This window comes from Delphinus delphis, chromosome 9 (genome assembly GCF_949987515.2).
Source record: "Delphinus delphis chromosome 9, mDelDel1.2, whole genome shotgun sequence".
Classification (NCBI taxonomy): domain Eukaryota; kingdom Metazoa; phylum Chordata; class Mammalia; order Artiodactyla; family Delphinidae; genus Delphinus; species Delphinus delphis.
The window spans coordinates 91,083,421-91,227,599 of NC_082691.1; the positions used below are offsets into that span (position 1 = coordinate 91,083,421).

General features: G+C 39.7%; 1 protein-coding gene across 2 annotated transcripts; it reads right to left on the minus strand.

The window, feature by feature from the left end:
• Positions 1 to 17,765: 17,765 nt before the first annotated feature.
• PTN (pleiotrophin) lies at positions 17,766 to 114,941 on the minus strand. 2 transcript variants are annotated; one of them, XM_060020015.1, is made up of 5 exons: positions 114,680 to 114,941; positions 40,497 to 40,612; positions 39,440 to 39,613; positions 37,107 to 37,268; positions 17,766 to 18,510 (listed from the first exon to the last, which is right to left on the minus strand). In XM_060020015.1, exons 2-5 carry the CDS (start codon positions 40,609 to 40,611, stop codon positions 18,458 to 18,460), a joined length of 504 nt encoding a protein of 167 aa, XP_059875998.1. In that variant the 5' UTR covers position 40,612; positions 114,680 to 114,941; the 3' UTR covers positions 17,766 to 18,457. The 2 variants fall into 2 exon arrangements, with proteins under 2 accessions (XP_059875998.1, XP_059875997.1); XM_060020014.1 differs by having other exon boundaries at positions 17,766 to 18,513.
• Between the last annotated feature and the right edge of the window lie 29,238 nt (positions 114,942 to 144,179).

The window sequence follows — 144,179 nt, forward strand, 5'->3', positions numbered from 1 at the left end:
TACCAAAACAGACTAATTTGTTCTGACATACACTTAGTGAATCCATATTGGCTCCTGGTAATCACATAATCTTTTCTACCGGCTCAGAAAGCATAAGGTTAATAGTATGTCCTGGAATTTTCCAGGGAGCAAATATCTATACGCTTGGGAGTTCTTTCTGCAGAAAGAAAACATGTATCTTTCAGTGGAAGGTAATGGTGCAAACACAAGATGATATTATTTGCAGTAACCAAGTTTTTGTATATAACACAGTTGCCTCCCCTTTCCTTCAACACACATCCTGGTCATTTCATTAACTTCACAATTACATGAGCCTCCATCTTATGTATTTGAATATTTTGAAACTCTCTTATATATATATATATATATATATATATATATATATATATATACAACATTACAGTGTTTTGAAACCAGAAGATAGACTATGTATAGAATCATATTATAAATAGGCTAAGTTCCTTAATATTGTCAAAGCAATTTGCCAGTTGGAAGAAAACGTCTTGTCATTTCAGTCTTCCTGGTGAGTGACTATACTGGCTTGAATACTCTTCAAAAAGAATTACTCATCATCTCACAGCCCTTATTTTATTTAAAATCTATATCTCCTCTTATAGAAGACATAAGAACTTGACCCAGTATTATACTTCAAACTTTGCCATGTGCACCCTGGTTTCAGCCGGTATAGGTTTGTCTAAGGCTCCATTTTATGTTTCATGATTTCATTGATTCTTATCACATACCTAGTTACCTAGTCTGTCTTTTATTTCTTTTGAAATACCTAGTCTGTCTTTTATTTCTTTTGAAATAGTAACTGGTCTTCACCGAACCTTCTCTGGATCTTCTCCAGGTTTCTCGGACATTTCTTAGGTACGTTGAGCAGGTGGGATGTACTGATGTCTTGGTCATTTGAGTCTCCCCACTGCAATGGGGACATGAATATCACTGCAGTTCCGTCAGGTTCCACATGATGGTGGCCTTGTCTCCGCAAATCGGACTTCAGGTCTCTCTATGTGCTAGAAGTTTATTGGCCTCAGTTTCGAGCTCCCTAGATAAAGCAGCTGTCAACTTGCCACGCCCCTGTCAAAAGGCCGAGGTTTTCAGCTTGGGCTCCACACCTGTGGGCAGGGATTGCAAGCTGTATGACACTTGCAGGAGAGCAGCTGGAATAGCTGAACACTTTCAAATGCTTCTTATGGACACTACTGTGCTTTGGTTTTGATTTTCATTTTTCGTTGGAATATTTTTCTAGCATAAAATTAAAATTTGAGGATGGAGGTTGAAGATGCATAATAAAAACTTAAATAATGCTACAGTCAGAATTGAGATCTGCAGAAAATATCACACACACAAGATTTCAAAGATTTAATATGAAAAAAGATAACAAAATTATTTATACTTATTTTATATGAAAATGATCATAATTGGGGGTATAGAGTTAAATAGAGTATATTAATAAAATTAATTTCACTTGTTACTTGTTACTTTTTTAAATGTGGCTACTAGAAAATTTAAAATTACCCATTATTTGCATTTGTGGCCGCATTGTATTTATATTGGACTGAGCTTGTCTAGAAGGAGGTGGGTGATGTTTACTAAGCACAGAGCGTTCTTATACTCCTCAGGAAATCTCTGACTTCAGCACAGTTGTCAGATTGACCCCAGAATCTGAATTTTCAGGAAGTGTTGGAGGCCTCCATATGGCTATGGCATGGAGCAGTTCCAGAGCAGAGCTTCTGGGTCAGAATTGATTATCAGAATTATGTGGTAACAATTTTCTAATTGATTTTTGATCCCTTCTACAGATATATTGATTCAATACATATGGATTGATTGTTTTACTCTCCTCTATTCGTTTTCTTTCTTTTTCCCTTCTCTCCAATTCCTTTACCTATAAGGAAGGCGTGACCTCCATATAGGAGAATACTGTACTGTCTGAAAAAACAGATGTGAAAGAGACGTGACGATTGGAGAGCTGCAGAGAGAGCGTGGGTTGAACAGGAGTGGACTGAGGGTTCCCACTGTCAGTGACACTCCAGAGTAGTTCTGGTATTTCAAATTAGGGCATATTCAATTGTATAATCAGAACATGGGCATAACTGGAAAACCAGCCAGTTGACCCTAAAGTCTGAGGTTGATTTACAACTATCAAAATTATACAGAATTTCTGCTCACTATTCTGTTATCCTGAAAGTGATTATAAAATTGCATACATTAGACCTACTTTAGATTGGAGAGCCGTCAGCCCTTCCCTCCATTACTTAAATACAACTTTCCTACATTTTGAAGCAAACAGAGCTTTGCTTGAGCTACATATGCTTTCTTAGGAGGAAGCTAAAGTCTCTAAGAAAGTAAAATGCATTAATTTGCAACAGCCTGAAGAATTGAGTTGGGTAGTTGGTGTACATTTGACGATTTACTAGTTTCACAGCAACTTTTTGACTGGATTCTGTTATAGTCTCCCAGTGAGGTGATTTGTTTTTTCTTGCTTTGTTTTGTTTTTAACTTTAGCAGCCTACTAACTTTAACTGACAACCCTTGGGCGGCATCTGACAGTGCAATGTAATTCTTTGATTTTTTTTGGTGGGCTGCTTTGAGTCTGCCTGATATATATATATGACCTAAGTGTGAGCCAGAGATTTGGGCAGAGATATCCACAAAGCTTGGGATTCCCTCTCTCTGGTTTTCTCCTCTCTAAAACTCCTCCCTCATTATCCATTGTCTGTGGTTTCTCTGCTCACTAGATGAAAATGAATGTAGGTTTCCTAGCAGAGATTTTGCCATTCTGCAAGGTGAAAACTGTGACCTGCCCTAAGGCTGAAAACCATAATAGATGGGAAGCTTACCCTCTGCCTTTGCCTTCTTTCAAGAGTTGGCTCCCCTCCCAAATCTCTGTGCTTACACTCCCTGTCAAGTGCTTTCAAATAATTATATTTTATGCTTTGACAAGGCCTTATAGTTGTTGCCTGATGAAGGACTGGTACCATACAAGCTTATTCAGCCGTCACGGAAGTGGATTTTTTCCCCTTTGTCATTTCTTATTTTGTAAATTTGTGCTTTCTCCATTTTTAACTTTGATTACTTGCTAGTGATTTGTCTATGTTCTTTTCCGCCTTCCAGGATTTTGATTTATTAATTTGATTTAAAGTTTTTCTGTTCTCTACTCACCTTTTATCTTCAATTTTTCCTTCTTTGTTCTTTCTTTTGGTTTATTTTATTGTTATTTTCTATTTTCTTATATCAGTGATTTAAATCATATATATTTTTCCATGCTTTTTATTTATGTATTTATTTATTATAATTATACAAACAATAACATTAATGTAGTCTAACTGTGAAATCTCAGTCAATTCATTTTCATAACAAAAGAGAGTTTTTGCTCTCCTTTTCCCTCATGGGTACGTGTCCTTGATTTTTTAAATTAATTTATAAACTTTATTAGAAACAAATAAACAAACAACGACTGATACACTGTTCCTTTTATGGGACCAATCAATTTAATCAAGTAACATCATTTGTTAGTCCTGGAAGAGTTTGAAAATGGCAGTAAATAATTTATTTTTAATTTTTTACTTTTATTGCTATAATTTTCAATGCTATGCATTTTGCTTTGAGTATTGCTTTAAAAGTACTCCGTATATTCTAATATGTTCATTATCTGATTTTCATTACCATTATTTTTCAAAAAAATTTAATTAGTAACATCTTTATCCCTTTATTCAAGAATTGTTTAATAAAAAATTCTTGAATTTCTAGATTGTACTTGGTCACAGGAGAAATGGGTGCAAATTTAGAAGGTGGAAAAGAAGCAGCAGCCATTCTTCTGCTCTGATGGTGGATCTAGAGCTTGAGGTGATGTGGCACCCATGTGTGTAGTCACTCGTCTGCTAACTCAGTTGTTGGCATGGGGCAGCATCTAACCCAGCCCCTCCAACTCCCATCAGATCTTCTCGTTTGGTTTCTCAAGTCCTGGCCTAGGTACACACGCAACTTCATTATAAAAGATACCAGCTTCCCTGCAGGCCTTCAGCACCATCCAGGTAGGTCAGAAACAGACTCTGGTTCCAGTTTGTCTTTCTGGATTCTGTTTTATTTCCACAAGTTACAGCTTTCTCTGCTCTCTGGCTTCATACACAATCCAGCTTCAATGGCAAGAGTTTGCATAGATTTGTCCACAGACCCCACAATTGGGAAGGGCCTAATATTTATAATAAATCTCTTGTTCTGTGTCACTTATGAGTGGCTTCTCTGATAAAAACCTGACTTCAGAAATTGGTGATGGAAGTGCTTCTAGAGGAACAGAATCTTAAGGAGGGGTTCTCTGAATTGATTCTGTGTTATGTGTACTTGTTACTATGTTGTTGTTGATATTCTGCTCAGAGAGACGTTGATAGTCCACGATAGCACAATAGTTCCTTAAATTATCACCTGTAGACATCTGTACCAAAGTGCTTGCCTAAAAAGAGGCACAAATTTGGTAGGTCAAGCCGTTGCTACCATAAAACATGTTAGAAAAAAATAACTATGATGAGGTGCGTGGGTGGTTGGTTGTTTTCTAGTTGGAGAATCTGGGGAAAGAAGATGTCCGGTCCAAGATTCTAGTTAGAACCAGAGTAATTTTATTATTTACCCTTTAAAAAATTGGAATGGGGACATATGGGCAGATTCTGATAAAGCTGGGGACTTTTTCTATTTTCTGCCAAGTATCCTTGACTCATGAAAGCAGCTCTTTATGTCCTGTCAGGGGAGTTAGTCTCCTCTTGCCTGAAGACTATGTAATGGGCTTCTCTGATATAATTTCGGAATAATTTCATAATTTTATAAGTTTAGGGAACTACTGATTCTCCTTAGGAACTGCCCTCACCGCTTCTCATTGTTTCTAGTCTTATAAACATACTCAAGTAATAACAGTCCCCAGAGTGTAAAGTACAAAGTATAACATTTGAGGAGGTGTAATACGCACACAAAGAATTGCAAAAATTGGCCAACTTATATCAATAGAAATCTTGGAAACATGCATAGGAATGCGTCCTAAGGTATCTGATGAGGAGTGTAAGGAATGGTCCTAGACATTGCTACTGGTGAATTCAGATACAAGTCTGTACTTAAAATATTGGCAAAGGTGGCTGGAGGGGCCCTAACAGTTTGCTTGCTTGGTTGACTAAAACCTGGACCCAAAAATGATCTGCATAAAATGAAGATGAGATACTTGCCAGACCTTCCAACAAAGGTATCCAAAGGTTTAGGAAGACTGGAATGCTAGAGTGGTGTAAGACTTGCTCACTCACTCCCTAAATACATCCCCTAGAAAGCCCAGAGGATACTTACTTCACAAGGGGTGTGCAAAATACATTAGTGAAAGGAGCTCTGACGTCTTTTGGTGGCTATTCTCCTAGGCCAGTTTTGGTGGTGGGAACTGCTGCTATCAGATTGGCTTGCCTGATTTTAATGATGATGATGGAATTCCCGGGTGTCATGGGCCACGTGGTGGCACAAAATTACCAAAGACAAGAAATGTATGAATACTGAAATGACAGGCAGAGCCCAAATCTGTAATAGGAATGGTCTCACTGGCAGAAATCTTTGGTATTAGCTAGATTGTGGATTGTGGTTTCCCTAGAACTGATATAAACAGACAGCCTTCTCAAATTTTACTTAGTTTGTTTAATTAGAAAGCTCTAGGTTTGTGAAACAGAGGACTGACTGAAATCACTGTGATTACCAAATGGAACAGAGGGTTTAACTGAACGAGGACCATGGAACAGAGGGTTTTGTAGCTGGCTACCTCAGGTTAGAAGTACCTCTCCTAGTAATGATTTCAGAGTCCAGAACAACCTGCCATTGATATTAAAAAGCAGTTGCAGCAGAGAGATATCAGTGATCTGGCAAAACCCCACCCTGGTGGAATAGCTCTTTAATCAGTGATAAATCATGTCCCCAGGTTATGATCTGGGGCTGCATGCTGACCCTGTGAGCTCAGTAATCTCTTGGGTACTATAGACCTTTTGGAGGTCCTGCTGATGTGATCGTGAGCAACGTAAACAGAATAGTGAGCAACATGGAAGATATTAGGTTAAATAGAAGAGACTGTATATAGTCAGACTATATATGACTTCACATTCATTGTGGAGTGGCAGAGTTCCATGACCTGCTGCTTCTGAGGTTTTCAAAACTGCTAGTAAAGGAACATTTTCCAGCTGTAGTCTTGGTGAGGTCCAAGTCTACTGAGATTTCCCTATGTCCTGATAAATCTTTGGGTTTCTTTTTCATACCTAATTAAAGCTATTAGTAGAATAATTCATTATTTCTATAACTTCTTTCATATAACTACATGAGTATTGATTTCAAACTCATCAGAGATGTCCTTGAGATTTTTCTCAGTATTGAGTATGTACGAAGGACCTGATGTCTGATCAGGATTGCTCTGCGATGCTTTGAGGTAATACAAAAGCTATCAAATATGTACTTACCACTAGGCAGAGATTAATCTACAGCAGCGGTTACAGACTGCATGTTTGTGTCCCCCTAAAATGTATGTTGGAAGCCTAACCTCCAATGGAATTAGGGAGTAATTAGGCCTTTGGGAGGTAATTAGGTTCAGATGAGCTCATGAGAGCCCATGTTGATGGGATTAGTGTCCTGATAAGAAGAGACTCTAGTCTCTCTCTCTCTCTCTTTCTCCCTCCCTGCCATGTGAGGATATAGCAAGAAGATAGCCATCTGCAAACCAGGAAAGTACCCTCTCCAGACGCTAAATCCCCTGGCACCTTGATCTTTGATCCCAGCCTGCAGAACTGTAAGAAATAAGTGTTGTCTAAGCCACTCAGTCTTCGTCATAGCAGCCCAAGCTGACTAGTACAGCCACACGGGTCCTGCTTTGTTCTTTGAGGCAGCCAAGCGCAGGGTGTGTGGGGGAAGGGCGCAGTGTATGCACATGCACATTCATTTGGCCACATGTTTGAGTATTTATTTTAAAAAAACCAATAACTTAAATAAATACATTTAAGACAGGACAGTTGAGTTCCTGGATAGGAAAACTATGTGAAAGATTTTGCTGGAAAACCCAGAGGGCAAACTCACTTTGTTGTGGATTCTATCCAATTAATCAAGGTAGTGATAGACCACACCTCTCATATATTTTCCACATTGCCAGAATATTTTATACCTTAATAATACTGTGCTTAGTGTATATTGGAGTATCATTAAAAATGAGCTCATCATGTAACAGGATGACAGAAAGAAAATAAATCTCCCTTTGCTGCATGTTATTCATCTCTGTCCCATTAAATTTCTCTTCTCAAATTGGCTTTTTAGCTAGCCAGAACATGGCCAGACACTTTCATAATGACAGTCTACACACACATTTTCTATGGGCCTTTATGCAGCTTATATAAATTCTGTAAGAAGTGTTCCAGTCTCGAAGATTTTTCTTGATATATAAGAACTCTCCTCTCTCTGTATCATCTTGAAGTCTCTCTTTTCTCCACTCTCATAAAATGTGAGAAGAGACTTCTTTCAGAAGGTTATTAAGTTTGTTTTGCAGTCCACTGGTTGGGAACGTGATTTCCTGGTAATTTAATTTTGATGTGTTTCCTAACTTGGGTTTAATTCTATTCATCCCAACAGATACCAGAGTAAAGAAGTACATATTACTATTGTAATATTGTATTTTATTACTAAGAAGTATAATTATTTTAAATAATTTAATATAGAACACTTTCTACTCTGGCAATTTTAATGACTTATATCAGCAGTAGAAATTTCAAAAACAGTTACATGAAACGGAAGTATCACTTGGAAAAGGCAGGCTGCACACTAGAAATTATCCCACAGGGCAGCATTACATTGAGTCGTCTTTCGTGGCTCAAGGACTGACCCCAACTGACTCAAAGGTTGAATTATCAGAATACTAACATTGGACACACATGGCAGAGGAGACTCCCATTAACCATGTTATAGAGCTGAAATATAAAATCATAATCTCCATGTATTAATTTATAGTGATGAAAATACCTCTATCTTAGGCTGCAGTACTCATTCTGACATGGCGTTGATTTTCTTCCTACGTGTAGACATAAAGGGGCACAGATATTTGCTCAGCGAGATCAGTTCTGTCAAGGCAGTAGTTTTGGATATGATAGGGTGTCTTGGCTTAAGTTTCTCCCTCTTCTGAGCATGCTCATAATGGCACTGCAACATGGGCTACTGCAACGCCCCTATCCCTATGCTGACCATCCTTTCTTACCTCTCCCCGCCACCTCCAGACTCCTAATTCTGATTGACACATCCTTTTGTGATAACTCTGTGACGTCAATCTTGCGCCACTCAATTCCTTGATCTAATAGCCATAGTTTTTAAGTTTTCTTTGCATGTGACCTAGTAAACATTGATTTCTTAGATTCACTTTCAGAAGGTAATCCATTTGTTTTTAAAATATATTTTCAAGTTCTTGGAGACTTCCTCTAAGTAGACTCCAACTACTGATAATCAGCAAAAATAATTTTACATAATTGATTAGAACTTGAAATATGGTAAATGAAAAACAATTCTGAAAAGAGAAACATAATTAGGAATTATAAAGCAGAGTTCAAGGCAGAACTCTGAAGAGTCCATTGAAGAAGCTGAGTTTAAGGCACATGTTAGGAAAAAAACATCTTTATGACTCTTGGAAATAATGTGACTTCCTTTTAAGACCTACACGTTTATTACCAACACTAAACAAAAGACAGAGTATAAAAAGTGAGAGACCCATATAATAAACAATTTTCCCATCCTAGTGTTAATTTATAATGAGAAAAATAATGGCATCTCAGGCTGGAATAATCACTTTGACATGGAATGAACTTACTGTCTGTTTTTTCAGCCTAAACTAACCTTATCACATAGAAATCTAATCTGGACAGAGATGTAACATACCTTTTTCGTCGCACTTAAAAACTGTTGGTTGAATTAAAGAATTGAGTTCAGGAATAATGAGTAAACAGGAAGCTAGGTAAGAATTGGGGGAGGAGACTGTGGTGACGCTGTGCAAGGAGAGCTAGCATTGCAAGCGGGGGAAATAACGGGAACAAAGAGAAGAGAAAAGAGGTGTGCTTGGGGCTTGACAGGAAGGGCAGCCTAGTGTTTAGGAGGACAGGCAGTTCCCAGTCGGATAAAAGAGCGAATGGGGCCACTAAGGATCACAATACAACACTCTTTACTTGCCTGTGACCATGATTTCCATTGGAATAATGTTCTTTTTTTTTTAAATGAGTTTTTTTTTTCTTAATTTATTTATTTTTTGGTTGTGTTGGGTCTTCATTGCTGTGCGCGGGCTTTCTCTAGTTGCGGCGAGCAGGGGCTACTCTTCGTTGCGGTACGTGGGCTTCTCGTTGTGGTGGCTTCTCTTGTTGCGGAGCATGGGCTCTAGGTGCTCGGGCTTCAGTAGTTGTGGCACACGGGCTCACCAGTGCCTGAAGTAAATGTGGGGGTTCAGGACTTAAATAAGAAAACAAATCATGTTTATTTTCACTCGTCTCTAACCAAACTAAAATTTAACATTTTCTTCCGTTGCAAATATGGGCAACAAACCACAGGAGTATAAGCAGGATTTCTGACTTTGTCATGAATAGGAATCACAGTCTCATATTACAGTTGTCACAGATAGCTACAAATATCATGTATATTACCACTGTCTTCAGTAGTTATTAGACTAAACTCTAGATCTTATTTAATGACTAGGGAAACACAAATATTTCTGCATCAAAAATTTTTGTTAGTATAGTGACAACTGCATTTCAATATAATTGGAATGATTTATAGTCCAATATAATTTATATTATGCATTTAAAAACACTATTCTGTGAAGGGATCCATAGGCTTCTTCAGGCTGCCAAAGGAGCTCATGGAACAAAAAACATTAAGAACCCCCACATTAGAATTAGTATTTTGGTTTTAGCGTTCCTCACCCCTTTCTCTATCAAATCAGTTCTCCAGCAGTCTCCAGGTAAACAATTCCATCTATTAGCTCTCTCTAGAATTCTCATGTAATTGATATCTAGGACAGTCCCTATTAGTGTACATGTGGGTAAGATAAAGAATTTTTACGTCACCCTTTCATATTGTTTTCTTTACTCTCTCTTTTGTCCATTTCTCTTCCATTTAAATGAATTCCCTATTTCAGCATATACCTGGAGATGAAGGGGATAATTTCAAGCAGGTAGGGGGATTCAGAAGGGCTTAAATATAAAAGCAGAGCTCCCCACACATGAATGGGAGCTGCTGAAAGGAAGGAAAGGAAAAGAAGGTGATGGGGTAGGAGACAAAGTTGCAGCTGGTAGGAGGAAAGTCCAACCCAGCAGACAGAATCCAGCACTCGGCGTCCAGAAGACAGAGATGTAGGCCACAGGTTGGCAAGAGGCTAGCATCAGAGAAGTCCAGGAAAAAGTGAAATGTTTGCTGAAATGTTGCCCGGGGAACATGGCAACAAACACTCTAAGATCAATCAAAATATGAATATATACCCTGGCCTGGAAATTTGACTTGCATCAGATGAGTCTGTCAGGATGTGGAAGAGGTTCAGAAAAGGACTATACCTGGATGGTGGTGGTGTGGTTAGGGCAGGGGATTGAGAGAGGAAAACAGAGCCCAGTCTTATAAGGGTAAGAATACTGGGTTGACTACAAGGAATTTAATTAAGGACAGGGTAGAAAAGGGTAATAAAGTGGAAGTTTCTTACACCTGGACACAAGTTGAGCACAGGAAAGCAAGATTGGCTTGACGACGGATTTCTTATTATTGAATCAGATCAACTTAAATAACTAAGGAGAGGAGGGTTCACCAAGCCTATATTGGGACTAAGTCTGCCAGTCAAGGTGACCCGATTTATGCTAATAGAAATGGAGGGCTTTGAAGGCAGAGAACCAGGAAGTTTATGACAACTGGTCAGCTCTCTAAATCGGCTTTACTCTCTGAGATATCTACTCTGTGTGGCATTAGGCTCCCAAAGCATGAAGCGGAATGTGTTACTAAGTCAGATCTCCTTGGATCACAAAGAAAATAATAAGGCAACAGTGATAGAAGAGAAAAAGAAACAGAGAAAAAATGACTGGGTCGCCAGAGGCAAAATGCATGACAGATGCAAATGGCGTTCATCATTGCTCAGCTGGAAAATTCCAACAGCTTCCTCAATTGTCTCCCCATCTTAAGTGCTTCACTACTCAAATGTATCTTATAAACCACTTCCAGGCGACACACTAAAATTCGTCAAGTGTAGACACCGTTTCTCACTTCAGTCTTCTACTAAAAAATACCAACAACACTTTGTCACCTAACAAGACCCTTTCCTTTGCATTCAAATTTCTGTGCAATATGGTTCCAACCCATGTCAATGCTTATTTCCTAGTATTTTTAATATTCAACATCATTAAAATAAATGATTAAAATATTTATTATTTGAATGCTTCATTTTTAATATTTCCTTTTTATTTCTGACAAGTGTGCCCTTCTTTGAAGACTTTCTCTACTTCATTTCCATGTGATTCTGGTGGGCTACCAATCAGAAGACAATGGACTTCTGACAAGAGGAGTGCCACATGGCCCAAGTTAGGCCACCCAGAGTTTCCTTCCCAGGAGGCGTGTCCCGAGAATGCAAGGGCAGAGAGGGACCAAAAATGATTGGAACTGAGGCCTGTGAGTAACTGTTGGGTATTTGTGTCTTTATCTTAATGTTCCTCTGATCCTCTATCCTTCCCTGAATTCTTCCACTCAGTTCTTTGAGCTACTCAATATCCTCTCAGGAAATTCCCTTGCACACACACACACACAAACACACACACACACACACACACACACGCTTCAGTTTAAGAATAGTAGTTTCTATTGCTTGTAACCAAAGACCACTAAATGATGCAGAAATGAGCACAAAAGCGTAGGGGAGATTGTTAGGTGTGGAATAGGGCACAGTGCACCCCCCGCCCCCGCCACTGCCCGGCCCAGAGATGATTGGTGTATGTGGAATTAATTGTCAAGCTAAAATGTCATAAAAAGCAATGGGGCTGACATTAAAATTCTAAGATGGGAAATTAAAAGTTCATGGCATATATTGGAGAGCTAGGAAATAAGGTCATTCACTGGGCTGCCTGGAACACTGTGGGTGAAACTTCTAGGAACTGTTGGCTTTTGCAATAGACCTGGATAAATGAAACTGAGAGAATTGTGAGCTCACATGTTAAAATTTTCACTTTGAGGCATGGACTAAAATCCAGAGTCTTCTTGTCACCATGACCCAAGCATCTCTTTTTACTAGTTGTCATGGGACTGAGCTTGATGAAAACCAAACTCAGAGTTGGATCATCCAGCTTGTTATGTTGGATCAGGGCAATTGAGAACGTTGCCACGTATCTTGCATAAATCTTGAGGGAAAAAATGGGATCTGAGCTGTTCACCGGTTATATTAGTAAACCTTTGATCCTGAAGAAGCCTGAGCCACCAAAGGGCTTGCCAACATTCCCGGTCTGCCCACCCCCCGCCCCGCCCCACCCAGCGATTGAGGAAGCGGTGTCTCCCACCAGAGAAATAAAATGATTCCTCTGGCGCCAAAGCTCCTTGGTGCTGACCTCGTGTCCCCTTACCCTCCTGATCGCTTACTCCTTTATCCTTTGCTTACTTCATTCACAGCCTCCCTGCTCTGCCTCGGATGTGCAGGGAGCTCTGATCTCAGGGCTTTGCACTCACTGCCTTTGCTGCTGTCTCTGCCTGTAGCTCCCTCCTCCCGATGACAATAGCCGCCTGACTTCTCCCTCACCTCCTTCAGACTTTTGCTGGCTTGAATGTCACCTTCTCCTGGAGGCTTCCTCTGACCACTGTATTCGAAATTGCAGCACTTGGCCAATATTCTATTGCCCTTTGGTATTTTATTTTTCTCTCTTGCACTTACCCCACATCTACTATATATTTTGCTTCTTTGTGTGCTTTGTCCCCAGACACGGCCCCCAGTGAACCCTGCCTCTTGGGATTCACTCCCTCGGGTAGTTCCCCTCCGCTAGAATCTGGGGCGGCTCTGTGACTCATCTGAACCACGAGAATGTGGCAGAAACGGTGCTAAGCCAGTTCCAGGCTTAAGCCTTAACAGGGAGTGGCAGCTTCCAACTTTGTACTTTGGAGAGCTCTGTGCTGCCCTGTGAAAAGGCTGGTTATTCTGCTGGGCAGACTCTGTAGAAAGAGACAATGCTGTGTGGAAAGAGTGAGTCCTTGGACTACACGGAGAAACTGAGAGGCTCAGCCCTCCAGTGTCCCACTTGAGTCCAGTTCTCCAGCTATTTCCACTAAGAAGTCAGACATGTGAGAGAGCCATGGTGGATGTCCCAGCCCTTGAAGCTAACATCCCACGGAACAAAAGCACCGTCCAGATGAGTCCAGTCAGCCCACCAGGAGAGTCAGGAGATGATAAAATCATTGTTGTTTTAAGGCACTGGGTGGTTTGTTATGCGATATGTAACCAAAACATTATTCATTGTGTTCATTGTCTGTGTCCCCAGCAAGAGTGTAAATTCCTTGAAAACGGGTTGGGGGGCGGGGCCCATCTTGTTCTTTGCTGCATCCCTGGCACCTATAACTGTGCTGAGCTCTTTATAAACATTTCGAATGCAAGGAAGCATAAATTAGTTAATGAATTTAAACTAGACAGAGCCTATGGGATGAAATAGATAATCACAATTTGGAAGGGAAAATGTATTCAAAGAGATTTTTAGGAATTAACCTCTATTAATCAATATAATTGTCATAGAATTAACATTTGTTCAGACAGACTTTAGAGATGCACTTCCTAGGAGAATGGAATCCCACTTTGGATATGGTCAAATTTCTTGATAAGGATGCATTCGCTGGAAAGTCTGAATTCAATTTTCCAGCACTGGTTAAGTTGCCTAACTTAATTAATACAAACCTAAACCAGACGAAGCCAACAGAAAACTACATTAGATGGCCAAATATTGTTTAGCTTAACACAGAGGGAGGGAGTTCAGAGATTCCAGAAATTCTTGATCAGAGCAGTTATACACAACTTGCCCACTTTCCTCCTGACCACATCCCAGAATAGATCACTAATAACTCTCCCTTCCTCCTTGCCAAGAGATAGCAGGTTGGCATATCTCTAAATAAATTGGTAAAAAGTTTAATTATTAGCTATGACTACCTTAAAAGCATACAAGTTTGGACTTAGGAGTCTAAAACATATCATTTATTGCAAACATGTCAATCTGTTGGTCATTTATAATAACTGAGGTATTCATGTAATTCTCCAAGAATCTCAGAAACTGAGATACTTGAAGATTTCTTTCTCCTATATTTGATGGATCTGACAATCAAAAGACAGAGGGAAAAATGATTCTCTGTGATTAGTGTATTTTATGGAACATTTGTATCTCCACTAAGAGCAAGTTGAGTATATGGACTCAATCACTATATCTGTATACACTGTAAGGCATCCCTCCATTCCCAGGAGTTTAGGGATATGATGTCAGGATTTTCCATGCTGTCATTCTCTAATGGAAATTATATGGCTTCCATGCACATTTCCAAAGAACGAAAGAAAATATGTGGCAATAACCTAGATATATAAACTCCTTAGCCAACCCCATGAATAACTTAATATAGTAGTTGTAATGGATATATACATAAATATATCAAAAAATGTTCTGCTGGTTAAGGTTTTGTCCTTTAAAAAATTACATTACAGAAATTAGACATTGAAAGCTAATTGTTCTTTATTTCTCTTTTTAAATCCAAAAAAGAAACACATGTCAGTTTGCATTCCTTTGTGTTGAAATATTCTTGAATTACATGATTTTACTTGTGACCCAAACAGGGCTGAACATTTACTTTACTTTTGGTGCCTTATTTGGAAAATTGAAAGATTGGGAAGACGAGAAACAGTGCGGGAGGGAGTAGATTTCTAAGATCATGGTATGTTTTTCTCTGATTAAAATGTTCCATATCTTTTATTTCTAGGGGAATTAGAGTCCACATAAGTTTGAGGTAGGTATTACTTGTTGAATGCTCAGAATAACATTATGCACCTTACCCCTTGTGTAAATATATTCCAAGACTCTATATCTTCTTTGAAAAGTAGTTTGAAAATGCATCTATTTGACAAACCTGGAGCAGTTACTGTCTGCTGCTTAAATTTCCAGATACAAGGGAAAAAGTGTCCTCTGGCAGCCCAGATTGAATAGGGGAATACAGGAGAAAAACATGGTAAAATAGGGAAAAACATGAAGAGAATTTTTGTAACTCAGAAATAAACTTGTAGACAGTGAAGAGCCTGTTTTACTCCAAAGGAGAATCTAAAATTTGAATTGACATGAGAGGGGTTGGGACATTATTCTCTGAGCTCTCCCTTTCTGATTGATTCCACTTTTAAAAGCTTAAGGGTTTCAACTAATTAAATTAAAAGCAAGCCAGAAAAAAAAAAAAGAGAGAGAGATTGAATGCTTTGATATTCCACATCCAAGGATGCTGATCTGCCTTATTATTTTGGGGAGAAGATTAATGTGAAGAAAGCCCTTTGCTTCACTCTATTAGAAAATCCCATGACTAAATGTTGATAAAATTTGAATTTTTATGTTTGAGAACTATTTTAAAATAATTCAGTTTGTGAAAGACAGTATTTTATATTGCCTCATCCAGTGAATCCTAAGGCATATTTACCTTTGTCTTTCATTTAAAGAAGTTGTGAAACAAGACTTTCAGAAATATGGAACTAAGTATTATATATTATGGAAGGAAGTATGTATCTCTTATTCCTAAAGAAATATCTGTTTTCTCAATGCGGAAAGGACTGTAACTTTTCTTTCCTCAGAAAAGGCTTCTTATGGTCAAGGACCCACAAATGAAATTATTTAGTTGTTTGCTTTTTTTTTTTATACTCACACAGTTTAGTAGAATTTGATAACTATTCAGAGCATTCATTAAATTCTATTTGGAGTTCTGCTCCTAAAAGTTAACAAGACATTATGATGTCACACTAGGAATATAGTGTGATAGGATTCATACAATCAGGATAAATTAGAAAGTCTACCCGAGTCCAGGTGTGGAGGCTGCAGTCACTGAATTGAATAAGGACATGTCTGGTAACTGAAGGATTGTTCTGGATGATTGGAAGGAAACCTTGTCTTCAGTCTAAGGTTGTTTAAGGAAACACGGCTGATTTGTTTCCATTTCCTTTTCCTTCCTCCAGGCTTAAAGAACACTAGGGTGAATAAGTTCATAAAACTCAGATCGACTGGGCGGAGAGAGTTGGTGGAACACTCTATGAAATACTGAAAATGGTCTTTTTTTTCCTATTTGTGAGAGTCAGTGATTTTTGGAGTCTATCCTTTGTATTTATGTTTTCAAGACTTCAGTGAGATTTAGCAAGATGTTTAAAGCTGGGGCTGGGGTAGAATAATTCTTGAGAATTTAAGTTTAATTTCATACCCTATGCGGTGGAGATTAGCATTCCAAGCCTTGCTTTCACAGAGAATCAGGGAGTTATTATGTGACGTGTTAGGGATCATCCTCCACACAGCACAGAACCCCTGGCTTCCTGCCATGTCCTGAAAAAAGGGGGAATGCCACGGTTATTTACAGCACCATTTTTTCCTTTGGGAGGTTTTGTTCTAGTTCACCTCAGCTCATTACTGATTCATGGGCTGCTGTTTTGGCTGAATGATGATGGAGGAGCAATATTAGGTGAGAGGCTGACAAAATGTGCTGTAGGCTTTCCCACCATCCCTGTCCTTATAGGGTCTTTGCTGTCAAAAAAAATCCCAGTCAAGATAATGCCTTCCTTTCACCTCCTCCATCCATCCCCACGAGTACTTTTCTCCTATTAAGGTTCACTTGTAAAAGAACTGCATTTGCACTTTACAAGGTACTCTGCTTTTATTAAGCACCGGTCTATAAACTGTTCCATGTATGTGCCCAGAAGCCCATCCCTTTTTCTGCTCCCCACTGGCAGTTGGCTTTGACTTAGTGGGGAGATATGGACCCTTCCAACATGCCTAGCTCAAGCATGGAGTCTTTGACCAGATGGCAAAAATACTACAGCTTTGAAGACACTTCGGCTGCATCATTAGACCAGTTTGTAATTGTTTTATGGTTAGCCCAAGGTATTGAAACCATCATTTCTGAAAGTGGACTTACAGTTATCTTGGTAGATAAGTGTTTGTTCATTGAGTCTTATCGCTTTAAAATTAGAGGCGACTTTTTCAAGAGAAATACTTTGAGGCTAATCCCAGCTGACTTCTGAGAGGTTATTTCTCTGAATAATGGAAACACAGACTTATAATATTTACTTAAAAACTGTGTTCAGAGCTCAGCAGATAAGGGAGTTAGTTGTACAGACAGTCCGTGGCACTTACATAGTAGATAATACAGTAAGAATTATTGGCTTATAGAAACCAAGTACAGGCTACCATTTTGCCTGGTGTTACTGATTTGGACTCTGCAAGCCCAAACTTATTCAATAGAAGAAGAGCATTTTTCTGTTCTTCCAAACACTAGACTACTTTGGAACTTTTGTTTCATTCAGTAGCACCAGTCTAACCTACTATATACTGATAGAAAGTTAGAATGTATATATAGTTACAGAGCTACATCTACAGCTACATCTATATAACATTTGTGCCCAAGAGTGATTTAATTAGCTTGTATGATCAATTCTCACTGCTAACAGGTCGGATGGGTGAGTGTAGGTGACAAAGGGAGAAGGGTTACAATATCAAATTATTGCACACAAAAGCATCTTTTTTTCAACATCACCTTGATTTATTTTCCTAGTCTTTTTTTTTTCCTCAGATGGAAAAATAATTTCATCAAGAAAACAAATATTTCTGCCAAAGCAAAATAATTTCATGTTTTAATGCTTTTCTTTTTAAACAAGTCAACATTGAACTAGGACATGCTCTGACCCCGCTCCCCTCATTTTGCTGACTAAATTTTTTTTAAATCCATTGGCAGAAAAAAAGATATTTTCCTCAAATAGGATGATCATATTTTATTGCTGCTTTGTTTAGTAGACATTTTTCTCAATTGGGAAAAAAAAGTCTAGGTGAAAAAATTACCTAACAAGAGAAGTAGTTTACATGGTCATAACATTGAAATTGCTGCCAAAAGAAAAAAAAATGTAAAAAAAGATTTAAAATGTAAAATATCACATAACTTCAAAAAACTTACCTCAGTTTTCTATCACTTATCATGTACTATAAGTCAACCTTCTAGATAGGATTATAGTCCTTTATTATAAGCCCTAGTTGTACTATGGTATACATTTTAAAAAAAGCTACTACAAAATTTTTCTTTTCTTTTTGTTTCTGCCTATTGTGTACTTAAGCTATAGATAATTTTTGAATAAAAAGCCTACGGTAGATATAAATGCAATAGTTAACTGATCCTGTTTGCTGATGTCCTTTTCATGGTCCACGGAAGGTGGCGTCTTTTAGTCCAGCATCTTCTCCTGTTTCTTGCCTTCCTTTTTCTTCTTCTTAGATTCTGCTGTGATTAAAAATAAAAGAAAGAGAAGAAAAAGCATTGCATTAGTAAGCTATGAGGGAGGGAGCCACTTGTCTTGTAAATGGCCAGGAATGAAATGATTAGATACATAGAAAAAGTACGCGTGTGTGTGTGTGTGTGTGTGTGTGTGTGTGTGTGTGTGTGTGTGTGTCTGCTTTTGTGCTTTTGCCAGGAGAATGCCTATGAGCATAGGCAGGAGTAATACAGCTTACCTCCCTGTGTGAACACATATAAATGCCTGTTATCTTACTGGTTGCCCCCATTTGATAAAGAACATACTGTCTGGGGTTCCTACTTAGAAAATACAAACACAGCCAGCATCTCTGAGAGAATAAGCCAGGTCACTGCTCAATGGAGAGCTACAAATGATTTCTTAGCCCCTCACTTCCCACATTCCCTTTCCATGGAGAGTTGATAAGCATTCTTTACTGACAAACATTTTCAAAGTGCTTCCACTCCTGATTTGCCCTCTGTTTATACATTTAGCCAGCTATTCATATACGAAGGACCACCTTTGAACCCACCAAACATGGAGCTTTGACACTACAGAGACTCCTAGCCTTGGATGAAGCAAGTGGAATGTACCAACCTGGACTAAACCAGGTGAGTAAAACTATGAGGATTTAAATCAAAAGACTTTATCATTTGCCATTCAGTCATCTGCCATCTCCCTTTTCCTAAGCACAGGAGAATACAGTATAGAATAGGACATGTCAGCTTTGGCTCCAAAGATAAGAATGGTCAGCATCACCAGGCTAGCGAGCGAAAGGATATTGCTAAATGTTGCTAAAATACTTCCTCCGTTTGGTCCACAATAGTGGCAGAAATGTATGGATTTGGGGCTGGAGCCAGACTGCTGGAGTTTAAATTCTGGCTCCATCACTAGTTACTATAAGACTCTGAGAAAGTTAATTTGTGTATCTGTGGCTCAGGTTCCTCACTTGTGAACGGGCATATGAATAGTACCACTTCGTAGGGTTCATATCCAAATTCAATGAGTTGTATAAAATCCACTGAGAACAGAACATGGCACAATGACATGTGCAAATAAAGGTAAGCAGTCATCATTAGTGTGTAATAGACTAAGAACAGGAGCTAATTTCTCTGTAAGATTAATACTCTTTGTCATCACCGAGACATGTGCACTGAGCAGGTTATTGAATGTGCTAAGCAACAGAGGAATATCAGGACGCAAACAGTGGCCAGTAGGGATTAGGGCTTTGTTCATCAGATCATAGGGCATGTGTCCAAGAGGGTCATAAGGCTTATGATGAGAGGGGACATGACACCAACCACAAATGGTGTACAAAACCCAGCTTATACTTAAATAGAGCTTGAGCTTTTTCCATTCTTACCAGCTCTTCAGATAAGTTCCAAAGTCCATCATATATTAGATGAAGTAGTATTTCTGTACAAAGTAACTGTCCTAAACTTCATTTACTCAAGCTTCAAGGGTGCAACATACACAACTAGGTCAGGAGTTGCTAAACTTTTGCTAAATTGCTGCTCACAAGCATTCATTTTGTTCATGTGTATCCTCACATTTTCCCCTCTCCATACTGAAGTAACAATTTTTTATTCTTTCTATTTTTACTTGTCATCATAAAAGTCTCCCTTTTTTTAACCTATTAAAGGTGAGATGACCAGAACCTCCAAGTTTAAAGATAGCTCTAAGGTCAAAGAAGGTTTTCTCTTCAATTTCTGGACAAATAATGTCTGAACATTTAATAATTCCCACTCTTTGGTTGACATTTGAAGTAACAGCTGTATATTAAAATGGCATCCTCAGGGAATAATCTAAGATGACAACTGAAATATAACTTTGATTTCCCTTGTCTGATTTTCTCCAGATCCCTTACTGGGGAAGCCTCAGTAATTTATAATCCTCTAGCTCTCCAGTAGAGTGGATGTTTGGGACAATAATTTGCATATTTTGGCTAGCATGTCCCTATTTCATATGTAAGTAAATGGATCCCATACCAATCAGGTGTTTGTAAAATTTTATTTCATAACACTTAAAGTTATTCTGAATATTGAACACTATTTGATCTGACTAATGTAGGTTGTTCATTTCAGGGAACACTTTGGGAATGGGAATCTCTCCTCAGTTCTCCTTGGTAAAGGCAAGAGCATATCCTCTCTCTGTTACCTGAGCCTGACATTTATTTTATATTCATCAATTAACAACTTGCTAAATACCAAGAAATCAACCAATTGCCATATAATCTGCATAATATCAATCAATTTATTTTTTTGATGCAACTGACAAGTCATCATGGCATTCCTTTGACACACTACACACCTTAAGTCCACTCTGGGTTCAATATAAATAGAAAAATGAGGAGTCCCAGTAAAAGGTAGTGGAAAGAGGAAGTTTGTATTTGCATAAGGTCAATTTGATTTCTCACATTGTGACTTTTACGTACATTTTACTGACAAACAAAATGAGCTTTGTCACTACTTGTCTCTGTGGTCTAAAAACTTGTGAACATCCTCTCAAGCTTTATCCTGTCTACATGAGGGTTTTTAAATGGTATCATGGAATCTATGATCAACAAAGAACTTAGGGCTTCCCTGGCGGCGCAGTGATTGAGAGTCCGCCTGCCGATGCAGGGGACACGGGTTCGTGCCCCGGTCCGGGAAGATCCCACATGCCGCGGAGCGGCTGGGCCCGTGAGCCATGGCCGCTGGGCCTGCGCGTCCGGAACCTGTGCTCCGCAATGGGAGAGGCCACAACAGTGAGAGGCCCGCGTACCGCAATTAAAAAAAAAAAAAAAAAAAAAGTAATACCAGCTTATATAGAAAATAAAGAAACATATGGTAAAGAAATTACCCATGGTTTCACAATATAGAGATAACACTTTTAGCAACAGGTTCTATTTATGTTTCCTTTCTATAAATATATGTAATATATAGTTTAAACTAGGAACATACTGACAGTTGATAAAGTATATTATACTAAAAGTTCTACTGTATTCGTTTTCATGCCACTGCATGTACTTTGAAACATGACCAAGTAGTATTCCTTTATGACATGCCCACCCTTATTTTTTGTAACCTTTCTTCTTTTGCTGCTCAGTTGGCGTGTCCCCACTTTCTGTTATTATGAATAATGGTGCAATGTGTGCTTTTACAGACGAATCATTGTATGTTAAAATTCTGCCTTAGTATAAATTATTAGAAGAGGATCTACTTGATCAAAGGGCAGAATGTTTTTAAAGCTCTAGGTATATACTGGCATATTTCTTTCTTGAAAGGAAGTACCAGTTTAAATTTTTATCAGCAACCTATATGAGTCGATCACAGCAAACTCGTTCTCAAAAGGCAAATAATCAAACAGGATGCATCATCTCTTTTCCATCTATTCACAGGCCCTTTTAGAAATAGGATTGCCATGTGGATGGTACAAGTAAACACCCACTCCCATATCCAATATTAGGGAAATATGGAAGAAATAAGGTTGTGAGTGAGCATTGAAAGACATCAGTTTAAAGATTTTTTTGAACACCTTGAGAGGAAATGTTATTCTATGAAGCAGAAGAGTTGAAAATTCTGGGATAAGCTAATCTCATTTTCTGAGGAGAATGTCTTGGTTTGATTTCTTTCTTTCACATGACCTATGGGGTAGACAGAAAACATAAAAAGAAAATTAAGAGATGAAAAGATTTGAGGGGCGCTTGAATTTTAACTGAGTCAACCTCTCTTTGCCACTGATTCAAATAAAATGGCTTTGGGTCATTAAATCGATGGGAGGAACTATTGATTAGACTAGGAAAAAGAGATCTGTACCTTCTAAGAGGTAGAATTCCTATATGAGGAAGCTATGAACACGCAGAAACGGACACTGAAGATTCAGAGGTCAAGAATTAGCAGCAGACAGGGACAGCGGGAGGCGCGCCGTGGAAAGCCCTAGAGCTGACCTGCGGCGACTCATCCAATAAATCACGAAAACTGAGTGAAGGAAAGGGATCCGATTACTGACAAACAGTAACATCGCAGTGTAAGTCAGTCCAAAATCTGGAGACCACCAACACCCTTTTAATGCTTCATGAACCTATTTAAAGGAACTCACCTGTATTTAAGAATTAGCTGCCTAGTCACCTGGAAATATCTGATTCCTTGCGCCATGCCAGCTGTGTCTCAGAACTGACAACGAGGCTTGCTGACTTGCAAATGCACAGCTCAGTGGCCCACCAGGGACCCAGGCACTAGACGGCTTGGCTTCCCGGCACGGCACCATTCATTAAACTTCCCGATACTAAGTGGCACGATACAGGAAGAACTTTCTAGATATTTAAAAATCAAAAGCATAATCTCTTAGATTTTTGTTCTTAAGATATTATTCTCGGATATGGTTCGGTCCAACATCTGTGTCATGATTTGTTGTTTCCTCTTCGATTTCTTATTCTGTAATGTCACTCGCTTCATTTCCTCTTTTAGGGACTCGATGCATTTACTTCTGGGATTAGGTATGGAATACATACCTACCTCTATACATACATATCCACCTGCATGCGGCTGCTACTCAGTGCTGCCCACGTGCTGACAGCTGTTCCTTCCCTCACTGCCCACCTTCCTTTCTGCTCATCAATTCTACTTCATAACAATACCTACAACTCCCTCCCAATTATCTGCCCTTCTACACATGTTTGCTTTCTGACATCAAGTAGATGTGCATAAAAAATAGTATACCTCTGTGCCTAGACACAAACAAAATATGTCTGGACTCTCTGAGGAACCTCTGTTCTGCCCCCATTTACTTAGAGAGGTGACTCGGCACTTAACTGCACAGCCTCCAAACAGCAAGTTCAGCCATGAGAGCAGCAGTGGGTTAATGTGGACCTAACGGAAGATTTCGTGGCGGTGAGGAAATTATTCCGTCAACCACCCAAAGCAAGCTTAGTAAAAGTCCCTAAGCATGTCAGTTATTTTCCAAAGCAACTCTCGCTGGATCAGTAGATGAAGCCCTTCTCCCTTCACCCAGAGACTCCTCTTTTCAGCCTCTTTCCCTCTTGTCTCTCCGTTTCCTTTTCTTTGAAGGAAAACGTTGGGATAACTATTGGCTTCTCCAACCCATCTAGGAAGGAATCATCTCTAGGACGTGCTTCCTTTATGCAGGAGACATGAGTGTGATGGGGTTACTCCCTGATCTGACCTATGTGCATGTGTGTACCAGGTAGAGAGTCACCAAGTCAAACCCCTCTTTTGAGCTCAGCACATTCACATTGTCCTTATGTATCAGCTACACCTATTCATGTGTTTGAAAACGTAAAAACAACGGAACATTTTTGTGGATTTTTCCTCTGAATTCACAAGAGAGAAGATCAGTGAAGAAAGGAATCAGAGTTGCTTCATCTGTACATCCTTTAATCCAGGGCTTTCTCACTTGTAGATAGTTACAGAAGGAAAACAAAAGGCTCTGTGCGTGTGTGTGTGTGTATGCGCACACGCATGTGTGTGTGTGTGTTTGCATTCGCTTTCGGCTGCTAAATTTTGTCTTTTTCAGCTTTGGCCAAAAAAAGTTTTTAAGTGCTAAATAACATTGAAGAGAGGCAAATATAGCTAAAGCGAGTGAAACTCTTCAAACAATGTGTGATTTTACATAGGTAGCTTTGGGAATGTAGGTTATGATTATGCCCGTATATTTGCGGGTACAATAGCACGCAAATCTGATACCCGTGTTAGAGACTCGGGGTATGTATGTGCTGTCACGCTTGGTGATACTGCTGGCCCTAACTCCGTCCCACGCCTCCCAGCTACTTTGCAGAACTCTAGAAGCTAGAATAGAGTGATATAATTAAATCCACGTCTCTCTCTCCCTCCCCCCCCCCTCTCTCTCCCTCCCTCTCTCTCTCTCTCTCTCTCTCTCCCTCCCTCTCTCTCTCTCTCTCTCTCTCTCCCTCCCTCTCTCTCTCTCTCTCTCTCTCTCTCTCTCTCTCACACACACACACACACACACACACACACACACAGCCTTAGATGGGGGAATGAATGTGTAGGTTTCTTCTGTTCAGCAAAGCATCTGCCCCTTCCTTAGTCCTAGGCCACTCTCAACACCTTACACTTCTTGACAGTGACTTCCCCACACACAGATTAACTGCCTTCTTCTACATCAAAAGCAGAAAAGAAGACCGCTTATTTCTAATATGATATTTAAATGTTTAAAAGCTTGTTTCTGCAATAATGAAGGCATAGGTAGAAAATTTACCTTATTATACAAATATTAAAATTTATATTGTAGCCCAAGTCAGAAATGAAATGTATCATTATAAACAATAAGTAATTCCCACTTAGCACATCGTTATTTTTCTATTACCATATCTGATGTTTAATATTATATAACTGGTGTTACTGGAAACTCAAATTATGATTTATGAAAAAGGGGAAAAGCTTGAACTCTAGAATATTTAAAAGCTTGGTAAGTACAGCTCAATAAATCATTTTTTATTCACTCTCAAATGACATTTTTTGGTATGTGTATATATATATATATATATAAGAATCAGTTGTTTTATATATATTATATATATTTTATATATATATTATATATTTATATATATAATATATATATATTTATATATATTATATATATATGAATCAGTCATTATGGGCTGAATTATGTCCCCCTCAAAAATTCATGTTAAATTCCTAACCCCAATACCTCAGAGTGTGAACATATTTGGAGACAAGGGTCTTTACAGAGGTAATTCAGTTAAAATGAGGTCATTGGAGTGGGCCCTAAGGAAATTTGGACACAGATATGCACACAGGGAAAACGATGTGAAGGCACAGGGAGAGGACAGCCATCTATGAACCAAGAAAAGAGGCCTGGAATAGACCCTTCCCTCATGGCGTTCAGATGGAACCAACCCTCCTGAAACCTTGATCTCAGACTTCTAGCCTCCAGAACTGTGAAAAAATTAATTTCTGTTGTTTACGGTACTTTGTTAATACAGCAGTGAACTAGACTTCACACTAGTTTTCATTTTTGTATATCCTTCGGATCACCCTCATTAGCTGTAGAGATGCAAAATATACGTGTTTATTCTTATGTTTTAAAAAAATCGGTTCCCCACATTTTAAATAACATCATTTGAATATGTGACTTTGCACTGCACAATCTAGGACTTGATGCCCATTAATGGTTTCACAATGCTCTCTGCATTAATCCACTCACCCGTCTCCACCCTTGGCCTCCAGATTTCCAGCAGGTGAGCTACGTTTCCCCATTACTTGATTCCTTCCACCCCCATCCACCCAACGCCCTGTCTACAGCAGCAGCAGCGGTTAGATCTGAGGAGATTCCTGTCGACTTCTCTACATTTTTTTAGACAGCAGCCTTCACAGCAGCTTAATTTATTACTCTTGTGCATCTGGGCAAAGACCTGAAAATAAAGTTGTCCTGTTTTCTGTGGAATGAAAATAATTCCTGCAATTATTTTTGCCTTGCGAAAGCGAGTGCTGTGAACGCGTGAGCCTGCGGCAAAGAGCTCTGGGCCTTGCCCCCTGTGTGACCCAGGAGGAGGACACCAGAAAAATGTTTACCTGCTCCCTGCTCTCTGGATTTCTGATGAGCTCTCTACAGATACTGTTCTTTCCTCCTGAAAAAGTCTTCTTTTCTCTTCCCTGTCTGTGCGCTGAGCAACAGCCAGCCCGCTTTGATTTCCCTGTAGGTTCCTGAAGGCTTTGCATCAGGACCGAGCTGGCTGGAGTCACGGAGAGCGTGCAGACTTATCTCTGCTAGCAGCACTTGTCACCAGGACACCGGCGCCATGGATCCTGGGGAAGCACCAGCATCTCTACGAATCTCACAGTGGAGAGAAGGTAGCCCTGAATCCAGCCCTGGGTCAAGCCTTGGAGGCCACTGAGTGTAACAGGGTGCATTGCACTGCTGTGTCTTACTCTGGAGGAACTCAACCCCTTTAGAGGACCCCAGCTTGAGAATTGCAGCACTAAAAGTTATCATTTGCTCCCATCCAATCATTACACAAAGACAAGCTTGAGTCAAAAATTATCTGACATGACTCAATCGTAAATGACCCCAAACACGCTTATACCGATGTTTTAGAATTATCGTTAAAACAAACAGAAACCAAAACTATTCATTTATTTTACAATACCCAAAGAGATCCCATAGGAGGCACTCAGTTTAGGAAGAACTGGTATAATAGAAAAGAACTCTGGACACAGTCCTGACTTTAAGTTCAAGCCTGACCCCTCACTGGCTAGTGACCTTGTGCAAGTTGCAACCTTAGTGTCCTCCTTTGTAAAATGCGAACCAAACTCCTTGGGGCTTTGGTGGGGACCAAGTGAGACAATGCATGCTAAGGGCTTAGCATAGTGCCTGTCACGTTGTAAATACTCAATAAATAGCAACTACTTTTGTGATGCTCAAGAAATGCTGATGATAATAGCTAAAACCTAAAACACAAAGCAAAAGTTAGAAAGGAGGAATGCAGAAGCTTCAGGGGGAAATAAAAAGAAGGTCTCTCAACCCAGTATCTAATTAGTGCAAACATTGTTCTGTTACGCAGCCTTCCTTGATGCTAATTATTACATAGCTGTTTTGTGTGTGCACAGCTAATGAGCCTCTGAGCATGGAATTTGCCAAGGGAGATGGAAGCAGACACACAGCATGAAGTAAACTCTACAAACATTTATAGTTCCTGGTCCTCACGTCTGTCCCAGCCATTAGAAACAAAAATTTTTTAATAAGGATGGGAGTAAAACACCCAGGCGACTCTTCTTCCGGGTGAGTGTCCTGTGCTTTAACTGTGATTTCTCTATGCATTTTTGGGCAGCCAATGAATGAATGATGTGCTCTAGCGAGCCAGACCAGGACAGTTTAGTTGGACACATCATTCATTCATCAAGTCGGTACTATACGTTGAGCTCCTCTCAGGGACTAGGGACATGAGATGTGGTAACTTGCAAAGGGGCATGGGTTGTGGCTCCTGACCTCAGGAGGTTCAGGGTAGGGCAAGGCAGACATGCACTCACGGCAGAGGCAGGGATGAAAGTCTTATCAGAGGAGCCAGCCCTCGGAGAAAAGGCAGCGACTCAAGGCTCGGGAAGGGCAGTCTGGCAAGTCTCATATTGATCTCTTTTCTAATCCTTGAACAAAACAAGCTCTTTTTGGCCTCAGGACTTTGAACTTCCCCTTGTTTCATTTAGAACATTAGTATGGCTAGCTGCTCTATGTCTTCAAGTCCAAGTTCAAAAGTTACCTCTCAAAGGAGCTTTCCCCAGTTACTCTGTCTAACTTAGCCCCCTTCCCTTTTGGTCACTCTGACAGTTGGCTCTTTAGATTTTAAGACCACTTACTCTAATATGTAGTTCTAATTTTAATTACTAGTTATTTATTTTGGTCACTATTATCTACCCACCACCACCACTAGAACATAGCAGTAAGAGGGAAGGAAACTTGTTTAATATCAGTAGCACCTAACATACAACCTTTACCACTGTAGGCTCTTAATAGATTTTATAAATAAATGAATAAATTGGAAACAATGCCAAAGGACAGCATGCTGCTCTCTTTCATAGCCTTTGTACTCTGAGCAGTACATTGGAATTTATCCTCCTGATTTTCCTATTGCACTATAGGTCCATATAGGTCACTGATTTATCCCTGGTGCTAACTCTAGCCTATAGAACCCACTCCATAAATACTTGCTCAATGAACGAGCTGGGTTTTACAGAATGAAATGTATGAAGTATAGAAGAAGGAGAACAAGTTCCAGGTTTCTGTAACCATAGGTGCAGAGAAATGGACATCTAAGAGTTCATGGCCCGTTCGGCCGTCGCTGGGAGTTTGATGTGGCTGAGGCAGAGTATACGGGCAATGCCGGGAACAAGGATCCAGCAGGGGCCAAACTGGATGATCACGTCCTGCTAACGAGCCAGGATCTGATTCTGTTGCTGGTGGAAGTGAGGATAAAAGAGGGATTTTAGGAAGAATAAGTGGGTCTGAAATTCATTACCTTTCTTAGTTAAGAAACTGAGATGCCCATGTTGAATAGACACAGGGGTAGGAGCTGTACATAATGCAGGAGATCTAGAGTCAGGCTGCCTTGTATTTAAGTCCTGGCCCCTCTGCCTATTAGCTGTATCACCTTACGCTAGGCATCTCACTTCTCTAAGCCATAGTTTCCTTATACATAAAATTGGGGATGATCATAATAACTGTTTCACAGAGTTTTTGTGAATATTCAATGACACAGTGTATGAGCAATGTACCCAGCTATAATCAAAACCTACTAGGCTCTCATGAAATATTAACTATAATTACTATCATTGTAATCACCATAATTCTTTTGCCTGAAAAGCTGCTGAGGGAAACGCCCACCTCAAGAAATCCATTTGGAAGGAAGGAAACAGTCTGAAAAATATTGCACATTTATCAGGCATTTTTACATAAATGACTTCATCTTTACAATAGTGCTATGAGATATTCATTGAAGACTTTAGTTTACAGAAGACAAAACAGATATTCTAATAAGAAAGTTGCAGAATTAGATTTTCTCACTTCAAGAACAGTATCATGGATGGGAAATAAAATAGACATTCAAAGATTTCCACAAGCAGAATAAAAAAGAAATGAAAACCTTGAGGCCAAACTGAATAAGAGTGTTTCCCTCTGATCAAAAAGAACAAAATCCCCATAAGATGCCCCAGGCTGCCTCTTTCTGGTCAAACGCAAGGGCAGCAGCCATCAACCCCATCAGGGGTCTTAGAGGGGAGGGAGCACGTTCCAGGCTGGCCTACAGTGGGATTCTGTGCCTTCACCTCTCTCAACACAGTTAAAAGTCTCTCAGCCTAGCAAAGCTCATCCACAGAGGGCTGCATGCTCATTCCCAAGGGATGTCAGAGCCCAGAAAATAGAAAGAAATGTTGGGGAGCATCTTTTATCTTTAAAAGAACTAACAAAGAATCTACTTAGCGGGAGAGAATTGAGAATGCTGGGAATATCACTTTACTGACCCCCTTTCCCATTTAATGATCAGTTGCTAAACGCTGTGTCCTGCACACAGCTGAATCTCACACTTAAATGGTTGCTGTCCTTTTGATCTTCAAAGATGAATTGCCAAACCTGAGAGGGCTAGGAAATCATCCAAAAAGAGAGAGCAGCGACATGGCAAAACTTCTAGAAATAGCAGGGAAGAACTAAAAGGAATTAGGGTTATCGAGAGCAGGCAAGTTTAACAAGGACTTGGTACCAGCAGAGCATGAATTGGTGGACAGGACAGCAAGAGGGATTAACACTGTTGCCTGGACCACCGGTGCACAGACGTCCATCCATGTGCTTCTCCCTCTGCCCACCCCAGAAACCATTTGTGAATACCCTTCTGTCAGGCAAACTTGGAAGCAGATATATGCCAAGCTGGCCTGTCAGTATCAAAAGGAGTTTCACAATACTTCACAGTATTTATGTATCTTGTTTATAAAGCAACTAATAATTTCCAGGTCAATGATAGCTCAAGATTCTAGAACGGTCCAAGATGATCATTAGCCTGTATCATTTGTGGCACCTATAGGAAAAATCTCAGTTCACCTAGGTGCCTTCCACACAAGCCCCCACCTGGGCCTCATCTTTGACTCTGCACTCTGGTGATCGCTACCAGCAGCCCGCTCCCCTGGGCTGTACCTGCTCCCACAGACAGCACTGCCTGCAGGACCACAGCTTCCCCACAGAAGGGCCCATCCTGAGTCCCATTCAGCTCGGCCATCTTCTAATTCTACAGTGAGTCCATCCTCCAGGGGGACCACTGAGAAACACTTGTGGCTTGGAGAACAGTTATTTGCCCTCCAAAGGGTTCTCTGCTCTGATCTTTGATATAGCACTGTCAGCCCAGACTGGCCACAGCTCAGTTATTCCTGTGCATTATTTTCAAACTGAAAAGACTGAAATGACTCAACAAAGAATGACTGGTGGTTCCAAGAAGGAAAGACCTAACTCTCTCTACAGCTGGGTACTCAACTGGTCCAATATGATTACTCCGGGCAGCTTTCTCTCCAAGAAATGTCATCAGTGCCTCTTCTAGCCCCACAGGAGAGAGGGGTAGGTCTGATGATATACTCCAACACATACTCCCTGAAGGATCACTTACTAAAGAGCAATTCAAATCCCTTTCAGCTTCTTACAGGCACAGTTTGGAAAGTTATAGACATTTCCCAGATGCTCTTACAACAGAATTTTATATGTGACCTACTTTCTACCATGCAGGCACTCTTAAATGAGTCTTAGAGGGAGAAGTGAACAAGTAGAAAATAAGGCCAAATTTGGGGATATTGGACATTTTGGCAAGAAAAGAGGTGGACGTGTCTGGTTTTAGGGGTACAGGGAAGGTGAAGTTTCCAGTGTCCAATTCTTAGTATTATATGTGCTGAGCAGTGGGTAATTTCAGCAAGAGGGTCTCTGCTATATCAGTCACGTATGGTGTGATTAGACATTTCTCTTGAATCTTTTGCCTTCTCTGCTGTATTGATGGATCCAAGTCAAATCCTCTGGCCCTTGTAGAGATTCTGTGAGCGATATAATACTCTTCAATCAACCCCTTTCTGCTTCATTAGTTAGAAAAGATCTTGCTGCGGCTAAAAACTCTGACAGGTACGGGATTTTCTTAATGAAAAATTTAAATTAATGCTCTCAATCTCTTTTCCTAAGAAATTAAAATCTCAAGAGCCCACACAATTGCTCACCAATTTCTCCCTGCCGGATTCTGGCAGCAATTAAGCAAATTCCAGTTGTAACCTTTCAGTCAATCAATGACCTTCCCCAGAGCAATCTGTCCCCATCCCCAGGAAATCTACATTCCAATTTTGCATCTTTCAATTCTTATGTCTACATTAGAATATCAGTAGTCTCCCTTCTTCTGTGTATATAATATAGAAGTGAAAGACTAAAACCTCTCTTCAGATTAAGTGGGATTCCAACACAAGAGAACCTTTAGATAAGGATTTCCAAACTGATATCTGGTATCACTGAAAGTGTGGACCAAGGCTAGAGAATAGAGTTTGTACAATATTGACACAGCCATAGGAAGGACCACTTCTTTACCTCAAAAGGTAATGCTGTTAGAATGGAGTGTAATGAATTTTAAGACAATTTTTAACCAAAGCAAGTGAGATATTTAGTAATTTCCCAAAGTTTAGATGGCAATTCTAGATATTAAGCGCCTCCTCTCCCCAAGCATGTCTTTTTGTTTCCCAGTACTTTATTTTATTTTAATTGGAGTATAATTGTTTTACAATGTTGTGTTAGTTTCTGCTATACGATGAAATGAATCAGCTCTATGTATACATATCTCCCCTCCCTCTTGGACCTCCCTCCCATTCCCCCCCCACCATCCCGTCCATATAGGTCATCACAGAGTACTGAGCTGAGCTCCCTGTGCTATACTGCAGGTTCCCACTAGCTATCTGTTTTACACATGGTAGTGTATTTATGTCAAAACTAATCTCCCAATTCATCCCACCCTCCCCCTCTCCCCCTGTGTCCATGCGTCAGTTCTCTCCTCTCCCCAAGCAAGTCTTTTAATCTTTTAGCCTTGTTAATAATCAAGTCACAACGATTATCCCCCAAGGGGGATGTTGTCCCATCTTTCCTCAATTTCATGCTGGGTTGTCACAGCCTTACCAACATCTTTCTATTCCATTCTAAAATTTAAAAAGCATGTTTTTCACACTGAAAATCATGCAGTTTGCATATTGATCCACTACCATTTCCCAAAACAAGAGGCCAGTAACTGAGCAAAAGAGTTTTATAAAACAAAAAAAAAAAACAGACAAAAAAATCCCAGAACCTGATGATGTGTTTCATGAGAAGGATAATGATGTGTGGCGAAAAAAAGGTACATGCTAGCTATAAGGTCGGTGACTGGGTTTAAAAAGGCAGAATAATGATGTCAAAAGAGCACAAAGCCTGGAACTGATTCTGCTACTCAACAATAGGGGGACTTGGATGAATCACTGATTTTTTTTGTCCTCACTTGTTACATGAGGGTCCCATCAATCACAGGCAAGGTCCCCAGATGCTCTACCATGTAATGAGTCTAGGAATTGAGATTTATCTAATACTACCAGAGTTTCATGAGTTTGTAAAACCTAGTGGCAGCACAGTGCGATTGAAAAGGCAGTGGGTCTTCTGAGTCAGTCTGACTTTGAATTTGAATCCTGGTTTCAACACTTACAAGCTGTGAAACCTCGGGCAAGTTGCTTAACCTCTCTGAGCCTGTGTTTTCTTATATATAAAGTAGGATAAATAAAATACACTACATAGTGTTGCTTTGAAGCTTAAATTAAGCTTCAAGTTAAATTAACTGATGAGGTAAAAAGGAAAGAAATTGGGTGATTTGTAGAGACGTGGATGGACCTTGAGACTGGCCTTCAGAGTGAAGTAAGTCAGAAAGAGAAAAACAAATATCGTATATTAACGCATATATGTGGAATCTAGAAGAATGGTACAGATGAACTGGTTTGCAAGGAGGAAATAGAGACACAGAAGTAAAGAATAAACGTATGGACACAAAGGGGTGAAGGAGGGGTGGGATGAATTGGGAGATTGGGATTGACATATATGCACTAAGACGTATAAAATAGATCCCTAATGAGAACCCACTGTATAGCACAGAGAACTCCACTTCGCTGTACAGTAGAAACTAACACAACATTGTAAAACAACTATATCCCAATAAAAGAAATAATAAAATAAAATAAATTAAATGATGAGGAGTGCCTATGACAGTGCCCGAGTCAAAATTAGCGGGTTCCCTACCTCCCTCTGTCTTTTTCATGTCCTGAGCTAAAATAGGAGAAAGCATTGATGACTTATTCTTTCCTGAATAAAGGAAGAAACTAATTTATTATTGTATAACTTTGAGAAAAATTTGCTTAAATGACTTCTTTACTACAGCTTCCACCAGTCTTTGGTGGATCTAGTGTACAAAACCTTTTTCTCCTCTCTTAGCATTTATTTATTTTACAAATATTTATTCAGCACTTAACTATGTGCTGCTCCGTGTTCTAAGCAAAAGGGATACAGTGGAGAACAAAATAGACCAGGTCCCCATCCTCCTGAAACTTATGCTCTGGGAGATGTCTTTCATAACAGTTTTAGAAATAATGTCCTAGAAATTGTCGTCTTCCATTTGGGCATCATCCTGCACGTCAGTACTGGGCTTTACAAACCTCACCTTCTCCTCTTTCAAAGGAAAATAAACTCATGGAGGTTACCTTATACTCATATGAGATTAAGTGAGAAATCTGCAGGGTATAAAAGAGAACATGAATTTAGAGTCAACCAAATGTGGACTCTGTCATTTATTAGAGACGTAACCCTGGGCAAATATTGAATAAATTAACCAGGGTTCCTCAGTTTCCTTCATACCACTATTTACTTGCAAGGAAATATGGAATTTTTATGAGATAATATATGTAAAACACTTAAAGCAAAGCGTGAGATTAGAAACAGAACAATACTAATCATAATAGAGATTCCATCTTATTACTTGTTTTTCCATTGATCAGAAATAAAGGAGCTATCTTAAGTGCAGAAGTTCACACAGGGAAAGCTGTAATATCCATTCATGATTATTTGAGAAAAATGGTATAAATATATATGAAACCCACACATGCCACCTGTTACATTTTACTTAAACCAGGAAACATATGTCATGGAAAGTGTGAGTGAATCCCATTAAGAAAATCTTCTATCTGACATGTCTCCCTAGCTCAACTCGTAGGATAAGATATTCTTTGTGCAGAGTTCCTGGTGCCAAAACAGGATTCATAGAACCCTCCACTGTTGAGAGGGAAAAGGTTAGTTTTAACAAAGGTATGTTATGCACAAAAAGAAGAGTACATTTTAATGACCTACGAAATGCATAACTGGTAATGTTGTGAAATACAGACCTCAGGGTAATTCCATTTTCAATTAATTATCTACCTTAATTTTTGACATAAAAAATTACAGACTGTCTACACGCTTGAAATATTTTTACCACTATTTTTCAAGCCTGAATCAGACTTTTAACCTTCATTACATATCACTAAATGGGAAATGTAAAACGGTGAACTATTTACCAGTCCAATTAAAAAGGAGCCACACTTAATGTGTTTATCAAATATCCTGAGGAGTCTTTTTTAATCACGTTCCCATTTTGTCCGATATATTCCAAGCTTTTCAACATTCTCCATGTTCACCCAGCCCCACCATCAGCCACCACCTGCTTAATCACGATCCCATTTTTTTCCTCCCCATCCATTAAGCTGCAGTTTCTCTCACCGCAGGAGAGAACAAGGATGGCATGTGTGCTTGTGTGTGTGTGTGTGTGTGTGTGTGTGTCTATGAATTTCACACTAGAGCAGTAAGTCTGAATTTTAGTTGACACTGAAATCTCCTAAAGAACATTTTAATTTTCAAAATGACTGATGCTGATTTAGTTGGTCTGGGTTACACTTGGGTACTGGGACTTTTATAAGTTCCCATAGAAAATTGTGTGTGCAGCCCAGGTTGAGAACCACTGGACTGGAACATAGAGACGTCTTCAATCCCTTTTCTTTTCCCACTCTATATTTATGCTGAAGATGTTGGTTCTCTGACTAGGTTAAAAATCAATTACTTTGAAAACTGTATCTGTTAGTTCTTCCACTTTGGGGACTATCTCACTGAGTAGATAAGGCCACTGATTTCCATTAGATCTGTATAGTTGCCTCCAGATGAGTGACATTTGTACAGCTGGCACACGAACTCAGTGCACTGACCCTAGCCCCACGTCATGCCTTCCAAATATGCACTACAATCAGCAGAGGCTTCCATGCTCTGGAAAGAGCAGCCTGAATCCTAGACATTCACCTGCAGGTCCACCCTGCTTCTAGCCATCCTGAAGTTGGAGGTAACCATTTCTATGGACCACCTCATCAGAGGCTAAAAGAGTGAGGCCTGTGAAAGGGGTCCTTCCTGACCATCAGTGGCAAGTCAGCCAATCCTCCCCAGTTTCTGGGGATATTCTTATATTCATTTATTATGGATTTCATCTTCATTTTTCTGAGTTTCTCCTTATAATTAATCTAGCTCGTATGAATTTTCAGGTCCATTTTAGAATCAAAAATGAGCAAAGGCCAAGGAGATATTTTAATGCAGAGTTCACTGAGGCCCACTGTATTCATTTGCTAGGGCTGCCATACACCGAACCAAAGAGTACGTGGCTTAAATAATAGAAATTGATTTTCTCACAGTTCTGGAGGCTAGAAGTCCAAAATCGAGATGTCAGCAGGGCTGATTTCTTCTGAGGCCTTGCTCACTGGCTTGTAGATGGCTGTCTTCTCCCTGTGTCTTCACATGGTCTTCCTTGTGTGTCCGTATGTGTCCTAATCTCCTCTTCTTATATGCCAGTCATATTGGAATAGGCCCACCCGTATGACTTCATTTAACTTGAATCTCCTCTTTAAAGGCTCTATCTCCACATACAGTCACATTCTGAGGTGCTGTGGGTTAGGACTTCAACATTTGAATTTGGGGGGAAATAACTCAGCCCATACAACAATGAAATAAAAGAGTTTAACACCTCTTTGTCTTCCCTCAGCTGGGATTCTATTCGTATGAAACCATGGCCGTGATAATTGGTTTGGTTTACTTTCTCCAGCATGAGAGCAGAGTCTGACTGTCTGGGAATGGATAGAAAGATAGCTCTGTGTAATTCTGAAATTCCATGATAAATGTAGATGGTAAGCTAATCTAACTAAACAAATATGAAGGCTCTGAAAAAAATATTAGAAATACAGCGCCTATCAAGTTATGTGGTAGAAAAAGGAAAAAATATAAAATAATTTAACTGATTTCATGAAAACTATATATGTTGATAATCTAGGAGAGCCTTGATTTTTCATTTTCAGCCTCTTGATCTTTCTAAGTTTGTCCATACTTGTCAGGATGTAGTCCTGATTTAGGGCTTGAAATATATAGTCACCATGCAGCTGTCTTAATTGGCCTGTTTTGCTAAGTTGTTTATTTGTGCAAGGAGACTGTTCCTATCCCCCCATCTGTGCAGAGGACTTCAATTTGAATTCATCAATTGCCTACTGAAAAGTACTTGCACGATGCTCAATATATGAGCCTTTCTCAGTCTCCTTCTAAAGGTAATTCACCCAAGATTTCCTTCTGGAGTTTGCACATCTGAAGATCCTGCCTGAGTCCGTCAATCCACTCAGATTAAAATTATGGTTCAGGGGCTTCCCTGGTGGCACAGTGGTTGAGAATCTGCCTGCTAATGCAGGGGACACGGGTTCGAGCCCTGGTCTGGGAGGATCCCACATGCCGCGGAGCAACTAGGCCTGTGAGCCACAAGTACTGAGCCTGCGCGTCTGGAGCCTGTGCTCCGCAACAAGAGAGGCCGCGATAGTGAGGCCCGCGCACCGCGATGAAGAGTGGCCCCTGCTTGCCACAACTAGAGAAAGCCCTCGCACAGAAACGAAGACCCAACACAGCAAAAATAAATTAATTAATTAATAAAGTCCTACCCCCAACATCTTCTTTAAAAAAAAAAAAAAATTATGGTTCAAAGGCAGGAACCTACCTTGAGGTTTGGGCTTAGTCAGTTTGCCACAGGGCTTGGAGATGGTGACTGTCTTCTGACAGTCAGCGTTGTGGAGGGCTCGCTTCAGGCTTCCAGTTCTGGTCTTCAAGGCCGTATTCAGATCACATTCTCCCCAGGCCTGGAACTGGTATTTGCACTCCGCTAGAGGCAGGGTAGGACCAAACAGAAATCTGTGAGTTCCTCTTGGAGTGCCATGAAGATAGACACTTTTGTTAACTTTTTGTAGTGAGGTAATTGTAGGTTCATATGCAAGAAATAATACAGAGAGATCCCATATACCCTGCACCCAGTTTCCCTCAGTGGTGATATCCTGCATAGCTATAGTCCAATAGCGCCACCAGGAAATTGACATGGACACAGTCCATAGATGTTATTTAGGTTTCCCCAGTTTCACCTGCACTCATTTGTGTATATGTACGTGTGCACATTTAATCCTCTGTGACTTTATCACATGTGTAGGTAAGAGTGAGTACCCCCACCGTTAGTATTCAAACAACTTCTAACACAAGGGTCCCTCGGGTTATCCTTTTACAGTCAGAACTTAACTTTCTTCTTCCTTTCCTACCTCCTTAACCCTTGGCAATTACTAATCTGTTCTCCACCTCTGTAATTGTGTCATTTTACGCATGTTATATAAACGGAATCATACAGTATGTAATCTTTTGAGACTGGCTTGTTTTGCTCAGCAAAATTTCCTGAAGGTCCATCCAAGTTGTATTAATCAATAGTCTGTTCCTTTCATTGTTGAGGAATCCTCCATGGTATGGATGTACCCCAGTTTGTTTAACCATTCACCAGTTGAAAGATTATCTGGGTCATTCCCAACTTTTGGTAACCGCTAAAGCTGCTATATACGTTCATGTATAGGTTTTTATAAGAACATAAATTTCCATTTCTCTAGGATAAATGCCTAAGAGTGAAACCACTGCATGGTATGGTAAACACAAGTTCAGTTTTGTGAAAAACTGCCATACTCTTTGCCAGTGTGGCTCTACTATTCTGTCTTCCCATCACCAATGTATGAGTGATCTAGTTTCTCTGCATCCTCGCTAGCAATTGATGTTATTTCTAATTGTAGCCGTTCTGATAGGTGTGTAGTATATAGTGATGTCTCTTGGTTTTCATTTGTATTTTCCTAATGGAGAAAAGATGGTGAACATCTTTTCAGGTGTTTATTTGCCACCTATATATCCTCTTCAGTAAAATGTTTGTTCATGTCTTTTGCCCACTTTCTAATTGGATTGTTAGTTTTGAGAGCTCTTTATATATTCTAGGTATAAGACCTTTAAGACACACTTTTTAGGACATTTTGCGTGTAGTTCTTTAGGGTACCCATATAGAATTTAAGATCAAATGTATCTGAATTTCACCATGCCTTTATAGAATTTACCTCCATTCATAAAAAGTTATAACCCCAAAGGTTGTAGAGAATGAAAAAGATATAGTACGTATATTCATTATCCTTCTCCATTGATCAATAGGCTAAAGCACATTTCTGTAAACCAGTGAGAATATTTGGGGCATTGTGTCCCACTATGGCTGAGAAAGACAAAGAATCTAGAATGTGAAAAAACAGGCAATTTGGGTGTTCAGTGGTGGGTTTAAAGTTGGAAGTGTGAAAGATTCCTTCTCAAATAAGGAGATGAGGTCAGCATGAAACTGGCAATAGTCAGTGAGAGAAAATCTGTGAAAAGTGGCTCATAGTAGCCCTGCTGGATCTGGTAAGTAAATCTATGAACCAGTGTGGAGAGTGGGGAGGGAAAAAATAGAGAGAGAGGGCCTGGAAGTAACAGAAAGAGATCTGGAGGAGGAGGAGAATAAGTAAGAAAAGAGGAAGGGAAGATCAAAGGAATCTAAAAATAGAAGAAGGAAAGAGAACACTGCTAGGAGGGATCAAGGGCATATTTTCTGTCCCTTTTGGTAAGATAGTGGCCTCAGTCAGGGACTATTCTGACACGCCCACCGAAAGGAAACATGCAGCAATATCCGGAGATATTTTCAGTTGGTGCAGTTGGTGAGGTGGGGAGTGCCACAAGAAACTAGTGGGTAGAAGTCAGAGATGCAGTTAATTATCCTACAATGCACAGGACAGCCCTCCCTCCAGGACAAAAAACTGTCTGGCCCCAAATTCTGGTAGAATTGAAAATGAGGGACCTGGGGTTAGGCGAGATGCTTGGTTATTTTGCATCTGATAAAATAAACTTGTTAAAATAATAAATAGAGTCAACCTCAAAAAGATGCTTGATGGAAGAATGACAGAATTATCTCAGGGTGGACAACTAAATGACTAGGACAGAAGGGGTGGGGTTTACCTCCAAATTGCTTTTTCCAGTTGCAGGGGATCTTACATCTCTGGGTCTTCATGGTTTGTTTACACTCAACTCCGGTCCGGGTGCCCTCCCGGGTGCCCAGCCCACAGTCCCCACTGGTGGGCACACACACACTCCACTGCCATTCTCCACAGTCAGACTTCTTCACTTTCTTTTCTGAAAGGGCGGAAGGAAAAACAATCAACGTCCAGAAAACTCTTTAACTGCTAGATATAACCAAGTTAATTCCTGAGCTCCATACTTGCATGGTTGTGCTTTTAACCTCTATCTTCAGTGTCCAGTAAAGAGTAGGAACTCGATAGGTGTTAGCTGAATGGTTGAATCAACCAATGACCAAGAGAATGGAGAAAGAAACCTAAGGAGCTAGAACTAATATTCATTTAACTCTTACTATGTGCCAGGGACTGTGCTAAGTGATTTGCTGACATCTCCTTTTAGAAGCAAACATTTCTGAAAAAGAGAAGATGATCCAAGTCAGTTAAACCTAAAAAATGATAAAATATTCTTTGAGAAGTAACAGTTGTCAGATTAGCCATTTCAATGCATGTCAGCGTTCCTTTCTCTGTCTTATAGGTGGAATAGCATAAATTAAATGTGGTGGACCACAGATGTAATAGACTCTCAGCTCCACAGCCTCCTTATGACATTGCGAGTGACACAGAAAAGGTGCTTTATCCTCCCTAAGCTTCAGTTTCCTCCTTTGTAAATATGAGATAAAACAAAACTTGCTTGCCGGACTCTTTTTGAGGAAGAGTGTCAACATAAGTAAAACACTTGATTCCTGGTCAATTTTCTGTATGTTGTAGCTGTTAATATGATCATTATTATTTCAGTCAATAGTTAATGATCACCACCTATACTTCAGGACTTAGAGTGGGGGGCGGAATCAGAGGGGATGTCACTTAGGTTCCTCTAAATACTTGGAAGGAAGGAAGTGGGGAAGAAAGGAAGAAAGAAAAGGAGGGAGGGAGGGAAGGAGGGAAGGATTAGATGGATGTTAATCAGTGAAGAGCTTTGTGTTCATAACCGTATTGCTTACCTGGTTTCTCTTTCTTTCCTGCTTCAGCAGTATCCACAGCTGCTAAAATGAAGATAAATGCCAGGAAGGCAGCTGCAAATTTCCGACGCTGCTGCAGGTACTGTTGAGTCTGCATTCTAGGAACAAACAGAGAGACAGAAGAAGGTGGCATCAACCTAAGTAACTATATATAGTCATCCTTATAACTCCCGACAGTTCGCAAAAACAGCCATGGTGTTGTAGCGCACGTGGATAATCTGAATGGACACGGTGAATGGATTACCTGTGCAGGTATATGTTTGCTGTTATCTTCAGAGGCATCAGTAATGACCAACATCTCAGATTTTTTTTATCGTTTCCATCATCATGATTATCTTATCATCATAGTTCTATTATTCATTGGTCCACTGAAGAGTAAAGCCCAGAACAGAAGAAGAGCTAGCACACCTTCGATCTATAGCAAAAACACTTCTAAACTCACATGTGCTGAAAATCCACTAAATTCTAGGATGGAATGAAGAGTTTACACTTACTCATAATTTGAAATTCTCCACATTTGATATGAATAAAAATCCCAGGATAACAATATGAAGACTCCCTTAGAACTTAAAGTCATTTGCGACAGCCTAGTGTCAGTATGATTGCCTTGCTGAGCAAACTTGGGAAGTCTCAGTTCAAGCCCCAGGACAGCCCACTTCTCGAAGCTACACCAAGTCACTGGCTGCAGCAACTCACCTGGAAGCCCTTTATCTCTATCTGGTATGTTCATGGTGTTTTATACTTCATATAAAAATGACAGGAATAACATATGGTCATTAACTCTGAGAATTTTTCTTCCAGAAGTATAGATTATATAAACTGTTTAGATAATTTTACATTCTCATGAATGTAAACAATGAAACATCACACATATAAGGGATTGAGATCACTCTATTCTGCAATTTGCTTTTCCTCATTCAAACACATCTATGAAATGATGTCCTTGTCCGTGAATTTTTCCCCCTTTCTGTGACATTGGAAATGCTATCCCTTATTAGTGTTTTTTTAATTGATGACTCTAGATTCCATTGTATGGATGAAGCATATTTCATCTATCAGTTAAAGTTAGTATTTTGGTCATTTGGTCCTTTCAATGAATCTTACATCCTAAATAGCTACTCAGCATCTCCATTACTTTCTAAAATCTAAAATGAGGTGTTTTGTTCTTCCTCTTAATGCTAAATTTTTATAACTATACTTCACTGATGGTCAGACAGAAGAGTTCCTACTGATGCGGAGACTTTTCCTATGACTCTCATTGGACATGAACTATATGAGAAGCCGATCTGGATGTACTGGTTGGCAAGCCTTCTCAGAGCTGAGTACCCTGGTGCACCTACACTGCTATACATATATGACTTAGCCATGCGTCATTTACAATTATTAGGTGTAATGTGAACCAAGGTGAAGGTCTTCTGTTGTTTTCTCCAAAGGCTGTCCAAGAACATACTCGCAGTGACTAACCACTTTGGTGGCAGAAACTTTTCATCTGAACTTTCTTAAAGGGTAAGTTAACTTTTAAATTCAGAACTTTAAAAATTTAACGTATTTCTTTCCAAGTTGGAATACACCTTTATGTTTCACAATTACCTTTGAATACCTGAAATATTTAGATTGTGAATTAGATGAGAATTCAGAAATTTCCATCATGAAAGCACAGCTCTTGAGAGAACTTTCTGGCCAAGCAATGGAGAGATGCTTGCAGAGCCTTGTAAAGAAATGTCACTGAGGAAGCATGGCCACTTGGCAGAAACAGAAAGAACTCTTCCATAAATAACACACACACACAGAGTTATTAATAGAAAGGTGCTATTGCTGGCTATTTTAACCTCAGCATTTCTAGCCTGACATTGCTAAGTTCTTACTTTTATAATTATTTCCAAAAAGCTTTCTCTCAATCAAGTTAAATTCACTCAATTTCAAGAAAAAAAAATCCCACATGGGCCAGAATTTCCTGACCAAAAATTTCTTTTGAGTCATAGAATGGTCTATTAAACAAGTGATCTTAACTATAGTGGGAGCAGAGAGGAAGGAAGGAGACAGGAATTGGGATGAGAGCTGGTAGAACGGAAGTGCACTCTAGTCTATGTTATTTCTCCTATTGATTCAGAAAAATTCGGAATCTTAATTAGTGGGCAAGCGGTTAATTTCAGCTTTTAGATGTTCTAAAGAAAAATGCATGCAATTCCATGCGTACAGGGAAAATGTGTAAAGTATGTGATCAGCAATAGGTGTGAGTTGGAGAATCTTCTCAACCTCTTTTCCCTTCCCTCCTGTTTTGCCTACCATTCTGTTTAAGCCTCTATTTTGATAGCTTAAGATTTTTTGGGGTAGAGCAAATGAAAAAATGGTTATTTAAAAGAGGAGAATAAGGGAGTTTAGAAAAGAGATGACTCAAATTATCCAAAAGCCCAAGTAGCATGCTGGTGCCTTGGTACCGTGGCAAAACCTTGGGTAATTAAACATGTGTAGATAACAGTTTCCCTTGCTTGTGGTATTTGCATAGTTGATTATTTGTCCTTAGCATCAAGCAAAGGCAAAAGCATCTGTATATGGTTTAACCCTGCCTGCTATCCAACAGTTGCTAGATGAGCATGGAGGCAAGAACATTGACCTTAAGGAAGTGGTCAGGATCATGACTTATTTTTCACACGGAGGGAAATAAAACAGTGGCAGAATAAGCCTTGCTAAGTCAGCTCAGTTCTTTTGAATAATTTACTTATTTTCACCCCCTCCTACTGCCATCTTGTGTTGAGCTTGCTCTGACAGATTTAATTTCATAGGGTTTAACGGTTAAGTTGAAGACTACCCTAGATGTCTGTTGTCTGGAAATTATTGTTGAGTTATCTCAATCACTAATAAGTATGAAGTTCAGGGTTTCCCCTGAGTTGGTTTCTGAAACCAACTCAGGGGAAAAGTGTTAATTTATTAAGTCCTGGTCACTTCTATGGAGAAATCGCTGATGAAAAGGAAAAGAGAGCTCTCCTTTCCTTTAGCATTTTAATAGGATCTAGAATTTTTAAAGATGATTAACATCTCGTGTAAACACAAAACAAGAATGCTGGAATCTGTCTCTTAGTGACCTGTTTGGAATGACTAATATAGGATTTGAGGCAGAAGCTTTGGCTTAAACTTCAGTTCCACCATATAATTTTTGGAATGTTCTTGGGCAAATCACAACCATTTGAACCGCTGTTTTGACATCTACAAAGTGGGTTTGATTATAACAACAACTTGAGAGGTTTATTGTGAAAATGCAAGATGTAGACACAGAGCTAACCCAGAATATCAAGAAATATATTATTAGTTGTTGAATAAAGTTAATTCACCCCTACACTCGTATTACTTACTAAAAGAAAGTACTTCTTTTTATTAAGACATAACAAGCATGACACTTTAAGCCGTCTAATATCTAAAATCAAAAGATAAAAATTTTAAAAAACAAAAAAGGAGACAGAGATATGATTTAATGCCAACTAAAGATTTGTTCAGCTTTCTAAGGATACAAATTTGTTCAGCCTTTTGACTTCTTAAAAAGTTAAAATAAACTCAAGGACCTTCATGCCCAGTATTTCTTTGGAGTTCGCTGAAGTAAAGAGATTCCATGTTGAGAATTAGGGAAACTGTTGATGTAATTTAACGTGTATGAAATGAAAAAAAAAATCTAACTTTGCAACTGCATTTTATGCCTCTTGTGTGGTGAAACTATTCTACTGCCCTCTTTATTTCAAGTACCTAGGATAGGAACCCAGCACTTAGTTGCCACTCAGTAAAATTTTTGCCAGCAAAAATTATCGCCAAAACATGGTATCAAACAGAGGAATTAATATTCATGCTAAAATGATGTCTCAGCCCTTTGTCTATACCATGGGATATAAAATTCACTGAAGAAATTGGGCTGCAAACAACCAGAATCTAAAGCAGTTTCATACATACAGGAATGGTCAGTGAATGATTTGCAATGCTTCTGCACCATATATTACACATCATCAGACTTTTCTAGATATTTTGTGATCTACGTGCCTAAATTTCTGTGAAAAAGTATATTTTTCCTTTTTATAGGTCACTTTTTTTCATTTTCACCAACTCTTCTTCAAGTCGGAATCCTCATATTGATTTATTTTCAAATGGTTTGGTCGTTGCCTTAGATTCCTAAAGTCTCATATAAATAGCCATTATGTTTACAATGGAATCTTTTGCTAAATCAGACCTTCACTTTGACCTTGTTAAGCTTATTTAAAAAACAAGCCTTGAAAAGAATGTGTCCCAAGCACGTGTGTGCATGATGACCTCAGGTACACTCTACTCACACCCCAGGAATGAGTTCAACAGTGTTCCATCTTTGATTTTAACTACGTGCATTATCAATTAGGTGGATAAAGAAGGACATTCACTTAATTTTGTACAACTCAATAGAAACAGGCAACTTTAAGGCTGAAATATTTTCATGGCATGGTGGCACCTGCTGGAAAAATGTGATATTTTAAGACATCTTCTTTAGACATCTATTCACTGATTTTTAGAGCACCTACTAAGGGCCAGGTGTATGCTGGGCATGGGAACATGATAAAAGAATATGATTCAGCCCTCCCCCTAAAGGAGTTCTGTCTAACTGGGAGAAAAGGGAGAGAAATGATTCACTATGGTAAACATCATTAAAAGTTTATACACGTAGTGCTAGCTCAGTACATAGGCTCAAGTGATAATTTTGCTTAGCAAGGTTGAGTGAGGTAGAGGGCTGGGTATACTTTACCTTTTTTTTTTTTAATAGTTGAAGTCTTCTAAATAAAGAAAAGAGGGAAGGAAGAGAAATTCAGGCAGAAAGGACCAAATAAGTGAATATGTGGAGATGATGTTTATAATACATTCAGTGACAGAATGTGATTAGAATAGAGTGTACAGTAGTAAGTAACAGTGGGTGGACCTCAAAAGGAGAAAGATATAATGAGTTAATCCTGGGAGCTGTGAGGGAGGAAGATAGACAGAGTTATTAACTGGTCTGGAGAAGTGAAACAAGGGAAGGTCAGGGAGGGAGGAAAAGGCTGCATGTTGTATAAACGTGACTAAAACCCTAAATTACCACCAGAGGGGCAGCCACCATACTCAACAGTCCATCCAGATATCTTTAATATAGTACATTTGTTACCCTTTTGGCTTTGTTTTTATTTTTGTTTATCAGTTTTGTGGCTGTTCTATGTACTTTGGTTCATTTTGGGGTGTTTATTACCAAAGTATTATGATTGGAGTCAAGAATGAGCTCCAAGACTCAAAAACTTCATGCTCAAAAAAAAAAAGTTCACACACACACATTTAAAAATCCCTTCTGATATTCATTAGAAAAATAAAGTTGGGCTAAAGCAGTGATTTTTAGAGCACCGGTGTTTCCAGGAAGAGGTCAAAGGCTGCTGCCAGGCGTTAAAGGATCCTGAAAATGTGTGTTGAAAGCCACCCTTCTGTGCCCATAGCTCCCACCCTTATCTCAGCTTCAGCTGGAGCAGCTCTTCTTTAACTACTTTCCTTAGTGGCTTCCTTGTAAGTTGTCATTTGTCAAGAAAGAAAAATGTATTTAAAAGTCACTGGTCTGGCCAATATCAAGATCTACCCAGTAGGGGATATGATGGTACAAAACAGTATTTTTTCAAAAGGTAGAAATGGGAAAATGTCCCAAGTAGGTGATGTAAATATGGAATATATTTGAGTATGCAAAATGCCTTGTGGTAGCAAAAATAGGAATTTTACAAGTGTGTATTCTAACTATTCCATACCTCACATTAAAGTTGGACATGATTATGTCCTCTTATCAAAGATCAAACACACAGTATAACAAGTATGATTACAAATATGAGGAAAATATCTCAGAAAATCATAAGGCATTAAAAACAAAATTTTTAATACTGTGGGAAGAGAAGAGCCTTTGGAGTCAGCCAGATTTCTTCCATATAAGCTTCGTCACTTATTATATCTGTGATGTGGACAAAGCAGTCACTCCCTTTTACTCTCAGTATCCTCCTGTAAGAAAATTTAGTTTTATCACGCAGGCTCGTTGTTTGTTTAAAGATCACAATGAGAGGAGACCTTCAAGATGGCGGAGGAGTAAGACGCGGAGATCACCTTCCTCCCCACAAATACATCAGAAATACATCTACATGTGGAACAGCTCCTACAGAACACCTCGTGAATGCTGGCAGAAGACCTCAGACTTCCCAAAAGGCAAGAAACTCCCCCATGTACCTGGGTTGGGCAAGAGAAAGAACAGAGACAAAAGAATAGGGACGGGGCCTGCACCTCTAGGAGGGAACGTGAAGGAGGAAAAGCTTCCACACACTGGGTACCCCTTCACTGGCAGAGACGGTGGGGGGTGGAGCTTTGGAGCCACGGAGGGGAGCGCAGCAACAGGGGTGCAGAGGGCAAAGCGGAGAGATTCCCGCACAGAGGATCGGTGCCGACCTGCACTCACCAGCCCGAGAGGCTTGTCTGCTCACCCGCCGGAGCGGGCGGGTCTGGGAGCTGAGGCTCCGGCTTTGGAGGTCGGATCCCAGGGAGAGGAATGGGGTTGGCGGCGTGAACACAGCCTGAAGGGGTTAGTGCTCCACGGCTAGCTGGGAGGGAGTCCGGGAAAAAAACCTGGAGCTGCCGAAGAGGCGAAAGGGTTTTTTTTCCCTCTTTGTTTCCTGGTGCGCGAGGAGAGGGGATTCAGAGCGCCTCTTAAAGGAGCTCTAGAGACGGGCGCGAGCCGCGGCTATCAGCGCGGACCCCAGAGACGGGCATGAGACGCTAAGGCTGCTGCTGCCGCCACCAAGAAGCCTGTGTGCGAGCACAGGTCACTATCTACACCCCCGTTCCGGGAGCCTGTGCAGCCCGCCACTGCCAGGGTCCCGGGATCCAGGGACAACTTCCCTGAGAGAACATACGGCGTGCCTCAGGCTGGTGCAACGTCACGCCGGCCTCTACCGCCGCAGGCCCGCCCCGTACTCCGTACCCCTCCCTGCCTCCCCGGCCTGAGTGAGCCAGAGCCCCCGAATCAGCGGCTCCTTTAACCCCGCCCTGTCTGAGCGAAGAACAGAGCCCTCCGGCGACCTACACGCAGAGGCAGGGCCAAATCCAAAGCTGAAACCTAGGAGCTGTGCGAACACAGAAAAGAAAGGGAAATCTCTCCCAGCAGCCTCAGGAGCAACGGATTAAAGCTCCACACTCAACTTGATGTACCTGCATCTGTGGAATACCTGAATAGACAACGAATCATCCCGAATTAAGGAGGTGGACTTTGGGAGCAACGATATATATATATTTTTCCTTTTTCTCTTTTTGTGAGTGTGTATCTGTATGCTTCTGTGTGTGATTTTGTCTGTATAGCTTTGCTTTCACCATTTGGCCTAGGGTTCTTTCTTTCCCTTTTTTTAGTATAGTTTTTAGCACTTGCTATCATTGGTGGATTTACTTTTTGATTTGCTTGCTCTCTTCTTTCTTTTTTCTTTATTACTTTTTAATTTTTTATTTTAATAGTTACTTTTTATTCTAATAACTTTATTTTACTTATTTTCTTTTTTCTTTCTTTCTTTCTTTCCTTTTTTCTCCCTTTTCTTCTGAACCGTGTGTCTGACAGAGTCTTGCTGCTCTGGCTGGGTGTAAGGCCTGTGCCTCTGAGGTGGGAGAGGCGAGTTCAGCACATTGGTCCACCAGAGACCTCCCACTTCCACATAATATCAAACAGCAAAACCTCTTCCACAGATCTCCATCTCAATGCTAAGACCCAGCTCCACTCAACGGCCAGCAAGCTCCAGTGCTGGACACCCCATGCCAAACAACTAGCAAGACAGGAGCACAACCCCACCCATTAGCAGAGAGGCTGCCTAAAATCATACTAAGTTCACAGACACCCCAAAACACACACCCGAACACGGTCCTCCCCACCAGAAAGACAAGATCCAACCTCATCCACCAGAACACAGGCACTACTCCCCTGCACCAGGAAGCCTACAAAACCCACTGAACCAACCTTACACGCTGGGGGCAGACACCAAAAATAAATGGGAACTACGAACGTGCACACTGCAAAAAAGAGACCACAAACACAGTAAGTTAAGCAAAATGAGAAGACAGAGAAATACACAGCAGATGAAGGAACAAGGTAAAAACCCACCAGAACAAACAAATGAAGAGGAAATAGGCAGCCTACCTGAAAAAGAATTCAGAGTAATGATAGTAAAGATGATCCAAAATCTTGGAAACAGAATGCAGAAAATTCAAGAAACATTTAACAAGGACGTAGAAGAACTACAGAGCAAACAAACAATGATGAACAACACAATAAATGAAATTTAAAATTCTCTAGAAAGAATCAATAGTAGAATAACTGAGGCAGAATAATGGATAACTGACCTGGAAGATAAAATAGTGGAAATAACTACTGCAGAGCAGAATAAAGAAAAAAGAATGAAAAGAATTGAAGACAGTCTCAGAGACCTCTGGAGCAACATTAAAAGCACCAACATTCGAATTATAGGGGTCCCAGAAGAAGAAGAGAAAAAGAAAGGGACTGAGAAAATATTTCAAGAGATTATAGTTGAAATTTTCCCTAATATGGGAAAGGAAATAGTGAATCAAGTCCAGGAAGCACAGAGAGTCCCATACAGGATAAATCCAAGGAGAAACATGCCAAGACACATATTAATCAAATGATCAAAAAATAAATACAAAGAAAAGATATTAAAAGCAGCAAGGGAAAAACAACCAATAATATACAAGGGAATACCCATAAGGTTAACAGCTGATCTTTCAGCAGAAACTCTGTAAGCCAGAAGGGAGTGGCAGGACATACTTAAAGTGTTGAAAGGGAAAAAGCTACAACGAAGATTGCTCTACCCAGCAAGGATCTCATTCAGATTCCAAAGAAGAATTAAAACCTTTACAGACAAGCAAAAGCTAAGAGAATTCAGCACCACCAAACAAGCTTTACAACAAATACTAAAAGCACTTCTCTGGCAGGAAACACAAGAGAAGGAAAAGACCTACAATAACAAACCCAAACAATTAAGAAAATGGTAATATGAACATACATATCGATAATTACCTTAAATGTAAATGGATTAAATGCTCCAACCAAAAGACATAGACTGGCTGAATGGATACAAAAAGAAGACTCATATATATGCCATCTACAAGAGACCCACTTCAGACCTAGGGACACATACAGACTGAAAGTGAGGGGATGGAAAAAGATATTCCATGCAAATGGAATTCAAAAGAAACCTGAAGTAACAATTCTCATATTAGACAAAATAGACTTTAAAATAAAGACTATTACAAGAGACAAAGAAGGACACTATGTAATGATCAAGGGATCAATCCAAGAAGATGATAGAACAATTATAAATATTTATGCACCCAGTATAGGAGCACATCAATACATAAGGCAAATGCTAACAGCCGTAAAAGGGGAAATCAACAGTAACACAATCATAGTAGGGGACGTTAACACCCCACTTTCACCAATGGACAGATCATTCAAAATGAAAATAAATAAGGAAACACAAGATTTCAATGATACATTAAACAAGATGGACTTCAGTGATATCTATAGGACATTCCATTCAAAAACAACAGAATACACTTTCTTCTCAAGTGCTCATAGAACATTCTCCAGGATAGATCATATCTTGGGTCACAAACCAAGCCTTGGTAAATATAAGAAAATTGTAATGATATCAAGTATCATTTATGACCCCAATGCTATGAGACTAGATATCAATTACAGGAAAAAATCTGTAAAAAATACAAACACAGGCTTCCCTGGTGGCGCAGTGGTTGAGAGTCCGCCTGCTGATGCAGGGGACATGGGTTCGTGCCCCAGTCTGGGAAGATCCCACATGCCGCGGAGCGGCTGGGCCCGTGAGCCATGGCCGCTGAGCCTGCGCGTCCGGAGCCTGTGCTCCGCAATGGGAGAGGCCACAACAGTGAGAGGTACGCGTACCATAAAAAAAAGTAAAAATAAAAAATAAACAATACACTACTTAATAACCAAGAGATCACTGTAGATATCAAAGAGGAAATAAAAAAATACCTAGAAACAAATGACAAGGAAAACACGATGACCCAAAACCTATGGGATGCATCAAAAGCAGTTCTAAGAGGGAAGTTTTTAGCAATACAATCCTACCTCAAGAAACAAGAAACATCTAAAATAAACAACCTAACCTTACACCTAAAGCAATTACAGAAGGAAGAATAAAAAGACCCCAAAGTTAGCAGAAGGAAAGAAATCATAAAGATCAGATCAGAATTAATTAGAAAAAAGTGAAGAAAACAATAGCAAAGATCAATAAAACTAAAAGCTGGTTCTTTGAGAAGATAAACAAATTGACAAACCATTAGCTAGATTCATCAAGAAAAAAAGGGAGAAGACTCAAATCAATAGAATTAGAAATGAAAAAGGAGAAGTAACAACTGACACTGCAGAAATACAAAGGATCATGAGAGATTACTACAAGCAACTATATGCCACTAAAATGGACAACCTGGAAAAAATGCACAAATTCTTAGAAAAGCACAAGCTTCCAAGACTAAACCAGGAAGAAATAGGAAATATAAAGAGACCAACCACAAGCATTAACATTGAAACTGTGACTAAAAATCTTTCAAAAAACAAAAGCCCAGGACCAGATGGATTCACAGGTGAATTCTATCAAACGTTTAGAGAAGAGAAAACACCCCTCCTTCTCAAACTCTTCCAAAATATATCAGAGGGAGGAACACTCCCAAACTCATTCTACGAAGCCAACATCACCCAGATACCAAAACCAGACAAAGATGCTACAAAAAATGAAAACTGCAGGCCAATATCACTGATGAACATAGATGCAAAAATCCTCAACAAAATACTAGCAAACAGAATCCAGCAGCACATTAAAAGGATCATACACAATGATCAAGTGGGGTTTATCCCAGGAATGCAAGGATTCTACAATATATGTAAATCAATCAATGTGATACACCATATGAACAAATTGAAGGATCAAAACCATATGATCATCTCAATAGATGCAGAAAAAGCTTTTGACAAAATTCAACACCCATTTATGATAAAAACGCTCCAGAAAGTAGGCATAGAGGGAACTTACCTCAACATAATAAAGGCTATATATGATAAACCCACAGCCAGCATTGTTCTCAATGGTGAAAAACTGAAAACATTTTCACTAACATCAGGAACAAGACAAGGTTGCCCACTCTCACCACTCTTATTCAACATAGTTTTGGAAGTTTTAGCCACAGCAATCAGAGAAGAAAAAGAAATAAAAGGAATCCAAATCAGAAAAGAAGAAGTAATGCTGTTACTGTTTGCAGATCACATGATACTATATGTAGAGAATCCTAAAGACGCTACCAGAAAACTACTAGAGCTAATCAATGAATTTTGTAAAGTAGCAGGATACAAAATTAATGCACAGAAATCTCTGGCATTCCTATACACTAATGATGAAAATCTGAAAGTGAAATCAAGAAAACACTCCCATTTACCATTGCAACAAAAAGAATAAAATATCTAGGAATAAACCTACCTAAGGAGACTAAAGACCTGTATGCAGAAAAATATGACACTGATGAAAGAAATTAAAGATGACACAAACAGATGGAGAGATATACCATGTTCTTGGATTGGAAGAATCAACATTGTGAAAATGACTCTACTACCCCAAGCAATCTACAGATTCAGTGCAATCCCTGTCAAACTACCAATGGCATTTTTCACAGAGCTAGAACAAAAAATTTCACAATTTGTATGGAAACACAGAAGACCCCGAATAGTCAAAGCAATCTTTAGAAAGAAAAACAGAGCTGGAGTAATCAGACTCCCTGACTTCAGACTATACTCCAAAGCTACAATAATCAAGACAGTATGGTACTGGCACAAAAACAGAAATGTAGATCAATGGAACAGGATAGAAAGCCCACAGATAAACCCATGCACATATGGTCACCTTATTTTTGATAAAGGAGGCAAGAATTTTACTGTTTTAAGGATTTTTTACATAAAGTGGTGTAATGTTCATTTTGAATAGGAAGTTATATGTCAAAGATACATATGTCAATTCCTAGAGCAACCATTAAAAGAAATAATTCAGAGTTACAACTGAAAAGAGAAAAATTAAAGTAGGAAACTTAAAATAAGGTTTGATTAACCTAAAATAATCAGAAAGGAGGGACAAAGGAACAAGGAACAAATTGGATAAAAAGAGATAGCAAGAAAGCATGTGTAAACGTACACATATGAATGATTGCATTAAATACAAATAGACAAAATGTATTAATCAAAAAACACAGATTGTCAAACTAAAGAAACAAGCAATACTGAACTGCATGCTATCTACAAAAGACACACTTTATTTATATATATATATATATATATATGTGTGTGTGTGTGTGTATATATATATTTAAGTTAAAAGTTAAAGGATGGGAAAAGTTATTCCACAAAACCAGTCATCATAAAAAAGCTAGTGTGGCTATAGTAGTAACAGTCAATGTAGACTTCAAGTCAGGAAGAATTAACAAAATAGAGACATTTCATAATTAGAAAAAGTATCCATTGATCTAGAAGGCATAATACCAAATGGGTTTATATATAATAAAATTTCAAAAGACATGAATTACTCACTGACAGAACTGAAAAAAGAAACAGGCTAATCCAGAATCATAATCTAAGATTTTAACCACTCTAATTGGTATAAGTAGAAAAAAATTCAGTATGAATGAATTTGACTTGATACCAAAACCTAACAAGGACATTACAAGAAACTATAGACCAACACTCCTCGTGAACATAAACATAAAAATCTTTTAAAAATATTAGTAAATCAAATCCAGTAAATATTATAAAAAGCTAATAAATCATAACTAGTGATGTTTATTCCAGGATGCAAAGCTGTTTTAACAGCTGAATGCCAATGTATTTCATTGTATTAGCAGAATTACCAGAATAATGGAGAAAAATCATGGGATTATTTCAACAGATGCCATAAAAAACCTGAATCAAATCCAACACTATTTCCTGATAAAATAATGATGCACTAAAATTAGGAAATTGCTGTAATAGTTTTGTTCTTCTTCTTCTTTTTAACGGGCATAAAAATGTTACCTAAGTATGTTCAGAGTCTTTAAGGAAAGCTTCCAGAGGAGACTAATTTTGAGTTTAATCTCAAATAACAGATTAGAAAAAAAAAAAAAAATAACAGATTAGTTTAGAGAAAGAGGAACATGCAGGCAAAGGCCTGCAGGTTTGAGTAACTGTGATATATTCCAGGAATCAATGATTAGTTAAAAATTGCTCAAGCATCAGTGAGAAAAGTTGAGAAATAGAAAAGAAACTAAGAGATGGAAGAGACTAATCTTGATGTTTCTTGCTTGTCATATATAAGGGTCACGTGAGAAATGCAATGATGTTTTACTTTAGGAAATACGGAGCTATGAAGAATTTTGAGAGAAGGAGGACCATGACCAGCTGTGAATCTGAGAGAGCACTCAGCAATCGGTAAGCAGAGTGAATGGAGGATGTGCGCCTAGACTCAGGGAGGCTTAGACAAGGGCAGTTGACATAATCCAGGTGAAACACTGAGAAGACTTACACTGTGACACTGGAAAGGGGATAGAGCGAAGACCAAAAAAAGTTATTTAAGGGATAAAATTTATTGGACTTATCACATTAATTGAATGTACTATGGAAGGAGAAATCTAGGACATCTCCCAGATTCTAATCTTCAATCCGGAGGTAAGTGCGAACATAGACAATATGGTTTTAAACAGATTCATAAGTAATACACACTCAGATCTATCCTAAGGACAGTATTCTCAGCAACTGACATATCTTAAATCTCACAATATGCATAATAGATATTTATATATAATATAGTTAATATAGTATCTATTAATATATTAATTCTCAGACGTCTGATTATTTAGGTTCTTTCACTAGCCTGACTTTTCAGATCAGTAAAAAAAAAAAAAAGCTTAAAGATGTTAAATGACTAAGGTTAAGTAAGGAAAGGTAGCAAAGATCTGTTTGGACACACTGAGTTTGAGGTACCAATAGGATATCTGAGTTGAAAGAGATAGTAGTTATCGACCTAAGAGACCACAGAGTAAGAAGACACAGAGTAAGAACTGAAGATGTACACAAGACGTGAGAATTCTAATTCTTACGTAAGTGAATCGAGGGTAGCAACAGAGCAGTAAGAGGCAAGCAAAGGAAGTTGAATCATGGAAACCAAGCAAACAGGAAGTTTCAAGAAGTAAGAAATAATGAACAGGGTCAAATTCTAGAGATAGGTGCCTGTGGGAATTAGCAACAAGGAATCACTGGTAACATTGAGGTATATTTTAGCAAAATTGTGAAGTTAAAAAAAAGCACATAGCTGCTTCTGAAACAATCATTAAGTTAACGTTAGTTTAGAGACTGTTTCTTGGCCAGTGGGTATCTGTGTGACTCGGCCGAGTTATTATGTTAGAAGAGCCTAATAAATATGCAATGTGACATAATGAAAGGCCCCGAGAACTGCCGCAGTGTAATGGAAAAGACTCTGTCCAAGAGTCAAGGGACCAAGTGTCTGCTCAGGGAACTGCTATGACTCAAAAGGACGGCAAAGGCAATGACTGTGTCAGAAATAGAATCCCATGGGACTCTCAGGTAATTTGGATTAAAGAAAGGAATCTTTTACTCATAAAAGCATAAAACAGGGCTTCCCTGGTGGCGCAGTGGTTGAGAGTCCGCCTGCTGATGCAGGGGACACGGGTTCGTGCCCCCGTCCGGGAAGATCCCACATGCCGCGGAGTAGCTGGGCCCGTGAGCCATGGCCGCTGAGCCTGCGCATCCGGAGCCTGGGCTCCACAACGGGAGAGGCCACAGCAGTGAGAGGCCCGCGTACCGCAAAAAAAAAAAGCATAAGAGAAATAAGACACCATCTCACTGCTCTTGGTTGCAAGTCAAAGTGTGCTAGGCACTGGATACTTTGTGTTTTTATAAAGTTCTACGCCGCTCTTCTGAACCCCTTGCTCCACAAAGCCCTCCTGTAAGGACAGCAGCATCAGCATCACCTGGGAGCTTGTTAGAAATGCAGACTGTCAAGTCCCACCCTAGACCTTCTGAACTAGAATACTCATTCTAACAAGGTCAAGATCCCCAGGTGATACTGAAAATTTGAAAACACTTGTTCTAAACCATAATTTCTTTAGGAATAAAAAATTTAAATATTTGCTTACTATTTGATTACTTATTTAAATTATTTATGGTCCAATTTCTTCCAATAATTTAAGGTACCTTTTAAAATATATACATTCTAGAAAGATGAAATAATAAAAGTAAAGAGAAACGCAAAGGGAAAATTAGAGTAGGGAAAGATAATAGCCATCATGGATTAAAGGCTTTGCTCTGTGCTAACAGCTTCATCTTTTATCCTCTCAACGACATTAGAAAAGAGTCAATATTATTTCAGTTTTACAGGTGAGTAAAACATAAGTTAAAGAATCTAGGTAACTTGCCCAAGATCACAAAGTGGTAGAAGCAGAGTTTGTAAGTCAACTATATTTCAATTAAAAAAAAAATAGAATTTGAACCTAGACTAGTTAAAATCAAATTATGTCTGTGCTCTTAACCACAAAGTTGAATAGAGAGGTTAAAATACAAAATGCCCATGATGTACTCTTTTATACTTACTAATAATTTACCAACATTTGGTTTTATACTTTCTAGAAGCTGATGTGGGGAGAGAATACAAGAACCACATCCGTATTTAATTCTCTGCCCATCACAGTGCTATTTGTGCAGTAGAGGAGAGAGCCATCAGTACTTTTTTTTTTTTTTTTGCGGTACGCGGGCCTCTCACTGTTGTGGTCTCTCCCGTTGCGGAGCACAGGCTCCGGAAGCGCAGGCTCAGCGGCCATGGCTCACGGGCCCAGCCGCTCCGCGACATGTGGGATCTTCCCAGACCGGGGCACGAACCCGTGTCCCCTGCATCGGCAGGCGGACTCTCAACTACTGCGCCACCAGGGAAGCCCATCAGTACTTTTTTGAGGAGCTATACATCCTTGTAAAAATGTGAATTATGTAAAATCTCTAGATTACATTTTCTCACTTTGCAGGAATTCTTTTTTTTTTTTTTTTTTTCGGTACGTGGGCCTCTCACTGTTGTGACCTCTCCCGTTGCGGACCACAAGCTCCGGACGCGCAGGCTCAGCGGCCATGGCTCACGGGCCCAGCCGCTCCGCGGCATGTGGGATCTTCCTGGACGGGGGCACGAACCCCTGTCCCCTGCATTGGCAGGCGGACTCTGAACCACTGTGCCACCAGGGAAGTCCTGCACGAATTCTTGAATATACTTAGTGACAGTCTAAAAATGAATGACTTGAGGGCAAATAATTTCTAAAAGCAAAATTACAAATAATTTTACCCCCCAAAATATGTGTGTATGGAAATATATAGATGTAGATATAGGTACATAGCTCCTGCAAAGATACTAAAAATCCTTGTCCTTAGTATAGGTACCAAAGTGGGTAGAGCTGCCTGACTTCAGAGCTCCTAGTTTTCTCCTCTGTCTGTAGTTTAGGGCCTATGCTAGGTTAGGATGGAACAGGAAAGATCAAAGAGCCTAAAGGTTGCCCTCTCTCCACACCCACCTCGAACCCATGAGTGATTTAAAATCCCTTCCTACACAGTTCCCACACTGCTAGGAAGATGGGTACTAAGACACCTGAAGGTAAAGATGTGATGTATGTTTTCTTGGTTTAGCTTGCAAAGTCTGGGTTATTAATGCCTGGTTCCATACTAGGAACAAAGCGCTAGAATAATGAAACAATTGCCCAGGAAGCCATTTGGATTGAAGTTAGCCTCTGCTTCAGGAACGGAAGAGCTGAAACTTGCCAGCTTTGATTTGCACGCCTTTCAGCTACTATTTCCAGCCAATTCAGTTCATACAACTCCAGCTTTCATTTAGAGCAGAGCTCATTGACTAAAAAAATAAAGAAGAATGGAAAAAAAAAAAAAAAAAAGAAAAGAAATCAAGGAAAGGCTTAATTGATTATGCAGAGTGTTGTTTTGGGAAAGAGGAAAATCTTGTTAGAAGCCTAGCAAACTCACTTCATTAGGGACCTAGTGACATCTTCCAAAACCAGAACATTACATCAGGTTAGTTTAAAACATCAAGTGACCTTGTAGTTTGGTAGAGATACCTCACCCCCATTCATTCTGTCTGCCTCATTCTTCGCATTCTTTATCATATTTTATCAACGGTGAAAAGTCTGCTACTAAAAAACATGCTGAAAGTGATGTAACATTGGAAACTAGAAACATTAAAATCAGGCGTTGTGATTCTGCTCACTCGCCTTGTCCTCTAAAAGCCCACTTTCTGTTTCTGCTTACATGGTTATTTTCACCTCGTTTCCACATCCTCTTCTCTCATACACATAGTTCCTTCCACTCATTCTTCTTTCATCTAATGATTCACTGAATGCACTGTTGGTAAAGGAATGTGGACTTGAGTATCACATCTCACGATGGTTCGTGAGAGTCAATTGCTTCTTGTTCCTTCAGAGATCCTGCGAAGTCCTTCTGCATGGTTTCCATGTCAAAAAAGGAGGTTGTTGATTTTTTTTCCCTTTTTTTGGAAGCATCAAATGCCCCACTTACTGAACTCCATCCTTTCTAGAAATAATTAGCCTGAGGGCTAAAACTACCATTGAAATTTATAAAAGAGTGACAAAGAGATCAAAATGGTTCCTTCATGCCAAATAAAACTTATTTAGTTGTGTGAGAAGGTGGCTAATAATAGTGATCTTAGGGCCATAGAGTATCCGGGTTTCAGGAAATTTTGACACAGTCTGAAAACATACCTCTTGAGTAAGACAGTGAAGTTCCAGTCAGGCAATAACTCTGTGAGGTGGGTACACTGTGATATAACTACCCATTCCACCACAGAGTGCTTATATTGAAAGGGAGAAAAAAATCTAAAATCAGTAATTTAATCTTCCATCTCAAAAATCTAGGAAAAAATTCAAATCCAAATTAAATACAGGTAGGGACTTCCCTGGTGGCACAGTGGTTAAGAATCCGCCTGCCAATGCAGGGAACATGGGTTTGATCCCTGGTCCAGGATGATCCCACATGCCGCGGAGCAACTAGGCCCGTGCACGGCACTGCTGAGCCTGCGCTCTAGAAACCGTGAGCCACAACTACTGAAGCCCACGTGCCACAACTATTGAAGCCCGCGCACCTAGAGCCCGTGCTCCGCAACAGGAGAAGCCACCGCAATGAGAAGCCCGCGCACCGCAATGAAGAGTAGCCACCGCTTGCCGCAACTAGAGAAAGCCCGCGCACAGCAACGAAGACCCAACTCAGCCAAAAATAAAATAAGTAAATAAATAAATTTAAAAATTAAATACAGGTAGGAAATAATCAGGATCAGAATAGAAACTGACAAATAGAAAAGAGAAAAATAATAGAGGAAGTCAACGAGATGTCCATAAGAAATTCACAGAAGATTCTCTCTTTAACTCTGTTCTGTAAAAATCTGTGCAAATACTTGGAATGAAAACATGAACAGGATTGTAGTTAATGTGCAGACCACTTGAAACTGGGGGAACTATCAAATTACACTGATGATAAATTGAAGATTAATTCTATTCTTAATGGACTACAATGTTGACTTGAAATAAATGAATTAAAAATTAATAATGATAACTGGAAAGTCCTGCATTTGAATGTATTTAAATCAATAACTTAAGCAAATGGCAATAACTTGCTTCACAGTGCTTCACAGGATACAGTGAAGTGTTTACTGGACCACAAGCTTAATATATACAAATGGTAAATATGGGTGGAAAAACGAAGCTAATGAGCAATCAGTACATTCTATTTTTAAGAAGCTCAAACAGAAAATTCTTCTTTATGTGAGCTGGAATCTCTCCACCGTAAGTTTCATTTAATTTTTCTCAGAAGTAAATGAGGTGAATTCCTGGCAACTCTTACATAGACAATAGGATACAAAATTAACTCTGATTATATGTCTAACATGACGATGACAGCAGGGAACAACACTCAAATAGGTTAGAGATTATTACCTTGCAGCTGCAAATTTTAACTAGATTTAAAGTAGTTGCTAACCTAGATCATATTATTTCTTTTAAACCATAAAATAATATCTTGTTCTACTAGCAAATAAATCCAGAAATTTTATATATCTATAAAACTGTGTTCTATACGTCTTTCAATCTCCATACTTAGTAACTACCTAGGTACTCAGCAAATATTTACTGAATGAATAAATGAATAATGTTTAAAAGACTGACCAGCCCAACCCAATGAAACAGTATCACATGGTTGATACCCTTAGGATATTGATCATTATCTTTTGAATTTCATATATAATTCTACAGGTCTGGCTATTTGGTTTTCAGGTCCATAGTAAATTAGAAGGAAGAAAATAAATGCTATCACCAAGTACATCAGTATCAGCATAAAGATAAAGGAAAATATGGGAAAATTATTTTTAAAAATTCATATGTACATATGAGTCATTTAGGATAGAGTCAAATAGCCCCCAACAACTCAGTTTTCCCTGATTGGAGCACCCAGATGTCACAGTATTGATATCTGCAAGACAGCTGATATCATCAATGTACACCGATGTTTCTTATATGTGATCAACAACATAGAAAAGTATGCACAGTAGTTTTACAAGGCTACATCTACAAAGCTAATGAGCTGAAAGAATTAGTACATAAAGGCATAAACTCTCAGCTCTCTAAAAAACACTCCAGACTCCACTATTCATAGTTAGTTGCTTCCTATGGGAGGCTGACAGCCTCAGTCTCATCACAGTTTTAGAAAACCCCCATAGCAACTTAAGTTACTAGCTTCCAGCGATTCTTATTCTCACCTCAATTGTCATAACACATCAGAGCTGTAGAATGAGGACATTAGCTCCAATTTATAGACATGTAAACCAAATGAACACAAAAGAAAGTGAATCAGGAGAAACTGAGACCAGTCTACTCCTTAAAGGTAAAGATGTTGTTTTCCACTCAATCATTCACTTAGACTGAATAAATTGATGGTGTGAATGTGTACAACACACCAGGCACCAGGTCAAGTGATGCAAATGTAGAGATAAGGCAACTCTCTTCAGAAAACAGACACAAACAAATTTGGAGGAGTATTTTCAGAATGAGTTAAAAATTGAAAGGTCTGATATGTTTAAAATACTATATATATGGTATTAAATTTTTTCCTTTAAAGCACTTTTCATTTTAAATCACTAATTAGACTAAATAACTATTAACTACTTTTCAACCCCAAAATGGTATGATTCTATCTTGTTCAATTCCGCAAAACCACTGTGGGATAAACAATGGCAGCCACTGTTAATCTGCAGTTAATAGACTATGAAATTGAAGATTGAATAGATTGCATAACTTACCTCAAACCACACAGCTAGGTAGTAGTGAAGCCAGATAAGAAGTTAACTTGATTTTAATCCTAATTAATTATTCGATTTACTATATAATATGTCTCTTCCATGTTTTATGACAGGAAATCATCAGCTATCCCATCTCATAGCTTGAAATCTCATTCTAGTCGTATGTTTACAAAGGAGCATACTGAATAAACAAGATTTGTTCCCCATATGGTATAATAGCTGCTGTTCTGCCAGTAAAGTTTTTCTCTCTCCTCTCTTGACATTCCACAGTCACAATTTGTGAATGAATTCACTGTTAATCTCTACTTGCAGTGCTTCTTTTAAATAACTGCTGTTTCCAGAGCACTTATAAAAAGGGATTTATGAATTACCACATGTAAAGCTCGTCAGCTATTAGGTCGACATGGAGTTTCCTTCTGCTTAGGATGTGATCTAAGTACAAACAAATTGTACCTTTTTTCAGAGAATTTTTTTTTTTTTTTTTTTTTTTGCGGTACGCGGGCCTCTCACTGTTGTGGCCTCTCCCGTTGCGGAGCACAGGCTCCGGATGCGCAGGCTCAGCGGCCATGGCTCAGGAGCCCAGCCGCTCCATGGCATGTGGGATCTTCCCAGACCGGGGCACGAACCCGCGTCCCCTGCATCGGCAGGCGGACTCTCAACCACTGCGCCACCAGGGAAGCCCTCAGAGAATTTTAGAAAGAGGAGTGACCTTAAATTGATCCTTCAGCTCCTAATCCATCGACTAGAATTTATTTAGTGTTGTTATGTACAAGACTCTGTGGACTTAAATAAATAAATAAGTAACATGTGAGCCTTATCCATAAAGAAAGTGAACTAAAACTTGAAGGTTTTCATGAAAATGTAAATGTAGCTCCTTTGCTCAATGTGACCAAGTGTCCCACGGAATTAAAAGCCTTATGCCGTATGTGCTTCTCAAAATGCTTACAATGTGGTCCATTCTGAAGCCAGGGAGACCTATTTACTAGATGATTTCTTTTCTTTAATACAGTTTTCCAAATTATAAAAGGTGCATATGGTAATTATTATCAACTGTGGCCTCTCCCCACAGAAAACCAACCAGAAAAATCTATTAACTAAGCAAAGCTAATTTTAAACCTACTACAGTAAGGAAGATATAACCTTGACCACATCTCACTATCTCGGAAGGAGTAGATTCGGGAGGATATTTATAGATTTGGGGGATCTGGTCTCAAGTAGTTGAAGTGGAATCTTTCAAGGCAAGGGATTGACTAGGACTGAGTAAAATTCATAATATAAAGGTTTAGTGAAGCAAAGGTCATAAAGTGAATCTTGATAAGTGAACTGTTGTTTAATATGCAAACTCTTTAACCAGGTAAGAAATCTATTGCTCTAATGGGAGAAAAATTTGCCCAGAAAAGTAAGCTATGTATTTGGATATACTGGCTTTCAGGAATTTTATGAAGCATCAGAGTTATGACTTGGTTTTATAGCCCTATCTTCCTGGCGAAATATTTCCCAGAAATACGGGGGTAAATCAGAAGCTCTGCCTGGCTTCATTCTCAGTGTTGCTCCTCACTTCCCAGTTCGCTTATATGTGAAGTCTGATTTGTGATTATTTTTTATACTTTAGAGGATATTTGACCACATTCTAGGGGCCTCCAATGAAAATCAGTATATTTAATTTGGTGTGGTGACCTAAAAATCAGGAATAAATATTTGCATATATGGAAAGAAACATTTATTTGAGGAAAACAAAATTTTCATTTGCAGTTTGGAAAATTTAGACCTATCATCTCTCAAGAAAACTAAAAATGCATATAAATTTAATTATTTTTGGCTGCGTTTGGGTCTTCATTGCTGCACGTGGGCTCTCTCTAGTTTCAATGAGCAGGGGCTACTCTTCGTTGCGGTGCGTGGGTTTCTCATCGCAGTGGCTTCTCTTGTTGCGGAGCCCGGGCTCTAGGCACATGGGCTTCAGTAGTTGTGGCACATGGGCTCAGTAGTTGTGGCTCACAAGCTCTAGAGCGCAGGTTCAGTTGTTGTGGCGCACGGGCTTAGTTGCTCCACGGCACGTGGGATCTTCCCAGACCAGGGCTTGAACCTGTGTCCCCTGCATTGGCAGGCGGATTCTTAACCACTGTGCCACCAAGGAAGCCCCAAAATGCATACAATATATTCATTAATACTGATATTATTACAGGATATCATTTTCAGTAACAGCACAAAAACAGCAGAATCAGCCCTTCTGCTGAATGGTGGATTTAATTTAAAAGAAAAGAAAATAATATAAATCTGCACTTTCTTTTGCTTTCCTCCTCACTGAAACAAGTTGAGATGACTATTTATTTTGCACTTAAATGCAGGTGCTATACTAAAGCTTTGTATACACATATTCTTATTTAATAGTCACAACGATCTTGCAAAACAGGTAGTATCATCACCATTTTACAGGTAGAAAAAACAGAATCAAAGAGGTTAAGCATCTTGCCCAATTCATATAGGTCCTGGTAGAAACATGAACTTTGTATATCAGATTTCTAAGCCTGTTCTCGTAGGACTAGTAAGAGTAGGTTAACATGACTGTCATTGTGAAATTAGAACCTCAGTAATGAAATGGGATCTCCTAGGTTTCTATCAATAGAACTCGGATCCAGACTTCCACACTGGAGGGTCTGTTCTTACAGAAAGAACAGTCCTCTGAATCATTGGAAAAGAAGAACCTCAGCTTTCGGGGGTATGGCAAGCAGAATTCTAAGATGTCCCCAAGATTCCCGGTCCCTGCTGTAACATACCTTCTCCTAATTACTCAAGCAAACACTAAGTGTTGCTGTAAAGGGATTTCATAGATGCAGTTAGATCCCAAATCGATGACCTCAACATAGGGAGATTATCTGAGTGGGCCTGACCTAATCACCTGAGGCCACTAAATTAGGGTCATGCAATCAGAGACAGGGGTTATGTGAGAGGGATTTGGCACAAGGAACATTCTCCTGCCGGCTTTGAGATGGACGGGTCATGTGGCAAGGAGAGTGGATGGCCTCTAGGAAGCCAGTGGCCTCCAGCTGAGAGCCGGCAAGGAAACAGGACCTTCAGTCCCACAACTACAAGGAACTGAAAATGACTAATAACCTGATTGAGCATGGAAGCAAATTCTTCCTCAAATCCTCCAGAAAGAAACACAGCCCAGCCAACCCTTGATTTCAGTCTCAAGACCCTGAGCAGAGAACCCAACCACCATGCCCAAACTTCTAACCTACAGAACCGTGAGCCAGTAAATAGGTGTTGTTTTAGTTTACAGTACTTTGTTACATGGCAACAGAAAACAAAAACAAGGGGCTAAACACTTTCATAAAACAAGTGCTAACCTTTGATTAGGACTTCAATGGATATTTCAGTTAGCTTGAAAATGAGCTTATCTATTAATAGTCTAATCAATTTTCTACAAACTCATAAGTAAATTGCAGGACCTTCAAATTCCTCTGGTCCACTAATCATGTGCACTTATAAATAATAATAATAATAGTAATAACAAGTAAATACTGCTTTAGAGTTCAATGTACTTCCACATTCATTATATCATTTGAGCTTAACCCAGTGGAGTATACAAGTGGTAATTATTAGTATCCTTTCTTACAGTACAAGAACTGAATATGTAGAAAAGGTAAGTTACCAACTGAAGATTAATCACAAAAATTTGGGGGTGCGAAGGGGTGGCCAAAAGGTGACAAAGTCTTCTGATTTCTCTCAAAACCACTTTTTTTCTCTGGGCTGACTTAAAATATTTTGGCAAAACAACGGAGTTACGTCCCCCTCTCCAACTCTCTTCCTATTTCAAGAAATAAAAGAATAATAATTTTATATTTGAAATAATTGCTTTGCTTCCCACATCAAATTTTCCTACTCTTCTCACAATGTGAGCCTTTAAAACATTTATTGTTATGTTTTTAAAAACACTTTAAACACATGCAAACTGATTTTGTAAAAGCTTGAACTAAGCTGCAAAATAACATGCATGATAACGGAAAGTTGTGGATACTCAATATGGATTCACAACTGCATCTATAAAATGGAATTCTATGTCGCCATTCAAATGTGACCTATCGCTATGCACATGAAAAGTTGTAATATATATTTATTTACCTGAGAAGTGGCTGATTCCATTTATACAATCCCATTTAATTAAAAAAATATACATACACACACACACATATCATATACCAAATTTTTCACTGAGGTCCTGTGGAATGTAAGACATTTTAATTTGCTTTTAATGCTTTCTAAATTTTCTGCAGTCCTTATAAATACTGTATATTGTAGTGTATTTTTGCCATCCGAAAAATACACTAAAGTCATTTTCATTTTACAAAATAATTTGATCCACACTCTCAGCCTGGTCATATCAAAGCAACATAGTTACTATTAAATATCCAGAGTCTATATGAAGGTTGGGAATTAAATATGGAGCGAGGCTCTCGTCTTTGAGAGATTACGCCTCGTTCCCATTAGTGTAGCTGGGCACGCGCCTCTACTTCACAGGCTCAGCACCTACAGCTTCATGACCAATGCCTACAAATCCCTGACTGTGTCTGACCGCTTCCAATAGCATCCTAAACCTGGCCAGGTACTCTGAGCAAAGAAACAGGCCCTGACTCTTCCTCAAGGCTCCAACTAAAGTAAGTTGAAGGGAATTTTCTTCCTTCACTTTCTCTTTCATGGGCTGTGAAAATGTCAGACTCTTTAAATGGAGTTTCCAATCAGAGTTGCTGAAACCTATAAATTTCCAGACAAAGGCAGTGGATAAAAATGACTGTGAGTTCTTTTGACAAACTTGAAAAGTAGGTGTAACTCGGCCAGGTTTCAACCGCCCACTCTTATCGGGATTACATCCTTTCCTTCCTCCTCTAGAGACCTAATGTCATTCACTCCCTGTGTCCCTTTGTGTCTAAGGAATAAAGCTAGGATTCTGATAAAGCATGAGGACCCTTGGATCTTGGGCTGGCTCTGAACCAAAGAAAAGGCCCATGAATTTTGTAGTTTTCCACCGCCACCACTGGAAAATATTCCATGTAGGGTCAAGTGGGTAACTTTTGGCAGGGTCATCTTCAAAAAGGGAAAAATAAATAATCAAAATGTGGAATAAAACAATATTTTGACAATTAAAAAGAAAAAAACTGAATCCTTAGTCCTAACACCCTAGCAAAATTGTTTTAATTTTTAATTACCTTTAATACTTTCCTCACCTTCATATTTATTTTTACATAGTCACTTATGATACTCACAATTTTGGTTGTTATTCTCAAAATTTAACAAGTCATAAGGCTTTTTTTAGTAGTTCTTTGTTATGTCTTAATTTCTATTTTTAATGGCTGCATAATTCCTACCAAGTAGATGTGCCACAGTTTGTTTTTTCCCTTTTTGCCAATTCCCAAAAATGAAGATTCATACCTAAATGTTAGGCAAAAATATGCAAGTAGCAGAGCCCCATCCTGCAGCCCACTTGCCTCAGACCAGCTCTTCCACATGTCACCCTCCGGGGAACTTTCCTTTTCTGGAGCTATTCCTGCTTTTATAAATGGGTTAACATAAACTGGGTCTCGTGAGGAGCTCAACAACAGAGTTTGTTTAGGCCGTTTTTGGTTCACACCCAAGTCAAAAGATAAGAGAGAAAAAGAAGAGTCCATAAATAGAGGGCGAGGAACCAGCTCCTACTTTCTGACTCATGGGACTAGAAATAAGTAATTGAAACTGGTTTGTGCTGATATGGGCCAGGCATGTTTTCATCTCCCAAGCCATGTAACTACTCACTGGGGAAAAAGCAAAATGCCAGCAGCCCTAAATACCTTTACAAGCCATGCATTATACAATCGATAAAGTTTATGGGCCAGCATACTAGAAATGCTGGTAATTAAGGGTGGAACTAGTCGTGTGGGGTGCTGAGGGAAGATAGAAATATGTTATCTTGGGAAGTGGAGCTTTGCATGATTCTACAATGCACAGCACCATGAAGGCGGCAACTGATGTCCTGACCTTACTTTTTCTACTGAATGATTTATTATGGAAATAGAGATCATGTTAAGAAAGGGAGGGCTTCCCTGGTGGCGCAGTGGTTGAGAGTCCGCCTGCCGATGCAGGGGACACGGGTTCGTGTCCCGGTCCGGGAAGATCCCACATGCCGCGGAGTGGCTGGGCCCGTGAGCCAAGGCCGCTGAGCCTGCGCGTCCAGAGCCTGTGCTCCGTAACGGGAGAGGCCACAACAGTGAGAGGCCCGCCGCGTACCGCAAAAAAAAAAGAAAAGAAAAGGGAAAACAGTGAATCTTATATGTTATTTTTATTAGATGCGATAACGGTATTGTGGGTATAATTTTTAAAGAGCTTTAATCTTGGCATTTCAGATGAAATAATAAAATGTCTAGGATGCGCTTTAAAATACTTAAGGAAAAGAGAAGTTTTGGCATACCACCCAAGGAAAAAGAGTTCACAGAGCATTGCAAGTATATCTCAAGTCTGTTCTTATGTATGTACTCAGTTTTGTTGCTTTTTGTTTCCTTTTATTTCCTAGAAAGAAATAATACTCATATTTAGTCCAGTTCCGGGTATGTAAAGTCTTCCACATTTTAGGATTTAGCTGCAAACTGATTTTTTTTTTTTTTTGTAGTTGTTGTTGTTACTTTTTTATAGCTTAGCCAAAGGGAGTTCTTCCTTCCAGCCATAGTTTGAGTGCTGACCATGGCTGCTTAAGTCCTAAAGTGGGCTGCATTTAACAATGCTTCTCTCCCTGCAGCCGAACGCAAGCCCCCAGCAGGGCACAATGGGTGTGCATTTTACTACTCACTCTCCCCCTGGGACGGGCACCCCTGTGCAGGGCACAATTTTGCATTATGTTGAATTACGTGCAACAGTCTTGGTCCTGAACATTTATGTTGTTTTTTAAAAAAATTTTAATCTCTGGCTGCTTTGCTTGGCAGTCAAGTATCTAGTCAGAAGCCAAATGAGGATCACTTGCTCCCCACCAGGACATCTCTTGCCCCACCAAGAGCGTTTGGCCGGTTGGTAAGTTTCTCTGCCATCTGCCCCAGTCGCCAGAAAACAGGCCAAGCTGCAGTTACTGAAAAGCCCGTTATCTATTATGTTGTTAACTTCTCCTCAGTGTTTCTAGTTATGTGTCCTTGTGGTATTTGTACATCTTGGGTAGGGTGAGGAGGCAAATAAAAATGTATCCCATTTCCATTCGCCAAACTGCTTGGATTGCTCATGAAGGTAATAGTAATTGTTTTGGTCAAGTAGGTGTAGGATTAGATGTGAATGTCATATATCTTGGCTATTGTTTCCTCTATTACAAGGCAATACATAATTCTAAATTGGAACTCATGCTTCCAGAGAGTTTGGCAAACAAAAAACAGAAATAAATTAACTTTCTGTAGGTCATACATCTGGTGATTGATGTTGGTGACTGAGTCAGTGGTATATCCCAATGATCTATACCTATCCTGTCTAATACAATAGCCACTAGCCATGCACGGCTACCGAGCACACAAAATGTGAATGGTCTGAATTGAGATGTGCAATAAATGTATAATATACATCAGACTTTGAAGACTTAGTATGAACAAAAAGGAATGTAAAACTATCTCAAATATAGTTTTCTCATTCATTCTATCAGTAATTCATTTATTCAAGAGTTGGGCAAGTGGACTAGTCATTAAAAATAGAGCAATGAATAAGGCAAGCTCAGTCCTGGCCCTCATGGAGCTTAAAGTCTAGTAGATGTTATTTAAAATTGTCTTCCTTTATTGGTTGGCCTTTTGCATGAATACTCTGACTGTACGTCTGATATTCTCAAAACACACACGACTGTAGCCCTGCTGCAATGTCAAGGACAGGGATATGTGCTAGGGAAACATCTCAACTGCCAACTGGCAAAGGTGCCATTTCTTAATGCTCTAGAGCCTCACTGTTCAATAAAATAGCCACTCATCCAGATGAATGTTTGAAATGTGACTAGTCTGAATTACAAGGGGCTGTTAAGTGTAAACTACACACTGAATTTCAAAAACAGTATGAAAAAATGAATAAAAACTATCTCATTCATATTTTATATCAAGTATACGGTAAAATGGTAATATTTCGTGTATAGGTTTAATAAAATGTATTATTAAAATTAATTTCACCTGTTTCTCTTAACTTTTTTTTTTTTTGCGGTACGTGGGCCTCTCACTGTTGTGGCCTCTCCCGTTGCGGAGCACAGGCTCAGCGGCCATGGCTTACGGGGCCAGCAGCTCCGCAGCATGTGGGATTCTCCCGGACTGGGGCACGAACCCGCGTCCCCTGCATCAGCAGGCAGACTCTCAACCACTGCGCCACCAGGGAGGCCCTCTCTTAACTTTTTCATGTGGTTACAAGAAATATTAAGATTACATATTGGCTCTCATATTATTTGTATTGGCCAGCACTTCTCTGTACTGCTGTTTTCCATTCCACCAGTGCAAATAGCCACACCAGATGCCCTGCAGAAACCTGTGGAACAGCTGATGGAGGAACTTGAACCAAACTAGAGCACTAATAAGCTGCCTCAGCTTCTCTCTCTTTTCTTTTCTGTTTGAGGATCACTTGTACCTTGAGTGATTAGTGGACACAATTCAAATGTCTAGGCAGCGAGATGCAATGGAAAGGCAGTAGCTGTTAATCAGAAAACCTTATTTCTGCTGGTCTCAGAGTTCTTATTCACTTAATGAAAAATCAAGAGCAAATCATGAGATCTTGCAGAATCTCCACCTCTTTAGGTATAAATTTAAAAATAATGTGTTCTCAACAAATACTTAGAAAAGCACAACCTTCTGAGACTGAAACAGGAAGAAATAAAAAATATAAACAGACCAATCACAAGCACTGAAATTGAGACTGTGATGAAAAATCTTTCAACAAACAAAAGCCCAGGACCAGATGGCTTCACAGGCGAATTCTATCAAACATTTACAGAAGAGCTAACACCTACCCTTCTCAAACTCTTCCAAAATACAGCAGAGGGAGGAACATTCCCAAACTCATTCTACGAGGCCACAATCACCCTGATACCAAAACCAGACAAAGATGTCACAAAGAAGAAAACTACAGGCCAGTATCACTGATGAACATACATACAAAAATCCTCAACAAAATACTAGCAAACAGAATCCAACAGCACATAAAACGATCGTACACCATGATCAAGTGGGGTTTATTCCAGGAATGCAAGGATTCTTCAATATAGGCAAATCATGATACACCATATGAACAAACTGAAGGATCAAAACCATATAATTATCTCAATAGATGCAGAAAAAGCTTTTGACAAAATTCAACACCCATTTATGATAAAAACCCTCCAGAAAGTAGGCATAGAGGGAACTTACCTCAACATAATAAAGGCCATGTATGACAAACCCACAGCCAACATCGTTCTCAATGATGAAAAACTGAAACCATTTCCTTTAAGATCAGGAACAAGACAAGGTTGCCCACTCTCACCACTATTACTCAATATAGTTTTGGAAGTTTTAGCCACAGCAATCAGAGAAGTAAAAGAAATAAAAGGAAGCCAAATCAGAAAGAAGTAAAGCTGTCACTGTTTGCAGATGAATGATACTATACACAGAGAATCCTAAAGATACTACCAGAACACTACTAGAGCTAATGAGTGAATTTGGTAAAGTAGCAGGATACAAAAGTAATGCACAGAAATCTCTTGCATTCCTATACACTGCTGATGAAAAATCTGAAAGAGAAATTAAGGAAACACTCCCATTTACCATTGCAACAAAAAGAATAAAATACCTAGGAATAAACCTACCTAAGGAGACAAAAGACCTGCATGCAGAAAACTATAAGACACTGATGAAAGAAATTAAAGATGATACAAACAGATGGAGAGATATACCATGTTCTTGGATTGTAAGAATCAACATTGTGAAAATGACTATACTACCCAAAGCAATCTACAGATTCAGTGCAATCCCTATCAAACTATCAATGACATTTTTCACAGAACTAGAGCAAAAAATTTCACAATTTGTATAGAAACAAAAAAGATCCCGAATAGCCAAAGCAATCTTGAGAAAGAAAAGCAGAGCTGGAGGAATCAGGCGCCCACACTTCAGACTATACTACAAAGCTATAGTAATCAAAACAATATGGTACAGGCACAAAAACAGAAATATAGATCAATAGAATGGGATAGAAAGCCCAGAGATAAACCCACGCACATATGCTCACCTTATTTTGATAAAGGAGGCAAGAGTATACAATGGAGAAAAGACAGCCTCTTCAATAAGTGGTGCTGGGAAAACTGGACAGCTACATGTGAAAGAATGAAATTAGAACACTGCCTAACACCATACACATAAATAAACTCAAAATGGATTAAAGACCTAAATGTAAGGCCAGACACTATCAAACTCTGAGAGGAAAACATAGGCAGAACACTCTATAACATAAATCACAGCAAGATCCTTTTTGACCTACCTGCTAGAGAAAGGTAAATAAAAACAAAAATAAACAAATGGGACCTAATGAAACTTAAAAGCTTTTGCACAGCAAAGGAAACCAGAAACAAGATGAAAAGACAACCCTCAGAATGGGAGAAAATATTTGCAAATGAAGCAACTGACAATGGATTAATCTCCAAAATTTACAAGCAGCTCATGCAGCTCAATATCAAAAAAAAAACAACCCAATCCAAAACTGGACAGAAGACCTAAATAGACATTTCTCCAAAGAAGATATACAGATTGCCAACAAACACATGAAAGGATTCTCAACATCACTAATCATTAGAGAAATGCAAATCAAAACTACAATGAGGTATCACCTCACATAGGTCAGAATGGCCATCATCAAAAAATCTACAAACAATAAATGCTGGTGAGGGTGTGGAGAAAAGGGGACCCTTTTGCACTGTTGGTGGGAATGTAAATTGATACAGCCACTATGGAGAACAGTATGGAAGTTCCTTAAAAAACTAAAAATAAAACTACCATACGACCCAGCAATCCCACTACTGGGCATATACCCTGAGAAAAACCATAATTCAAAAAGAGTCATGTGCCACAATGTTCATTGTAGCTCTATTTACAATAGCCAGGATCTGGAAGCAACCTAAGTGTCCATCAACAGATGAATGGATAAAGAAGATGTGGCACATATATACAATGGAATATTACTCAGCCATGAAAAGAAACATTATTTGTAGTGTTATTTGTAGTGTGGTGGATTGACCTAAAGTCTGTCATGCAGAGTGAAGTAAGTCAGAAAGAGAAAAAGAAATACTGTATGCTAACACATATATATGGAATCTAAAAAATAAAAATAATAATGGTTATGAAGAACCTTGGGGCAGGACAGGATAAAGACGCAGATGTAGAGAATGGACTTGAGGACACGGGGAGGGGTAGGGTAAACTGGGACGAAGTGAGAGAGTGGCATGGATATATATACACTACCAAACGTAAAACAGATAGCTAGCGGGAAACAGCCACATAGCACAGGGAGATCAGCTTAGTGGTTTGTGACCACCTAGAGGGGTAGGATAGGGAAGGTGGGAGGGAGATGCAAGAGGGATGAGATATGGGGATGTATATGTATAGCTGGTTCACTTTGTTATAAAGCAGAAACTGACACACCACTATAAAGCAATTATACTCCAATAAAGATGTTAAAAAAAAATCTGTTTTCTCTAGTTCAGATAGAATTGTACTAAGTGAGATAAATATATGCATACAAAGCCACCTGATAAACTGTAAGCCATTTTGTCATTATCATCATTTATAATAATGATCATAATAAAATTCTTCCACAAGCGATCAAGAAAACTTTTGAGATGTAGAAGATTAAAATACCCTAATTCTGGGGATATTCCAAAACCAGAAAAAACTCAAATAGAAATATTAAAACACAAATGTTTAAATAGTAAAATTGGCAAAGGAAGATGTGAGTTACAGGAGTAGGGACTCCTAGAGGAGGCACGTATTATAGAAGGGTAGGGGCAATTTGGTTTTGGAGCTCACATCTCAATTGCCTGATGCCAAGAGATCACTTTGATATTACTTGTTTTTCCCATGAACATTTTGTTATACATGCTACTGATTCAAAACAGCAACAGCAAACTCACCCTATGTATACCGTAGCCAATCATTTGAGTATTTCTGCAGTAGCAAAAGGTGGGCGGTAGGTTTCTGATTTCACACGCCTAAGTTGAAGCTTGTTGAAACAGAGGGCACTTTGTACAACTTCTGGCTTAGCAACACCAGGCACCACACCACTTAGCCCATAATTGCACACCAGTGAGACACAGAGACACGATTATTTCTCTAGGTATGTGAGCTGGTCCCAACATTCCTGGTCTCCATCAGACCCTGAAAATCAAGGCAGATCCGATGGTCTCAGAAGTCCTAGTTCGGTTGTGCTTGCTGTAGTCTGGGAAGCTTGTCACCGTGTGGATGTGGAGCTCTTTCATGCTTACTTGACTGCACAAACAATTCAAAAAGCATCCCAAGTCAGAGCGAATTTTAACCAGTAAATGCATCTTCCAGTGTGCATGACAAAGAGGCTGACATCATGGGGAAATGTAGAGAACTGAAGGAAATGAACTTTGCCCAGAGAAGCTTCCTTAAGACAGGGCTAAATAATAGTGTCGAATAATATTTTTTTTAATAAGGCATTGTGGTAAAATAATACATGATCTTTTTTCCCCAAAGAACCTGTACCACCACTTTCCTCTAGAGCAGCTAGTCAGGTGAGCATGGTTAAGTTTGGCTTAAGTTTGACTTTGTGGTATGAAGGGGTGTGGGACTTCACCCACATGGAGGTGGAAAAGCCACAGAGGATGTTTAAGATACAGTGAGTAAACCCGTCTGAATGGAATGGAAGTTTCATGTAGTGGCACAGAGAGGGGCCTCACGGAAAGCAGATGGGACACTCACCGTGCATTCACTGAGGAGAGTGTAACGACTGCGTTATTTACAATGATGTGAGAGGAGTTAAGTGAAACCAAGGGGAGGTGTTGAAACCTCCTGAGGTGAGCAACAAGAAGGTGCCACCCCCTTTCCATCTGAGGTGGGAAGTGGAAGGAATCATTGTCAGGAACTCAAGAAAGCTCAAACTGTAGGAGACCACAGCCAAAGAGGACCAACCTCTGCAAACTCAGGAAACAGCCGAGACCCCTTTTTTCCTCCTCCCTGATCTCCTGACTGTGCCTGCAGTGAGCAAAGCCAACCAAAAGCCAGACGGCAACGGAATCTGCTCGTGTTTCCTAGAAAGTTCAGCCTGCTGGTATTTGGAGCAGAACAGAAAGTACTGGAGAGGGGAACTGAAGGGACGAATAGAACGTATCCCAAAGAGCTGATAAGTTAGATCAAAAGCATACTGGGTGACTAGAAGCTTTCCTATAGTGGGCTGGGATGGGGAGGTGTCTGTGTTTCCTCTCCGTCCCGCTTATCCTGTCACAAGTTTGCTCTGAATCTATTTCCCATTGTCCACACGACAGGTAGCTTACACTGCAGGCCGCAAAGAACTGTTACAAGCAGCTATTCTACAGACGTTCAACATAAGATACCTAAATCAAGGATTAAGGAGCAAGAATGAACAAGAAATAGGCCCATGGGCAACGTGAAAGGTACAAAAAAATAATTCTTAGGTATAAAAACATTATTGTCTCTAATATTGAGTTTTTGAAAATCCTGAGATTTGTGTTAATCCAAATTTTGATTAAATTTTTATTGAGCTAATACCAAACTCTGTATTCATTAGCTGAGTAAATATGCTTTAGATTTTCTTTTTCCTGACTTAGCCAGTTATTGATCTGAGCTATCCAGAAGCTCTGAGTCTGAGTAGACACGAGACAGAGGAAAGTGTCCTAGTCATTTAATATGGTAGATTCTTTCATGTGAATTTCTTTTTCAAATTTTCTGCTCCTTCTGTAGGTTTTAACATAAAAATGTTGCTAATTAAAGAGCTATCAACCTCTTATTATAATTCATGTTAATAAATACATGGCCTAATAAATACATGGCCACTGGGTGGCTGGCCACTGAGACACTGTGAGACCCAGTCAAGATTCTTAGGGGCTCAGCATACCGTGTTGAGAACAGCTTGTTTTCATAGAATCCCTGCTTTATTCCTGGCCCTGTTGCCCATAATTATTGTAAATCAGGACCATTTCCTGCCTTCCTGCCCAGAATAGCAGGAAGCATCCAATCCTTTCAACCCACTTTGCTCATGGGCACCACCTCTCTGCAGGGGTTAGGGTTCACTGCCAGGAATTTCAAAAGACCTAACTCTGTTTTGGTTTCTTATCCAGAACTTAGCTTGTGAGCAAAGAAATGAAGCAAGATCTGTAATACATCCAGGGATTTAGAGACATGGCTCAGTTTCAGGCCTGGTTAAGAGCTGCGAGCCACTGGCAATATAGAGCTCTTGCTCTCTTCTAGATTCATTGTGGGATCAGTTCCAGGGGAGACTTGGTGAGCCTGTGACTAATGGGGAACAACTGGAGAACTCTAGAGGGTGTCTTATGAAGTACTAAGAGCAAAGAGAATGTTCACTGCCCCTTGGCATTTAATAGAAAATTGCACTGAGCCTTCCTATGTGCCTCCTCTGTGGGTCCATGCTACTTGATGGGGGCGTTCACAGCCAGAATACTATTCGTGGACAGTATGTCTAGCCTCACGTCCAACCTTTGATAGCCCCTGGGGGTCACTTTATTCAGGCATCCCAGTGCCTAGAATGGACTACTTCTACCTGTAATAGTTAACACTAACCGTTATTTATTGTCATTGTTGTTGTTGTTTTTCTTTTTTGGGGGGTTCTGGGCACAATACTAAATGCTTTGTATGCTCTTATCTCAATTACTCTTCACTATAAGCCCACTAGCCATCACTGTTAACCCCACTGTACAAATGAGAATACTGAGTTTTAAAAAGATCAAGTCATAAGGAAAAGAGCTAGGGTGCTAACTAGGAGGTGCTGTACCAGCCAGTGCAAAGTGTGTCTTGGCCTGCACCTTGGAGAGGCCTCTGAGGGACACAGAATAGCACCAAGCATGGCAAAAAGAAGCATCCCGACCAGACCACAAATACGGTGGGCAGTCATCTCCAGAGAGGAGGCAGACATTAATACAACTAAAAATCATGCTCTGGTATGAAAGACACACTCCCATCAAATGTACAACCTTTGACCTTGGACAGGGAATCTGCCCTGACTCCTCATCCCTGTTTCTGCCCTTGTGAGAGGATAGATATCAAGAAACACAGCCCTTCTAATTCTAACTTCTCCGCTTGAGAATCAGCCTTAAAGAACTAAACTTCTGACTCTTTTACCAGAGACCCTGTCCTGACCCTAAAATCATAGGGGACCCCAAGTAAAAGGTACTCTTTACTTAAAAGGCAGAGAAGTCCCAAATTCTACCATAGGAGCCGAAGCCTCCAAAATCCCCTTCATGGAGGTTAATCCTTTCATGGAGCACCCATGCCCTTTTACCCTAAACCTTGTAGTGGAGGCAGAGTGCGGACCGAAGGCCTTAAGTGAGATGACTATCCCCCTCGGAGGTAGCAGTGTCACCTCTTCTCTCTTTAAAATTTGAATCTTCTTTCTTTCTTGATAGATGATAGATAGATAGAGAGAACATTAGTATTGCATTAAAATTCACTATTTAAACACTTTTATATCTTTTATGCCATTTGACTTAGAACTTTGTGACCATCAGGGTGGCCATAGGACCTAAGGCAGAGGTCGTTGATCCCAGAAGGATAATTTGAGAAACATAAAAATGCATCAGCTATTTTAAATGTGCTCAACAATTTTTCCCTTATGTCTTCATGCATTTATTTTCATTAACATTTATTAAGCATTTTGTAGGTATTGGCTATGGTGCTAGAGAACAGAGACTGAGAGCAAAACACAGCACGGTACCTGCCCTCAAGGAGACCACAACCTGATAGAAGAAACTGACAAATAAGCCAGCAATGATAGAGAGAATATCAGAGCATTATGAAAACAGACAAGCAAGGATCTCACTCTTCTTGGGAGCTGGGGTAAGTTAGGGAAGGTGTTTCAGAGACCGTAAAGCCTGGTGGACCCTGGAAGGGATGAGCAGGCATCAGCATTACTCTGATGGCAGAGACAAGGAGACACTAGGGCCTGGGAGGCCTGCTCACCACAGTGGGTCTCCTGACTGATAAAGAAGGACTATGGGGCTTTGGAGAAGGGTGCTGCAGTAAGAGCATGAAGGCTGATCTTCTCTGTGTCTCAGATTATCTTCATGGGGCTTTCATTTTTTCCTGAATTCATCAGTTCAACCCCAAGGGATCATAACTCCAATTCCTGAGCACTACTTTGCCTAAAGGTTCCATTTCCAAAATCCTACTCTGAATATAGTACAAAGTTTGTCTAACGTATTCCTGCCATGTTGTTAGGGATTAGCCCTTTTATAATTTAATCCTTCCACCTGTACCTTAAACTGAATTCTCACTTGTTCCCCATTTTTAATGTTGTGGAAATAGGCTCTTCAAGGATGTTTTGGATATTTGCAAAGGAGACAGGCTGAGGTTCTAGAGAGAAAAAAATGTAAAAGATCTTGTACTGTATATGCTAAAAACGTGGCTTCTGCAATCAACACCCTTATATAACTAGAGTTTCCTAAACAATACCCTAAAGATTTGCAAAATGCGTCAGAGAGAGAAATGAACCACGGCAAGTTGGGAAATAGAGTTGACATGTGAAAGTAAAGCACTCCTGCAGTTAAAGACTGACATGGTAAAGAAAGCAGGAAGGGGAGAGCCCTAAGTTACAGTGAGGAACCCATGGGTGGTATAAAAAACACAGAAGACGGGGGATGCGGCAGGCTGTTTACAGGACCTTCACTATAAATGTCCACAAGTCCACTAGGAGAGAGAGCAGTGAGGGTTGTCACAGTACTGGAGGTGAACCAGCTCACATAACGATTGGACTGGATGCTTAAAAAGAGGGAGGAAGAGTGAGCCTCTTGGTCAATTCAGATAAGTAATAAATAGAAGGGCCCCAGGTTTCTCTGAAAGAGGCCAAGAATGGCTGAGGCTTACCTATATAAAGTCAACAGAAATGTGTAACACACCTACTCAGTGCAGAACACCATGCGTAACAGAAGTTCAAATTTTGGATTCTCATGGAAAAGTACCAATGAGCTCCCTGACAGGTGCAGAATAAGCAGAATTCTGGGAACTCAGATTAAAACAAGCAAACATGAAAACTATTTTCTTTTTCTTTGAGCGCTACATGTTTTTTACTTTATATTATAATTTTAAAATATATCTTAACATTTGAAGATCAAGACCTAACAAAGTAGAGGTAACCCAGAATGCTTTACTCTTGGTCATCAAAAATCCAGGATAAGAATCACAACGTTAATATATGTCCCTTAAAAGTTCTAGTAATTTCTTGTTTTTGTTATTTCTTGGGTTTTCAAATAACACATCTTAAAGGCATTCTTTTTAGAAGTAAATATTATAAAAATTATTTTTGTGTAAAATAAAAATTATACAGAGATTTAAGAGAAGTCAATACAGGGACTTCCCTGGTGGTCTGGCGGTTAAGACTCCGCACTTCCACTGCAGGGACCTCGGGTTCCATCCCTGATCAGGGAACTAAGATCCCACATGCTGTGCAGTGCAGCCAAAAAATTAAAAAAACTAAAAAAAAATTTTTTTAAGAGAAGTCAATATAATAAAGAAAGTAAAGCCTAAAAGGTCCCTACATTTATTCAGTAATTTATGATTTACTTAGAATATTGTGCAGATTTTCTTATTTGATCCCAACCATTTTGTGAAGCAAGCGGGGCAATCTGTATTATCCCCATACTCCAGAGGTGAAACCAGGTCCTCAGAGAAGCTAAATGCCATGAAGAAGTTTGACACAGCTAGTAAGGAACAAAGCAGAGGCCACATACCATGTCTGCTGGCCCTTAGTTACCGAACGGCCCAAGTGTTGTTGGTATTGTAACACGATGTTTAACTAATGGTAAAAAGAAGAATTTGGTTGCATTTTTTTTTAATTAATTAATTTGTTTATTTATTTATTTTTGGCTGTGTTGGGTCTTCGTTTCTGTGCGAGAGCTTTCTCCAGTTGCGGCAAGCGGGGGCCACTCTTCATCGTGGTGCGCGGGCCTCTCACTGTCGCGGCCTCTCCCGTTGCGGAGCACAGGCTCCAGACGCGCAGGCTCAGTAGTTGTGGCTCGCGGGCTTAGTTGCTCCGCGGCATATGGGATCTTCCCGGACCAGGGCATGAACCCGTGTCCCCTGCATTGGCAGGCAGATTCTCAACCACTGCGCCACCAGGGAAGCCCCGAATTAGGTTGCTTTTAAAATGAAAATAGACAGTTCTGTCCATCAGGTGAAATTCAGTGGAAAAAAAATTCAGAATAGACTAGATAAAGCAAAGAAGAATGGAAATCAAAAATGGAAAAGGAAGTTGAATTTACCAGCAAGAATGCCAAATATCACAAGAAGTTTTATGGACCATCAGCACACTCTCCCTCAAATCACTTCTGGGTGTGAGCTCCAGGTTAACATTTTGATAAGGAATTTCACAAGATATTCAATATTGTGGTTGCTGTCCTTGACATGAAATTTTGTTAGGCAGAATGTAATAGTGGACTCCACCTTACACTTACTTGGTGCTTTTATAATTTTAAGCCATTTCCACTTGAATTATCTCATTTTATTTTCTTGATAGGTGGTTGGAGTATATAGCATGTGCTATTTAATGGTAGGGCACAGATGCATAAATACCTCAAAATAACTCAAAAAGTATATCAGTTCTGCTCTGCTCTCCCCACTCTCAATGTAAACTGTACGCGATTTAGTTCCTTCATGAAACAATAGCTATTACTTATATGGCTTCAGAGAGAAGGCACTTGATGTTCATGTTTATTCATTGTATAGTATTTATTGTAATCATATCAATAAGGCACTGTTTCTATGGGCCAGCTGCATGAGACATGGAAATAGCTTTGTTTCGTAACACTCTCTTTGTATTTTTTTGTTGTTTTTATAATGGAATTTTGTTGTATATGGCTCTGAATTCTACTGAGTGCTTCAGATTGAAGAGTTTATTTGCACAACTTATTCCTTCTTCACTTTCCCTGCACTGTGATAGTAGTTTATGAAACAAGTCGCACACCAGAATCATCAGTTATGAAGCCCAGGAAGAATTTTCAAGTTTCCCAAGTGATTCTGATGAGTTGCCAGACTTTAAAATGACTGTGCTATGGACATCCTTTTCCTTTATCATAGACTCAGGTCGAATGGTTATATTTTGAGGATTCCATCTGATTATTATTGTATTATTAGAATGAAAGCCTTTCCCCAGACAAAAGTAAAGCCTAATCGTGTGAAAACTTCTCTTAGGCTGACTCCCAATTTGTGTTAGGATCATTTGATATAAACCAAGTAATAGCCTAGCATGTAAAAAGTACTTAAGATGACAAAAAATTCTTAAATTCCCCTTGTTTAACATCCATTCTTTCCATACACAATTACTGAATACTGCTGAGGTTAGTACTATGTGCATAAAGATGAAATGAATAGAATGGAGACCCAGCCCTTAAAAATTCAGTGGGAAAATTACAATTTCATCCTGTTGTTAATCCATTCCACATCACAATTATATTCGGGGGATGTTAAAACAGCACGTATGAGTGAAAAACCAAGCAAATATCACTCACTGATCTACATCTACAGAATTTCTTGCAGTTTACCCAGGAGGCAGTCACTAAGAAACTAAAACAGATAAACTTAAGGGCGTATGTAATGCCCAATAGGGCCAACAAAGGGCCTGCTGGATGCAAAGTCTTGCGAAGTCTCTAGGAAGTAAGAATAAATTTAACATGTAGCATTACCCCCTCCCACCAAAAAAGCTTTGATGTTGCACAATAGTTTGCCACCTAGTTAAATAGTTTTAAATAAAGCTGTCTACAAGGTAGGAAGGCTGTAATCTGTATACAGGCTGCACAATATATTCCAGGTCCACCCCTTGAGAATGATACAAAGCATAATGGCCCTTGCATGGAGTCACGAAACACGATCTCAAAAAACACTGCAAATCATGTTAACTGACCCCAGGGTTTGCATTCCTCCCCTTCTCTCTGATCTTTCCCCCCTTTTTCTCCTCTCTCCCTTTGCTTTGAGCCTTCTGACAGTCAAGTACTTGCATAGTTACTTTGGGCGACAATATGTTATCCGCAGTGGAAATGAGAAGCTTTAATTCAAAAGGTGGCCACTCTTGACCTCCGACCCTGGTGCCTCCTACCCTGCTGCTCCCCTCCATTTTCTGTCTCCATGGAACTGAGTAGTCAAGTGGAAAAATGGGAGCAGGCAGAGCCTATAGCTATTCATAGACCACCCCACTCCCCTTCACTGCCCCCCCAAAAAGAGAGAGAAAGATGAATGAAAGTCATTCATCAATAAGCAGGAGATGAAGAAGAAAGCCCTACTGGCTGAAAAGCAAGCTAAGAAGCAGAGAGGGCAAAGGAGGAGGACTGCCAGGAAAGAAAAGGGGAGGAGTAAGGAGCTGGCCTGGAGGGCAAGTTGTGAGTTCATGAAAATAAAAACCCAGGGGCTGAAAAGCAGCACTGCACATTTCCCAAATCGAGTTAGCTGTAAGGGGCCAACTGTTTCAAAAATGAATGCCTAGGGCCTTCCCTGGTGGCGCAGTGGTTAAGAATCCGCCTGCCAATGCAGGGGACACGGGCTCGAGCCCTGGTCCAGGAAGACCCCACATGCCGCGGAGCAACTAAGCCCGTGAGCCACAACTACGCTCTAGAGCCCGCGAGCCACAACTACTGAAGCCTGTGCGTCTAGAGCCCGTGCTCTGCAACGAGAGAAGCCACCACAGTGAGAAGCCCACACACCGCAACGAGGAGTAGCCCCCGCTCGCCACAACTAGAGAAGGCCCGCGCACAGCAACAAAGACCCAACGCAGCCAAAAATAAATAAATTTATTTTTTTAAAAAAAATGAACACCTTTTACTTGTGTCACACCTTCTTAAAATATGAATGCAGCTAAAGGAGAACCAAAGGGAGAAGGCCTGAGCCTCTGGGATTGTTCTTTCTTTAAACATCTTGATGGCACCGTTGGGAGCCGGGAGATACAGCAGCTGGGACACCTGCTCACAGAGTTGAGAACTGAGACCCTAAAATCGACCCTCATCCAGAGGAAATGTTTTCATGTGTCAGAAAGCAAGTGACAGCAGGTATATTATTTGTCACACACAGAGTCAATCTTTATTTCAACTATCCTGGCTGAGCAATCTGACGTCCCCAAGATCAAACTGCAACCTAAGAAAGTGGCCCAACTCCGACTGGCCAGTGGCCTCACAGTCAACCAACGTGGTAACAGCACAGAGGCCAGAAAAGAAAGAGTATTTCCTCTCAATCTAAGAATGTTAGGTGTGAAGAAAAAACAGCATTAAATTCAGATCAAAACTAGATAGAGTTCAGTGATTCTGCAGCATTCACCATATTTCCTCCTCCCTCACAAGACGTAAACATTTAATAATTTATTAATCATCTATCTGAACACGTGTTTGGTTTTTTCCATGAGTGCCATCTCTGAGATTAGCACTCCGAAGTAAAAAGTTTTCTTTCTATGTGAATCCAAGGCAACGCCACATGAATCCAGATAAAAAAAAGTTAGGGCAAGAAAATGTTTCTGCCACCTTGTGATCCATTTCTTTCCCACCAATGGGACATCACCTGCACCCCTGTAGCTTGATAAGAATTGTATTTGCAGGAAGCAAAGTCCCCTACTTGCTGACATACTCCAGCTACTTTCAAATAGAAATCTAAAACCATTTTCCCAGAAAATTTGGCATTAGTCCTAAATGTTGCATGTTCCCTAGTTTTCCCATCTGTCAATGATACTTTTCTGACCATCTACATTTTCTAGCACTTAGGTTTTGAGCATAAGAATACACTTGAAGGAGGTGATGTATTGTGATTGGGGAAGAATAAAGATGAGGCCGATAGTAACACTGGCAAATTCACACGAGCTCAAATCATCGAGTGGAAATCTCGTGAACTTCAAACATGCATACTTCCCACTGTCAAGGGCAAGGCCCTTGAACATCTCACACAAAATAAGACTAGAGATGAGTGTGGAAGAATCTCCCATAGAAGAAACAATCAGAGGCTCTATTGTCAGTGTTCTAAGCAAGACAGAGACTAACCTGCTGCTAATACTCTTGGGAAGACCCCCTCCCTGCATGGCTCCCTTACCTCCTCCTTTACAATTCCACAGCTTCTCATGAAAAGCCCTGAAATGGGGACTAGAATGCAGAGGCAGAGTGGATTCAGCTCCTTTTGGGCCTCTGCCAGATTCTCATTAGGTCCTGGACATGTGAGCCAATGCTGATTTCCATGGCTGATCTACCCTAAATCTGCCCTTCCTGAAACACTAGCCTTTGTCCTTCCAGTCACCGTCTCTAAATGGGGATTTGGGTGAGAGCAGTACCAAGGGGACCATCATTATACACTCATTATTATGAAATTGACGGCTTCTAAGTCTTTCTGGCTGAAAGCTCTGATGGGGTGAGATCAAAATGGATTGTAGAATCATTGCTTTCCCTGGTAATTCGGGTTACAAATGAGTACTAGAATGGGAGGGAGGGTAAGGAGGAGGATAAAGGAAGAGTGTTTTTCCTCAAATTCACCTCACTTCATGCTGGAGTGAGAGGCCATCCATACTCACGAAAGGCTAATTATATAAATCAGATGCCTGGCTGAGTTTCCAACCCCCTGGGAGCAGGGAGAGCTAGGAATAAATGAGGTCTTCTGCAAAATGAAAGAAACCCTTTGAAAAAATGCCAAAACCAATGGTTATACAGCTTAACTCACAATTTTTTTATAGAAACAGAAAAATCTGGACCAAGGATAACAAAAATAGCTGAGTTTTCATCTTCCAGCAGATTTGGAAATGTACTCTGAATTTATTTACCTCCTTGCTAGTATGTACTTTACTTTGCATCGCTAAATGTGACAACTCCTGAGATGTTCAGATATCTAAATTCATCCTCAAAATAATAGCTGACTTTTGTTTTCAGAAGGTCACATTTGTGTTAGGATGCCATGATAAAAAGCCGTTGTTCAAGTAACAGAGCTAAATAAGGTGGGGAAAATCATAGCAGTAAGAAACAGGGATGTAGACGTTTAGTTCTGGCTTTACCACTTGCGAACATGCAATCTTGGACGATCACTTCACTTTTCAAGGCTTCAGACTCCTCATATGAAAATAACTGGATTGATGTACACTAGCACCGTGTGGTCTATGATGTTGCACATGCCACAAGTAGTCCATACTCAGAGGAACAGCTAAAATTCACCAGCTATCAATGGTGGACATGTCAGTTACTTTGAACATAAGAGTTAAAGTTTGGGCTTTGGTGGATGTTGACATTTCCCTATGGTTAGTCTTAGCTTCCATGTAAGTTCATTCCTTTTCCTGTCCCAACTCACTGATACTACATCCTGCTGGATCCGCTGAAGTACAGCATCTGAGAGCTCTTTAATTCCTGACAATGTAAATTCCTTTTTAGGGCAGGACAGGAAAGGTACCAGGATTCCCAAACCTGGTACCTGGAAATCACTCAATATATGTCTGTTAGAATAAATCATTACAGAAATGTATGAATGGAAAGGCCACTTAAATATTTTAAAGAATGCTTTTAACTGGATGGAGGGCTGACTTGCTCATACTGATTTTTCTTTTCAAACAATCCATTTTTTATAATTTTTATTTCTGACCAGACCAATGCATTAAAATTCACTCTTGCCTGATTAAGAACTCAGACTAAACATACAGGCGTAAATTGTCAAAATCATAGTTATCCAGAGATGAAACAGATTATTGAGGCCATCTGGTCTTTCTCCTTTTAGTTTTCAGAGGTAAGAGGCTAAGAGAGATGAGATGAAATGTCTCGTTCAAAATCATGTAATCATAGTATGACTGTGGTGGAACTGAAACCAGGACCCATATTTTAGGATACCTAAGCCAATGGTCTTTCTATCATGTCACATCCTGATTCTACGAAAAGTTTCTCTTATTTGAATACAAACACAATATAAAAATGTATACATACTTAATATATGTATATATGTAAGATTTGCTCTGTTCTTCATAAGTGAGAAACAGCTTCACCTGTTCATGGAACCTCTAAACTATCTAGGATTATTTTTTCTGTCCTCTTTTCCCAAAGGGAAGAGTTACAAAATCCCTACTGAGGACATACTTAGATCTTAGCAATCCTACTCCCTCTGACTTGCTTTTCTTACAGCCTGTAAAATCTTTCGTGCAGGGGGAGGAAAAACCATCTCTTACTGAACCAATTCATTGTTTATCATTATAACCTTTATCCTCTGAGTCCCGCATGGCTTTGGAGGCCCCAAAATTGATTACTATTCAAAAGTCGTAAGTTTTGTTCTCTTTTCCTATCATCTGCTATATGCGTTCTCTCTTGAGGGTTGCATTATGGTTTTGTCTAGCAACTCAAATGAAGAAGGGATATAGGGAAACTGGATTTACCAGTAGGAAATAAAAATCGGCACAGAACTAATTCTTCTATTTCACATCATTACTTCATAGAAATACATGCATTCTTATGTACAGTCATACATCCTACCAGTGGTGATCAGATTCTCAAATCAATTGACCAAAACCTATTGAAACCACTAGAAGGATTAACCATCTGCCTTATTTCCTTTTCATGGTAGGTTATGCCAAACTGCTGATGAGTTTGGGGTTCAGAGCTTGGTAAGGCAAATTTTTGTTGAAGATATCACAAAAGGGACTTCACTGGGGTGATCTGGTCATGATCACAGTTTATATCCTAAGATAAGCAAAGATTAAAATCTTTGCAGAAAACAGAATGACCAAGGATAAGATGCTCCTGACCCAAACTCCATCTCGCCATCTCTCTCTAGGACATTCCCCAGGTTCCATGGAACTGAGACACTATTCTAGGAACTATAGAGATTAGGGAAGAACGAGGTTTGAATCAACTGGCTAACTCTGAATTTACTGGATTTCCCTGAACTGTCTGAGATTGATATTTTGCTACCTAACAGGCTCAAGTGGAAATTGTTACCTCTAAACCTGAGAGGATGACTTTTTCTGTTAATTCAAATGGCCCAATGAAGTTGGGACTGAAAGATAAAGAGGATGGGATCTAAAACAGACATTGAAATGGATCTGAAAGCAAAGAGGGTAAGTTGGGTACAATTTCTCTGTGAACTGGGTGGTTGGGATGCCCAAGGAAATGGGTTTTTATCATCCATTAGCCATGTCATACAAAGGTAGATAGACCTGATTTTAAGATACAGGTGGCAATTCTGAAGCTGTAAGAAATCTATTAAAACTATCAGACATTGGCAACATGGGAGAAATGTGATGTTTTCCAGTTTGAAGGACAGGATATTAATTATTGTCTATTTTGGTGCCAGTAGTTTTCAAAGCCAATTTTAAAATTATAGTTTTAATCATTCTACAGTGAAAAATGAATATAGATTAGGGTGTGCAGCAATGAGGCAGACAAATAAATCCACCCATTTCTCTTTGAGGAGTCTCTGCAGTGTACTTTTCTTAGGACAGTTTTACTTGCTTTTCTACCAATGAAAGAGTGAAGGGTAAATGGAACAGGAAACCAGACAGCGCGATGCCTACTAAAATGAGAAGTAGAAGATGCTTGAAGATAAACTTTGTCTGGCTTGACATTTTGTCTGGGCGGTTTGTTCTGCCCGTTCGCTTTCTTTGCCTGACGCTTCGCTGCAATCTCTACAGTTTCTGAGACATACTCTTTATCTCACCTTTCAAATTCAGTTTAAATACCTACCTTTTGAAAGATTGTTGCTATTTATTTTTTTAACTACTTCCCCATCCCTCCCTCATATTTAATGAAAAATAGAAGCTGTTAACACAGGGGAGATTTTTAAAATCTGGTCCAAGGGCAGACAAAAACGTAAGGTAAAAAGAGAGCTAGAAAATTCTATTTGTTTTTTAATAAAAATTTTAAAATATTGAACTTTAAGTAGAGTCATACTCTAACTTACTGTAAAACAAATGTGTAAAACATAGATTATGGAGTAAAGGAATTAGTTGATATTAAAACTAATTCACTTACTTTTTACCTACCTCACAAGATTGTTCTGAGAATCAAATGAAAAATCAAAGATTGAGCATAATAAAAACACTGAAATAATTTTATACTATGGTACATGCTATTTATACTATGATATTGTTACAAAATGCTTCTAGGTATTTTACCACTGGTATTTTAGTAACACTCTCTCTTTTTCTCCCTTTTGTTACCCATCATCCCTCACTCATCCTGCTGAAGCCAGTAATCCCCCTGGTCCCCCTCACTCCCCACTTAGGTCTCCAAACAGACTTCTTCAAGAGGAATCTGACTTGTCTATCTCCCAGTGCACATCACGTGTTGTCTGGTTCCACACCCTCCCCAACCCTCTTCCAAGGAGCAGAAAATGAAAAGCAAAAAGCAGAAAGAGTAACAAAACCAAACAATTTTTTTGAAGAAAATGATATTTCCCAGTCCATCTTAGAGCTGTTTTGCAAGTGGTTTAGGGACTTGCCAGTCCAATGCACTCATAAGAGACTTTGGGAATTAAGTCATGAGGGGACAAAGGTAAAGGGTGTGGTATCTGGTTTGTGGGCGAGGATTATGGCAGGACAACTTGATTCTGGAGGCAGTAGCTCTGTTATTTGCCTAGTGGTTTAGCCAGAGATCCTGATTCTCTTCCTTCCTGTTTGTGACAGAAATGGTGTGATTCCTGAGTAGCAGCTTCCTGAATCTTAGTTTTGTGATTATGGCAAAGAAGGCAACTCCTATAGTGACCCAGCTCTGCAGTGTGTTTTAAGAGTCATTCCTAGGAGTTCAACGTAGAATCTATTTCCTCAGCTCTCTCAAAAATTGTGGGAACTATCTCTACCCCTTAATCAATCTCTCACTGCTTAAACTACCCAGATGGGATTTTGTTGTTTGCAACTAAAAAAAAAATTGTTTTAAAACTGACCTAAACTCACTCTTGCCCTTGTCAAATTCTGCTCTCAGCCAACCCTTCCATGACTGTCAAAGGATGAAATAAACTCTCACTAAGATTTTTCGTTTCAATTCACACGCCAGAACTATTCTGAAAATTTACAAGCAAGTATAAATCTTGCCTCTGTCTCCAAAAAGATTGAAATCTAGTGTACCTCAGATATCCTGTTTGTTTGGATTAAGAAACTTCATTTAATCCACTTAGGAACCCAACAAGAACTCATATCCTCTTGGAACATAACCTCTTCTTAGCATTGGGTGCTCGTCATGCACGGTCTTACTGGACTGGCATAGATGTAGGGTTATTATTCAGCCTCATTAATTTAGCTGCTGAGAAATCACATTAGGAAGGCAGAAGAAAGTATCTATTTTGGAGTCATTTAAGCAGAGCATTAAGCTATACAACAGAGCCAAAATTTTCAGAAGGCTATATGATACCCTAAAGATAGAATCCCAAGACAGGCTCACTCTCTAGAATAGGGTCTACTCTGAGTACTCTATTAATTAAAGCAGGTTCAACATTATCATGACTTTTTATTCTCTTCTATATTTATTGACCTACTTTGTTCCATGTTTTAGGGCATATAGCAGAGATGAGAGTCACCACTGAGGAATCTGCTGTGAGCAGAAGACACACGTGTATAGAGATATTAGTCGCGCAATGCAAAGGTGGCATTGTAGTAGTAAGTAAAAAGCGCTATAAGAATACAGACTCAGTCTCAGGAGATTTGATAGGCTTAGAAGTCACGGAAAATTATATATACATGAATGTGCAGTATACATTATACCTATTTTTATGTTCTCTTAGGTCCAAACCCATCCTTCTATATGCTGCTTTGGGATACTTCATGATTCCTTAGTGTTTTATTTGCAGTTACATAGTTAATAACTTTATATATAGTTAACCAATATTTACATTCATTCTCTCTGTTAAAAGTAATCAGTGTGGTTTTTCTCATGGCTGGTCCTGATTGATACAGAAATTGACAGGTATGAAACAGGGAATCAGAGCCTCATAGATGGTAGTTAGGAATTGGTTTGGTTGTGTCCTTAGGTTTGAACACAGTGATGGGCTCCATGCCAATGGAAAATAGGATGCTAGTAATTATGCAGTGCAAAGGCATCACAGTTAATCAGATGAACCCCTGTGGTTGATTGTGATAAAGTGCCTACTGAAGAAAGTGCCTTGAGAGCCCAGATGGCTGACGTTCTTGACCACTGAGGCAGCCATGATAACTGTGAGGACCGTGGTGTGGGCTGGATTCTTCTGAGTACTCTGCAGGGATTAGAGAAAGAAGTGGCAGGCTCAAGTCTAAATTCTTATCAATCACAAAAGAGAAGTTATGTGGACCCCTTAAAGAATCTCTTATCTCTTGTAACCTCTGGGCTGACATCTCTGAAAATCAAACACAACATTTAATGGTGTGTGTTACAGAACTACAAACTATGTTGAAGTCACAACTTCACCAGTATCTAATGTTCAAGTCAGGACACTGGGAAGTAGAGTTCCTGATATTTGAAAAGGAGAAATCTAGCTGGACTCCGTCAAAACCCAGACACTTACACCCCTGAGTTACTCTGAATTTCCCTCTAATACTCATTACTGACAGCCTAACCTGGAGCCAACTAGCACAACAGAAATGTGTATGCAGGGTCGCGACTCCAGCACCACAGGGTAGACTGTAGAAGGGTAGGTTTGGAGCTGAGAGATAAGTGTCTGGCACAAATGGGCAGCTCAACTGTATAGTGTGAGAGGTAGCATGACGCACCAGAAAGACCCAGTTAGGCCGTTCTGTGATCTTAAGTAAGTCTCTGCCTTTGTTTCTGCATTTGCATATTGAAAAGAAAATATTGGACTAGATTGGTAGTTTAGTTCCACTTTTGTTTTGAGTAGCAAAAACCTCCTATCAAATAAAACCATGTATAAAACTCTAATATATAAAACATATAAAGATAAGCTGCTCTGATTATATTTTGTACCCAACTGGGGGACCTCCCCTTGCCCACTGTATCCACTCTGAGGTACCTCTTCAGGGCCCTAAGGCTCTATCGAACACAGTCAGTAAACCTCTCAATAGGATAATCTCTCAAGATCCTTCTTATTCTAAAGGTACCTGATTCTGAGATTCTTCATGTCTAACGTACCTTGTTCCTAAACTGCAGTCTCTGACCAGCAGCATCGTATCACTGGAGACTTGGCAGAAATTAAAATTGTCAAGGCGCTGAACTCAGACTGCCTGGGTTCACATCTCAGTCTCCCCACTCACTCACTGTGCACCTGGGAGCAAGGAGCTTACCCTCTGCTTTCATTTCCACCCCTGGAATTTCCATCCGGAGGGCCCTTCGTAGGAAGGAGGGAACTCAGATAACATAAGAAAATCCCTTGGCAGGACAAACAAGTCACGTTCCTGAGAAATTCAGAGTGAGGCACTTTCCATAACTACATATGTCAAGTGACCGCATGGAAGAAAACTTTATAACGACAGGCCAAGGTCACCTCACGTTAATAAGAGAGGTCTCACGTCTTTCAAACAGGAGGGAGCTGATTTCCAAAATGACCAATGGCAGGTACCAAAGGGTCACGAGGGCCCAAAAGAGAGTGGAAAGCACTTTGCTGTAGAAACTGGCTGGCAATTCAAGAACAATAAGCCGGGGGACTAAAGCCCGATGGGGGGGCGTGGGTCTCAGAGTGGGTTCCCAAAGGATCACCGTTCCTACAAATTAGCCAGCTGCCAGATTTGGTAAACATCGTAAATCTCTAAGGACACGGCTGCACTCGTGAGGTAACCCAGGTGTGTGGCCGTGGAGGATGCTGGAATATGCAAGGCCAGCACTGCCTGTGTGCCAAATGGGTCACAGCCGCCCCTCTGGGCACAAGTTTCCCAGGCCCCTTAGTGGAACTGCTCCCAATTAACTGCTTTGTCTGTCTCCAAGCCCGCCTCTCTGTGGGACATGGGGTTCCTCTCAGGTTGGTGGTCTCTCTCTCTCTGTCTCCCTCTCTCTCTTTCTTATGGCAATCTTAATCAGACAACACATCAGTCCCCTAGAGCTTTTCTGAGACTATGTTAGCGAATCCATCACTTAGGATGTCAGGCTCGATGAAAAGAAGCCCTGGGTGAGTGGGGAGAGAGCAGAGGGCTGGGGATGTGGATGCAGGCTCTGGGTGCTCTCCTCCTCGTACTGGCCGTCGGATCTCAAGTGCTTTCGCCATCCTGGCCTCCGGTATCCTCAGCTCAGGGATCAGAATGTGATTTTTAGATTTCTTCCCGTGTGGTCATGGAGAATATCATATATGTTTGAATATCAAGAATTTTATAAACGTCGAGGTACCTCCAGCATCATACTTTCTTCTTTAAACTTTCTAACAGAGCAGTGGGTGTGAAAATGTGGGTAAAGAGTACGAGAGGAATCCCAGAGGTCCCCAGTGTGGCAATCCCGGTGGCCCAAAACTCCTGACCACATACGCAGGAATCTCAACTTTGGGAAATCCTGTAGGCCTTGAAACTTCACTGACTTCCTTTCCATCCACCAGAAACTTCAAACTGTTCCTGTCCCACACCAACAAATGCAGTAACAGATAGCCATGTGTGTCTTTTCTTTCTGTCTCTGGATTTTATAGGGCCTTCCTGAGAAAATACCTTAATTAAATACAGTACAGTAATTATATGTAGAACACTCAATATGTAAGCAGTGATGGCTTGCAGGGTACTGTGCTATATTTAAAAAGATAGGCAGAGTCCCTTCCTGTCTTTGCAGAAAAAAGACGCATCAACACACACTGAGTGGCATAGGACCTGCGAATAAGGGCTGACGTGAATAAGTACCCTAGTAGCGCAAGGAGTGGATGTTGAGCTTGGCCAGAGGGTTTAAAGAAGATTTCCTGGATAAAATGGACTTGAGCCTTTCTTCGCAAGAAGCAGTCTAGTGCAGAGAGCCCACTGGAGATGAAGGTTTGAAATGGACCGAGAATTTCAGCACCTCACATTTCCCATGCTGGCCCTGCTAGTAATTCCAGCAATTCCAGAGGCTTTAAAGCATAGAAATGAGTTCTTTTTTTTTTTTTAACAACTTTATTGGAGTATAATTGCTTTACAGTGGTTAGTTTCTGCTTTATAACAAAGTGAATCAGCTATACATATACATATATCCCCATATCCCCTCCCTCTTGCGTCTCCCTCCCACCCTCCCTATCCCACCCATCCAGGTGGTCACAAAGCACCGAGCTGATCTCCCTGTGCTATGTGGCTGCTTCCCATTAGCTATCTATTTTACATTTGGTTCCTTTATACAGCGTTTTGCCACATGTGGCTCCACATTAAATATCAACTTTTATATATTTTACATATTTTTTATGTTTTTTGTTATAAAATATATATATATATGTAATTTTTTTTTTTTTTTTTTGCGATACACGGGCCTCTCACTGTTGTGGCCTCTCCCGTTGTGGAGCACAGGCTCTGGACGCGCAGGCTCAGCGGCCATGGCTCACGGGCCCAGCTGCTCTGCGGCATGTGGGATCCTCCCGGACCAGGGCACGAACCTGTGTCCCCTGCATCGGCTGGCGGACTCCTAACCACTGCGCCACCAGGGAAGCCCTAAAAATATATTTTATACTTATATTTTATGTTACATATATATGTTACATGTATTTTAATATAATGTATATTTTGTGTTACATATATTTTATATTTTGGGCTCATCATACATAATTTTTAGAGAACAAATGGTAAGCGCTAAGTTTCATGTAACCTTGTGTTCCATTTCAGAGACCTGACTCGCAGACGTGTGTGCTCTGATTGAATGAACACGTGAGTGAGCAGCATTCACAGACATCTCTGTGTGGAGCGCTTCCTCTCCTTTATCTTTCAGGGCGTTCATTTCATTCACTGTGAGTTTATAAACGGCATGGATTTTGGAGTCAGACAACCAGAGTTCAAATCCAGCCTTTGCTAATCACTTGGCTGATGACTTTCAGAAATCTGCTTAACCTTCCTAAGACCTCGGTTTCCTTATCTGCAAAATGGGATAATAACCCTTCAAGTGAAATAAGGTATTTGAAAGCAGTAAAGCATAGCCCTCAATGCATAGAATTAACTTCCCTGCCATCAGCACCCAAGTTTCTTTGTTCTCTGGCATTTTAGTGACTAGTGTCATTGTCTTTCCCTTTTACCTTACTAAAGGGAGAAGCTTCTAATCCCCCTATCTATCTACCCACCTATCTATTTCTCTATATATCTGTCCCCCCCACTAATATCTGAGCTATGTGAGTTCTGGAGTAACACACACACTAGCTTTCGGATCTCTCCTACTAACCCAGAGACCTTGTGCTTTACTTAACAACAATTTACTTAACAACTCTCAGCCTCAGTGTTCTCATCTGTCAAATGGGATTCATTAGTTTCCATTCTTTATAGAATTATTGTAAGGATTAATTGAAGTCATGTACATAAAGGATTTATCAGAGACCCCGGCTCAAAAAATGTTAGCTATTGCAGAGGTTAGCTTTTTCTCCCTTCCATTCCCTCTCAGGAAGCTTAAGTCTCTAGACGGCATGCCCTGAATACCCATAACCTGAGAGTTCTTTTTTGAGTATTTCCTTAAAACTTGACATTGAAGCAAAGCACTCCCAGGGACTGAAAGCAGACATCTCTGTCCTTTCACTGAGACAGCCACTCTCCTCACAGAGCTCATAGTTCCTTTTTTGGCTGTTCGGCTTCCTCTGTAATCACCGAAAACTCAGGATTTCTCCCCTGTAGGGTTTTGTTTTCCATTTTATCAGAATCTGACTGAGATCTCAGACTGTTTCTGGGAATCCACAAAGGGTATTCAAACCTGCCCAGAAGAGGAGAAGGACAAACTGCCAAGATCTCAGGACTCGGAGGCTGGGCGCGAGGCCTGGGTTATCTTGCTGATGTGGGCAGCACCCGCTGCGTGGTCTCCAGCCTCTCACAGCTTTGCTAGGACTCACTGACTCTATATTTTTCTATTGAGGTTAGGGTTTAAGTGACATCAAAGGGTCAGAGGGAATGTTAAGATGGCCTAGGTCACTGTTTCAATCCATACTCAATACTACTGCCCTCTTTGATACCCCGCCCCCCCGGATACATAGTCCACTAATTAGGAATCTGCAGGGACGAGTTCCGGGGACATTCTAAAAGGCAGAAAACAAATCCCTCCCTTTTTCTAGCTCTGAAATTCCCTTCACACATATATACGTATGCTTGATATGTGCTTGGAAAATACAAACACATGCATTCATATCTAAATGACAACCCCTGAGCATCCTCAATTTTATTTTTATTATTAATTATTATTATTTTATGCCATGGGTGAATAAAATAGTCTTATTATTTCTTTTCCTATTCACCTTTCATCGTAATTCACCCACACACTCACACACAGCCCTTTCCCATGCTCACACTCACTCCTCACTCACCTGATAGAAAAAATAAAAGCCACACGTGGGGTCTAAAATCTCTTTTTAAAGCAGAACATTTTAGTGTCCAATTTAAAATGCAAACTGTATTTTCTAACTATTCTATTCTGCTGTTTTCCTCTTAGAGTTTAATACCTGGCCCTTGCGTTAATATATATTTATTATAAGATTATGAACACTTTTACTCCATATACAACTTAAAGCCATGGCTGGGAGAGATTTTTAAAAAAGGGAAAAAACTTCTGGGAAGTGTTTAGATAGGAGAAAGAGAGCTAAAACAGGAATCAGGAGTACTGTAGAAAAAAAATGTGACGCTGGACACTGAATAGAGAAAAGTAAGTAAACTTTTATAACACCGTGGGGTTTTCCCCAAGTTTGCATCACCCGTTTTCTCTTGATTTTCTGACATTAGCTTGTCAATTGAATTTCATTCCTAACAGCAGTAGCCTTACACAAACCAGCATTCTGGCCTCTCGGGCCCTGCAGCTCATTGTCAACCTGCCCCACAGGAGACCTTGTTCTTCCTCTTCAGAGGTCTGGGTGTGATGGTTATTCATCTCGCAGAGCAAGCTGGGATTGGGGGAACCCTCTGTGTTAGAACTTCTGGCTTGATTTTCTGTAGACTCCAAGTCAGCTCTGAGGTGGACTGTGTGCGCTGTGGCTCTGTAATGAGCATTCAACAATGTGCTTTGTGTCCACAGGTGTCCCATTCAGAGCATCCAAGCTAATGGACAGTTAAGGAAATGACCCAACAGCTGGCAGGCCTCCCCTGCTGTTGCCAATATTGTTTTCAGGCTCCAGGCGGTGCTGAATTATAACACACGCGCAGCAAAACTAGCACAGAAGCCCCACGTCCACCACTCTCTGCCCCTCCAAACTCTAAGGTGAATACCACTTATCAGACTGGCTTCGGGCCGCCTTCTACCTGCTCACAGCTTGACTAAGAATCAAAGAAATGTTTGCTTTGCAAGAAGATAATCCTTTAAACCAAATATGGCTTGAAGTTGTTTGGCTTTACAATAGTTTTTAAACTATTCTCTCTCTCTCTCTCCCTCTCTCCATATATATATATATATATATATACATATACATACACACACATATATACACATATACATGTATATATACACATATATATTTTATTCCTATTTGTATATTATGAATATATGAATAAGAATGAAATGAATATACATATATATTCACAGTTTCATATTTCACCACCTAAGAAGATAACCCAATGTCTTCGTTTATGCCCATGTGCTAACTACAAAATTCATGTGGCAATAATGGCAATATTTCTCTTGTCATTAATAGCGCTTATCACTGATGCCAAGTTCTTACATGATAGATGATAAAAAATGTTTTACATGTGGATTTATAATTTCTCTATAGCAATACTATTTTTGCTAGATATTTACTAAAGCTTGAGAAACTTTTTTAATGAACATTAGCATATGGTTCCCTCTCCTTGTCTAAGCCCTATTTAATATTCATTTCTCAGTTGAGATACAGCCACAGACTTTGGAATTCAAACATATGATCCCAGATTTAAATACATGTACTCAGTAAACAGAAAATATTGTTTAATGCTTAAGTCTTGAGTTAAGGTTCTATTCATAAATTTATTATTAGAGTTTTTATTTGTTTTTTTTTTAAACAGACCATACGTGACTAAGTAAAACAGTATGTTTAACATTAATAACTGTTTAATTTTCATAAATATATTGTACTTCAAGTTACAGAATAAGAAGTTTAGATTTAGTTATTGAAATTGTATGAGATAACATTTTAACAGTTGTTTTTATCCCTGCCCGGGAACAGAAAAGAATTTGGTGGAAACTCAGTAGGCCTTTCCTGATACTCTCCTCCCTAAACCATCCCTCCTTCCCTTGACAAACACAATCATTCTCCATCTAACTACCCTGTTTTATTTTCCTCATAACTTACCACTAACTGAAATTGTGTCTACTTATTTCGGTCTTCATTCATCAAGAATAAAAGCATGTACCGTCTACATTTTCACCCTTGTGTTGCCGTATAGTATAGTATGTGGGCATCCTATAAATATTTGATGAGTGGGGCTGCTTCCCTGGTGGTGCAATGGTTGGGAGTCCGCCTGCCGATGCAGGGGGCGCGGGTTCGTGCCCCGGTCTGGGAGGATCCCGCGTGCTGCAGAGCGGCTGGGCCAGTGAGCCGTGGCCGCTGGGCCTGCGCGTCCCGAGCCTGCGCTCCGCGGCTGGAGAGGCCACGGCAGTGAGAGGCCCGCGTTAAAAAAAAAAAAAAAAAAAATTTGATGATTGAATGAATGGGTAGATGTTTTCATCTATACTCTATTTTTAAAAATACAAAATATATAATCTCATATAGTTATTACTCAGAAGTAATATAGAGACAGATATATACAGGCAGTCACTGCTTTACACAGAAGTGTGAGACAATAAAAATGGTCACGTAAAGTGAAACCATGGAAAGCAACCTTAATAATCATTGGGAATAGTTATGATTGTTCCTTGAGCTTCAAAAATCTTTTGCCAAATCATTAAAAAAATCTTACTATCAGAGGTAAATGTATAGGGAAATAAAGAAATATAGCAAAGCTCATACTTATTTAGTATATGGTAACTTACAACATTAGAAATGTTAAGATTTAAAGTGTTTCGTTTTTTTGGTAAAATACTGATCAAGACTACTTTGAACAGCTTGCTTTCTTTTTCTCACTGTGTAAATTACAATACAGAGTGAGCATCTTTTCTATGCCTTGGCCAATTGTCATATGCCTTTCTAGGTCTGGATTGGCCTCCGACGTTTTATTCTTTATGCTTTCAACGTCTTAAAATATACTTGAGAATTAAGTGAGTTTCTTGCCAGCATCAGTCCCTTTGGGACATCTTCATCCTCTTTGTTTTGTCTCCCTTTCTCATTTATACAGACAAGCGTGGCTCCACTAAGTGTCTTAGGCCGCGTAATGCAGAGCCTCTCAACTGGCAGCAGTGTCAACGTTCCCACCTACAGGTATTTCTTCGCTAACTCCATTTATGTTTCATTTGAATTTCACTTCCAGTGTTAAATCACCTCTCATTTCTTGCCTGCACATTCATTTCTGTTGGCCAATTCCTTCTTTAAACTGTTTTTGAAAAATGTCATTGGGTTTATACTGGGAGACAAGGAGGCAACAGTACTCCATGCTTCACTGTCTGTGCATAAAATGAATAACAGATGCAGAGGGACCAATGATGGGCAAAGGATGAAGGAAGTGATGTGATTGGTCACTGATTAGAAAGCAAATCTATTATGGAGTGATTTGTGGACTGAGGAGCTAGCAGTTTAATTTGTACTTTATGCAACTATTTATAGTTAATATACTCAAATTTGAACCATGCTGCTGGGGAAGAGGTGCTAATTAACTAAACTGTAGTAACAAAAATTCATGCACATTGGAACCATGCAAAGCAAAAACTGCTTGTAATTGAAAGTACCATTTCTCTCTCAAACTTTCATATGACTTCTATCTCTATGGATGAGAGAAGCTACTTTAGAAACGTGCAAAATCGGGTTTTTACCCTCAGAAGTCATGTATGAAAAACAGAGGGATCATACATTTCTTATTGCCTTTCCCTGAGAATAGAGCTGTAGATTTTTGGTTAGTGCATGGGTCAAAGAAAATGAGATGTTGTCACTGTACTGCTACATATTTGCATGTATTAGCCAGGATCAGAAATGCATAAATCAGTGGTTTTCAAACTCCATCATGTGTTAGAATCACCTAGATGGATTATTAAAACACAGATTGCTGACCCCACCCTCCGAGTTTCTGATTTAATAGGTTTGGAGTGGTACCTGGGAATCTGCCTTTCTGATGAGTTCCCAGGTGAAAGTGATGCTGCAGATCAGGAACCACATTTTAAGAACCACTGACTTCAGCACATTCGGAATCATGAGAAAGAAAAGAATCGGGAGACTAAAACCTGGCAAGAGCACAGAAGCTAAATCAAAGTGCTTTGGGTATCTTAGAGATCTTTTATTTTAGGCTTCTAGTTTTACAACTAAGGAAGTGGAAGCCTGCAAAATTCAAATTATTTAATTCAAATACAAAATTAACCAGACTTAGAGTCTGGTCTAAAACCTAGAATCTATAACCAATACTTTCTGGAAGATAGCTAGCACCATAAGAGACCCTATTCTCAATAGCTATAAGGTGAAACTATGACACACACACAAACACACACACACACACACACACACAAAGAGTTTCTCAAACTTTGCTGCATATGAAATGGCCTGGTTAAAAATAAATATTCTGATTAATTAAGGTTCTGATTTCAGAGGTGGAGGATGCAACCCCATGAGATCCAGATGCATGTGAACTGTTCTTTAAGAAACTGCTTTAGAATTGTGTAAGCCAGTGTTTTAAAGCACAGAATCTATACACAGGAGAGAACAGAATGCCAACTTTTTTTTGAATTATTTTTACAAAATACTTTTACAGACTATGAAAACTCCCCAAACTATCCTATGAGATGCATGAGGCACCTTCTTGGAGAAACCTTGGTCAAGCCTCCTCCATTCTAGAAGCTTCCTTTTCCTCATCTGTATAGGGGTAAAATTATTAAAACTGATCTCAGGGCTTCCCTGGTGGCACAGTGGTTGAGAGTCCGTCTGCCGATGCAGGGGACACAGGTTTGTGCCCCGGTCCGGGAAGATCCCACATGCCGCGGAGTGGCTGGGCTCGTGAGCCATGGCCGCTGAGCCTGCGCGTCCGGAGCCTGTGCTCCGCAACGGGAGAGGCCACAGCAGTGAGGGGCCCGCGTACCGCAAACAAACAAACAAACAAACAAAAAAACTGATCTCATACAATTGTTCTGAGGATTAAATGAGATAAAATATATGAAGGCAATTTGTGAAGGGAAAAATATTACATGGGTGTTAGTCGTTAGCTTCATTATAGAGAAGCCTAAACAGGATATGATTTTTTTTAATATCAAGTGGAGAATCTGCAGAAAAAAGATTCTTAATTGTATTACAATAGGCTCATCCTGGCAGAAGCTTACTTATTGGTCAAAGGAACCAGAAGAGGTAAAACCTCTGTAAACTCACAAGACTTCACCTTCACAGGCCCCAAATTACATGGAACAGGACTTGGAGACTCAATCCTAATCTGGAACAATAAAAAATATAATATATCCTAGGCTCAATGGTTTTCTTAGAAAACATCTTGTCTAATCTCTGTCCCCAAGACATTTCCTGCCTCTTCTGACTCTCCAATGAACTGGAGATTGGAAACCAGACAATTTTGACTTCCCGAGCTTTCTTTTCTTTTAGCAAAGCTAAAAGAATAATTTTTAAGGAAGGAAAATGAAAATGATCCATTTACCTCGACTCTGCCCTCACTGTGAAGGAGGATCCTGGAACTGGAGAAAGAAAATACCAGAAAGGGAGAAAGAGTCTGCCTTCCCGCAGACTGTTGAACATAAAGACACTTTCTCCCTTTGAGGGCCCATCACTTGTTTTTCTCCACATATTTTAATCAATATTCGTTGAGCCATAACAATCTGGCTTCCACAGTCACTCTGGTGCTGAGTTTCATGAGTAACTACTTTTTCCACTGGCTGCAGAAGTAATGAGTCTGTACATGCTGGCAGAAGATCATTCCTTTGAGCAAAGCAAAATCAGCAGTTTCAAGGGAAGTGCGGGCATCTCAGTGTGGTGATCAGCCCACATCTAAAACGTAAACCAAGTACAGAAAGCAACTCACAGGCCAACTGATCCCTTTTGGAAGGTGTGGCTTCATACCATTCCGTGTGCATGTGACATGCCTAAACCTCATTACAGAGTTTTCCTGAAAGCTGATGCGTCCAAGGAAACCTTAAAATAAGGAGCAAAGTAATAACATATATTTCCCAGAAAAGAAAACTGTTAACACGGCCTTGCCTCATTCTAGCAAAAGTATGTCGCACGATCTCTTGAGGAGGAAGGTATAGTACTGAGCTCGGGGATTTGAGTTAGCTGGGAGCCTGGTCACCACCGTCCACCACATGCCTGAGGGGCCTTCTCATGAAAAGGTCTCCTAGACGTTGAGGTTGCCCATGAAGGTCAGAGACCTGAGAAGCCTGAGTCCGGCTCACACTCCGTTCTGAGGATAATCCAGTCTCTCCACAATTCCTTCTAGCCCAGAACACTCTCCTCTTCCCCCCATATCAGCTCTTTCTCTACACTTCTTCCATCGGTGGCACTGGAATTCTTTCAAATTGGTCAACATCTCATTTTTCACTACCCTATCATGCCCCTACCTTCCATCCTAACATCTAGACTTCCATCCTAATGTCAGATAGCTTTTATTTTCCTTCATAGTGTCTCCAGAAAGAATTCCTCCTAAGTACCTACTTATGTCAAGGCATCAGAAATCCATCCATCCATTCATTTATTCATTTATTCATTCTTTCAGACATTTGGTATCATGCAAAGCATTGGGCTAGTTAAGTAAGGGAGAGACAGTCGTTTAAAATAACCACTGTATGGTAAGAATGAAGTCAGGATTCCCACTCTTGTCTCTACCGAGAACTCCCACTTTCTCCCTTATCTTTTTCAGTCTTTAAACACAAGTCAGGAGACACTTCCTCTTGGAAGCCTGCCCTGAATCCACCCCCAGCTGCATCAGGTGTCTCTCTTATGGGCTTTCAAAGGTGCCTATCTAGATCATTGCACTGATACTGCATCCATTTTCTGTTGATGTGCCTGGCCCCCAACTAGACTGTGAGCTTTAAAGACAGAGACTGTGTTGTATTCATCTCTGCATTCCTAGTACTTAACATAGAGCCCAGTAGACTGTGCTCATGGCATATTTTTGAATGAATGAATGAATGGATAAAAACTATGAAAGAAAAATCATAGAAAGTTGTGAAACAGAATAAGGAATAAGTATTCATTTTTAACTAGAGGAATGAAGACAGCTTTCATGGAGGAGATGGTATTGAAGCAAAGCACTGAAGCATGAACAGGATTTCCAGAATTTGGAAAGATCAAGGGCTTGGGGGGAGGGGTGGTACACAGAGGATTACTTTTTAAAACCTAACGGATTCTCTCCACCTCTAATCTGTTACTTCTCTGAAAATAATCTTTCTTATACTCTAGCAAAGTTTTTTGTTTTCCTTCCTTGCTTGTGGAGAACCTTCGGTGATGCCTTACTATCTATCAGGATAGAATCCGAGCAGGTCAGCTTGCCCTTCGAGGGTCTTGCTATCGTTACCCAAAACTTTTTTCTAATCCTAACTTTCACTCCTTGGCCACCCACTGACTGCACAAATCAGGCCCTTCTGCTCTCTGTCCCCCAGTATCTTGCTTTTTATCATCTCTTTGGCGTTCCTCTTTCTCCATCCCTCACCTACAATGCCTTCCCTGTGCCTTCTTGCCATAGACAATACCACTCTGTCTTTGAAAACCCTACCCCCTTCATGCAGCCTCCCTTTTCCACTCCAGATTGGAATACCTTCTTCTTCTAGACAATGTGATAACAACTCGTTTACCATTTAATCATTGTATGGTTTTCTAACTATAAGCCTGCTTTGTCCCCCTTATGAGGACCGAAATAAGGTACCTACAAGCTAGGATAATGGATGGTGGCTTTTTGCAACATGCGCAGTGTTCCAGACAAATATTCTATTGATGAAAAATTCTTGATAACTTACGCACTACTCTAAGGATGTATGAGGAGTCTTTCCTTCAGGCAGACATCTTATTATTCAGCTACCAGCAGATGGGGGTGCTTACCCTAGATATCATATTTAATTTAATGAGAAGAAATAAATTATCTATTATCAGTGTGTCTACGTTATGAAATCACTAACTTTGCCTATGTTATGATATAAAAACTTGCTACTTTCCTCCTTCATTGATAGAATTATAGTTATTTTTACCTCTTCCATGCAGCCAAAGTAATGGCATTTTTTTCAACTGTGTGACTAGCCTTTTAACATAGGTGCATCTTTTTCACTGTTTTTACCCTTGCCCTTGTCATCGTGGGGCTCCTTCATGCTTTTCAGCCCCTCGTCAAACCACATCAATACCAGTCTCAAACCTTAATCGTAAACAGCATCTAGAGGCATAAAGGCTCAATACTTCACGTAAAGGAGCAACTTCATCACACACAACAGGCTGCAGGGCATGGAGAATCCATCACCTAACCTTTCCCAGCCTCTATCCATCTGTGCCCCACTGTTGGATATCCAGGCTTGACAGCGAATGCTTTCCAATGGGAAACTGTAGCAGGATTTTTTTTCCCATCCTTTGGTCCCTATTGTATGTTCAGCTGCACTGAAGCTAGCTGCTAATCAAAGCCAGAGACTCTCATACACAAACAAACAAGGCATTGTGGCCTCCCCTGGGGCTGGAACACAGCAATCCAACAAACAATTTGGTCAGGTGATAGCAGCCTGGAGGAACAGACAGAGCATTGCCCAGACATCCTCCTGTCTTCACTCCCCCCCACCCCTTCCTCAGCACGAGCCAGTCGAACCACCAGGCCAGGCAAACCGATGCTTGAGAAAGCAATGGAGAATAAAACAATATGCAATAATATGCAGTCAGAAAGGTCTGGTCTGACAACAGGATTCTTTGTCCAAGAGAGTGTATTCTCTAGATCATAGTGAGGTAGGAATAAAATACATAGCATGAGAGCATATTCCTGGATGCAGGAAAGAGGAAGAAGGAAGGGATCGGACCAAAATACCTTCAGATGCTCACTGGGCCCTTGTCATAGGACAGTGGGGTGGCGGTGGAAGAGTGTGATTTAGGAGCTTTTTTTTTTTTTTTTTTTGCGGTACGCGGGCCTCTCACTGCTGTGGCCTCTCCCATTGCGGAGCACAGGCTCCGGACACGCAGGCTCAGCGGCCATGGCCTACGGGCCCATTCACTCCGCGCGCAGCATGTGGGATCCTCCCGGACCGGGGCACGAACCCGTGTCCCCTGCATCGGCAGGCGGACTCTCAACCACTGCGCCACCAGGGAAGCCCTGATTTAGGAGCTTTGTGGTTAGATATATTTGATCTGCAGTCTCAGTTCTACCTCTTACTACCTCGTGACCTTGGACAAGTTACTTAACCATTCAGAGACTCGGTTGCCATTGTTAGTAATGTGGGGGAATTGTGCTCAGAAAGGAAAAAGGAGGGGAATGCTAAGAAAAGAAAGCAAGGTCTTCAGCTTCCAGAAGTAGCTAGTGATAGAGGATGACAGCTCCTCCCTGGCCCTGGCAGTTCCTAGGAACACAGCCTCAGAGGCACTTGTAGCTTCTGAACTTTGACATACTGCCATGTGTCCCCAGAGCACATCAAGGGAAACTAGGGATGCCCGTGGCCAGCATGAAGCCTGGATACAAGATGTCTTCATACAACAGCAAGAGCTGGGACTCTGGGTGCCTGCACATTGATAATGGAAACATCCCTGAGTATGAAAGACAGAGCAGAAAAGCTAGAGATGCCAAAGAAGATGATTGCTCACATCACAGTTTTTGGTTAGGGCAGCCAGTCAATGTTAAATCTTGCCAGGGTTGGTGGAGATTGCAGGAGAGAGGGGAAATTGAGTAGGAAGTAGGTTAAAGGTTATCTTAATTCTATGAAATGATAAACATGAACTGAGTACCTACTATGTGCCATTTGTTATTTGGGTAGTGGTAACGTGAAAGAACTAGAAACAACTGTCTAGCAGTACAGTATAGAACAGAGAGGTTCAGTGAGAAGATGCAGGACCACTGAAACTCAGAATTAATATAGTGACTTCCTTTCAATACAAAGGGTAGACAATCCAAAATGATTTAATAATTGAAGCACCTTCATATGGAGACCTACAAATGGAAATAAAATCAGTTAGATGCTATCTTGAGGAATCTATTATAAGATCTGCAGATTTACTTCAGGAAACACCAGTCAATATTTCCATGTCTTATCCTTTCTAGGATGTACCTTAAATGTCCCTCAGTTGCACATGGTGCTCCTCATTGGGTATGTCCACATCCTCATTTCAGTAAAAGTCAAATTTATCAGATAAGCCACAGTCCCATAGTTTCTCCATTTCCAGCTTCTGGGAGAGAATTTTTTTACTTGCTCCTTAAAGCCTTGCTAACTGTCCTATACTCAACTGTCACATTTCTCACCTCTTCCAATTCAGAGGTTCCTGGCCTCCCCACAGGAACTCCAATCTCGCTGCAGCATTACGAGTCACAGTAGATACAAATATTGGAACATTCTCAAGGGACAACGTGCGATTTTGCTTAAATTCCGCCAAGAATAGAGATAAGCAATCCCATGTCACGTTAGATGAGTAGTGAAATCTATTCCCTTTTGAGGAAAACAGCCCCTAATACTTACGCTGATCTTCCTCACCAAAGAAACATTAAAATCACCTTAAGAAGAGTGGTCACACCTTCCTCTATTCTATACTTATTTTCAATAGTTGCTCAAGTTCCAATAGATGATGATAAATCTGGCTATACCTTGGTATGGACTTGGAAGTTAGACAAGGAAAGGGGTCAATCTGAGATGGGAAGGAGAAAAGGAAATAATATTTGTTCTTCAAAATAAAATTAAACAATTTTTAATAGAAATGCCCAAGTCTAAACATTTTTCTGATTTCAACAAGATATTTAATGTTACACATTAGAGGCGGCAAATGGAAGTCAGGGTAGAAACCTAACCCAGGAAGCTAACTAGTGTGTGTGTAGCTAAGCCCTGGGCCTGGAAGGATCCTGTTGTGCCCATGAAAGGGAGCCTCTGGGTCTTTTCCTTGGTCTCCTTTCATGATCCCCCCGCAAGAGTCGGGGAAATATGAGTTGAAACAATGGGGTAGAGAGTGTAAACTTTATGGATTAGTTGACTCCAGTGACCAGGTTGTCTAAGTCATGGCCCTGCATCCAGGATTGCTCAAGTCCTATGTGAGGCAGCAACTCTTCACTAGAACAACTGATTGATTCTGTTTTGCCTTCAAATACTTCCTCTGAGAGGAACATGGAGGGGACAGGTTGGTTCCTGTCCTGGAATGACTTCTTGGCATTTTTATACTAAGAGGCATGTAGGGCTTAGGAGATTTAGAAAGCAAACAAGACAAATCCACTGGAGAGAAACCTCCTAACGAACCCCACCAGAGCCAGATGGGCCAAAAGGGCCCAAAGAGAGTCGCCGAGCAGTTCATCCAGAGTGGAGGAGACCTCAGCGCTATCTAGTAGAGTTTTCTGTGAGGTCTGAAGCTCCTCTCCCCAAGCTCATGCTTGGCTTCTGTCTATCAGATTTTTTGATGTTCTCCCTAAGGTCTCAGTTCAAGTCCACTTCTATTTCTTTTGTCTTCTTGGTTCTGCTGCCTTTAAAGTTAACTGCTCTCATTTTAACCTCTTGCAAGAGAACATCATTGGATGAGATGTTGGAAACCCACAGTTAGCTTGCTTTTAGGAAATGTGGATCTAGTTAGAGAGAAGTTGGTAGAAATCCACCTCTACCAACTTCTTCCTGCTAAATTGCTTTTGATCTGTTTCTCCAAACTAAATTCATTTATGACAGCCTTGAAGTACATCTTCAAATCCGCAGATATCATATATCAGAGGGCAAACTCTGTGATCCCTAACCATCAGACTCAAACCACTGTTTAAAAAGGCTAGAAATCATTTCAGGCTCAAGTTGGTGGGAATCCCAATACTGGCATAGACAATAAAAGCCTTCCACCCCTCCTCTACAAACAAGAGTGCGGTTGACAAACCCAAATTTGATCTGACTCACGTTAAACTAGAGCCAATCTGTACACTATTCATTCCAAATAATAATAGAGCAAATAAATAATTCCCCAAAGGATGCCAAGCCCTGGAGTGACGTGCATCAAAGAGGTTTGCTGCCCCTGCAGGTTTACCCACGTGCGGTGCATTAGGCCCTCTCTTCTTGGCCCAGAGCAGCTCAGAAGTTCCGCAGGCTCCTGGGACCTGCTAAGGGGGTGAGATTGGACCTGGGTGGGATCAGGCAGCTGTGGCTTCCCTGGGGAGACTTTTACCCCTGGATATGTATCTGGAAGGGTCCTCAAGGTTAAGAATGGAAGATAATGTTTACGATGTAAACATTTTTAATTTGTACACACTAAGGTCCACAAGATTATCTGTTCCGTCTAAACAGCACATCCTTTGCTGGGAGAAAGATTTTTTGTTTGCTTCATGGGATTATGTTTGTTTGTTTGCATTTTTCTATTTCCAACTTTTTAATGAGAGTCCATCAGATTAATTTACTAAGCTTTCTTTATGATTCAAATTTACCCATGTCAAGCTAAATAAATTGAATTTCCATCTTAATTGGCCCACTTAGTAGAAACAAACGCACATGTTAATGTGTGGAAAGCTATAAACATATAGCATACATCGATTACTATGTTGATCTAAAAAGCAGGACACACAATTATTTGTGCAACTATTTTCAAAGGTTAAATCAGAAAAACTATAAAAGTGTATCAGAGTGTTAACAGTGGTGTCCATTTTGAGCAGGATTATAAGTCATTTTTTTCCTTCTTCATAACTTAAAAAATTTTAATATCTTGTAGCATGGACATTTTTCTAGAATGAGAAAAAATAATATGTTTCTCCAGGTATATATTTGTGTTTTCCTAATAACAAACATAATAATCAAAAAACCCTTATTTTTTTTCACATCATTAAAATTAATCAAACTTTTCACAAGTTTGAAATGAATTGAGCTGTATGTAAGAGTCTGTGTTTTGCCAGAGTCATTGAATTTAACAGTTAACTATATATGGTAATCAAGAAAAGAGGATGAGAAGAAAGGCTTTACATTATTGTTTCAAAACTTAAGTACCTCCACCAGTTAAAATAACGTAATAAACTCCCTGCTTTCTTCCCTATAGCAGCTTCAGGCTTCCTCATTTGATCACCTTGGACCATATCTAAAGAAATATCCTGTACCCAGAAGGCAACATTCTTTTATAGAAAATATTTTTTGAAGAACTAAATTGGCCCTTGCATAAGATTCTCCAAAGCTGCAGGATATTTTTTTAAGCCAAAGATCCAACTTCTGACTTAACATGGACACCCCATCTGGCCAACTGGAAGATGCCCAGTGGAAGCCTTCAGATGTTCTAATGCTCAAAAATGAAGGCCACTTTGTGTTACAACTTTAGCGATGATTCTCTGCTATAGGGAGCAATAATTCCATGGGCAGGTTTAGAGCAGGCCATATTATTAGCAAATAAGGAAGGCCATTATGAAAACATTATTTTAAAGTTTTACATGGTCTCCATTTGTTTTATCCTGAGTGGAGACTTTCTCTGTTCCCTAAGGTTGTTACTGAGATATGTTCCGTATTGATTGAATCTGGACTCTGAGGCAAGAGTCCTTGGCTCCTTCCTTAGGCAGCCCAGCATCTCCCAGGAAGCCACACAGATGGATGATCCCTGCTCTACTTCCCTTATGGTGTGGAAAGGCACATCCAAGGGAAAAACAGATGTTCAAACCTTAAATAAGAGAATACTCTAGCATTCAGAAAGCATATTACATTACATCCTTCTCATCGTAAGAATGAAGTTTCCTAAACACTATTACTATCACTTACACCCTCGCAGGGGAAGGCTCCAGGAGAAGCACCGGTAAGAGGCCTGAGATCACACCTGACAAAGGGCCTTGTATTCTTAAGGGGCTCAGTCAAGTCCATAGCAATTCGGATGGTGACTCTGCAAATTTCTTTTATAAATAATGCAACATTGTAAATATGACTCGCACATGAAGATACAGGAGTGATCAGCTTTTGCACATAGTAGGAAGTGTTATCGTCAATGACCTTCGTTGTGTGTTTTAAGCTATGCATGTCACGATTAGAGAGTTCTGATTTCTTGCCTGCCCTCCCAATTTATGGAACTCAACACTAGTGACTGGCCACTCAAAATGAGGTCCCCAGGCCAGCAGCTGCTATCGCCAGGGAGCTTGTTAGAAAGGCAGACCCTGAGAGTCCACCAGAGACCTACTGAATCAGAATCGCATTTTAGCAAGATCTCTAGGTGACTGACATGCACATTGAAGTGTGAGAAGCACAGCTATAGTATAAAGTGCTGCTAATCAATTGTAAAAACCTAAATTTAGTGAGAATAACCGATTGAAATTTTTGGTATGCATCCTTTACAACTCTTAGGAAGCCCTATAACATAATATTTAGTAAAACAATTCATAACCATTTTAGTTTAACCTTTTTTACAATTGTCTACTCACTTTTTTTTTTTCACTCTGACTCCGATTTCCTTTTCTTCACACCTGTCACACATCTTTCCTCTTACTCACTTCATCTGGTCAAACTTACCTTTCAGCATCTTAGGCAATCTCTAGGGGTCCTGAGAAAATGATAATGACAAGCAGCAGAACTGAGGAAAGAGACAGGCAGAACTGGCCCCGCTGATTTCATTAACAGTAGCTTATGTTTAGTGTAGCAGGTTACAGTTTATAAACAGTGCATTGTTACGATTTACCTTTACCACCAGCCCGTGAGGTAGGCAGAGCATCTATCATCACTATCACCCTCAACACCATCATCATCAACATCATCACCAGCTTACAGATGAAAACCCTGAGGTTCCAGGAGATACAGGGACAACTCAGCTTCCGGCAGAACTGCGATGAGATAAATGCGGGCTCCTGAATCCAAACCTGAACTCTTTCCTCTGAGCTGACGGCTCCATGATGGCAGCAGGGCCACAGCACATGGCTATGGGTGTCACCAACCTCAGCAATGAGATGGCTGCACCTTGGCTTGGGAGTGCCCTGTAGGTAAACTGCTCTCCTAGACACTGTAGGAAAGGCCAAGGTCAACAGTCTGATTCGGGGACCTTACATGTCAAATTCCCTGGGGCCTGGAGCACGATCACATGTTCCGTGTGTTTCTTTTCAGAAGGGGTTTTGGATCTGCATTTAGAGAGAACAGTCTGAGACTAGAGAGGGCAGAAGCATTTCAAGAAGAAGAAAGTCTCACCTAGGTTTCTGTTTGTTTGTTTTCTCATGCCAGGTGGACATGAGAAATAAAGCAGTGGGGGAGGGAAAGCAAGGGTGGACTTTCATGGGGGGGCGGGTGGGCAGGGCTGCATCCCCCTAATCAGCATTTCCATTATCCTCATCAAATACTCTGTAGCAGTCAGACTCTGGGTTCTGTCCTTCACACTCATTTTCTAGATTAATATTCATGTCCATCCTAGGAGGTATTAGTGCTGTCATCTTAGGGATAAGGAAATTGAAGCAAGAAAGACCACAATATTTGCTAATGGTCACACAGCTAGTAAGAAGCATAGCTGTGGTTTACCTTGATTTCTTTAAACTTAGAGCTCAAATATTGGAGCATTACAGCCAATGTTTCTAATACATCACCTGCATCCAGGTGCCCTGTCACATGTCCATCTTCCTTGACTCCACCTCTCAAATCAGAATCTCTGGGGATGGGCTCCAGGCATCTGGATGCTAGGACATGACTCCAGTTATTCTGATAAACACCAAAAAAGGGAAACCACTATACTGGGTGATTTGGCCGCTTACTCTACATACACTGGAGTTTAGGTTTGACATGAGAGGCACTGAGAAAGAAAATTAATTAGTCAGCTGAAGATATGGCATTATAGAGGAGAAAAAAATATCCAAACTAGGAGTTTTAAGATCTTTTAAGATCGTCAAGATTCTTGTATTAAATAATGGGGGTCATCTTAACCTCTTTGAATTTGTATCCTTATCAATTAAAAAAAATCCTGTTCAGCCTACCTAAGTAGAATTGTTATGAAAATATGATGAGAAAATAAATGTTATTAGTTCTGAAAAGCAAAGGCCTGTAGCCACAATGAAGTTATGATGAAAATAATGTCCCAAGTGTTCAGTCTTAAGGCTTTGAATAACACAGTTTGTTAAGGAAGAGGTAAGGTTTCCTTCTCCTTTATGCAGGTGAGTCAGAGACCATGCAAGGTCGAGAGCCTTAAAATAAACAAGGTGAAATATGATTAGGAAGACGCTCCAGAGAACTGGCAGACCTATATGATGTTTGCAATAAAGGAGGTAGAGGAAGAGACAGGAGAGCCTTCTTCTAGAGGTTCAAGGTTGAGAATGGGGTGCTTGGGTTTAAACAGGAAATTGGTACCAGGTAATGTATAGAGGGATTGAGTATAGAAGGCAGTCAAGGTCATTGGAACATGAGGAAGAGCAGAGAAAATGGTATTCAGAGTCATTTACTTATTTTTTCACTCATTCATCAGATATTCATTGGGCATTTCAATGGTCTCACTCTAGATATGCTAGGGTTCTGGAGAGGAATGAGAGAGTGTCTGCCTTCTAGGAGTGCACGGTCTGGGTGGGGTGGAGCTGGTGGTAAAAGTGAGTAATTCCAAGAGGTAAACGACGTGCTTTTCCAGTGTTGGCGCTGCTGGGAAAGGAGGAACGGAAGTCGCCGGAAGGGTGGGTGGAGGGGGAATTAGAGCGCCACCTAGAGGGAGGATTTGCCTGGGAAAACCCTCCCTTGGCGCCGTTAATCTCAGACTCATTCAGTTTCACCCAAATTCCACAGCTGAAGGTAGAGGACTTGCTATCGTTCCCTCCATGTCTGTGATTTCATTGAAGAACAGTCATCTCATATCTCAGCATAAAAAGTGGAAGAAGTGGGAATAAAAGGTGAGAGATACAGAATGCTATTTGTGCCTTACAATGATGTTTTGGTTTTTAATAAGCACAATTCTTAGAATTAAGAGCCCAAGTGTCAGTTACTACGACTTACTTCATTCAAGATTAATATGTAACAATAGATTTTTTTTCACTAACTATGAAGTTTCAGAATCTAAGAACTGTGCTTTTAGGAAACTCATTATGATGATGTTTTTATTTGAAATATCAGTTTATCTTAAGCCTACTATGAAGAAATGGCTCCAAAATAAAGCCCAGTAGAAAAAATTAAGTTATTTCTCAAAATATCTTAAGCATGAACTATTCACTGTATTCCCTGCTTACTATGAAGAAATAGGGATTTGTGGTGAATGTGATCTACATAATCAAATCTGCAATATTACCATAATTATAATGCTCTCTGATAACGTTACATTATAGTTATCCTTCTAAACCACAGAAATCTTAATTTGTCATTTACCAAATACTAAAATAGGAACAAAAAGCTTGTTATATTTGACAATCTAGAAAGATCGTATGACACCTATGCCATGTGGAAAACGATTCCACATACAAGACTGGGAAGAAGTGCATGGAAAAATCGCCCAGTGGATGGAAAATTGAATGGGCCATAAACATCAAGAATGGAGAACTTTCCAAAGTGAGGCTGTGGCCCAAATTCCACTCAAGCCAATTGACTCTGGAAGGAAAAAAGCTGGCCCAGCTTGTAAAGAGAAGCTCCATATCTGAATATTATTTTACCCCAGGGCAATGACATGGTTTTGTGTCAAAAGGAAACAAAAGTTCTCTGATTATTCATTAGAACTGCGGCCAAAAGAGACAACATTCATCACCCTTAGAGAAGCTCCACTCAGCACCCAAACAAGGGCTGTTGGGAGGCCTGACTCACCTGATGCTTAAAGATGAGCATCTCTTTAAACTGGACTGACCTGCACTCAGGTGTAAACCAGCTTGCTCCCTGATCACCCTGGGTGGTCTCAGTTTGGGCATTACCTTTAGGAGGGCAGTCAAGGACAGCCATCCTATTCACTATGTCACCATATTAAAAAGTGTAAGTGTTGGGAGAACTGGAATTTATAATCTGAATTCTAACTACCGGCCCTCAATCCACCATTAACTAATACACCATTTCGAACAAGCCACCCAAACTCAGTCTCCTGAGAAAATTTTGAATAGTAATAAAATACCACATGGCGAATAAGAATATGATCAGAATTCACATGAGAATGTCATTTAAATAAGAAAGCAAGAGTATCTTCAAAAGGAAAAAAATATTTAAACCCCAAATACTTAATTTCTAGGATTGATTTTATTGATAAAAGTGATTAAATTATTTGGGGGCCTTATTTCTCTCAAGTTATTTTCAATGATCCGGTTCTGTGAAAATTCAAACCAGGCCACTAGCTTTTCTAGAGTAAAAACATCAAAAATGTTCATTAAAAAATGTGGGTTCTACCACATATTGCTATATGTGAAGACTAAATAGGTACATGGAAATTTTCAATAAATCAGTAAATTTATTATACCCAATACCATGAAAAGAGGTCCAGGAAACCACAAAGTTATGTATTATAAACATAATATATTGTACTATGAATATTTTAAATATGTTATCATCCTCATTCTATATAATACCCCATCGAAAAGTCAGAAAATAAAAAGTCACATATTAACTGTAGTTTCTTTTCTCTCACACTCTGGCTTTGAAAATATAATACATTTGTACCGACAAGCAAACATCTGGAACACAGCACCTAATGCGTTAAGTATGGCTTCAGGTGGGTGTCCGTATAGAGGCCTTTCCCTAAATGATAAAAAAAAAAAAGTCCTAAAAGAGGCCTGGGAACAGGAGGAGAGGAAAGATCAACTTCTACAGATTTAAAATACGATTAGAGAATTAAAAGCACCGAAGTTTCTTAAAGCACAAAATTAGAGGTTTTTTTCACAACATAATTTTTCAAAAGCCCATCCTCTAATTTAAATGAGAAAGTACAAATATTGCCACTCTAAAATAACTCACGTCCCAAAGGGAGGAAAAAAGAAAACACCACTCCAATTTTCTTAGAATTTAACTGGACTATAATTTTTTTTAATGATTTGGTCTTTAGAATGCATAATTTACTTAAAAAGGAACATAATGAAGATGGAAAATAGAAGCTTTATTTTCTACGCTGGGAGACACCTCTTTTGTTTCACTCCCATTACCTTTCAATATTTCAAATATCAGTTCATCCCCAGATGATCAAGGGGCTAAAAAGGGCTTTGCTGTTTCGTCAACTCCACATTTGCCTGAGATCATGAAATTGCTTCGTTATATTATTAGCTCGAAAGCGCCTGTTGATAGTTCCTGGACCTCCTCCCAGGCCCTTCCCTCCAACACACACCCGTAGGTCACCTTTCTCAAGCTGTTAAAGCAAAATGCCTCAGTAACCCTCCAGATGAAAACAAAAGATGCCAAAAGGCTGGAACTTTGATTTCTCTCGAATTGTTCATTCTCCCCAACCATCACCTCCCACCACCACATGCCACTCCTACTTTTTCAATGTATCCCCCAGACTTACAGAGCAGCTGTTAACAGAGGTAGGGGTGAGTTAACAGGAGTGTAGATAAACTCAGTGTGTGTTCTGGTGTTCCTGTGTGTTCTGTTAAAGAAAAAGATGTGTGTGTGTCTGTGTGTGTGTTGAAGAGAGAGCAAGTTTTATGTTCTGTGTGTTAAGTAGAGAAGGGAAGGAGTTAAATACATTCCTCTCTTTTAAAATATTTTAACTTATTAGAAACATCAACTCAGAAACTAAGAATCTAGCAGATTGGTAATTAATATACCCAAGCTTTATGTGGGTGAAATAAAAAGTTCAAGTGTCTCTGTACAGGGCAGTTCTTAAAATTATTCAAATGAGAAATGGGATTCAAGGTGTGTCTTTTAAACTTTGGACGTAACCATTTCTAGAACCATTCCTGGGCTGGCAGGCAGGACAAGGAGTGCCCGGATGGTCTGCGAGGGACCGGCAAGGTCAGCTGGCACTGGGAGGCACAAGCCCCCACTTGGTACCTAGAAATGCCAGCTTAAGACGCATCAGCTGGCAAGCCCTGGGGCAACCCGGGAAGCAGGGGAAGGATGGGAAAATGAGCCCTGCTTGCTCAGGCTGCCTGACTTTCTCTCTCTTCTCTACCCAGCCACAGACACACCTACTAACTCAGGTTTTACAAAGAGCAAAGCCCCTGCATGTTCTCCATTCCGCTGGAAGCAGGAACACAGTCCAAATGCGCACATAACATCACAAAAGCTGCTTTCCTTCCACCCATCTATGGGCACCCTGACCATCCTGACCAGACGCCCCCAAAATATGCCTCTGGAGCAAATCAGTTTTGAAAGCAGCCGCACCAGCAAAGACACCAGCAGCCCCTCTCCCACTCCTACCACGGTCATCCGCGGGCGCCCAGAAAAGTGGCGGAGGCTGAAGGGGAAGTCGATCGGAGAGCCCTCGGAGGAACCGCGCATTCCCTTCCACTTACTCGGAGTCGCAAACGAGCCGCGTGCGCTCAGGCTGCCTTTGTTGGTCGGGGCGAGGCTTTCTGCCCGGAGTCCAGGTACCCGAGTCACTGCTGCTCGCGGCCGCGCCTGTTCCCCGCCGCCGGCACGCACGGTGGCTCACTGGTCTCTTTCTTCCCCTCTCCCCACTTTGGCTTTTCCTCTGCTCTGCGGCTCCCTTGGCGGGATTTTCGGACTGGAAGGCGGGGAACCAGACGGATCCTGCCTCGGAGTGGAGCACGCCCTGCCGGGGAGGGGACGGAAGGGAAATGGAGAATGGGAGGGAGGAGAGGAGCTGGCAGGGAGAATACGAGGGCTGGGCGAGGGGGGGGCGCGCCTTTCCCTCGAGAGCTGATTGGGAAACTTATTAAAAGCAGGGTTCACCAGGGGCAGTATCTCCCCACCCGCGCCAGCACGCGGATTTGAACCCAGAGGCCAGAGGATGAAGCCCTGTTTCGTTTTTAGCAGAGACAGATGCAGTATCTCTTTCCCAAACTTTGTGCATGACCTCTTCTTTAGGTGGGTGCGTACCCCAGTTAATCAAGTAGCGCGTCTTAAATGGACGATTGATGGCATCTTAAACTACAGTTTGGGCCCCCGGCGATTCTTTTTAAATGATATTCAGGGTGGAAAAGCAGTCTTCAAGACCAGGCTCTCATTTGTCCCCACGTCTATCGCCCTCGCCCCACACAGCTTCAGTCACTTCAGCTGTCAGTCCCATCCCACCTGCGCGTCACCACATGTGCAAAGGACTTTTTTGCGCTTGTCACAGAGTGACAGATGTCTGAAAGTTCCCAATTAAAATGCCACTTTCCTTTAGGGGGCTCTTTCCTTTTCTGGCTTCCTTGGTGCATTTAGTGACCTATTTAGTGACATGCCTTTGACACCCAAGAATTTAGGAGGTTAACGAACGTAGCTCGAACTCCGAGGTTTGTAAAACTCAGAGGCTGGACTTCTGTGTCTTTCTGGAATTACATTTTTCTTCGAATGAGGAAAGAAGCTAAGATAATATACCTAGGATTGTTTAAGTAACACATAGATGAGTATCTGTGATATAGATGAAAGTATTGCGCAAAAATGATTAAGTATAAAACAAATTTGCCCAAACATTCTCAAAAAGGAAATTGTGAGGTTCTCCTCCGCTCATCCGTTTTTTCCTGCTCTTCGTCTTGCTTTCACTGCCTTTCAGCTTATCATTTGATGACGCCCACCCCAAATGTGGTTGCAAAATATACTTCCATTTCCTGTAGCTCTGAGGTAACATCCTTTCAATTCAGTTTGATAAATATCTAGTAAGGGCCTTATATAACTCTTCTTTTATTAATTTTTATTGGAGTATATATAGTTGCTTTACAATGTTGTGTTAGTTTCTGCTGCACAGCAAAGTGAATTAGTTATATATACATATATAAAACCCCCCTCTTCTTTAGATTTCCTTCCCATTTAGGTCACCACAGAGCATTGAGCAGACTTCCCTGTGCTATACAGTAGGTTCTCATTAGTTATCTATTTTATACATAGTAGTGTGTATATGTCAATCCCTATCTCCCAATTCATTCCACCCCCCCTCCCTGCTTGGTTTCCATAAGTTTGTTCTCTACATCTGTGTTTCTATTTCTGCTTTGCGAATAAGTTCATCTGTACCATTTTTCTAGATTCCACATATAAACGTTAGTATACCATATTTGTTTTCCTCTTCCTGACTTACTTCACTCTGTATGACAGTCTCTAGGTCTATCCACGTCTCTGCAAATGGCACTATTTCATAACTTTTTATTGCCGAGTAATATTCCATTGTATATATGTACCACATCTTCTTTATCCACTCCTCTGTTGATGGACATTTAGGTTGCTTCCATGTCCTGGCTATGGTAAATAGTGCTGCAATGAACACTGGGGTGCATGCATCTTTTTGGATTATGGTTTTCTCTGGGCATTTGCCCAGGAGTGGGATTGCACGGTCATACAGTAGTTCTATTTTCAGTTTTTTGAGGAACCGCCATACTGTTCTCCATAGTGGCTGCACCAATTTACATTCCCACGAACAGTTTAGGAGGGTTCCCTTTTCTCCACACCTTCTTCAGCATTTATTGTTTGTAGATTTTTTGATGATGGCCTAAGTGCCTTATATAACTTAAAATTTACATGTGCTTTGAACTCAAGCTAAACCCCAAAATAAGAAGCATTGTTTTGTGGGAAGTAGTTCTTAGAGACTTAGGGACTCTGACGGCTATGTAGACAAGTGTACCATGGAGGAGCTGGGTGGGGACGAAGAGCTGTTTCTACAAGCAGTGCTTTGAATCAGTCAATCAATCCATCCATTTTTTCAAAAGCAGAGGCATCAGAAATTCACCTCTAGTCACACCTCTAGTCTGTCCCCATAACCAAACTCTCCGTACACCTGCCACACACCATCCTCAAATGAAATAAATGACTAAGGAAGTATCTTCCTTCTATACACAGACTTCCTGTTGCCTGTTTCCCTCTTGTGATCCCATTTACCCAATGAAATACAGCAATGTTTGTTTTAATCTGATTTTACCTGTATAAATTGTGGAGGAATGGACATTATTACTTTTTATTATTATTTTTCCCAGACCCTTTACTGAAAGAGTCTTCTCCATATTCACTCTCACTCCATAGGGGTGAAATTTCCAGGCTATTAAACAAGGAGTTATCCATTTTCTCTACCTTCTTAAACATTATCTTAACATCTACAAATGTAACATGTTGCTACCAGTTATTATGGTGTTTATCTATAGGGTTGATAGAGTAAGCATGAGATCCCCACGATTTCCACTCCATTACATGTTATATCAAAAATATAACCCTTTATTCAAATAGGAACGTATGAAAATTATTTACATGAGTGGTTTTCGGCCAGGAGCAATTTTGCCTTCAAGTGAACATTTGGCAATGACTGGAGACATCTTTGGTTGTCACAGCTTAGGGGAGGGGTTGTTACTGGTATGTAGTGAGTAGAGGCCAGGGATGCAGCTACACATCCTACAATGCACAGGACAGCTCCCACAGCAAAGAATTATTTGGCCTGAAATGTTAATAGAGCTGACATTGAGAAACCCTGACCAACACTATTAACCATTGCATTTTTTTAATTTAAAAAATTTTAATTTATTTTTACTTTTTTATTGTGGTAAAACATACAATGATTTTTAAGTGTACAGCTCTCTGGCATTGTGTACACTCACGTTGTTCTACGATCATCACCACCATGCTTCCCAGGCTCTTAATTAGAGATTATAATGGCTGGATGGGGCCATAATTACCATTTTTAACCGCTGTATTTTAAAAATATAAAGGAAGATTAAAGAGAGTTTCTTTTTAAGAAATAGAAGTCTATGAGATTGATATTAGCCCAGCACGTACACCAAAGTTTAAGAAGATGTTTTCTAATGCACTCTAAAATGTGCAACTTCAAATCCAGACTCCTTCCTGTGTCACAGTCATGGGTCTGTTGATCTAAGATTTCAAGTCATTTCATTTATTTAGCTGACATTTTCTGAGCACTTAAGTTTTTGAGTGAATAGAGCCATGGACAGAAACAGATGAAAATCTCTACTCTCGTACAGCTTACATTTTTGTTTATATAAATAAACAGGCAAATGAAATTAATTAAGGAATTAAATTTTTTTAAGGATGTGATAAGTGCCATGGAAAAAAAGACCATGAAGGAAGATGAAATCATCAATTTGGGGGAGGAAAAACTTTCTGGGCAGAAATGTGAGTGAAGACTTAAAAGAGGTGAGGGAGCTGACTAAGCAAATATTGGGGAGAAGGACCTCCAGACAAAGGTCAGCAAATTCAAAGGTCTGACTTTGCCAGATGTGATAGAGGACCTGTGGGGAGGTCACTTGGGCAGGAACGTAGTGCATGGAGGTGAGGAAAGTAACAGGCCAGATCATGCAAAGCCTGTGTCCACCGCAAGGACACGGGAATTCCACTTTTATTCTGAATGAGGTGGGAAGCCGTGAAGAGTGGCAGAACGGGACTCTGGTCCAACAGGGTCTCTCTGCTGTATTGAATGGACCACATGAGGGCAAAGGTGGAAGCAGAGATCCCAGTTAGGAGGCTACGGCAGTAATCCACTGTCCAGACTTCTTCCGCATGTCCCTGTTTCTCGTGAAGAATAACTAACCCCAAACTTACCCTTTCACACTTTCTCTGCCCCCAAAAGCGCCTGTCAGCAGTCACCTTGGTTTGCTCATGCCAGTTCCCAGCCTCTCCAGGGGTAATTAATGAGCCCCCTGCATGGGTGTTACCAGGCTAAAATATAACTAAATGCAAGATGATTTGAAGTCATAGAAATCATAACATGTCCTAAGGGTGTTTTGAAAATGAGGCCGCTGCTTCTGCAGTGACAAGTTCAAGAAGTGTGATCAGCATGAAGTTAAAAAATGTGAAGGAACCTGCTGAAAAATTGGCCAGCAGGTCTCCTGGATTGCCTGCTTGGCAGGATGTTTGGATTCTTGATTACCACCCCGAGTTCTTCAATATGGCTAGAAGGCAAAAGGACAATTCATCATGCCCTCAGTTTGACAGAAGTCCCATGAATACACTTCTCATCCTCTCTCTGGAATAGTTGAAAGGGAATTTTTTTAAAAACCTTTTATTTTTTGTTCCCTGCAACTATATTACAAAATTTACTTCAATTTCAGGTAATTTTTTAAATGATTTTGCTGTTTTTTGATAAGAAAACAGAAAACTCAACTAAGAAGGGCTTAAGTAATTCAGGAATTTATCTCACAAACAACACAGGTTGGTAGACAGTGTTTTAAAGTCTTCAAGAACCCAGGTCTCTCCATCTTTTTTTTTGTTTGTTTCTTTGTTTTTGTTTGTTTGTTTGTTTTAGCGGTACGCGGGCCTCTCACTGTTGTGGCCTCTCCCGTTGCGGAGCACAGGCTCCGGACGCGCAGGCTCAGCGGCCATGGCTCACGGGCCCAGCCGCTCCGCGGCATGTGGGATCTTCCCGGACCGGGGCACGAACCCGTGTCCCCTGCATCGGCAGGCGGACTCTCAACCACTGCGCCACCAGGGTAAGCCCTCTTTCCATCTTTTGACTCTGCATCTCCAATTTGTGAACCAATTCTCTTCAATATGGGGTCAGAGAGCTTCAGGCATATGTGGCTTAAAATAAAGAAAGCCCAAACCCCAGTGGAGAATAGACCCCTAGCCACACAGCCATAGACTCTGCCAGCAAAAGGCAAAGGTGTAAAGGATGTGGGAAGCAACCCACAATGCCTGCTAGCATTTCTCCATGAAATTTTATAAATGTGCACTTTATCACTCAGTCTCTTATGAATCTAAGTAGCTTGAGTCAAGCCCCTCAATCTTGTCTTTCTTGTCAGGAACTGCTAAAAATCAAGGTTCTAAACTGGCAAAGCTGAGGAGCAGGGCTTGGGCAGTGGCCGCTGCCAGACTCTTCCAGAAAATCCAGCCTGAAACACACAAAGGGGCTTGATCACATGATACAAGAAAATAAAATCTACAGACCATGGATGCAGAAGTCCGGAACGAATATCATCAAATCAATACTAGTAATGTAGAAAAAAATATAATACTGTACACAAATTGGATGATTATCCCTGGAATGCAAGTTTGGTTTTACATGTGAAAATCAAACAATAGAATTCACCATTTTAACAGATTAACTAGAGAAACAAAAGGAACACATTAAATATACAGGAACAGCATTTGAAAAAATTCAACACCCATTCATGATAACAATTCTCAGCAACTTAAGAATATAAATGATTATCATTGTTCTGATAAGACATATCTGCAGAAAGCCTCCAGCTAATGTGATACTTAATAGTGAAAGTGAATGCTTTCCATCTAAGATTAGGAACAAGGCAGGAATGACCACTCTTACCACTTTTATTCGATATTGTATTGGAGACTTCAATCAGTAAAATAAAGCCAGAAAATGAAAGGAAAATAATGAAAAGGAAGAAGTACAATTGCCTTTATTCTCATATGACATGAGTATGTACATAGAAAATTGTCAGGAATGCACAGAAAAGCTTCTAGAACTAAAAAGTGTCTTTAGCTGGATGCAAATTATAAAAATCAATTTTATGTCTATATTCTAGCAATGAACAATTGGAAAATGAAATATTAAAAAGTACATATCAAAAGCATGAACTACTTTGTGGGATAAATTTCACAAAACGTGTCAAAGGCTTATACACTGCAAAACAACAGACATTTCTGATAAAAGTTATAGAACACCTAAAGAAATGGGAGAGATTTGTTATGTTCATTGATTTGAAAATTTTAAATTGTTAGGATGAAATTCTCTCCATACTTATTTATAGATTAAATGCCATCCAAACCCAATCCCAAGACGTTTTTTTATAGAAATTGACAAAGTGATACCAGAATTCCTATGGCCATGCAAAGGATCTCAAATAGGCAAAACAGTTAAAAAATATTTTTAATTAAAAAACCTTTTTTCCTTAAGTATAGTTGATTTATGGTATTATATTATTTTCAGGTGTACAACATTACTGATTCAGTATTTTTAAAGATTATACTCCTTTTAAAGTTATTATAAAATAATAGCTAAATTTCCCCATGCTGTACAATATGTCCTTGTTGCTTACTTATTTTATACATAGTAATTTGTATCTCTTAATCCCATACTCCTATCTCATCCCTCCCTCGCTCACTCTCTCCACTGGTAACCACTAGTTTGTTCTCTATATCTGTGAGTTTGTTTCTGTTTTGTTATATACATGCTTTTGTTTTATTTTTTAGATTCCATATATGTGATAATATGAAGTATTTGTCTTTCTCTGTCTTAGTTCAATAAGCATAGGTCCACCTACATTGTTCCAAAGAGCAGAACTTCGTTCTTTTTTATGACTGAGTAGTATTCCGTTGTGTGTGTGTGTGTGTGTGTGTGTGTGTGTGTGTGTGTGTGTGTATGCCACATCTTCTTTATCCATTCATCTGCTAATGGGCTCTTAGGTTCCTTCCATATCTTGTAAATAATGCTGCTGTGAAAATTGGGGTGCATGTATCTTTTCAAATTAGTGTTTTCATTTTCTTTGGATATATACCCAGCAGTGGAATTGCTGGATCATATGGTAGTTCTGTTTTTAGTTTTTTGAGGAACCTCCCTACTGTTCTCCACAGTGGCTGCACCAATTTACAATCCCACCAACAGTGTACTGGGGGTCCCTTTTCTCCATATCCTCACCAATATTTGTTATTTGTAGACTTTTTGATGACAGCCGTTTTGACAAGTGTGAGGTGACATCTCATTGTGGTTTTGATTTGCATTTATCTGATAATTAGCGATGTTGAGCATTTCTTCATGTGCCTCTGGGCCATCTGTATATCTTCTTTGGAAAAATGTCTATCAAATAGGCAAAACATTTTTAGAAATAAAGAACAAATTTGGAAGGCACACTGCTTGGTATCAAGTCTTACTGTAGAGTAAAAATAATCAAAATTATTGTTTAGTACTAGCATAAATATAGAATTATGGGTCAATGAAGAACAAAATCATCAATTCACAAATAGTTTCAAATGTATTTAAGTGGAGAAAAGATGGTCTTTCCAACAAATGGTCCTGAAAGAACTGGATATCCACATGGAAAGAAATAAACTTTGACACCATAGAGAAAAATTAACTCCAAATAGACCTAAATGTAAAAGCAAATGCTATAGAATGTCTAGATAAATAGTAGGAGAAAATCTTTGTTACTCTGGAGTAGGTAAAGGTTTCATAGATTGGACATAAATAGCACGAACTATTATTAAAACATTGAGAAATTGCACTTCATCAAAATTAAAATTTTGCTCTTTGAAAGCCATCATAAAAATAATGAGGCAATCCCGACAATGAAAATAAATACAATTTTCCCTCAACGTTTGCCATAGAGATTTGTTCTATGACCCCCATGATACTAAAACCTACCCATGCTCAAGTCCCTTATGTAAAGAGGCATAGTGCAGTTGGCCCTCTGTATCCATGGGTTCCACATCCTCAGATACAGGAGGGCCAGCTGTCTTCTCAAAATATGTGTCTGACAAAGATCATGATCCAGAACATTAAAGATTCCATATAACTCAATAATCAGATGTCAGCCATCCTAATAAAAAATTGCCAAAAGATCTCAACAGACACATCACAAAATGAAATATGTAAATGCTGGTAAGCATAGAAAGAAATGCTTAACATCGTTTGCCCTGTCAAGGAAATGCAAACTCAAACCCCAATGACATACTACTACCTACCTACTCAAAGAGCTACAATTAAAAATATTGACAATCCTAAGCATTGGTGGTAATATAAAAAGATACAACCAGTTTGGAAAACAGTTTGGCAGCTGTTAATAAATTTAATGAATTAAAAATACATCTATCGGGCTTCCCTGGTGGCGCAGTGGTTGAGTCCGCCTGCCAATGCAGGGGACACGGGTTCGTGCCCCGGTCCAGGAGGATCCCGCATGCCGCGGAGCGGCTGGGCCCGTGAGCCATGGCTGCTGAGCCTGTGCGTCCGGAGCCTGTGCTCCGCAACGGGAGAGGCCACAACAGTGAGAGGCCCGCGTACCGCAAAACAAAACAAAACAAAACAAAACAAAACATCTATCATATGATCTAGACTTTTCACTCTTAGGTATTTACTCAAGTTAAATAAAAATATGTATCCCACACCAAATTTTGTATATAAATGTTCATAGCATTTTTATTCTTAATAGCCCCAAATTGAAAATCCTTCAGTTGTTGAATGTGTTAATAAAATGTAGTAGATCCGTTCAATGAGATATTACTCAACCATAAGAGAATAAGCTACTGACACATGGCAACAACATGGACTAACTTCAAAAACATTACACCGAGCAAAACAAGCCAGACACTTGTGAGCATATACTGTATGATTATATTATATAAAATTCTAGAATACCTAGGCTCATCTACATTGACAAAAAACAGATCAGTGTTGCCTGCCACTGCAGTTCAGGTTGGGAGAGGTTGATAGAACCATCAGATAATATACTGATGTGGTGGTTGCATGGAAATATACATTTATTAAAAATCTTCAAACTGTACACTTAACATGAGTGCATTTTATTGTATATAACTAAAATTCTTAAATGGACCTCAAGAAAATTTTTTACAAAATCAGATGATGAGGTAGCTAGCTGTAGTGGTTAATGACATAGACTCTAGTCAGACTTCCTGGTTTCAAAGGCTGGGACTTTCACTTACTGGCCGTGTGATCTTTGGTAAGTTATTTAACCCCCCTGTGCCTCGGTTTACCATTGGAAAAATAAGGATGATAACAGTGCCTGCCTCCCAAGTTTGCAAATAAAACTAAGCTTTTAAAATGTCTAGAACACTGCTTGGCTATTAATAAACACGACATCATCACTCACTACACTAACAAAGAACCTGTAAAATTACTACGTAAAAATCTGGGGCAGACACTGCATTATATTGGGACTAGATCCATGTGTAAAGGAAATAATATGAAGTAACAAGTCCTTTAAATATGTACTTGCCCTTACTTAAAAGCTGTATCCTAAGACTCTCAAACGTAAACCACTTTATTTTAAGAAATCAGTTTTTCTTTGCTCATTTCCCAAATTAGATTGCTAACCCCTATTATTAACAGATATTTTGTTGATAGTCAACAAAGAAGGATGTCTGCAGTGTGTAGGTGCCTGACTAGTCAACCCTCAGATTCTGCTTCAACACCAGCTCATCTAGGCAGCACTTATGCTGGGGGTACACAAAGACAAAGCAACATGTGAAGACACGTGCCCTGTCCTCAAAGAGATTACACATATGGCATTACTGACAAATGTGTATGAGTTTATAATGAAGGGTTGTTTCCTCAGTACAGAAGAAAAAGCATCCACAGCAAAAGTCAGGAAAAATGAAAGAATACTTAATAGAAATGGAAAAATGTATGCTGGTTTTGAAGAATGGGTTTTATGAGTCAAGTCAGAGGTGGCAATTATTCTAGCCAGGGAAGCCCATGAAGTCCAGAAAAAATGCTGGGTATGGTTTGTGGGCAATTTTGGCTGAAGCAGAGGCCAGACCTGGGAGCAAACTTGAATCGGAGTGAAGGTCACTTTGGGACAGATCTTGAGTCTGCCTTTATTGTCAACCCTGCAGAGACGTGGCGGTGTCTGAAACAGACTGACACGGTGCAGGCAGGATTTAGGAAGATTAATTTGGCAGAGGTATGGAGACAGACTAAAAGAAAATCCTTTAAGAACTTGTCACCTTGTCAGTCTTTGATTCAATAATCCAAACTTTTACAGTGCAGGTAAAATGTATTTGAATGACATCGTCTAAAGTTTGGCCTTTAATAATGTGCTTCATTTCTCATCGTCTCCAACATCCATTTCTACTGCAGCCAGGTAGCTCTCGCCAGCAGCCTCTGTACATAGCGTGCTTCTTTACACCTCATAGTTTCTTGCTATTTTTCTGGACTGATAAGGTCTTCCCTGCTCTACTGCTTTTACCCAAACACTATTCTTCAGTCAAGTTCCTCCTGCACCATGAAGACTTTCCAGGTTTACAGTGTGGCAATGAACTGCTCCATCACCTCCAACACCTCTCTCAGAGCTCATTGCTTTAAAAAAAACAAAAACAGAAACAGTGAGTTCTCATTTGGAAGGAATGCAGACTCAAGAATACTGGGTTAAAAATGAGCAGAATCAGATTCCCTTGATCTGTTGCTAGTTAGTTTTCTGACGTTGGATAAACCACCAATGGCTCTTGACCTTCATATTCTTCTCTTTACAATATAGTAGAACAAGTAATCTAAGATCCTGCTATTCTGAGTATGGGATTGGATATTATATTATATAATTGGATATTTATTATTATAATTTTAAGAATTTGGAAGTCCATAGTTAACGTGTCTTTTTTCTGAACAAAATCCATCTTTCTTTTCATTTTCCCTCTTAAATATTGCCATCTTCAAGTGCTACAGCAACTCCACTTTCTTCAAATACTGTAAGTTTTACAAAGTCTTTCACATATATTTTCTCATTTGATGCATATCAGGAACCCATAAGGATAGATATCATATTACTCTGTCAGAGCTGAGGAAGCAGAAGTTTAATCCTTTGATGAAGATGGTGACAACCTTTCACAGAGGCATTTCTATCTTGTCTAGGGTTCTTTCCCCACTCCCTGCCCCGCTTCTGCCTGTTTGTCTGTCTGTCGGTCTCTCACTGACTCCCTCTACCACTTCCAGAAAATGTACATATTTTATACTTGAGATGAACAAATTTCTCACTAATGGCAGTTCTGCAATATACTGAAAAGAAGCAAGGTTATGCCCATGCGCTCAGCTGAGACCCTCCTTCAGACATTAGTATTTCCTTTCTTGTATCAGAAGATTTTTTTAGGGAAATCAGGCAAAGGGATGTGAGCCTGAGTCATCCTCTTCAGATATGTTGGGGCTCTGTGGTTTATTTTAAGATCAGTTGTTATTCAGTAATTCATGGCCCTAGTTTTATTTTGGAAATGACTTTCATTTCCATTGGGCATGAATATTTAAGCCAAGATTATTATTAGTTGAGACCAAAGTTTAGCCTATGGAAGTCAGCAAAATATTTTCCAAGACTCAAGGAGAAAGTGGCTCTAGGACATATTAGTACAGATAGTCTGCAAAGCATCTACCACACACCTACACACAAATACACAATCACACACACACATAAGGAAGGAACCAAAGGAAACCTGTCAACAAATGATATATTACATATGACCTTTTGGCAAAGGGTACACACACACACATCTAGAAATGAAAGGAAATGTGCCCACAAATTATGTTTACCAAAATTGCTCCTTGAGATGAAATTTCAGAATAGTCATTTGTTCGTTAGAGAGAAAGAGAAGGAGAGGGGAAGGGAGAGGGAGAAGCAAAAGAAGCCTGGAGACACTGAATACCTTGTTTGTCCAAGGCTAACTTGCAGTAACTTATGCGTATAAAGCAATTTTTCTTTCAAGGATACACCACACTATCCATTTCCTGCTAAATGTGCATAAAGAAATAGATGCAGATGTTGGATAACTGAGTTGGAAATGGAAATGTTCTTCTTATTCCTGGGGTACAAGAGCTCAGAGTTTGCAGCATTTCTGCTTCTGCTCTCTCCCCCCGCCCCCGCACGGGTTTGGGTTGTGCATGAAAAGGGAGATTCTGTGACTAATATCAATGAGACAAAGAAATGAAAGCTCTCTAATCCCTGGGCCAGGCGCCAGCCGTCCCACTGTACGGGGCCACTGGCCAGAAATCCCACTGTATGCTGGGCCCCAAGCCAACCACGATTGGATACAATGAGTTTCACAGCCACTTTTTCAGAACTGACAGCAAATGTCGGGGCACCAACAGCCTTTGATAAGAGCTCCAACTTTCTCTCTAACATTTCTACCCAATAATACTAAAGCTTTTTTTTATTTATAAAGCGGTACTCTCTTGAAGATTGCTTAGTGCTTTTAGAGACACAAACTCATTCATCTCAATGCTTATAGTGAGAAGGGGTGGGGCTGGTGGCCAAGACTGGGAAATCAATATTCTCTTCCTGTTGAGAGAGAGAGAGAGGGAGAGAGAAAGAGAGAGAGAGAGAGAAATAGGCATATTAGTTTGTGCAACAGTTCATTCTGTTATTGAAATTTCTAGACAATATCTCACATGAATATTCTTCCTTAAATTAAATGTGTGTATCATGAGCTAACTAACACTTGCTGTGTGATTCCTAATGAGTTGTTTACTTAAAATGTCTTCTCTCTTCTTGAGACTGGGGGCTTTTGAAAGGCCAAACACATACACAAACCAGTTAATACGGGCGCCTCTCATTGAACTTTCTGGCTGTTTCAGATTTAAATATTGATTTCTTTCTTTTGCTCTCTCTGCCTCTTCACAATGGCAGCAGCTGTCAGGAAGTTGGGAACTTCATGCCAAGAAAGCACCCAAGAGAATATGAACACCATTAAAATATTTTTTACCTTTTACTTTATTGTTCTCAGAAGCTCTTGAGTAGCTTGCTGAATATTGGGTGACCAAGAAGGGCTGCCCCTCCACCGAGGAAACGTTGGATCTGATTTCCATTAGAGATTCTGAATTATTTAGTGGGAATTGAGTGCCCCAATCAGCTGCTTTCTGAGTGGTTGCCTTTAGGCATCCATTCACATTCACTGTGCCTTGAGGTCTCCTTCTCTTGAAAGCAGAGTATGCACAATTTGAAACTTGTTCATTTTTATCTAGAATGGTTGGGGAGAACTTACTTTCCAAGAACTAGGTTGAATATAGTATGCAAAGTGAGGCCTAATATATTGAAAATTAACAGAAATGTGAGGATCTCATTTAACCACAACCTTTTGTCATTTCAGACTCTTATCATAATGTATTCTGGCATATAATTTTCAGATTCTGGCATATAATTTTCAGATTTTTCATTCTTTCAAGCTGTAAACAGATGGTAATTGCTGTAAGAAGTTAAATTCCTAGCACTCGTTACCCTGCTGACTTACTGGTATATATTTAGTGGATTGACATTTTTGATTGACACTAGTGGAAATTTAAGTGGAAATGTAGACAAGAAAATAAAAGGTTGGGTTGAAGGAAGAAGCCAGTATATAAATACCTATATATCCCTTTCTATCTCTGTGTACATGTGAAAGACTCATCAAAACTGGAACAATAATACCAACCACTTATTATAGATTTGCCATTTTTTCATTACATAGCATGCTTAGAAAGATATTATAGGGGATGAATTTGAAGAGATGAACGGGGGTCAGATTTATGGATAACCTTGCCAACATTCTTAAGGAAGTTAGACTTTATTTTCTTGTAATAGGCATTCCTTGATTCGTTTTAAGCCATAGAGTGCCATATATCAGATTTCCACTTTAAAGATCTTACTGCATTGGGTAGGTAGAATAGAAGGAGTGGAGATGAAGCAAGGACACCAGCTGAGATGATCTAGGTGGGTAACCACGTGCTTGAATAAATAAACCAGCAATGGTGATGGAGGAACAAGAGATTCGAGAGAAAGTCATTGTCAAGAAGCAGTGGCTGATTGGCTATAAATGGTGAAAGGAAAAAATGATCAAAAATAACCCCTAGGATTCCACCTTTGTGGATGAGGATGCCAACTTTTGAGACAGGGGACAGGACTGGACGACTAGAGATGAGTCCACCTTTAGAAATGTTGCGTTCTGAGGTTTATGCGAGATTCAAGTAGAGAGTGTATTATTTAAGCAAAATTTAGAAGTATATACCACCGTACAAACCAACAATTTTAAATTCCCCTTTTATGCATTTTTAAAGAATGATCCAAAACTATGGGCCCCTTGCTTTAATTAGTCCATTTACAATACTTCCTTAAATCAGTTTGTGCAAGAAGCTCTCAACCCTACAATAAAAATCTTTTCAAGCTAGAGTTTGCCCTTTTAAAATGGGTGTTTGATTTATCTTTCTGATGCTTCTATGTCCAAAGTAAAAAAGGAGAAACTTAGCTAATGACTAATTCTTTCATTTCTCCCAGACTTGGAGGTAATTATATTTTGGCAGTTCCCCATATCAAAGTGGCTGGAGGAAAGGGAAATCATGCCTTTTAAAGAAAAATCTGGTTATCTGCTACTTAAATGACAAAATTGGTAGCTTAACTAAGTCTTGTTTCCCATCCCATTCCATCCCCCCATGTCCCTTCTCTTATCCATTAAAACAATCATACTAATGACCCTTTAGTAAACTTGCAAGGAGATTTTTGCTATTACCCAAAGCTTACAATTTCAGTGTCTTAAGTTCTGCTTGCTTTTTGTTTTGTTGCGTGCATGTTTGTGAATCTTCTTTCTTGTTTTTTCATTATTTTGTTCTATTTGGGCTTTCTGTGTGTATGCATGAGAGCATCAGTGCCACCTTAAGGTCAGCACTATTTCCCTATCCCAGCTGGGTGAAATTTCTCTGACATTGATTTTACATGTGCTGGGCTGGGTACTTGTCTCCGGTTATTTTGACATTCCCATGCTCTTCCCTTCCCCCACCTCCCCTTGCACTACACTGATTTTGGCCTCATCCTAGTTAGGTGAATGAGGGAGAGAGTTGGTGAGAGGAGTACAGTGTTTGGTTTGTGCATGAAAGCTAAAGGATTGGAATAACTACTGAGAAAAAAACTGGCACCAATGAGAATTTTGTCAAAAAGGAAAACTGAGTATATTTGAGAAGTAATCATAGAATAAATATTTCCTGAAAAGCTGGGAAAGTGCAAGGTGATATCAAAAAGATGACTATAAAAATTGAACATTTATTTTGCAAATTAATTCAGGAGTATATAATAAAAACAGGCTATAATCATCTTCATCTTCCAGGCACTGGGGTAAGCAACTTGCAAATATCACATGTAGCTCTCACAAAAACTCTGTGAGGTAAATGACTCATCCTATTTTTTGGATGAGATCACACAGCTAGAGGGGGTCAAGTTGAGGTCTGAGCCAGTCCTGACCAAGAATATCCTCTGGTTTTTTTCAGTCTTCATCTTCCCGAAATTTTCATTACATTTTTGCCACATCCTATAACATTTTGATCTGTGGGAAATGAATTATTATGATTACTCACGTTTTGAAACTGTAAATTGCTAGAGAAAAATCATGATGGAATTCAGATAAGGAGATTACTATCTAAAGTGTGGCCTCCATCTTTAGGGATAATTAGGAATGCTCACAGCTTCAAATAATAGAAAACCTGACTGACGGTATCTTGCATAACAAGACTTCTAGAAATAGGTGGTTGCTGGCATTGATTCAGCATATCAAAGATTTGGGTTCAGTTTGGTGTCTCTGCCATACTGCTGTCCTGCACTTACGTCTACAAGATGGCTATGTCTCAGGGATGGTTCTGGACAGAGGGCTTCTCCTTGAGTATCTCTTTCTCATGGGGAAAGGATAAATCCTTCCAAAGGCCCCCAGAAGACCCCTTACACATTATTAGCCATGACAGGGTCATAAGTGATTGACATGGAAGGAAGATCAGTAAGTTGAAGATGATAGGATTTTTTTTTCAGCCTCTATATGGTAGGAAGGCAAAGGAAATGGAGGTTGCAGAAGGCTATGGGGTAGCCAACAAACACATCTGCTACAACTATTACATGAGAGGCATAGATTGTTCCCCTTATGATATGGCAAACAAATTGTAATTACATGATCTCTCCCCCAAAGACCAAACATAGTTACTTGCACCTCCCTGGGTTTTGGGTTTTGGTTTTGTTTTTTTTTTTTTAATGCTGAATTTCAGCATCTGTACTGAGTTTTAGGAACATTCTTTAATTTCCTTTAACTAGCTCACTTTATTAATAAAGAGCTGTTGCAATGGAAAATAGTTATTTTACTCTTAATTTCCATCAGATCACATACTTCTGCCTGTGCCAGCATTCTATTCTTTCCCTTATACCTTTTATTTTCTACTTCAATCTCTTCCTTTAGAGTTTTTGGTTGCTCTCACCTTATAAACTCAGGATTCTTTAGCAAGATCTATTGATAACTAATTTGTGTACATTGAAATTGACTATGTATTTTAGACATTAACATTTTGTTTCTCTGGATCAAGGAGGAAAAGGTCAAATTAACAGCTGAGAAATATACTGCTTCAAACATTTTTTCTATCATATTAGTTAGAATAAGAAAACACTAACAGCATAAGATATATTTTCAGTAAGTCACACTAATGCCTTATTCAGCCAAATATTTCATCTCTAACAGTGGCACAAAAGATGTGTAGTGTGGCCAGATGTTATTAAAGGAGGGATGTGTGTTAAGGAAGGTTCATTTTTCCTGATTAGCCAATTATATATTTCTTGTTGATGAGTTTTCTAAACCCCAATTGTTCCAGTTCATATTTCTTTTCCACTTCAAGGTGGGGAGCTTTGAGGGAACCACATGTAATGTCATCCTTTGGGCTGTGTCACTCTAAAAGCCAGTAATAGGAAGACTACTTGTCCTTCCATATGAGCCACATGTCCAATATCAGATTTATCAGTAATAAAGGCAATATTTGGGGCTCTCATTTGCTTTGTCCCTTTTCATTTTTATTTATTTTTCTGAATAGGCTTAGAACTTGAGCTGCAATGTAGTGTGTCATTTACTGTGTCCTTCTTCAACCCCATCAATAAACAACTTACAAACATAATTCCTTCTCTTCCACTCAATAGCTATCTGACTTTATATAAGCCCTTTATCTCACCCTTTTTCTTCTTAAACACTTGATTATCACCATATCCTATGTGCTGTGATACGGATATATATGATATAGATGATACTATATCACAGGACATAGTAAGGATCTGGAGGCTTTAGATTAACATTAGCAGAAAAACTATGATAATGAAAAAAATTAATGCACATTAACATAGCATTTACTATGTTCCGGATGTTGTTAACAGTGGTCCACTTCCTTGAAAGTGTTGAAGATCACTGTAGTCAACATGGTACACATACTGAAAGAATCACGAGACTTGGATTCTGTTCCCAGCTTAACTTTTCTGGACTCCATTTTTTTTTAATTTTCAAAATGAAGAGTTTGAAAATATGCTTTGTGAGGACTCTCCAACTCCCTAATTCTATGATTCCATAGTGTAGTTTGGGCCACTCCAATACCACAAATTCAATTATTGATTGGGCCAAAAAAATTATGTAACAGTCCCTCCTCCTGTCCCCTCTCACTGTAAGGGAATGGATCTCAAATGATTAAGCCAATTGGGTTGTCTCTTTAGAAAGCTAGGTTCTGATTCAATTATCTGTTGCTATGTTGTAATAGGGAAGAACCTTTGTATTCTATTACAAGTTAATCACCAGAGGAATGTTGCCGCTAAGCTTAAATTATACATAATTGCCCATCTCTGGGAACCCTGCCTCCCAGGTAATGAGCATTAAGCTAAAATATCTTTGAGTAGCTCACAGGCCCACCTGTGAATGCCTACAGGGCAGGGGAAATTAACACATCTCCTCCGGGGGCTGACGGGAACCAGGAAATGTTTGGCTTTACTCCCTCTCCTTTCAATAAAAAGGAGCGTGAGCCTAACTCAGGCAAGAAGGTTCTTTGGGAGACAAGTCCGCCATCTTCTTGGTTTGCTGGCTTTCCGAATAAAGTCACTATTTCTTGCCCCAACAAGTCGTCTCTCAATTTATTGGCCTGTCATGCTGCAAGCAGTAGGACCTTGGACTTGGTGAACAAATTTTGGTGCAACCAGCCAGGAGCCTTGCTGGTAAGGCCCTAGCAGCTGCCGGGACCACTTGCCCTGAGCCTGAGGATCTCCCCTTCCAATTCCCCAAAGCGGCACAGGCTGCCCAGCATCGGCAGTTGGAGCAAAAGCCCGTGACAGTAAGGTAAGTCACTCCGGTGTGTACACCCGGGAATGTTATTTCTCTCCGTTTGGGGCTTTTTCTCTGGAATAAGCCGATTTGTTTTCTATTTGAGTGGGGTACCCTGTTGGAGAGAGGAAAAGAGTTGCATTTCCTCTCTGTTTGGAGCTTTTTCTCCGGAATAAGCTGATTTGTTCTGTAGTTGAGTGTGATACCCTGTTGGAGAGAGGAAAGAGTTGTTGGACTTTTACTCAATTTGTGAACTGGTTCATTTGTTTCTTTGAATGCTAGCATTTGTGTGTGCAGGTTGTATTTTGCTTTTCTTGAGTTTGTCTTTAAAAATGGGTAATGTGGGCTTCCCTGGTGGCGCCGTGGTTGAGAGTCCGCCTGCCAATGCAGGGTACACGGGTTCGTTCGCCGGTCTGGGAAGATCCCACATTGCCGCGAAGCGGCTGCGCCCGTGAGCCGTGGCTGCTGAGCCTGCGCGTCCGGAGCCTGCGCGTCCGGAGCCTGTGCTCCGCAACGGGAGAGGCCACAGCAGTGAGAGGCCCACGTACCGCAAAAAAAAAAAAAAAAAAAAGAAAAAAGGGTAACGTTTCAACTCTTCCTAAAGAAAATCCTCTGAGGCGCATTTTGGATAAGTGATCTGATTACAACTATGAACCCGTGGGTGAGAGGAAGATATTTATTGAAACAATGTGTAGCCACAGTACCCGTTAGGATCTCCACAAGGGGTTTAGGCAGGGTTATCTTGGGACGCTGTATACTATGTACTGCTACCCTTACGGTGTTAATTATGTTGTTTATGGTCTCCCGTGTCGTTGGTATATGTAAAACCCCAAGACCAAACTTGAGGGTTTATTTAGGATTTTCTGTTTGTCCTTTGGGTTTTTCGTTTTATTTTGTTTGGTACTGTTTCTTCATTTACAGCCAAATCCGTTTTGTGATATTTGAAACTTTTACTGATATCAAATGGAGGAAAGGATCAGGGAAAAAAAAACCAAACCTGTCTGTTCTTGTCCAAGAGTGGGACATTCCCAGGAAGAAGAGGCAGGTTCCACTTGGTTCCTAAAATCAGAAAAAGCTACAGATAGAAATAGAAGTGTCTTTTCCATAAATATTAGTAAAAAAGGGTTCGCCATCTAGACAGGTGACTTTGATTTGTCCCATCTAACAGAAACCCAATTTGAATCCAACGTCTTTTTGTAACTGATGGGTTTTACATTGTTGCACCTGATTCACGGCTGAAATTTTGGAATAGGAACTGTGAGATCTGTATGTTTGTGTGTTTTCACGCGTGTTATAGATGTGTGGCATTGCCATAACTAATTTGTAGAAGAGCTCTGCTTAATTGACTTAAAGGAAAGTAAGCACTTACATAAATGCTCAAATATAAAAAACTGGCCAGAATGTATTTTGGATTCACATGATCTAGGAAATATTCAGTATTGAATTAATATTTAGTACTAAGATTAAGCTTGTTGGTTTGTTTAATACAGACATGTCTTTACAGTCATTTACATTAAGCATAGTACTTTTATTGTACCTAGGTTTACTAGAAATCAAGTAAGATCTTATTATTCCTGTTAGAAATGTTGTCAGCAGGAAAAATAACATTATGACAAGATTTTAAGTAAATAGAAGTAAATGAGGTAAGAGTTTTAGATAAACTCTATAGGAATGATTATGTTTTGGGAATGTCTATTTAAAATAGTCTCTCTGGGGGCTTCCCTGGTGGTGCAGTGGTTGAGAGTCCACCTGCCGATGCAGGGGACACAGGTTCGTGCCCCGGTCCGGGAAGATCCCACATGCCGCGGAGCGGCTGGGCCCGTGAGCCATGGCCGCTGAGCCTGCGCGTCCGGAGCCTATGCTCCGCAACGGGTGAGGCCACAACAGTGAGAGGCCCGTGTACCGCAAAAAAAAAAAAAAAAAAAAAGTCTCTCTGGATTTTCATAACTTGCAACTAAACTAAGTTAAATGGAGAGAATTCATTGAATACCTGGGTCCTTTCAAACAGGATGAAATATTAGAACATTAATTGCTGGGCAGGTCTAAATTTACATACCTTTAGGAGAGGAAGACCAAAGCATAAGTTTGTCAATCAGGAAATGGTGGAACAACCATCTACAAAGACTTGCCTCTTGGTTTTCATTAGAGGTTAAGGTTTTAAGGTTAAGAATTATAAGGGAAACATTTCAGTATACAAAAATAGAGAATGTGTGTTTTCAGCAAAGAAGGTATGAGGAATGAAAATGCATTTTGTTGAAGGGGGAAAGGTGATTTTGTCCTAAGTTGGTTGTTTCTGAATGGAAAAAAAAAAGTGAGGGACAGATTGATATGGAAACAGAAAGTTGTGGAAGGTTATTGGAGGAGGAACACTGCGTCTTGTGCATGGTCAGGATTGGCTAAGATTGAACCTAATTAAGAAAATGAATTTTTAAGGTAAAATGGTAAAAACCTGAATTTGGTTCTCTAAAAGGACAAAATTTTCTTGAAATATTGAACTGCTTTTGGTAATAGATTGTGAGTTTCTTTAAGTGATCTGTATTTGTCATTGAGATCTTTTATTATCACTGGTTAAAACTTTTCCATATTTTTGACAAATTTCCCAAAGTTCAAATTCTAAATGAAGTTCATTTGACTTCTAGCTAACTTTGAGTTTTTCCAAAGGGTCCCTGGAAAACCTCTAATTATTTGTTTTCTCTCCATCTCAGAGAGAGGAATATTAAACTAATTAGGCTTATTTGGTATGGTAAATTACATAGGAAGCATTGTCAAATAAGTGGTGATAAAACTTCTTAGATTGTATCATATGGGTAAACGTTATTAATATACACACTCTAGAATTATATGGAGCTCCTAAAATTCTGGTACATCCTGGAAAATGGTATCAGTTATAATTTTAGTAGTTATCTTAAATTTTGGTATGTCACAGCAGTAACCAAGTTTTCTCTTCAACTGCATTGTAGTCCCAGTTGGTTGATGCCAAAGCAAAAAGGCATCCTTTTAATGGTTAGAGATGATCAATTGCTATTTATGGTTTTACAGTGGCTTTTTAAAAATTGAAGTGGAGTTGATTTATAACATTGTATTAGTTTCAGGTGTACAGCAAAGTGATTCAGTTTTATATATATATTCTTTTCCAGATTCTTTTCCCTTATAGGTTATTGAGGTTATTTATAGGTTACAAAATATTGAGTATAGTTCCCTGTGCTATACAATAGGTCCTTGTTGGTTATTTTATATATAGTAGTGTGTATGTGTTAATCCCAAACTCCTATTTTATCCCTCTCCCCACACCTTTCCCCTTTGGTAACCATAAGTTTTTTTTCTCAGTCTATGAGTCTATTTCTGTTTGGTATATAAGTTCACTGCATCATTTTTTTTTAGATTCCACATATAAGCAATATCATATGATATTTGTCTTTCTCTGTCTCACTTACCTCACCTAGTATGATAATCTTTAGGTCCATCCATGTTGCTGCAAATGGCATTCATCCTTTTTTATGGCTGGGTAATAGTCCATCACCTACATATTTACATCTTCTTTATCCATTCATCTGTCAATGGCCTTTTAGTCACTTCCATATCTTGGCTATTGTAAATAGCGCTGCAGTGAATATTGGGGTGATGGATCTTTTCCAATTATAGTTTTCCCTGGATGTCTGCCCAGGAGTGGGGTTGCAGGATCACATGGTAACTTCCATATAAAATCTTACGGAAAAACCTAAATGAACTTTTTGGCCAACCCAGTAGTTTTTTTAAGGAAACTCCATACTGTTCTCCATAGTGGTTGTACCAGTTTACATTCCCACCAACAGTGTAGGAGGGTTCCCTCATCTCCACACCTTCTCCAGCATTTGTTGATATTATTTGTAGACTTTGATGATGGCCATTCTGACCGGTGTAAGTTGATACCTTATTGAAGTTTTGATTTGCATTTCTCTAATAATTAGTGATGTTGACCATCTTTTCATGTGCCTTTTGGCCATCTATGTCTTCTTTAGAGAAATGTCTATTTTAATCTTCTGCCCATTTCTTTATTGGGTTGTTTGCGTTTTTGATATTGAGCTGTATGAGCTGTTTGTATATTTTGGAAATTAATTTCTTGTTGGTCACATCATTTGCAAATATTTTCTCCCATTCTGTAGGTTGTCTTTTCATTTTGCTGATGGCTTCCTTTTCTGTGCAGAAGCTTTTAAGTTTAATTAGGTCCCATTTATTTATTTCTGTTTTTATTTCCATGACCCTAGGAGATGGATCCAAAAAGATATTCCTGCAATTTATGTCAAAGAATGTTCTGCTTGCTTTCCTCTAGGAGTTTCATAGTATCTGGTCTTACATTAAGGTCTTTAATCCATTTTGAGTTTATTTTTCTGTATGAAGATAGAAAATGTTCTAATTTCATTCTTGTAAATGTAGCTGTCCAGTTTTCCCAGCACTACTTATTGAAGAGACTGTCTTTTCTCCATTGTATATTCTTGTCTCCTCTGTCATAGATTAATTGACCACAGGTGCATGAGTTTACTTCTGGGCTTTCTATCCTGTTCCATTGATCTATATGTCTGTTTTTGTGCCAGTACCATACTGGTTTTTTTAATATTTTAATTTTATTGGAGTATAGTTGATTTACAGTGTTGTATTATTTTCAAGTATATAGCAAAGTGATTCAGTTAGCCATACATACATATATATATATATATATATATACACATTCTTTTTTAGATTCTTTTCTCATACAGATTATCACGGAATATTGAGTAGACTTCTCTGTGCTACACAGTAGGTCTTTGTTGGTTATCTATCTTATATATAGTAGTGTGTGTATGTTCATCCCAAGCTCCTGATTTATCCCTCCCACACCTCCAGTTTTCCCCTTTGGTAACCGTAAGTTTGTTTTTTGATATCTGTTAAGTCTGTTTCTGTTTTGTAAATAAGTTCATTTGTATCTTTTAAAACTTAGATTCCAGGGCTTCCCTGGTGGCGCAGTGGTTGGGAGTCCGCCTGCCGATGCAGGGGACGCGGGTTCATGCCCTGGCCAGGAAGATCCCACATGCCGCGGAGCGGCTGGGCCCGTGAGCCATGGCCACTGAGCCTGCACATCTGTTGCCTGTGCTCCGCAATGGGAGAGGCCACAGCAGTGAGAGGCCCGTGTACAGCAAAAAAAAAAAAAATTGGATTCCACATATGGGTGAAATCATATGATATTTGTTTTTCTTTATCTGACTTACTTCACTTAGTATGATAATCTCTAGGTCCATCCATTGTTGCTGCAAATGGCATTATTTCATTCTTTTTTTATGGCTGAGTAATATTGCATTGTATATATGTACTACATCTTCTTTATTCATTCGTCTGTCGATGGACATTGAGGTTGCTTCCATGTCTTGGGTATTGTAAACAGTGCTGCAGTGAATATTGGGGTGCATGTATCCTTTCGGATTATGGTTATCTCTGGATATATGCCCAGGAGTGGGATTGCAGGATCATATGGTGGTTCTATTTTATGTTTTTTAAGGCGCCTCCATACTGTTCTCCATAGTGGGTGTATCAGTTTACATTCTAACCAACAGTGTAGGAGAATTCCCTTTACTCCACACCCTTTCCAGCATTTATTGTTTGTAGACTATTTGATGATGGCCATTCTCACTGGTGTGAAGTGATACCTCATTGCAGTTTTGATTTTAATTTCTCTGATAATTAGTGATGTTGAGGATCTCTTCATGTGCTTTTTGGCCATCTGTATGTCTTCTTTGGAGAAATGTCTATTTAGAACTGCCCATTTTTTGATGGGGTTGTTTGTATTTTTGATATAGAGCTGTGTGAGCTGTTTATATATTTTGGAGATTAATCCCTTGTTGGTCTCTTTTTCAAAAGTTTTCTTCCATTCTAAGGGTTGTCTTTTCATTTTGTTGATGGTTTCCTTTGCTGTACAGAAGTTTTTAAGTTTAATTAGGTCCCAGTTGTTTACTTTTGTTTTTATTTTTATTATTCTAGGAGGTGGATCAAAAAAGATATTACTGTGATTTATGTCAAAGAGTGTTCTGCCTGTGTTTTCCTCTAAGAGTTTTACAGTATCTGGCCTTATGTTTTGGTCTTTGATCCATCTTGAGTTTATTTTTGTGTATGACGTTAGAGAATGTTCTAATTCTAATTTCATTCTTTTACAAGAGCTGTCCGGTTTTCCCAGCACCACTTATTGAAGAGACTGTCTTTTCTCCATTGTATATTCTTGGCTCCCTCATTGTAGATTAATTGCCCATAGGTGCTTGAGTTTATTTCTGGGCTTTCTATCCTGTTTCATTGATCTATATGTCTGTTTTGTGTCTGTACCATACTGTTTTGATTACTGTAGCTGTGTAGTATAGTCTGAAGTCAGGGAGCCTGATTCCTCCAGCTCCATTTTTCTTTCTCAAGATTATTTTGGCTATTTGGGGTCTTTTGTGTTTCCATACAAATTGTAGAAATTTTTGCTTTAGTTCTGTGGAAAATGCCATTGGTAATTTGATAGGGATTGCCTTGAATCTGTAGATTGCCTTGGGTAGTATAGTCATTTTGAAAATATCAATTCTTCCAGTCTAAGAATATGGTATATCCTTCCATCTGTTTGTGTCATCTCCAATTTCTTTCATCAGTTTCTTATAGTTTTCAGAGTAGAAGTCTTTTGTCTCCATAGGTAGGTTTATTCCTAGGTATTTTATTCTTTTTGATGCAGTGGTAAATGGGATTGTTTCCTTAATTTCTCTTTCTGATATTTCATTGTTAGTGTATAAGAATGCAAGAGATTTCTGTGTATTAATTTTGTATCCTGCAACTTTGCCAAACTCATTGATGAGCTCTAGTAGTTTTCTGGTAATGTCTTTAGTATATTGTATGTATAGTATCATGGCATCTGCAAACATTGACAGTTTTACTTCTTTTCCAATTTGTATTCCTTTTATTTCTTTTTCTTCTCTGATTGCCATGGCATAAAGTGGTGACAATGGACATCCTTGCCTTGCTCCTGATCTTAGAGAGAATGCTTTAAGCTTTTCACTGTTGAGAATGATGTTACCTGTGGGTTTTTCATATATGGCCTTTATTATGTTGAGGTTAGTTTCCTCTTTTCCCACTTTCTGGAGAGCTTTTATCCTCAGTGGGTGTTGAATTTTGTCAGATGTTTTTCTGCGTCTATTGAGATGATCATATGGTTTTTATTTTTTTGTTTGTTAATATGATGTATCACACTGATTTCTGGATATTGAAAAATCCTTGCATGCCTGGGTTAAACACCACTTGATCATGGTGAATGATCCTTTTAATGTATTGTTGGATTCGGATTGCTGGTATTGAGTATTTTTGCATTTATATTCATCGGTGATATTGGCCTGTAATTTTCTTTTTTGTGGTATCTTTGTCTGGTTTTGATATCAGGGTGATCATGGCCTCATAGAATGAGTTGGGAGTGTTTCTTCCTCTAAAAGTTTTTGGAAGATTTTCAGAAGTATAGGTGCTAACACTTCTCTAAATATTTGGTAGAATTTGCCTGTGAAGCCATCTGGTCCTGGACTTTTGTTTGTTGCGAGTTTTAAAATCACAGTTTCAATTTCAGTACTTGTGATTGGTCTGTTCATATTTTTTATTTCTTCCTGGTTCAGTCTTTGAAGATTGTACCTTTCTAAGAATTTGTCCCCTTCTTCTAGGTTGTTCATTTTAGTGGCACATAGTTGCTTGGAGTAGTCTCTTGTGATCTTTTATATTTCTGTGGTGTTAGTTGTAACTTCTTTTTCATTTCTAATTTTATTGATTTGAGTCTTCTCCCTTTTTTTCTTGATGAGTCTGGCTAAAATTTTATCAATTTTGTTTATCTTCTCAAAGAACCAGCTTTTAGTTTCATTGATCTTTTCGATTGTTAGTCTCTATTTCATTTACTTCTGCTCTGATCTTTATGATTTTTTTCCTTCTACTAACTTTGGGTTTTGTTTGTTCTTCTTTCTCTAGTTACTTTAGGTGTAAGTTTATGTTGTTTATTTGAGATTTTTCTTGTTTCACGAGGTAAGCTTGTGTCACTATAAACTGTCTCAGAACTGTTTTTGCTGCCTCCCATAGGTTTTGGATAAGCATATTTTAATTTATTTGTCTCTAGGTATTTTTTGATTTCCTCTTTAATTTCCTCAGTGATCCATTGATTGTTTAGTAGTATATTGTTTGTCCTCCACGTGTTTGTGTTTTTTGCAGTTTATTTTCCTTGTAGTTGATTTCTAATCTCATAGATTTGTGGTCATAAAAGATGCTTGATATTATATCAATTATCTTAAATTTACCAAGACTTGTTTTGTAGCCCAGCATGTGATCTATCCTGGAGAATGTTCCATGTGCACTTGAAAAGAATGTGTATTCTGCTGCTTTCGGGTGGAATGCTCTACAAATATCAGTTAGGCCCATCTGTCTAATGTGTCATTTAAGGCCTGTGTTTCCTTATTGATTTTCTGTCTGGATGATCTGTCCATTGATATAAGTGGGGTGTTCCCCACTATTATTTTGTTACTGTTGACTTCTTCTTTTGTGTTCATTAATATTTTGCCTTATATATTGAGGTGCTCCCGTGTTGGGTGCACATTAATTTCCAATGGTTATATCTTCTTCTTGGATTGATCCCTGATCATTACTTAGTGTCCTGCTTTGTCTTTTGTAACAGACTTTATTTTAAAATCTATTTTGTCTGACAGAAGTATTGCTACTCCAGCTTTCTTTTGATTTCTGTTTGCATGGAATACCTTTTTCTGTCCCCTCACTTTCAGTCTGTATGTGTCTCTAGGTCTGAAGTGGGTCTCTTGTAGACAGAATATATACAAGTGTTGTTTTTGTATCCATTCAGCCAGTTTATATCTTTTGGTTGGAGCATTTAATCCATTTACATTTAAGGTAATTATTGATATGTTTGTTCTTATTTCCACTTTGTTAATTGTTTTGGATTTGTTTTTGTAGGTAGTTTTTCTTCCTTTCCTCTTCTGTTCTCTTCTCTTGTGATTTGATGATTACCTTTAGTGTTGTGTTTGGATTCCAATTTCTTTTGTGTGTGTATACCTATTATAGATTTTTGGTTTGCAGTTACCATGAGGTTTTCATATAGCACTCTATATATACATGATTGTTTTAAATTGCTGATCCCTTAATTTCAAATGCATTCCAAATATCCTGCATTTGTACTCTCCTCCTCTCACAATTACTGGTTTTGATATCGTATTTGTGTGTGGATAATTTCCTACCTTTATTGTATGTTTGCCTTTACCACTGAGTTTTCCCATTTCATAATTTTCTTGTTTCTAGTTGTGGCCTTTTCTGCCTAGAAAAGTTCCTGTAGCATTTGTTGTAAAGCTGGTTTGGTGGTACTGAATTCTTTTATCTTTTGCTTGTCTGTAAAGCTTTTGACTGCTCTGTGAAATCTGAATGAGAGTCTTGGTGGGTGGAGTTATCAGTTGATAACTTTATGGGGATTCACTTGTATATTGTTGCTTTTCTTTTGTTGCTTTTAATATTTTCTCTGTCTTTAATTTTTGTCATTTTGATTACTATGTTTCTCGGCATGTTCCTCCTTGAGTTCATCCTGTATGGGACTCTGAGCTTCCTGGACTTTAGTGACTGTTTCCTTTCCTATATTAGAGAAGTTTTTAGCTATTATCTCTTCAAATATTTTCTCAGGCCCTTTCTCTCTTCTCCTTCTATGACCCCTATAATGCAAATGTTGGTGTGCTTGATGTTGTCCTAGTGGTCTCTTAAACTGTCCTCATTTCTTTTTATTTTTTCTTTATTCTGTTCAACAGCAGTGGTTTCCACCATTCTGTCTTCCAGCTCACTTATCTGTTTCTCTGCCTCATTTATTCTGCTATCAATTCCTTCTAGTGTATTTTTCATCTTAGTTATTGTATTCTTCAACTATGGTTCTTTACATTTTCTAACTCTGTGTTATAAACTTCTTTTAACTTCTCACTCTGTGATCCATTCTTTTCCCAAGTTCCTGGTTCATCTTTATGATCATTACTCTGAACTCTTTCTTGGGCAGATTGCCTGTCTCCACTTCAGTTAGTTCTTCTGGGGTTTTATTTTGTTCCTTCATCTGGAACGTATTCCTCTGCTGTGTCATTTTCTCTAAATTTCTGTGTTTGCAGACTCATTTCCATAGGCTGCTGGATCGTCATTTTCTTGATTCTGGTGTCTGCCCCCTGGTGGTTGAGGATAGTCTAGAGGCTTATGCTGGCTTCTTGGTGGGAGTGGCTGGTGCCTGCCCACTGGTGGGTGGAGCTGGGTCTTGGCCCTCTGGTGGGCAGTGCTTTGTCATGGGGTTTGTCTAGAGGAGTCTGTGGGCTCAGGAAATCTTTAGGCAGCCTGTCTGATGATGGGTGGGGCTGTGTTCCAGCCCTGTTGTTTGCTTGGCCTGAGGAATTCCAGCGCTGGAACCTACAGGCTGTTGAATGGGACCAGGTCTTGGTGCCAAAATGTCAGCCTCAGGAGGGTTCACACCAATGAATACTTCCTGTTTCATCTGCCACCGGTGTCCTTGTCCTCATAGTGAGCCCCAGCTTCCCCCAATCTCCCCAGGAGACCCTCCAAGACCAGCAAGTCGGTCTGGCCAGGCTCCTGTGGAGTTGCTGCTTTTGCCCTGGGTCCCAGTGTGCATGAGACCTTGTGTGTGCCTGCCAGAAGTGAAGTCTCTATTTCCTGCAGTCCTGTGGCCTTCAAAGTCAAGTGCTCTGGGGGCTCCTCCTCCTGATGCCAGACTCCCAGGCTGGGGAGCCTAATGTGGGGCTTAGAACTCTCACTCTTGTTGGAGAACTTTTGCAATATAATTATTCTCCAGTCTGTGGGTCAGCCACCTGGGGGGGGGTGGGAGCATGGAATTTGATTATATCATGAGTTTGCCCCTCCTAACATCTTGTGGTGGTTTATTCTTTGTGTCTTTGGTTGTAGAATATCTTTTTTGGTAGGTTTCAGTCTTTTCTAATCAATGTTTTTTCAGCAGTTAGTTGTGATTTTGGTGTGCTTGTGAGAGGAGGTGAGCTCAAAGTCCTTCTACTCTGCTGTCTTGTCCAGGAACTCCAGCCACTTTAAAAAATCTACAGTGGCTTTTGAAGGACTCTAGCTATTTTGTGAAGA

Bases quoted from the DNA above. Each gene is read 5' to 3' on its own strand.
- PTN (XM_060020014.1), bottom strand. From the start codon at position 40,611: ATGCAGACTCAACAGTACCTGCAGCAGCGTCGGAAATTTGCAGCTGCC. The intron at 39,614-40,496 runs GTAAGCAATACG...CCGCCCTTTCAG, and splicing joins AGGAAAGAAAGAGAAACCAG to AAAAGAAAGTGAAGAAGTCT. The intron at 37,269-39,439 runs GTAAACCCCACC...CCCTGCCTCTAG, and splicing joins CTGGAAAAAGCAATTTGGAG to CGGAGTGCAAATACCAGTTC.